Below are 116,454 nucleotides of genomic sequence, written 5' to 3'. Positions count from 1 at the left end.
ATATACAGTCCAATGGATAGCATTCACTATATGCCTTATTTATAATTCTGCAGGAGCTGTCACTAAGATGTTGAATATATTTCATTTCCTGAAGCCCATTCAAAGCTTGACCTTTTCCAAGATTCCAATCAAGGAGCATAGCTGTATGAACTAAATCTATGTACTTTGAATTTAGCCCCATTCCTAACAAGTGGCGTTTGTTTCATTTGGACAGTCACCAGTCATTCTAGCAAGTTTTAGGTCCCACTGGCCTCTTGAAACCAGAATCCCTTAGACACTTGTTTTAACTGTGGACAGAAGATGCTGTAACTACTCAGTCAAGGAATTCTTTAATATTTAGTATCATAATTGACTTGTGTGCCACTTTTCATGTGAAACTGAGTGACCGTACCTCAAAACTGAATAGAGAATTTATTCACAGCTAAATGTTCTTGGTTTTTTAAGCTTAGTTTTCAGGAAATGCTTTTAGCTTTCTGTTTGGCCTACCCTTTGTTGTATGTTTCCATTAAAATTTTTTAATTTGTGGAAAAGTTATAATAAACAATATTTACTTGATTTTAACTTCTTGATGCAATTTAAATAAATAATCTGATGATGAAGCCAAATGTATAACTCCATCTCTGCCCTCTAAACTTTTGTTACAGAACGAATGGGAAGTTGTTGGAATCAAGAAATGATTAGCTTAATCTTTAATCTTTGGTTAAAGATTACCATTTTGTTTGATTTAAATACTTATGTATGTAACAGCATTTTGTTTGATTTAAATACTTATGAAGTTGGAATTTGTTTTTTCAAAAATGTCTCGGTGTTTCTTTGTAAATTAGTGTTGTTGATTCTATAGGAATGAACATTTCATTTAAATATGTAAAGCACTTGAGTAAAATGCAAAATTTGTGTAGTTAGAAAACAGATTGGACTCTTGACTAAACCATTTGACTTCATTTTTGGCATGACCTCTTTATTTTCAAAGTACTGGCCTAGTCAGCCTTTCTTGTATTTTAGATAATTCCATGAAATTGGAAATTCATTAATGTTGGAGCCACTTCTTAAGGACCTGACAGCTACATTTCAAAGAATTATTTATCTTGTGTATAGCAACGTGTCAAACCCTAAGTCATCATCTAGATTCTTAAATTCTCTTTTGAATCTGTTCCACTCACCAAATACCAAACCTAATTCTGTCTTGCAACTATAACTCAGTGCTCATTCAGCTGCCTCCTTGATTTATTGATTCCACATTCAGAGCCTTTGCTGCAGTCCAGCTCTTCTGCCTAGAGCAGAACATTTTCAGATGGTTCTGAAATTCCAAACTTTTCCTTAATCTGTCATTCCACTGGACCATAAGTAGAAGCTGTGAACAAGTTCAATTCATTACTTACTAGAGCAAATGGTTCCCTGACAAAAGCATTCATTACTGCCGTGTTGTTACCCCAATAGAGAATCTCTTCTGATACCATACATATGACAACACCTTTCAGTTAAATAAGATGGCATGTGCCACTTAGGATACTGACTGTTAGGCAAAGAATATCCCCATGTCTTTCCTCTTCATGATACCCTGTTTGACATGAGTATAATGCTAAGACTTTTCAAGTTTCTATATGCTAGGGATCAGTGACCTCCAACTTTTATGGGGTCATTAACTTTCTTTTTAGAGACAGGGTCTTGGTCTGTTACCCAGGCTGGAGTGCAGTGGTGCAGTCATAGCTCACTGCAACCTCAAACTCCTGGGCTCAAATAACCCTCCCACCTCAGCCTTAGAGTAGCTAGGACTTCAGGTGCATGCTACCATGCCTGGCTAATTTTCTATTTTTTAAAACATTTTTATTAGGGACAGGGTCTTGCTATGTTGCCCAGGCTGGTCTTGAACTCCTGACCTCAAGCAATCCTCCTGCCTCAGCCTCCCAAAGTCCTGGGATTACAGGCATGAGCCACCGTGGCTGGCCCAGACTTTCTTGAATAGAAATTCAGAAAAATCTCCCTCTTGCTCAAGCCCCACCTCTGCCCTGTGTTCCTCGCCTAGATATGAACTAGGAGGAGACGACTCCTGGCTACTGCCAGCCAATCTGAGAGACAAAAAAAAAATAAAAATAAAAATGCCCTTTTATCAACTAAGACAGACACTAAGATTAAAAAAACAAAAGTTACCTATGGGTCAAGGGTTCAGGGCTCAGTTGACATGATACCTTCCTGAATGCCTAGGTGACAAGGAAAACTACACTCTTGCTAAACCCTCTAACAATAGGAGCTATCAGACTCCTAACTGATTTCCAGCCCTACGAACATTCTTTTCTGATAAGCACACCTGCAGACTCTAAGCCAGTTTCAGCCAGCTTATAGAGGCTGTACACAAACTCTGTGTTCTGTAGTTCAACTTTAATGTAAAGAGCCAAATTCTACCTCATTTTAATGTTAAAAGCCCACTCTAGAGTGAACGAGATGTGTGTTACACATATGTCTATCCATTGGGCATGTGCTCGGCCCCTCCCCTTCATAAATATGTATAGCTTTTCCGCCAGTCCTGCTGAATGTGTATGACTATTATGTGATACAGCCCAGTGAACTATCAAACTCAACCTCTCTTCCCCTCTTAGAAGAGGGAGAACCTTCATCCATGCTGGAGACTATCTCTTCCCTGTTTGCAAACCGATACCAGCAATAAAGCTCTCCCTTTTACTGTTTAGCCATCCTGTGGTTTTGGATGACATGCCTCACATTCAAGGCCTGTCAAATTCTACCTCCTCATTATCTCATTAGTCCCTCTTTCTCTGTAGACCTGCTGCCACCCTAGGCTAAGCCACTTCCATGTATTTCCTGGCACATGGTAGATGCTCAGTAAATTTTACTGAGTGATAGAATGAGTAGATAGGACAGGGAATAGGATATAAATTAAGGCCAACTGAAATCTTGATCTTTTTTCTGCAATGCTGTGTTCTGAATATCTATAAAACAGAAGACTTATTGGGAAGAGCCTAATCAAACATGAGCAAACATCCCATTTAAACTTTGCATTTAAATTGGATGAAAAGTACGTCCTCCAGATAAGAGTTCTGAGTAGAAAGGCAGGAAGTATTTTGTTAAGGTTACTGTTCTGCAGAAACCATATTTGATCATTTTTCTGGTTGGGTTTGTGAAGGAAACTGTCCCCCCAAAAAAGCAATTTGACATTTTCTGCTTTTCAGCAACAGCCTCTTAGTCTCCCCAGAAAACACTGATTTACCAAATTGGCTCCTTTTAATTTATTGTTCCTCATTCTCTGAGGCTTACCTCTGACTTCATGGTTTATTTTCCAGAAAATTTTTCTAACACCACAAACCCCAGTGCAACAGGTAAACAAGTCAAAAGAAATTCATTTAAAGCTGCCCTTTAGAGTTAATGTTTATCTTGAACTTTAACTTCTCTCTGTGGACCTTCTGGTGGTCTTAAAGTTTGTGGCTAAATCAAGGGATGTGTGTGTGTGTCAGAGAGAGTGTGTGTGTGCTGGCGTGAGCACTGGCTATGTGTTGTGCCAAATAATGAACTCCAGGGACAAAAGAAAAATGAAAGAAACCAAAGAATTTGCTCTACTTACCACGAAATGTCTTTGTATTTTGTGGTGGCTTTTCTTCCATTAATCCTTTTTAAGTATATATTGACTTTGAAGATTAAAATCGTGAGATTTTTGTTTTGTTTTGAATGTGGCATAGTGTGAGAAAATGTGATTTTAAAAAATAATATTACAACTAAAGAAATGAGCAAGGAAAGTACCACCAACTTTAAGTTTCTATTAGATAACAAAGATTAAATCATGGATTCACACTAAAGAATAAAATGCATTAAAATAAGCATTGCCAATGCAGCAGACAGAGCAGCAGTTTGCAAGCTTGGCCTTGCACTTTCATCCCCTGGAGGAGCTTTCAAAACCTTCTCTGCTTGGAACACATCTCCTAAAGACTGATTGAGTGGCTCCTACGTGATTGATTCTAACGAGCAGCAAGAGCTGAGAACTACCATGCGGGAGGATAACACCAACTACATACAAGAAACAAACACAAACACATATGTCCTGACCTTTCTTACTAAAACTTTAAAGTGGTGATTCTCAAGGGAAGGAGTTGGAGGAGCACACTGCCTGGATGAAGAGAGAACTTCATCAATCTATTCACACTGCCCCTCCTCCCCGCCCCATTTCTTCAGTCCTTCTGTGAAAGCTGATCATATGAATTGGGCCATTCTTGTCACACCCACCTGAAACAGTTGAGAAGCCATGAGGGAAAAGAACTCAGGACCCATAACGTTGCTCCACAAATGTAATTCTCTGCACACCTGGCTGCTGAAACTGCGTGCTGTAATCTCAAACCCATCTCATCAAATAATTGCTAAAATGATTTGCTGCAATTTTATGACTAATTTTATCTACTGCCATCACTCACTAATCAAAACTTGCAGCTCCCTAAACCTTATTAGTGCCAAAGAACTTTCTCAAAGAGCAGTATGTAATGTTTCTCTTATTTATTTATTTTTGAGATGGAGTCTCGCTCTGTCACCAGGCTGGAGTGCAGTGGCGCGATCTCGGCTCACTGCAACCTCCTCCTCCCGGGTTCAAGCGATTCTCCTGCCTCAGCCTCCCGAGTAGCTGGGATTACAGGCGCCCATCACCACGCCCAGCTAATTTTTGTATTTTTAGTAGAGACAGGGTTTCACCGTGTTGACCAGGATGGTCTCGATCTCTTGATCCGCCTGCCTCGGCCTCCCAAAGTGCTGGGATTACAGGTGTGAACCACTGCGCCCGGCCACATTTCTCCTTTTTATAAAACCCCCAACCTTCTCTTTGTTCTTCAGACATACCAAAGACTGCCCTGTATGCCATGAATTGCAATTCTTTCTTCCCAAATGAAAGTGACAGCCACTGTGACATATCCAAGGGTTTTATCCCTCAGATGTGAGCATGGGCATAAGAAGCTGAGAACTCCTATGTTAGAAAGTAATTTTATTTTTAATAAGTGAAATAGAGTAGCAATAGGTTACTGTAACTCATCTGAATTTGATTATCCACTATCTAAGTTCTATATTCTTTTATCTCCCATAGTGGTATTTTCCTACCAAATATTGTAAAAAATGTAATGTGGGCCATATCATGAAAAATACTTGAATTGTGATGGCTTTTTTCCCCTCTCACAATACTGGCCAAACGGATGGCAACGTGGGGAGAGTGGAAACAACCTTCCCAACGGTGAAGCCAGTGGCAACTCTTCTATTGTTTGTTCATGCCATGACATTGATTGGGCGAGATAAACTGATATCATTGGAACTTTTGTGAAATCTTAACAAAATTGAATTTGCTGTTGTCTTTGAAATGAGTCTTTAGGAGTGTCAGGGTGTCATAAGGAGTGTTTGGTGTCATAAGGGCATTGGCCGAGGGTTAGTTGGTAATACTGCCCGGATAGCTGAGCTTTCAGCAGCAGCTGCTAAAACGGAGAGCCAGGGGAAAGTTGTGTGTGAAAACCTCATTAGAGTTTTCAACTTGGAGATGATACGCCCAGGATTTCTCTACCTGAATTACTCCTCAGAGTAGACTTGGTGAGGGGACTACTTCACCAAAGCTGGATTTTTAAAAAATTGTTTTGTTCTAAAGTCAAATTAATTTTTCTTTAGAGGGTTTTGCTTTTTCCTTGCTGCTAGGTGGCGCTCTAGGACAGGAGTTCTGTTGCCAGGCCAGCTGCTAAAAATCCTTCCCTTGTGTGTTTCATCGCAGGTTTTAGAGTTAAAAATGGAGCTAGGAGCTAACTTCATCCAACCCCTCTTTTTACTTGAAAGAAAAAAAAACAAGTGACCTAGAACATGAATTCATTGGAAATAGGGTCTTAATGTGTGATCTTCCCACAGATTAAAATTTCCCTTTCTAATTTTACCCTCCAGGAAATGGCCACAGAGCACTCCCTTTTTACAGAACTTAAACTTTAATACTGTATAGTTATCTATTCTTTGAAGGTGGTGGGGAAACACCAACAACCCCTAATCTCATTCAGAAGCTACAAGTACTGATTCTATCTTGCTCCATTGAAAAAGTTTTAAGAAAAAAAAAATCACTTTGCCATCTTTATTTTGGCCTTTCCAGGCAGATGTGTTTTCACCTCCTTTATAAATTACTGCCATAGGAAAAAATGCAAAATTATTACAATTTAGGCACTTTTTTAGTCTTTAAAATGATTTTTTTAATTCCAGGGCATTAAATTTTGTGTTTGTCTGCCTTTCTGGGGGAAGGTCCTTGGCTTGCTCAGATTCTCAAAAATGATTAAGAATGCCTGCAGGAGGCCAGGTGCAGTGGCTCATGCCTGTAATCCCAGCATTTTGGGAGGCCGAGGCGGGCAGATCACCTGAGGTTGGGAGTTCAAGACCAGCCTGACCAACATGGAGAAACCCCGTCTCTACTAAAAATACAAAATTAGCCAGGTGTGGAGGCGCATGCCTGTAATCCCAGGTACTCGGGAGGCTGAGGCAGGAGAATCACTTCAACCTGGGAGGCGGAGGTTGCGGTGAGCCGAGATCGCACCATTGCACTCCAGCATGGGCAACAAGAGTGAAACTCCATCTCAAAAAACAAAAACAAGAATGCCTGCAGGAATTCTGCATCCTGTAATATGACTATTTGCTCACCAGATTCTCTGTGAGATGGAAAACTGATTAACCCTTGTGACTTCACTCTCAAATGAAGACAAGCAAATTCTGTGGTCAGAGCCTGGTTTTAACTCACATCAGGAGTCAGCTCTAATAACATTCACTTGCAGAGGACTTTACAAATTGCAAAGCAGCAGAGGCTGCTGCCAACAAAAGTTTAAATCACATTAACACAAGGATAGTATACAAGACAAGGGAGTAATTTGGTAAGTTCTACACCCCTGTTGGCTTCTAGGAAGGAGATAGACCAGCATTCACAAAAGAACTGATTGGATAATAAGAGCTTTATGGAGTTCATATGTGCCACAAGCTGTTTATTCTGTGTGCTTTTATGTAGATAACATCATGTAATCCTTACAGCACCACCATGGGGTAGGTGGTAATATTACTCCCATTTTACAGATAAGGAAATCGAGGCACAGAAATGTATTTTGCCAACATCATGTCAGAAATTAATATTGTATTACAATAATCTTAATATCCAATTACTAAATGCTTATTATATGCCAAAACTTTTACATATTTAATATTTACAGCATCCTTGTTACTATTCCTTTTTTACAAGAGGAAAAACTTGAGGATCAGAAAATTATTTACCAAGAATCACGCTAGTAAGTGGTAGGACCTTAAATATGTGAGATTTCACCATAGCTGCCAGTATTATCTTCTTATACTTCTCCGATTACCTATTAAACCAATTCCAGTTCCACCTACACTGCTCCACCAAAACTGCTCCTGTCAAGGTCTCCAGCAACTCCATGCTGAATCCAGTAGTCAGCCCTCAGTCATCCCATCTGACTTATCAGTAGCATTTGATACACTTGACAATCCTCCTCCCTGACACTCTTTCTCTTCTCCCAGGACATCTCATTCTCTAGGGTTTCCTCGTACTCATTGGTCAAAGCCTTAGCATCTTTTGTGCCTCCTCCTCTTTTTCCTGACCTCTTAATGCTGCAGGACACCAGGCCTCATTCTCTTGGGAATTCCCCCAGTCTCCTGGCTTTAACTACCATCTACATCTATAGGAAATCCTGTTGGCTATGCTTCCAAAATGTGTCTGGAATCTGCCGGCTTCTCACCAACCCTACCTCCACCACCAGGTCAGAGTTACTGTGCTGAGCCTGGACCACTTCGCAGCCTCGTCTGGCTTCCCTGCTGTCCACAGTGCTCTCTCACTCTGCTCTCCACAAAGCAGCCAGAGTGGCCCTTTCAAGCTCCAAGGCAGCTGGCATCCCTTCTCTGCCCAAGGCCCCCTGAGGGCTCCCAGTCTTACTCAGAGTCCTTACGATGGTCCACAGCGGTGTTGCCAAAGGCAATGCAGGATGCCCAGTTAAATTTGGATTTCAGGTGAACAGTTAATAACTTTCCAGTTTAAGTATGGTTTCATGCAATATTTGAGGCATATTTGTATTTTTAAAATTATTCATTACCTGAAATTCAAATTTAGCCGAGATTGCATATTTTTATTTGCTAAATCTGCCAGGCATATCCACCAGCTCTACATGATGCCCCCCGTTACCTCCTTGACCTCATTTCCCACGATCTCCCCCTTATTCACTCCACTCCCCCACACTGGCCTCCTCACTTTCTTCCAGTGCATAGCTCCTCACTTTGGGCTCATGCCTTGGCTCTTCTTCCTCCAGCATCTGCATCTTCTCAAAGAGGTAATTTCTAAAATGACTTCTCAACCCTGTGCTCCCAACGCCCCTCATCCTGCTCCACTTTTTTCCATAGCGCCTGACTTCTAACATGACTCATTCTTTTTATTGTGAACTGTAGGTCTCCACCAACCAGAATCTAAACTCCACCTGGCACGTATTTTTGTCCATTTCATGCATTATCATATCCCAAGAGGCTAGAACAATAACGCCTCGGTACACAATAAATGTTTGTTTATTGTGAATGATTTCAAAGGCTTTTGCTCCTTTCCATTGCGTTACATATTCCCTCTGTTTCAACTTATGATAAATATCTGAACAAACTGAGAATGCACAGCCTGGAGAGGAGATTACGGGCAGAGGTGGAGAATGTGCTCACACCTCAGCTGGAGTGGTCCTTTTGTTGTGGGACGGTCTGGTTCAAGGCACAGACCTGTCCACAGCTCTCTGCCCAGGCAATTGCCATGTTCCCCACACCCTCAGTATTGCCCTGTATTTAACAACAACAAAAAAGTGTGTATTTTCTATGTGCCAGGTCCTGTGCTGACCTCCAAGAATACAAGGATAAACAAGATAATGCTACCTAGGAGGACCAGGCAATGAGCTTGAGGTTCTTGCCTGACTGATAAAATGAAAAAGAATTGGGCCTGACTGGCCAGAATCACCGCAAGAGCCACAAGCCCTTATATCCTATCATCTCCCCCCAGGTTATTTCCTACTTTGGTAACCCCCAAGAGAAAACCAAAGTGACTATTAAGCAGGAGCAGTGAGAAGAACATCTGCTGTAACCTCTCTATGACCCCAATGCAGTAGCTCAGCAGAGATGAATTAAAGCGCAGGAAGCTTGTTGGCGTCAGTCTCGATTGACGCCAACAGGAAGGTGGAGCAGAGAAGCAGATTTGCTACTGAAAAATCATTTCCCCTGGAAAGTCCCAGGAGAAAAAAAAAATCATTACAGCTGGTATAATAATGTTTACTCAACAGCCTTGTGTAAATTTTTGACCCACCTTATTTCTGCACTATTAGGGTCTGGAATTACTGATTAAAGATATTATTATGTTGGTGCAAAAGTAATTGTGGTTTTTGCTATTACTTTCAATGACAAAAACCTCAATTACTTTTGCACTAGCCTAATACCATCTTAATATGCAATTGCTAGCTGGAGAAGTCTAGGGCAGGTTACAGAGGTATAGTATTAACATGGCTAAAACACACACAATAGAAAATGGGGAAAGAAGTATCTTGAGGGGAGGATGGTTTGCAATGCCCTTTTCTCTTCTCCCTTTCCCCTTTCATTCCAGGTGGGCCTCCAGTATGTCCCTAGTCACCAGATTACAGAGCTGTCATTTTCTAATTCATTGAAAATTTACTGGGGGCCTGTTTGACACAGGCTGTGTCACTTCCTGTCTCCAGGGTATTAAATTGACTAAAAGAGCTCATCCTTTACTAAAGAGGGTAGCAACTGTGCACCCTAGTGCGCAACTGTGACCAGCCATAGAGGGGTAAGAAGTCGGCCCTGGCATTAACTAAATGCCCACAGCAAGAGCTTGTTCTTTCTTCTTGTAAAAAATGACCAGATGCTAGAACTCAGGACACCTTGGATGACACCCAATATTCTAGAAGAAAATCATAGATAGACCTGGCAGATCTCATCAGGCAGAGCTGGCCTGGCAAAACTGGGAAGTGAGCCCTACTGATCCTCAACATTCTCCAATGTTCATTTTCAGCTCTTTTCCCTCTGACCATTATTTGGTTCTGCCCCATGAGTGGCCACAAAGTCCCCCTGCCCTGCCCTCCCTTATTACAATCCACCCAAGGACCTTGCTAGGTGACACTGACCCATTCCACATTTTAGAGTCTGAAATTATTCCTCAGTCTTCCCAGCACTTTGGGAGGCTGAGGCAGGCGGATCACGAGGTCGGGAGTTCGAAACCAGCCTAGCCAATATGGTGAAACCCTGTCTCTACTAAAAAATACAAAAATTAGCTGGGTGTGGTGGCGCATGCCTGTAGTCCCAGCTACTCAGGAGGCTGAGGCAGGAGAACCGCTTGAACTCAGGAGGCGGAGGTTGCAGTGAGCCGAGATCGCGCCTGGAGTGCAGTGCAGTAAACATTATTATCCCAGCTGTAAGCGAGTGAGACTCCGTCTCAAAAAACAAAACAAATACCCAGGAAATATTGCTATCTAGCAAGGGAATGTGACAAAACCAATTGAAAAGGAATAAACTAGTGACTATAATAGTTTAGATAACTTCCTGGAGTGCTTGCCTTTTGGAGAGGCAATAAATAAGAAAATGAGGCTCCGAATGACCAGGACCAAATAGAACCTTCTTAGATTCTATTCTATTTCTCAAAGTAATATGAGAATTAACTAAAATCTTGAGATTTTTGCCAAGGAGAAAACATTACATTGACCCTTCTAGTAAATGAGACAACTGCACTTCTTAATCCTCCCTTTTCCAGACAAATACCAGTCAGTAGGTCCCTCATTTCTAACTCCTCATATATGGCAATAGGACATGGCATTTTTAAACTATGAAAAGATGTTAAATTTCATCACTTTAACAATGTATAATTTAATCACATATAAAATGAAAGATGGTTGTTAGAGTTCTTCCAGGATAAGTCTCTAGCTTCTCACAAATTTAAAGGATCCATTTTAAACTTATGAAGAGGCTGTAAGAAGAGACACTAGAACCAAATGTGAACAGACATCTAGACAATTGATTCTGGATGGCTAAAGCTCAACTTCTTCATTTAATGAACAAATACTTGTTGAGGACTTACCGTGTGCCAGGCATCAGGCTCAATGCTGAAGATGAAAGACTGTTCCTGTCTTCAGGGATCTCACAGTTTGGTGGGACAGGGCAGAAGAAACTTAAAATAAGCAACTACGACAGGCTGGGATAAGTGCCATTATAGAGCACATACAGGGAACATTGGGAGCACAGAACACTTCACTCACTCTAGGGTTGGAGAGAAGGGTATATTGGAGGAAGATTTCTCAAAAAAACCTGTGCTGGATTTTAAAGGTCATATACCTGTCTCTAGTTTTAGTGTATGGAAGGTATTTCCAAAGCACATAAATGGTATTTCAAAAGCACAAAAGAAAAAAAGGAAATGTGGGAGATATTATTCCAGTTGGTTGGGGAAAAAAGTAAAAAATAAGTTAAAGGGGCCAGGCACAGTGGCTCCTGCCTGTAATCCCAACACGTTGGGAGGCTGAGGCAGGCAGATCACTTGAGGTCAGGAGTTCGAGACCAGCCTGGCCAACATGGTAAAACCCCGTCTCTACTAAAAATACAAAAATTAGCTGGGTGTAGTGGCGCGTGCCTGTAATCCCAGCTATTCCAGTGGCTGAGGCACGAGAATCGCTTGAACCTGTGAGGCAGAGGTTGAAGTGAGCCGAAATCTTGCCTGCATTCCAGCCTTGGTGACAGAGTGAGACTCTGTCTCGAAAAATAAAATAAAATAAAATAAGTTAAAGAAAAATTTCCCAAAACTTGTAGATGAAAGATGATTATATAACTTTTTATGTCATGCTAACAACATTTTCTAATGAGCCTACTTTATTTACACAACTGATCATGCATGACTCAAACATTTTACAAGTCTGTAAAATTTATAAGGTGATTTTTGTTTCTACCAATGTAAAGACGACCCATGGATTATATCTTGTTTATATTGGTAGAAAAGGTTCTTTACATTGGTTAAGAAAAAGGGGGGTGGGTGGGTATAATTTTCCCATAGGACAATTTGTAACTAGCAAATTTATTGCAGAATTCCTTTTTTCCCCCTCATTATAAAAATCTCAGTTTCTCAAACTCTCTGGAACCTACTTGGCCATCCTGCTGGTTTCATCATTAAAGAGTTAAAAAAAACTTTGAAATGAGCTCACCATTTTTTTGTATAAGGATTAGGTTTTTAAATTCACATGGAAACTTGAGGGGCTCTGAACAGCCAAAAATATCTTGAAAAAGAAGGACAAAGTTGGAAGTCTCATTTCCAGATTTTAAACCTACTACAGAGCTACAGTAATCAAAATAGTGTGGGACTAGCGTAAAGAAATACATATAGACCAATGAATAGAATAGAGATGGCAGAAATAAACGTCCAATTATATGGTGATTGAATCTTCAACAAGGGTGCCAAGACCATCTAATGGGGAAAGGACAGTCTTTTCAACATATGGTGCTGGGAAAACTGAATATCCACATGCAAAAATATGGAGTTGGTCTCTTGCCTTATACCATATACAAATGCACCTCAAAATAGATCAAAGGCCTAAACATAATGCCTAAAATTATAAAACTGCTAGAAAAAAAATGTAGTGGGAAAGCTTCATAACATTCAGTTTGACAATGGTTTTTGGATATGACACCAAATGCACAGGCAACAAATGTAAACAGATAAATTGGACTATCCCCAAATTTGAAACTCTGTCAAAGGACACAACCAATAGAATGAAAAGGCAACCTACAAAATGGGAAAAATATTTGGATCTTGCAAAAGATTAGTAACCACACACATACATACACACACACATAGCCAGGTAGCTATCTGCCACATTTTTTTACCCATTCATCTGTTGATGGACACTTAGGTTATCTCCATATCTTAATATTTTTGTCTTTTAGTCTTCATACTTAAGATATAAGTGGTTTATTTACCCCAATTACAGTATTAAAATTTTCTGAATTTATCTGTTTTCTTTCTTTTACCAGGGAGTTTAATACCTTCAGGTGTTGTTTTTTTTTTTTAATCTCAAAAAAAGGTACTTTATTGATGGTGGCTTGTGTTATTATCATCATTATTATGACCCCTTTCAATGTATATATATATTTATTATTATACTTTAAGTTCTAAGGTATATGTGCACAACGTGCAGGTTTGTTACATATGTATACATGTGCCATGTTAGTGTGCTGCACCCATTAACTCGTCATTTACATTAGGTGTTTTCTTATTTCACAACTGCATCTATTTCTTTCAGGTTGAGGAACTCCCTTTAGCATTTCTTGTAAGGCAGGTCTGATGTAGATTAATTCCCTCAGTTTTTGTTTGTCTGGAAAAGTCTCTCTCCATCCTATTTGAAGGATAGCTTTACGGGGTACAGTATTCTTGGTTGGCGGTATTTTCCCTTCAGCACTTTGAATATAGTATCCCATGTCTCCTGGCTTGCAGAGTTTCTGCGGAGAAATCTGCTGAAAGCTGTATTGGGACTCCATGGAATGTGATATGTTTCCTTTTTCTAACTGTTTTGAGTGTTCTTTTTTTGTCTTTGATTTTTACTAATTTGATTATGATGTGCCTTGAGGAATTCCTGTGTTTTCAATATGATTGGTGACCTCTGAGATTCCTATACCTGGATGCTGTTGTCTTTTTCCAAATTTGGAACATTTTTAGCCATTATTTCCCTAAAGATGCCTTCTAGGCCTTTTTCCTCTCTCATTTCCTTTGGGAATTTCTATTATGTGAAGGTTAGTTCTCTTGATGGTGTCCCATAATTCCCCTAGACCTTCTTCACTCTTTTTTTAAATTCTTTTTGCTCTTCTAATGGATAATTTCATGTGTTCTGTATTCATGCTTGCTAATTCTTTCCTCTGTTGGAAGAAGTCTGCTGTTGAAGCTTTCTAATGAGTTTTTCAGTTTAGCTGTTGTATTATTTATTTCTAGTATTTCCATTTGATATTTAAAAATTGTTTCTATTAATCTGTAAAATTTCTCGTTTTGTTCTTGGATTGTTTTCCAAATTTCACTTAGTTTTCTGTCTTTTCTCGTATTTCTTATGATTCCCTGAACTTTTTAAAGACTCTGACTCTCTGTGAGACATTTCACAGATCCACAATTCTTCTGGGTCTATTGCTGGAGATTTGTTCATTTCTCTTGGTGGTGTCATATTTCCCTGAATTTTCACAATCTTTGCAGCTTTATATCAACACATGTGCATTTGAAAAGAGAGCCACTTTTTTCAGGTTTTGCAGGTATTCTTAGGTGATAATAGACTGGTCAACATTGCTTCCTGTTCTGGGGAGGACTTAAAGTGAGCACCAGAATGAAAACACTGCAATGGAACTAACTCACTGCCCTTTCATTATTTCTTCATCTGGGGAATACTAATAGCGAACATCAGAACTTAAACATTGCCCTGGAACTATATTGCTACCCTATTATTTCCTAGTCTGGAAAAGGCTTACTTAAATAGGCACTGGAATTTAATCCTGATCTTTTAGTTGTCTCTAAGCCAGAGAAAGGCTCCACATAAGCACTTGGGCTTTGTAAGAAATTCAGCCAGGAATTTGGGCCTTCTCATGAATTGTGCCCCTTGCAGTGCTATGGGGCAAGCCAGTCTCTTGAATGTGGTGTCCTTGCTGTCCAGAGCACAGAAAAACCTCTAAGATCCATGGATCAGTCATTGTCATCAATGCCTTTTTCTTTGGCCCCAGTCCACCCTTGGTTGTTCAACTCTCCTATTACCCCTAATGGTTTCTGCAGGGTGAGACCATAGTCGACTTCCTGTGAAGATTCCCAGACTGGTGAGGAGATCCATTGTCCACCTCCAATTCCCTCCTCTCACTTCAGAAACTCTAAGTCTAGGGAAATTCTCTGTGAATGGCATTATGCCAGCTTGGGGTGTGGCTAGCTCAGTCTGAAATGACCATTTCTCTTACCAATTGCAGCTTCTCTCAACTCTGTGGGCCCAGGAGGTTTCTCTACTTCTCCCCTGAGTTCTGGTGAATTGATAGTGGTATTCTTCTTTAGATAGTTTCTCTTTGTATTGTTGTGGGGGAAGTGATTTCAGGAGATCCATTCCACCATCTTGCTAACATCACCAACCTGTTTCCACATGTTGGCTCTTGTGAATAATGCTGCAATTATGGGCAAGCACATATTTCTACATGATGCTGATTTCATTTCCTTTGGATATATATCCAGAAGTGGGATTGCTGGATCATATGGTAGTTCTATTTTTAATTTTTTTGAGGAATCTCCATATTGTTTTCTATTTTACATTTGACTGCACCATTTTACATTTCTATAACAGTGTACCAGAGTCCCTTTTTCTCCACATCCTCGTCAACATTAATCATTTGTCTTTCTGATAATTTGACATTTGTCTTTTTGACAAATAATGGCCATCCTAACAAGTATAAGGTGATAATGGCTTTGTTTTGCATTTGCTTGATGATTAGTGATGTTGACCATCTTTTCATATATTGTTGGCCATTTGTATGTCTTCTTAGGAGAAATGTCTATTCTGGTCTTTTGCTTATTTTTTTATTTTTTAATTTTAATTGTAATTTTTTATTTTTTTGCTATTGAGTTAATTCCTATATATTTTGGATATTAGCCCCTATCAAATATATGGCTTGCAAATATTTTCTCTCTTTCCAAAAGTTGCCTTTTCATGCCACTGATTGTTTCATTTAATGTGCAGAAACTTTTTAGTTTAATGTAGTCATACTTGTCTATTTTTGCTTTTGTGACCTGTACTTTTGGTGTCACATCCAATATATCATTGCCAAGATCAGTGTCAAGATTTTTCCCTACGTCTTCTTCTAAGAGTTTTACAGTTTCAAGTCTTATGTTTAAGTCTTTAATTCATTTTGTGTTGACTCTTGTGTATAGTGTAAGGTAAGGCTCCAATTTTATTCTTTTGCACTTAGCTATTCAGTTTTCCCAACACCATTTATTGAAAAGACTATCCTTTTCTCATTGTGTATTCTTGGCACCTTTGTTGAAGATTAGTTGACTGTATATGTATGGCTTTATTTTTGGGCTGTCTATTCTGTTCCACTGATCTATGTGTTTGTTTTTGTCCCAGTTCCATACTGTTTTGATTCCTGTAGTTTTGTAATATAATTCAAAATCAGGAAGTGTGATGCTTCCAGCTTTGCTCTTCTTTATCTAGATTTCTTTAGCTATTTGGGGTCTTTTGTGGTTCCATACACATTTTAAAATTTATTTTCTATTTTTGTGAAAAATGTCATTGGAATTTTGATGAAGATTATGTTGAATCTGTAGATCACTTTGGGTAGTATGGACATTTTTGCAGTATTAAATCTTCCAATCCATAACATGGGATGTCTTTCCATTTATTTGTGTTTTCAATTTTTTTCATCAATGTTTTATAGTTTTCAGTATACAGGTCTTCCATCTCCTGATTAAATTTGTTCTTATCTTATTCTTTTTGATGCTATTATAAATGGGATTGCTTTCATTATTTCTTTTTCAGATAATTCTTTATTTTTATGTTGATTTTGTATTTTTTGACTTTAATGAATTTATTAGTTCTAAAAGTTTTTTGGTGAATAAAAGTTATTAATTTACTGATATTACCCAACCCCCTTCAGCTACATTACCCTGTGTTTTTCCATAGTAAGAAAAAGAATGATTTGCAGTTATTTTCTAGACTCAGCACTCTCTTCCAGGCAGTGATCTCAACTATTGTTCTGCCACCCATGTACACTAACTGGGATAGTTTTTCTCTGCTTCATCTGGAGGCTTTATGGTGGTGTTAGTTTATGTTTTTCTTTGTGATTTAAAAATTCTCTCAGAAAGCGTCTACATTTGCAAAGATTGAGAACACCAGAACCATGTAGCATCATGTGACAATTTAGAAAGTGTGATGCTTGCAGCTTTGCTCGTCTTTATCTAGATTGCTTTAGCAATACCTGACAGGAAATCATCTTCCATCCTGCTGGAAGTAATGCAACACTGTGATTAGGGCACTTTCTACTGAATTTGACCACCACAATATCCAAAATTTTTGATGTGTGTTTAAACTGAGTAATTTTTAATTAGTGTATAGATATTTTAAAAGGAGTTCATTTCCTCTTCACTTCATTCATTGCACATAAATTGACAGACGAGTGCATAGATTAAACAAGATGGATAGTGGATATGTACTAAGCAAAGAGGACCCACAGGTGCAGAGGCATAGAGATGTGGGGACCAGGAACACAATGTTCCAAATAGGTAAATATGATTGGATCGTTGGGTGCAAATAAGATGATAGAGAAATAAAGCTACCCAAGCTTGCAGAAGCCAAGTGAAAATCGGCCTTGCAGGCCATACAAAGGAGTTGAGATTTTTGAGTTTAATAGGGAGCCATTGAAGGATTTCAAATGCACTTTATAAAGATGTATTTTGACAGCAAATATGAAGTATAGACTGGAAGGAGGCAAGACTGGAAACAGAAAGACTAGTTAAGAGGTTATTGCAATAGTCCATAATCCATGCAGAAGTAATAAAGGCCTAAAGACATAGGGGATAGAGAGAATCAGAGTATCTCCCCTTGAAAAGGAAACAGTCCAAGGTCTCACTCAGAAAATGCAACTCTTTTCCATGTCCTGTCTCCACAATCTATTTGTATGAAAACGAATAAATAAAACTAAAATTCTAAACAGCAATTTTATATGTGTATCTTGGGTCTATTCAGAGAACAGTATCCATTGGCATTTGGCCTCTCCAGCAATATCTTATTTTCCTTTTCTATTTTAGATTGGGGGGTACATGTACAGGTTTGTTATATGAATATGTTACATGATGCTAAAGTTTAGACTTCAATTGAACCTGTCTCCCAAATAGTGAACATAGTACCCAATAGGTAATTTTTCAACCTTTCCCTCTTCCCTCCCCTTTTGGAGTCTCCAGTGTCTATTTTTCCCATCTTTATGTCCATATGTACCCAGTGTTTCAGCTATATCTTATTCTGTATATACAGTTAAGCGTGCAGAGTTCATGAAAATTTCCCCACATTCCTAGGAAAGCTGTTCATGTGGGATAAATATTGAACTACAGTTATCTCAATCTTTTGGAAACAGAAGATTTCCATTTTCACAATTCCAATTAATCACTTACAATGAATTGAAGCTCCTTTTCTTAACAGATACATCATTTTCCTTTGCTAAAGTTGGTATTTTCTTAGTCATGCAGTGGAAAGACAAATCAGTTGATCTCTTAAGGAAGCATCAGTCACAACTGGTTATTTAAGATTGAGAAGGAAACAACTGGGCAGCCCAGGACCTAAAGCCATCTGGGAAATTGGCAGAGTAAAGATCTTCAGAAATCCTTTCCTCCATAAAGGCAATAAAAACAGCAGCAAAATTGACAGAATCAACTTTTTCAGAACTCTGAAACTTAGCCAAAGACTTGCAGCAATCCAAAGAATGTTTAGTCAAGAAAAATGGCTGAAACCTGGTAAGAAGAGCAAGCTTTGTAGCATGTTAAGATGCCAATACTTTTCAAATTGATCTACACATTCAATGCAATCCTTATCAAAATCCCAGCTGGCTTTTTGTGGAAATTGACAAGGTGATCCTAAATTTCATATGTAAATACAAGGGACACTAAATAGCCAAAACAATCTTGGAAAGAACAAAAAAGGAACAAAGTTAGAGGATTCACACTTTCAGATTTCAAAACTCTCTATAAATCTACTGTAATCAAGACTGTGTGGTACTTGTATAAAGATAGGCATATAAAACAATGGAATAGAATTGATGGTCTAGAAGTAAACCCATACATTTACAATTAATTTTTGACAAGGGTATCAAGATTATTCATGGGGAAAGGGTCATCTTTTCAACAAATGGTTCTGAAACAAATGGATAGACACATGCAAAAGAAGGAAGTTGGACCCTATCACACACTATATACAAAATTAACTAAAAATTGATCAATAACAGCTGAAACTATACAACTCTTAGGGAAAAAAGTGAGCATAAATCTTTGTGATTTTGGATTTGACAATTATTTCTTGGTTATGACACCAAAAACGCAGGCAACAAAAGAAAAATTAGGACTTCAAAATAAAAAATACATAAATTGGACTTCACCTAAATTAGTAACTTTCATGCTTCAAAAAGACACCTTCAAGAAAGTGAAAAGACAGCCCACAGAATGGGAGAGAATTTTTGCAAGTCATATATATGATAAGGAACTTGCATATCAAATATATAAAGAACTCTTATAACTCAATAAAAAGGCAAATAGCTCCATTAAAATGGACAAATAATATGAATAGACATTTCTCCAAAAGAGATAAACAAATGTCCCACAAACACATGAAAAGGTGCTGAACATTATTAGTCATTAGGCAAATACAAAGCAAAACCGCAACATAATACTTTACCCCACACTCACTGGCCTGGCTATAATAGACAGATAATAAGTGTTGGTGAGGATGTGGAGAAACTGGAACCCTCATACACTGCTGGTGAGAATGTAAAATGATATAGTCACTTTGGAAAACAGTCTAACTAAATATGGAATTACCATATGACCCAGAAATTTCACTCCTAGCTATATACTAAGAGAAATGAAAAGTTATATTCTTACAAAAACTTGTAAATGATTGCTCATGAAAGCATTATTTGTAATAGCCAAAAAGTGGAAACAACCCAAATTACTGACTCATGACAACTGATCGATGGATAAACAAAATGGGGTATATCCATACAATGGAATATTATTTAGCCATAAAAAGGAATAAAGTACTGATTCATGCTACAACATGGATGAATCTTGCAATTATGGTAAGTGAAAGAAGCCAGACACAAAAGGCTACATATTGGATGATTGCATTCATATGAAATATACAGAATGGGCAAATGCATACAGACAGAAAGTCAATTACTGATTTTCAGCAGCTGGTGGGAGAGGAGAACAGGGAGAGGCTACTAATTTGTATGGAGTTTCTTTTTGTGGTGATGAAAATAGTATATATCTCTGGTTTAGATGTTTAGGACTTTCTAGTTGTTAGAATACAACATTAGATACCAGAATTAGGAAATCCAGATGCCTTTCATTGTAAGTCATTTGATTCTATACCAAGATTGATCTGCCATATTATAAGAATAATTGCTGTCTACTTCTCATATTTCATGGAGAATATTTACAAAGCATATTGGTCACTGATGCTTCTTTTCCCAAACTCATGCCAAAATCTCAAATGTGTCAGGCATGTAGGAGGTAGTCAATAAACGTTATTTACCTTCCCGTCACTATATCAATTTATGTCTGAGCCCCTAACCCTTTAGAAATTACTAGTTTTCCCTAACGGTAGCCATGGAATATGTAAAAAATAAAAAGAATTTAAATAAGGATTAATATCAGGTAATCTGAAAGGAAATGTGATTCTAGTGAATATCAGAAATCTCCTTAATCACTCAATAGCATTATGTAACTCTCTTGCTCACAACCTCAGTCTTGGCAAGTATTAGGACACGAACTCTCCAGAGTTGTCCCAAGAACAGTAGGTCCCAGAAAAAGAAGAATGACTTGTGACAAGAACCCTGAGGAGTGCCTCAATCTGTTTCCATGATTTATGATCTTCTTACCTCAGTAATGACTCCCACCATTTGGTTCAGACCTACAAGAGGCCATGTCTGACATTTTAGCAGAGAGACGGGCATATACCATCCTGAATCTGTCTTGGGCTCACGAATCACATTGAGCTCACAAATCACCTTTCTTCCCTGCGAAGTTGTCAGCTGTTTAATTATAGATAAGTTTGCATCTGTGGCCAAGAACCCAGGCCAGGTTTTATAAAACCTGAACTGTCTCCCAGTTTCCGAGGACAAACAACATCAAGGAATCTCGCTGCATGACTATAGGGTTGATGAAAAATTCCATTTTTCACAAGTAAAACATTTTCTTAGATTCATGAATAGCTACTGACAATGTCTAATGAAACAACTGATAATACATCTGAGTTTGGGTGAGATGGGAAGAAAACCAAAGCCAAAGGGGACCTATAAAAATCACTTCCTGGCTGGGTGCGGTGTCATGCCTGCAATCCTGGCACTTTGGGAGGCCAAGGTGAGCAGATCAGTTGAAGCCAGGAGTCCAAGACCAGCCTGGGCAACGTGGTGAGACGCTGTCTCTACTAAAAATACAAAAAAAAATTAGCTAGGCCTGGTGACACACACCTGTAGTCCCAGCTACTTGGAAGGCTGAGGCAGGATAATCACTTGAACTGGGAGGTGGAGGTTGCAGTGAGCCAAAACCCTGCCACTGCACTCCAGCCTGGGTTACGGAGTGAGACTTTTTTGGTATGGCCCTGTAAGAGGTAGAGAAGAGGACTGAATGACTCTCAAGATTCTTCAACTTCCCATATTGTAAAATTCAATGTTTGAGGAATTGTGTGTAATTGTTATTTTTATAGCTAATATGTACAAGTTGTACAAAACATAAAAGATTCAAAGGGGTCCTATAGAAAAAAGTCTCTATCCATCCATTTTCTTTAATCATCGATTTTTTTTTTTTTGAGACAGAGTTTCATTCTTGTTGCGCAGGCTGGCGTGCAATGGCGTGATCTCAGCTCACCACAACCTCCACCTCACAGGTTCAAGCGATTCTCCTCCCTCAGCCTCCCAAGTAGCTGGGATTACAGGCATGTGCCACCACCACTGGCTAATTTTGTATTTTTAGTAGAGACAGGGTTTCTCCATGTTGGTCAGGCGGTCTTGAACTCCCAACCTCAGGTGATCTGCCCGTCTCAGCCTCCTAAAGTGCTGGGATTGTAGATGTGAGCCACTGCGCCCGGCCTAGTCATCAAATTTCTTATCCCAGGGGGAATGTTGCCAGGCACTGTTCTAGGTCCTGAGGATAAAGCCGTGAACAAAATAGAGTCCCTGTCCTCAATGAGCTTACATTCTAGCGTGAAGAGAAACAAAACAGCTTTGGGTATGACAAAAATAAAATAGCCTGAGAAGGAGCAGCTTTGAGGTAGGAGAAAAACCAGACGAGTATGGTTTCATAAAACTTAGAAAAGATGAGGATTTCAAGAATGAAGGAGTTGTCAGCCACGTCAAATGCTGTAGAAAGCTCAAGTGAGATAGCAACAAAGTGTTGACTATTGGCCCACCAAGTAATGGTGATTGGTGACCTTGCCAAATGTTTCAGTGAACTGGTACAGTCAAAAGCTCAGTTGAAATGGGTTGAGGAGGGGGATATAAAAATTACAACTAATCCGCTAGAGGAATATTGATTTAAAAATATGTGAGAGAAGCAGCAGAGCCCAGGTAATGGGAAATGTGCATCGAGGGGAGTTTTTCTTAAAATGTATTATATTAAGGCATGTTTATATGCACATGAAGTAATCTAAAAGAAAAAGAAATGAATTCAGGAAGAAAGCAGATCATTTCAAAAATAAAGTCCTTGAGACGGTAAGAGGAGATAGGAACAGGGCACAAGAGGAGGGCTTGGCCTTAGGTAGAAGCAGGGATACTCTTTCCATTTTAACATCCTTTCAGAGGATCTACACACACACACACACACACACACACACACGTATAGATATGAATGGGTATATATACATTTTTTAAAAATTTTTTTTTGAGACAGGGTCTCGATCTGTTGCCCAGGCTGGAGTGCAGTGGTGCTATCTCATCTTACTGCAACCTCCACCTCCTGGGTTCAAGTGATTCTCCTGCCTCAGCCTCCTGAGTAGCTGAGATTACAGGCATGTGCCACAATGCTCGCTAATTTTTGTATTTTTAGTAGAGACAGGGTTTCACCATGTTGGCCAGACTGGTCTCGAATTCCTGACCTCAGCTATTCATCCGCCTCAGCCTCCCAAAGTGCTGAGATTACAGGCATGAGCCACCACATCTGGCATATATATATCTATATAGTTATCTATATAGATATGTATAGAGACAGAGATTTTTTTGAGACGGAGTCTTACTCTGTCACCAGGCTGGAGCACAGTGGCATGATCTCAGCTCACTGCAACCTCCGCCTCCTGGGTTTAAGTGATTTCCCTGCCTCAGCCTCCCCAGTAGCTGAGATTACAGGCACCCGCCACCACCCCTGGCTAGTTTTTTTGTATTTTAGTAGAGATGGGGTTTCACCATGTTGGCCAGCATGGTCTTGATCTCCTGACCTCATGATCTGCCCACCTCGGCTTCCCAAAGTGCTGGGATTACAGGCGTGAGCCACTGCACCTGGCCCTATTTATATATTTTTATATATAGCAAATAACAACATGCTCTATGTAGTGTTTTGCATCTTGCTTAAAAAAAACTTAACAGTATGTCTAACTAGACACTCACAGACTTTCTCATTTTGACTGCTGCATAGTGTTGTCTTTTATTGCTAAACCATAATTTACTTCTAATCCTCTACTAGTAAACATTGTCTGTTTCCAGTGTTTTTCTATGGCAAACAATGCTTTAATGAACATCTTTGTACAGAGGTGCTAGTGTGTCTGCAGAATAAATTACTAGAAATGGACTTGTTAGCTCAAATAGTATAAACATTTTTAATTTTGAAAGCTATTACCAAATTGTTCCTAATTTACACCAATTTATAACCCCAAACGTATATTAGAGTCCCTGTTTCTGCCTCATCCACTCAGTGTTAAGCAGACTTTAATATTTCTGACAGGTGAAAAATTGTGTCTCAGGGCCTTAATTTGCATTTATCTTGTTACAAATGAGGTTTGGCATTATTTTATGTTTAAAATTCATTCGTGTTTCCTTTTCTGTGTACTTGCTGTACATCTGCCTATTTTTCTATTGTTATTGGTCTTTTTCTTTAATATGTAGGAGCTCTATACATTAAGAATTTAGAGTTTTGTTTGTCATATATATTGTAAATATTTTCCTAATTTGTTGCATGTGTTTGTACTTTTACATGTATCCAATTTTATAAACGTATACAGCATATGAAGTTTTGTTGTCTATTGTGTGGTTTGTATATTTTCGGAATCTATTATGTGAGTCCACATAGTCTATTGACCTCTTCCTGTACGGCTTCTGAGTTTGGTGTTATGCTTAAAAGTCCTACTGAACTCTAAAATTATAAGAAAAAGATATTTATTTTTAAGTCTAAATCTTTTATCTATGTGAGATTTATTCTTACTAAGAAATAAGTTAGGAATCCAACTATTTTTTTTTTTTTTTGAGATGGAGTTTTGCTTTTGTTGCCCAGGCTGGAGAGCAATGGCCCTATCTCAGCTCACGGCAGCCTCCATCTCCCAGGTTCAAGCAATTCTCCTGCTTCAGCCTCCCGGGTAGCTGGAATTACAGGCATGCATCACCATACCTGGCTAATTTTGTATTTTTAGTATAGACGGGGTTTCACCATGTTGGCCAGGCTGCTCTCGAACTCCTGACCTCAGGTGATCCACCTACCTCAGCCTCCCAAAGTACTGGGATCACAGGCGTGAGCCACCACACCCAGCCCCAACTTAATATTTTTTATGACTATCCAGATTCCCAATGCCATTTATATAATGCCATCTTAATCACTGACTGAGTTCCTGACCATGCCAAGGGAGAAGTGGTTAAAGAAAAAGAATATGCATTCAAATATTTGTTAAATGAGAATAGAAAAATTCATGAGCAATGGAACATCGAGAATGGGAAATTTGTAAAAAATTAGTTGACAAAGACTTTGCTCCTGACTTGTAGTCCTTCTTTCTGACCCAGTTTACGCTATTGTCTTGGATGACTAAACTGTTCATATTGAAGACCCATTCAGTGACTTAGCCTTGCAGTGTCTTCACCTTGATTCCAGTGATTTTCATCTTCACCTCCATCCCCTCGTGCCCCCGGCTACATTCTGGTTTTCATTGCCATCAGGAGCTATTCAACTTCTGAAATAGGAAACTCAAGCATCCTGCTTTCTAACGACAACCTCCCATTCTTCTGGCTCTTTAGCTCCCTTATCACCATCACACATCTTCACCCATCCACACATGGGTCCTTTCACCTTTCTGACTTCTCTCAGCAGCTTTTCCTGCATTTCCCTTCATTTTCTCTCCAGCCATTCTAACCACTGTGGTCAGCTCTGAATTCCTTATTCTTTTTGTCTTTTTCTCTACCCATGGGTCAAAACATAATCCTGGATTGATGTGAATCTGCCTTCACCATTCATACAGGCAAGATACCACATAATATTGGGGAAAAATCATACTCTATGCAAACTGGTGCCACTACAAATTAATGATTCCATTGCTTTCAAGAGTAAGTCCAAGTTCCTCTGCAAAATATACAGGGAAGGCCCTTCACAATCCAGCTCCAAGTCCCATTTGTTCTACTTCTCTTTCCACTCACCCTCACAACCTATCCTCTGAGAGCAACCCCCCTTGCTTTTGAATAAGCTGCTCCCTTTGCCTAAAGTGGCTTTCCTCTTCCCCTTCCTCTGGCTAATTCAGCTTAGGGAATCATCTCCAGGAAACTGCTACCAACTCTACCTCATCTGTCTGGACTGTGTGTTCTTTTTGGTTCCATCAGATTCCATGCTACCCTTTTTGAAAACTGATCATGCTTTATTGGAGAAGGCTGTTTAAATGACTGCCTCCCTAGAGATGAGTGGATCTCAAAGCTCAGGACGCATAAGCATCAGGCAGAAAGCTGATTTTTATTAGGCCTTAGGTTGAATCCAGGAAATCTGAATTTCAGCAAGCACACCAAGTGGTACTGATGCTGGTGGTTCTGGGACTACTCTTTGAGAAACAGCAAATATGAGCTCTTGGATGCCAGGGGAATATTCTCAAACAGGTTTTTCTCTCCTGTGCTAAGCAGAATGCCTGATAGATGTCAATATATGTTTTCTTCAATAAATAATTGTTAAAAGGGTTATCATGTGCCAGGAACACACCCAGGATCTAGGGTACAGACACAGTATTCACTTTCATGGAGCCTACAGGGGCCATGTTTGTTGACTGAATGAAGGAGATTCAGATATCAGACAATATCACAAACCTTAAAAGTCACTTTTGTCAAACCTTATAAACCCCTATAAAATAAAGAAATGTGGTTTTTTTTTCCTCTGAAGCTGTAACTAAGTCCTAGTAGCAAGATTGCCCTGGAACACTATTACGTAATGGTTTTAAGAGTGTGGACTCTGAACACTTGGGATTAAATCTTAGCTCAAAAACTTAGAAATGTGCAATCTCTGAACCCCAGCTTTCTCAGCATAATATGGGGTTAAAGTAACATGCATTAATGTAACTGGTAATTATTGAATTCCTCCTATGTGCTAACTAACTATTAGGCACTGGAGACATGCAATAAATCTAGACAAACTCCCATGGCTATGCAGCTTACAGCCTAGTAAGGGAGAGAGACAATCAAACAAACAGGTGGCGCAGATATTTAAAGTTAATAAGTGCTCTGAAACAAACATGCGAGTGGAGAACATAACTGCAGGTAGGGGTGGTCAGGGGACACTTTGGATGGTGTGGTCAAGAAAGGCCACTCTAGGGAAGTGACATTAACTTGAAGTCTGAAGATTAAGAAGAACCCACTCTACAAGGGTGGCATGGAAGAAGGGCTTTCCAGGCAGCATGAACAGCAGGTGCAAAGGTCCTGAGATTGGATTGTCTGAGGAACAGAAAGGAGGCTTACATGGCCACCATGAAGTGATCAAGAGATGGTGGCCGGGGACGAGAAGGTGGTGGTAGCAGACAGAAGCTACATCACATCAGGCTTCTAGGTCACGGTGGGGAGTTAGGATATTATTCTAGAAGCACCAAGAGACCACTGACATAATCTTGAATTGAGTAACTGTGTGGTGTTTTGGAAGCATAGAGAAGAGAAGCTCCCAAGAAAGACACAGTGAGTGCTGTCAAACACTGACAAAATATTAAGGATGCAGTAAGATGTAGGGATGTGTCTACTATTAATAGATTTGCCAACATAAGAAAGTTGGTGACTTTAAGAATGGAGGGTAAAGATAGGAGCTTGATTATAATGGGTGGAATAATCAATGGGAAATGAGATGATGTTAGACAACTCCAGAGATTTTGCTGTGAGTGGGCAGAAAAAGGAGCCAGTAGCTGGAATATTGTTGCACAGGTTAAATGAAATAGCCCCTGTGACATGCTGAGCCCAGTGCCTGTCACACAGTAAGTACATCCCTATTCTTAATATTATGTTTACTATCCTTAGTCCCTTGTATGTCTAGTCAAAGTTCAGTTTTTCCTAAAAATGTTTTCAAACTGTGATTATCTTATTTGAGTCCTGGGAATGTACATGGTGACTCAGAGGGTCATCCACAGTTATGAATGGCTGTATCTTTGGCCACTACAGACAAAAGTTACTTTTTCAGGAATTGTAAATGGAAGGGTTTTGTGTTTTAAGTGGCCTGTCGGAGTGCATTTGGTGCTGGCAGGATGCAGTGAGATGACAGCTCATTTCAGCCTGAAAGAGTGCTTTGAGGGTGCTGCCAGGCACATGACATCAGGCAGTAAGTGATCTTTCTCCTTTTTCTCTCTGCGGCTTCTGTGCCAGCTTCATTTTGATCATAGCACAGATGTAAGAGCACCCAGTGAATTCGTGGTGTCCAGATGGGTTTTCTGGCATCTCCATATCTCCCTGTGATAATTTGGGAGGGTTGATATTTGTGGGTTTGTGATTTGTTTTTGGTCTTTTGTTTGCTCACTGTCTGCCAAATAGACACATTTCCCCAGTTTTCACTATTTAGGAGCACTTAAACCGCCAAAGATTAGCCAGAGTGGCAAAATAATAAAGCTACTGGTTTAATCTACAATCAAGGTAAACTAGCTACCCTAGCAGAAGGCAAAGAGGACTAAATGGTTTTTGTCCTGAAGTCACTGTAGTGCCTTTCCTCAGAGTGCCAGCTCACTCCCCAAGACATCGATATACGTTTGTGTCAAGACCTGGGCATATGTGCAGCATATAAGTCCTGTTAAAGTGTCAGTTAACCCCATCTTCTCAGTACATGCATCTGTTTGTAGCTGGTTGATTAGCTATTGGTCTGGAAAGACAACATTTCTCTCATCTTCAAGGACACAGGATCAGAACGGACCCTTTTGTTTTTCTTCCTGCCAGCTGAAAGGGAGCATACTGAGGCTTCTCTTCTTGGACTTCTTGCTTCTCAAAGTCCTCCCTTGTTGTTTCTTTAGAACAGTCTCTCTTTCCAAAGAAACTTCGTGTATATTGATAATATATCCTATGTATTTGTGACTTCAACCAGTCATTGCCTTGCATTGCCATATAGGTGTTCTATGTGTGTTTTATTTTGCCAACTATAATTGTGAGCCCCTTACACTTATTTGAATTCCCTCCAGTTAGGTGCATAATATAGACACTCTGTAAATATTTTTAAATTAGTTTTAATACATTGTTCTACCCCCAAGGATCTTAGAGTTTCACTGGGGAAGCAAGGGATACCCAGGTGAAACAGTTCAACAACAGAGCAAAGCAACAATAATTCAGTGCCAAATGTGGAGATGTAGACCCAAGAGGTACAATGCTAAGGATGTCAGAGGAAAGTCACCAAGCTGGGCCATTCTGAGAAGGCTCCTAGTTGCCTGTAACAGTTGTTACTTGTTCTAAGAGAATAAGTCAGTAGCTGCTTTCAGAGTTGGCCTGGTTTTACAAATGAATCTAGCTATCAGAGTAGCATTACTGCAATTGTCATTTTGTCCTTTGCATACTGATATCTCTGCTTCCCCAAAGGGATTTATTCTACAGACAAGCCCAGCTCATGGCCCCTAGAAATACCACAGCGACGTTTACTTCTGTCCTGTTTTCCCACTCTCCAAAGCCCTTTCATCATTTGTATTTTTTTTTAACTTCTGTTTCTATGAAAAGATTTATCTTTATGGTTCAGCTCTCTAAAAGAAAGAGCTGATAGCATGAGAATGGGCATAGCAAGGATGCATATGCCTTCCCGCACTGCTTTCTGGGTGCTGCACTTGTGCTTTTAATCCTGCTGCTGTCAAGCTCCATTAGGAGATTTGAGCATCAGCCTCCTACCTTTGGGGCCTGGCCTTCCATCAGCCCTGGCCAAAATGAGGACGGTGTTCGAGATGGGTAATCAAAAAGAAAGACAGTTTAGGTATCACAAAGAGCCCCACCCTAATTCACTGTCCTGATGGCACAATCACCTTACGCATCACACAGGGGCATTTATCCTCCCACTTGCAAGCACTGACTGCCATTAGGGGAAGCCATCCGAATGCCATGTGCTGGCATCCATACAGTGATTTAAAACAGCAGAAGATGGGCCGGGTGCGGTGGCTTACGCCTGTAATCCCAGCACTTTGGGAGGCCGAGGCGGGTGGATCACGAGGTCAGGAGATCGAGACCATCCTGGCTAACACGGTGAAACCCCATCTCCACTAAAAATACAAAAAAAAAAAAAAAATTAGCCAGGCGAGGTGGCGGGTGCCTGTAGTCCCAGCTACGCGGGAGGCTGAGGCAGGAGAATGGCGTGAACCCCGTGGGGTGGAGCCTGCAGTGAGCCGAGATCGCGCCACTGCACTCCAGCCTGGGTGAAAGAGCGAGACTCCTCTCAAAAAAAAAAAAAAAAAAAAAAAACAGCAGAAGATGAAAGCTAAGAAAAATGATTTCCTCTTTCTGGGAACGTCGAACAGTGCAGAAGGAGGAGAACCCCCGACCCCCATCCAAGGAAGCAAAGTTATTCAGATCAATCCTGGTGATCATGGGGTGACGGATGTTACGGCCTTCACATCTGGCCTCTTTTGTAGCTTTGGTGAGTCAGAAGCAACACTTAGACTCTTGCCTTAGAGGACTGGCAGTAAGTTTCTTGGAAAGAAGAGGCCCCCTAAGTGACAACCCCTTTCTTTGCATTTGATATAAAGTAGAAACCAGTGCCATGGGAAGACTCAGAAGCAGGTGTTTATGTCTCTATAGCTGAAATTAACGCCTTTGTTGTCATCGGTAGAAAATACTAACTGCTCGGCTATGCAAGTTATTGTGCTGGATCTAAAACCAGAATCTATATATTTTTTGTGAGCTCTTAAAGCTCTTTTCTTAAAACTATTTTTATATGCAAAAAAGCACTCTTTTATGTACAAAAGAGCTTTTTTCTTAAGGTTCTTTTTGTGAAAAAAGGCACTAATTTGCATTCAGCAAATCTTGAAAACTACATGAGCAACAACAATAAATAGATGGCACATAAAGCTCAAAATCAGTGTTGGTAGGGAAAACAACTGGAAAGATTGTGAGTGCCAATTCTAACTGGCACCCACAGCTAATTGTTAGAGTAAATGCTTTTTCTTTTAGGAAAGCCCAAGGTTTACACAGAGGTTTCTTTGCTGAGCCAGGTGCTCACTTTGGAATTTTTATTTATTTTTTGTTTAATAATTTGTATTTAATTTGGAATTAAAATGAATTTGCGAAAGAGAAAGTTATATATCAGCACCTACAATTAGTTTTTGGTGATACAAACCTGACACATTTTTTGAAAAGGTTAATTGTGCTTTCTTTGTTAGGTTTAAGCAAAGATTTTTCTAGTATTGTGTATACAGTCAGGGGACAAATATATTTTATATTGGAGGGTTAAAACAAATTGAGACAGGATGACCTGGGAAGAGAGAAGGTATATAGATTTATGAGGTAATATACCATGAAAAGCTACAAATGTGAGTTTGGATGTGGAGTAGCAGAGGAGGAAGTGAAGTAGCTGTAAATGGCCGGATGACAGCGAACAAACCATTTCTGATGTGAGAGCCCCAGAGAGCAATACTGAATTCAGTACAAGGATTTAGGGTTCTTCTCTAGATAGCGATCACAACAGTACTGAAAGCAACTGGAATGAAATTTCCACAGGAAATAGAGCAGTTTGCTCTATAAGGCATGAAATATGAATCAACAAGTAAATTTATGTGATAGATTTTTAACTGTAACTTCCAGTATGGGAAGAAAATATTGATTTGTGATGCCCACCTTGAGCTAAATAAACAATACTCAGGACTGAGGCCACCCCGGCAAGACTAAGCATTGCCAAACTGCAGGGTTTGGAACAGCCCCTCATGACTCCCTTGTGTCTTCATGTAGCCTGTTTATTACTAGAAAACCATTTTTCTCCCTTGTGCCCATTTACCTGTTTATAAATATACTAAAGTCATATTTGCAAAAGGCAAATATTACATCATCGTAGAGGGCAAATATTACATCCTTGAAAGCAAAGCTCACCGCAGTGCCAACAACCAAGTTCTAGGTCTATTCAGATATTTTTGCATAATCTTGAGTCAGCCACCTATATACTCTATCCCCATGTGTAAAATGGGCTAATAATCCCAGGTCTCATAAACCCACAGAAGGTCCCAACCATGTGAATTAATTGTCGAATATGGTATTGTGTCGAGAAAGATAAATATGGAAGCTTGCCTATTTCTGGTAGCCAAAAACAGACCAAAGGCCAACAAATTCTATTTTGTTAAATCATTCTTCTTTGATTTAAGGTTTTACAGCAATTGCAGGAATCACTTACAGAGGTTTCAAATCTGAATAAGAAATTGCTCCTTACTCATTTACTAAATTACCTCATAGCTGTTTTGCGACTTTCTGTTCAAGAACAGATTCACCCTTCAATATCCTCTGGTGACCCACGCCAGAACGGAAATTGGATGCGAACTTTGTTTTATATGGAAACGTAGATGCTCTAAAGCTCTTTGGTGCTGGGCGAAGCTTTTTTCAGTGTGGGCACTGTTACTATGTCCCCACAGAACCACACGTGGTTTTTGACCCTCGGTTTGCTGTACCAATTACTTTAACTCAGTCATGACAAAGTACACCATGCCCGGCCAGCACATTGTTTTTTAATGAGTAATATTCATACCCTCCCAAAATAAGAGACTGACCACACTGGATCTTGAGAGCAACTGTGCTGGTTATAAATGATTGTTTAGGCAGGACGCGGTGGCTCACACCTGCAATTCCAGCACTTTAGGAGGATGAAGCAGGTGAATCACTTGAGCTCAGGAGCCGAGACCAACCTGGGCAACATGGCGAAACCCTGTCTCTACTAAAAATACAAAAATTAGCCAGGCGTGGCGGCGTGTGCCTGTAATCCCAGCTACACAGGAGGCTGAGGCAGGAGAATCGCTTGAACCCGGGAGGTGGAGGTTGCAGTGAGCTGAGATCGCGCCACTACACTCCAGCCTGGGCGACAGAGCGAGACTCTGCCTCAAAAAAGAAAAAAAAAAAAATTGTTTACATGATTGTTAGTCTCACGCATCAGCAGTTCTGGAGATGAGGGCAGGTGACAGGAGCCATAAGAGAGGATGTGGACAGAGACCCGCTCAGAAAGGCCACCTACAGAGTGAGAGTAAAAAGGGATTCTTGGCTGGTAATGTGAATATGAAGCACATACTGAGGAGGCAGGGACCAGGACAACTCTGAGTATTTTTTAAAGCTATCATGTATTGCATTCTCACTATGCTTAGGGCATGGGGCCTAGCATCCTCCACATGTACAACCTTAATAGGTAGGGAGTATTTATTTCCCATTTTGCAACTGAGGTACTAAGGCTTAGAAAGATTAACTTCCCTGAGAAAGGATCCAAACCCAGTTTGTCTGATTATAAGGTTCAAGCTGTTAATCATTTGCCTATTGACCACATTATCTGTTTTTGCAGTATGATTATTTGAAATGCAAATTAAATAATTCCTGGTTCCCAAGAAATGACTATAAAACATAAAATCTTGTCTCAAGAGAGGATAGATGCTTCACTTGTATTAGGGAGACCAGGAAAAGGAGGAAATTATGAAAAACACGTAAAGCTAAATAAATACAAGATAAAATTGAGAACTTCACAGAGGTAGCATGCTCTGTTCCTTATATAATTGATGATATCTTACCAGAATCCTAATTCCAAGGCCTTGTGAGACGGTGACGCTCCCCTCATCCCCCATAATTTCTGGGAGTTCTCAGAACTCAGCACTCAAATTTCTGTCTCTGTGCTCCTGTATCCACACGTGCTACCTCTCTTCTGACCCACTTCAAAACAGGCACAAAGACAACTCTCTTCACCTGGTCCCACACATCCACAAATTCACTCACCAGAATGCATGGTGTTAGTAGACAAACTTTGCTGAAGGCTTGGGAGAAGGTCACAGGACGGGGTGACGTGATGATGCTCAAGGTCTTCTCCCCACATCCCTGTATCCACTGTCGTCTTCTCTTCCTCCTTGTTCCTCCTATCCCAGAAATAACAAAATCTTCCTCTTGCCTCATGGAGAACGATTTTTTGAAAATCAATTTACCCCTAATTTTAGAAAGGTAAACTGGTGTGTTCCTGTTTATTAGCACAACACACCCCAATAGTGTCTGGAGCAGCAAACGCATCAATGTTTTTGCAGCAAAATGAATAAATATTGACACCAAGTGAGATGAATAAAGGCTGAGATAGCCTCGCTTTAGTTTCAGATTGGCCACAAAATCAGATCAACTCAGCTCATATGTTGCACTCAACAGATCTTTTTTAAACTTTGACTGTCAGAAATTTTTGAAATTCAGGTTGTAAATAAGAGATTGTAGACCTATATAGGGGAACACCACTGAGCCCGACTTAATAATCTGGCTCCTGACTAGAGAAAGCTGTCATCTTAATCATTGACTAAAGAGTAGTTGACATCTTTAAAAAGGAAAACCTGAATGCCGGATGGCAGACTTGGCCAAATGGAAGAAATAAACGAATACTCCTTTTTTATATCTGTCTTAGTCTGTTCAGGCTGCCATAATAATACCATAGATGGGGTGGCTTATAAACAATAGAAATTTATTTCTCACCGTTCTGTAAGCTGGGAAGTCCTAAGTCAAGGTAGCAGCAGGTTTGGTTTCTGGTGGAGGCCCACTTCCTGATTCATGGACAATTCCTTCTTGCTGTGTCCTCACGTGCTGGATGGGACTAATGAGCTCCTCAGGGGTCTCTATTTTAAGGGTGCTAATCCCATTCACCTAATCACCTGCCAAAGGCCCCACCTCCAAATACCATCACCTTGGGGGTTAGAATTTCAACATAGAATTTAGGTAGGGGGTACATAAACATAAACATTCAGTCCCTTGCAGTATTTCAGGAAGCTTCCACCAGGTGAACCTATCTTCAAGTAAAAAGAATCCCACCCCCACCAATTATACTGCCAACACAAAAATACATTGGAAGAAAGGACTGGCCTCATCAGGTAAGAGAGGAAGAGCTGTTCCAACTGGCCAGGGAGGCTAGGTTGACATTTGAGTTTCAGCCCATTCCTGTTACATGATGTGGTCTCTGTCTGAATGGTTCTTTGGGTTTATATTAAATGTTAAAACAAAAAAAGTTTACATTAGAACTTACTTTGCTAGAATGCACCTGACAAAGCAAGGGGTGGATAATTATGTTTTTCCTTGATGTAGCTCTGTAAATACTTAGCAAAAAGGCAGTTTTTACTCAAAATAAGTCCCCCCAGATTAAACAATAACAATAACAACAGACAAGCAACTGATTTTGTTTCTGAAAAAGGTAGATTAAATACTTCAGACCCATACTCCTGAAGGGCAAGCTAAAGATAACTAAAAAGATTGGATAAAATATGTTTAAAATCTTCTTAAAAGCATCAAAGAGCTAATACATTAATAAGAAGTTACTAGCTTTAAGCCCCAAGAAAGGGCAGAAATCAGAAGAAATGAGCCTTGTATTCAGTGTCACTGGGGTTATTTGGCAATCCTGGTTAGAGGTCAAAAGTTGGAGTTCATGGCTAACCAAAGGTATGGATGTTGCTAAACCACCTCCTGCTTTGAGTTGGAACCATAAAGGATTTACATTCTTTTTTTTTTTTTTTTTTTTTTTTGAGACGGAGTCTCGCTGTGTCACCCAGGCTGGAGTGCAGTGGTGTGATCGCCACTCACCACAAGCTCAGCCTCCCGGGTTCGTGCCATTCTCCTGCCTCAGCCTCCTGAGTAGCTGGGACTACAGGCGCCCGCCACCAAGCCCGGCTAATTTTTTGTATTTATAGTAGAGACGGGTTTCACCGTGTTAGCCAGGATGATCTCCATCTCCTGACCTCGTGATCTGCCCACCTCGGCCTCCCAAAGTGCTGGGATTACAGGCGTGAGCCACCGCGCCCAGCCAAAAGAGCTACATTCTAAGACAGGGTGGATGGGAAGTGGAGCAGCACTCGCACTTGTGTGGGCTGGATTTGGTGACTTGCTGTCAACTGATCTTTAGCGAAAGTACCAAGTCTACACAATGGAAAAGGAGAGTCTCCAATAAATGGTGCTGGGAAAAGTGGATAGCCACACGTAAAATAATGAAATTGAACACTTATCTTACACCATACACAAAATGTTAACTCAAAATGAATTAAAGGCCGAAGTGTAAGACCTGAAACTATAAAACTCCTAGAAGAAAACATAGGGAAAAATCTTCCTGATACTGGTTTTGGCAATGATTTCTTGGATGTGACACCAAAAGCAAAGGTCACAAAAGCAAGAACAGGCAAGTAGGACTACATTAAACTAAAAAGCTTCTACACAGCAAAGAAAACAATCAGTGGCATGAAAAGGTAACCTTGGAAAGAGAAAATATTTACAAACCATATATTTGATAAGGGTTAATATCTAAACTATATAAGAAATTAATACAACCCAGTGACAAAAAAAAAACAACCCAACTAAAAATGGACAAAGAACCTGAATAAACATTTCTCCAAAGAAGGCATACAAATGGCCAAATGGCATATAAAAAAGTGTTCAACACACTAGTCATCGGAGAAATGCAAATCAGAACTATATTGGGATATCATCTCAAACCTGTTAGGGTGGCTGTTCTCAAAAAGTCAAAAGGTAGGCCAGGCGTGGTGGCTTACTCCTGTAATCCCAGCACTTTGGAAGGCCAAGGCAGGTGGATCACGAAGTCAGGAATTTGAGACCAACCTGGCCAAGATGATGAAACCCCATCTCTACTAAAAATACAAAAAAAAAATTATCCAGGCACGGTGGCAGCCTGTAATCCCAGCTACTTGGGAGGCTGAGGCAGAAGAATCACTTGAACCCAGGAGGCGGAGGTTGCAGTGAGCTGAGATTGCGCCACTGCACTCTAGCCTGAGTGGCAAAGCAAGACTCAGTCTCAAAAAAAAAGAAAAAAGAAAAAAGAAAAAAAAAAGTCAAAAGGTAACAAGTATTGGCATTGCTGTGGAGAAATTGGAACTTTTGTACACTGTTGGTTGGAATGTAAAATGGTACAGCTGCTGTGGTAAATAGTATGAAATTTCCTCAAATTTTAAATTTTTTCCTCAAAAAATTTAAAATTGAAAACCATATGATCCAGTAATCCCACTTCTGATATATATCTAAAAAATCAGTATCTCAAAGAGATACCTGCACTCCCACGTTCATTGCAGCATTATCACAATAGCCAAGGTATCGAAACAACCCAAATGTCCACTCACATGTAAGGAGAAAAATGTATCGTATATAAGTACAAGGAAATATTATTCACCCTTATGAAAGAAGGAAATCCTGCTATTTGTGACAACATGGATGAACCTGAAGGAGATGATGCTAAGTGAAAATAAGCCTGTTAGAAGAGGAAAAATATTGCATAATTCCACTTACATAAGGTATCTAAAATAGTCACTCACAGAAGCAGAGAATAAATAGTGGTTTCCAAGTAGCTGGGAGAAAGGAGGAAATGAAGAGTTGTTCAACAGCTATACAGTTTCAGTTATACAAGATGAATAAATTCCAGAGATCTGCCATACAACATAATGCCTATAGTTAACAATGCTGGACTGTGCACTTAGAAGTTTGTTCAGAGGGTAGATCTCATGTTAAGTGTTCTTACAACAACAACAAACACCCCATCAAAAAAGACCAAAAAGCAGCTGGGCGCAGTGGCTCACACCTGTGATCCCAGCACTTTGGGAGGCCGAGGCAGGCGGATCACGAGGTCAGGAGATCAAGACCATCCTGGCTAACACAGTGAAACCCTGACTCTACTAAAAATACAAAAAATTAGCCAGGCATGGTGGCGGGTGCCTGTAGTCCCAGCTACTCAGGAGGCTGAGGCAGGAGAATGGCGTGAACCCGGGAGGCAGAGCTTGCAGTGAGTGGAGATCGTGCCACTGCACTCCAGCCTGGGCAACAGAGTGAGACTCTGTCTCAAAAAAAAAAAAAAAAAAAAAAAGCAAAGAGATACAAGGAAACTTTTAGAGGTGATGACTATGTGTATCACCTTGATTTGTAGTGATGGTTTCACAGTATGTTCATATGTCCAAACTCATTAGATTGAATATGTTAAATAGGTGCAGTGCATTTGAATTTGGTCAAATGCTTTTACACTAGTAAAAAGCATGGATGAGCTTGGAGGACATTAGGTTAAGTTAAATAAGCCAGGCACAGAGTGATAAATCTGCATGTTCTTGGCACATGTGGAATCTATAAAAGTTGGTATCATAGAAGTGGAGAGGAAGGGAAGGGGAATGGGGAGAGGGGATGACCAAGGGCTGGTTAACAGATACAAAAGTACAGCTAAATAGAAGGCATAAATTCTAGTACTCTGTAGCACTTTAGGGTGAGAATTAATTGTATATTTTCAAATAGCTAGAAGAGTGGATTTTGAATGTTCCCAACACAAAGAAATGATAAATGTGTAAGTGATGTATTTGCTAATTACCCTGATTTGATCATTGCACATTATATACTTGTATCAAAATATCACATTGTACTCCATGAATATGTACAATTATTACACGTCAATTTAAAATAATAATAAAAGCAAAAAGATCATAAAATATGTAGTTTTTGTATATCAGTTATACCTCAATAAAGCTGTGTTTAAAAAATCTAAAAACCAAGAATTTAGCAATATGTGAAAAGATTTATACACTTTGACCAAGTAGGCTTTATTCCAGGAATGCAAGGCTGGTTCAACATTCAAAAATCAATGCAATCCACCATATTAAAAGGCAAAAAAAAGAAAAAAATCATATGATTATATAAACTAATGTAAAAGCATTTGACCAAATTCAACACCCATTTGTGACAAAATTCTCAGAAAAACAGAAATAGAAGGCAAACTAGATACCTATAGCTAATCTATAATTAATCATGAAAGACTGAATACTTTCTCCCTAATTTATATCAAAAAATCAACAAGAATTTTTGTATTAATAGATATAGAAGGGATTACTCTAATATTTAAACAGAAAGGCAAAGGAACTAGAAGAGCTAAAACAATTTTGAATAGAAAGAACAAAGTGGGCAGAATCAGATTACCCAGTTTCAAGATTTATTATATAGCTTCAGTAATCAAGACTGCATGGTATTGGTGGAGGGATAGACACAAAGATCAATGGAATGGAATAGAGAATCCAAAAATAGACCCACACAAATATGCCCAGCTGATTCTTGACAAAGGTGCAAAAGCAATTAAATGGTTAACAAATGATGCCAGAGCAACTGGACCTTATTAGGCAAGGAGAAGAAGGAGAAGGAGAAGGAGAAGGAGAAGGAGAAGGAGAAGGAGCTGCTCAACCTAGCCCTCACATCTTATACAAAAATTAATTTATGATGGATTACCAACAGAATGTGAAACAGAAAAAAAAATAGGAGAAAACCTTTGGGGTTTAGGGCTAGCCAGAAAATTCTTAGTCTTGACACCAACAGCATGCTCCATAATAGAAAAAATAGTAAAATTAGACCTTATCAAAATTTAAAAATTTCTCTACAAAGTGCATGTAAAGAGGATGAAAAGACTGGGGAAAAATATTTGCAAGCCACAGATCTGAAAAAGGACCAGGATCTAGACCAAGGTTGTCCAACTCATGGCCCACTGGCCACAAGCCTCCCAGGATGGTTTTGAATGCGGCCCAACACAAATTTGTAAACTTTCTTAAAACATTATGAGAATTGTTTTGTGATTTTTTTTTAGCTCATCAGATGTTGTTAGTGTTTTTTATTTTATATTTTATATGTGGCCCAAGACAATTCTTCTTCCAATATGGCCCAGAGAAGCCAAAAGACTGGACAGCCCTTATCTAGACTATATAGAGAACTCTGAAAACTCAACAATCAAAAAAACAAAACAATCCAATTAGCAAATGACCAAAAGACGTAAACAGAGATTTCACCAAAGACAGCATATAGATGGAAATAAAGATGACAAGTAAGCACGAGCACCTGAAAAGATGTCTGACATCAGTAGCCATTAGAGGAATGGAATTTAAAATCACAATGACACATCACTATACATGTATAAGAATGGGTGAAAGTTTTAAAATATTGACAACACCAAATCCTGCCAAGGATGTGGAGATGCTGGATCATTCATATGTTCCTTTTTGGGATGTAAAATGGTACAACTGCTCTAGAAAACAGGCTGGCAGTCTCTTTAATAACTAAGCATGTGACCACCATACAATCTAGTGATAGTTGTCCTGGGCATTTACCTTACAAACTAGAAATAGTTCTCCTGGGCATTTATCCCAGAGATATGAAAATGTATACTCACTTGAAAACCTGTATACAAATGTTTATGACAATTTTGTTTGTTTTTTGTTGTTGTTGTTGCTGTTGTTGTTGAGACAAGGTCTTGCTCTGTTCTCCCAAGCTGAAGTGCGGTGGTTCAATCATAGCTTACTGCAGCCTCCAACTCCTAGGCTCAAGGGATCCTCCCCCTTTAGCCTCCTGTGTAGCTGGGACTTCAGGTGTGTGCAGCCACACCCAGCTAATTTTTAATTTTTTTATGTAGAGACAGGGTCTCACTAAGTTGCCCAGCCAGTCTGGAACTACTGGGCTCAAGCAATCCTCCCACCTCAGCCAACTTAATTTGTAATACCCCCAAAACTGGGGAAAAAACCCTAAACATCCTTCATTAAGTGAATGGTTAAACAAGCTGGTGGTACATGCACACCATGAAATACTACTAAGAAAAAGGAACAAAATATTGATACAACAACCTGCAACTCAGGTTGCTGAGTGGGAAAAAATTCAAAAGGTTACATATTGATACGAAAGGATACAAATGATTTCATTTAAATAACATTCTTGAAATCACAAAATTTTGGAAATGGGAAACAGATAAGTGGTTTCAAGAGGTTAGAGATGGGGAAGGGTGCACAGGGGAAGCAGGTGTGGCTACGAAAGGGCAATATGAGGGATCTTGTGGTGGTGGAAATGTTCTGTATCTTGACTGTGTCAATGTCAGTATCCTAATTATGATATTTTATTATAGTTTTTGCAAGATATTACCAATGAGGGAAACTGGATGAAGGGTACTTGCAATCCCTCTGTATTATTTCTTACAATTGCCTGCAAATCTATAATTATCTCAAAATGAAAGTTCTGATTTAAAAAGTGACTCTTGATCAAAAGATACCATTAAATGAGTAGAAGATACTTGCAGTCTCTAACTGACCAAGGCATGGTAGCAGCTAGACTTTATAAACAGCTTTTATGAATCAGTAAGAAAAACTCAGCTCAAAATAAATGGGCAAACATTTGAACAGACACTCAGAAAACAGAAAACTCAAATAGCCTATAAACACATGTAGAAGTGCCCAATTTCATTGGTAATTAGGAATATCAAACAAAGATCACAATGAGACACAATTACATCTCCACCAGACTGACAAAAAATAAGAAGTCTAATAATATTACATTTTGGCAAGGATGCAGAGCAATGGCAATTACCATACATCTCTAATGGGGGTCTAAATTTTGTGGCCACTTTGGAAAACAATTTGGCATGATCTAATAAAACTAAATATATGCATACCCTATAGTCCAGTAATTTCACCCCAAGGTATACATCCTAAAGATTGCACTTGCATACCAGGAGATATATACAAAAATGTTATTAGCAATAGCATTTGTAATAGCCCCAATGGGAAAAACCCAAATGTCTAAAGTGCCAGAATGGACAAAGAAATTGTGATATGTCCATACAAGGGAATATTAAGCAGCAATGAAAATGAATGAACTACAACTACATGCCACAAAAGTAAATGACTCTTACAACCAAATGGAAGAAGAGGCCAGACACACACAAAAATATGCATGCAATATTATTCAATTTATAGAAAGTTCAAAACCAAGCAAAACTAAACTGTAGTGGTTAGGGATACATTACAAATTGGTAGAAACTATAAAGATATATAAGGAAGTAATTACCATAAAGACAGGATAGTTGCTTTAGGGGGAAGGGAAGGACTTGTGGAAGGGAATTGGTGGAGCAGGGGAAACTCCAGGGTGATAGCAATGACCTGGGTGGTGTTTGGTTTATGATTCATTAGCCTATGAAGGTACGTTGTCTTCACGTTTCTCTGTTACAGTTTATAACAACATCACATGCCCTCTTCATATTTCATTGTTTTGCCTTTGAGATGACAAATGAATGTAGGCATGAGCCTTAACTGTGCTGAGAAAAGATGGCACATGAAAATATGAGCTCAAAATATAAAACCTGTGAGTAGAGTTAGAGTAAAAAGTGGGGTGTGTGCAACAACAGTAGACTTGCTGGAATGTTGAGGTGGTGGCTTGCCTTGGCATTTTTGTTTTTTAATAGTGTATTAGGAATAATGAGGTTGCTCCAGGTGCTAAATTTCTTACTCCCCTTCTTTAGAAGTTGGACCTAGGCTGAGGGTCCACAGTTTTTTAATGTTTTGGAGTTTTCTGTTTTTGTTTTTCAAATTGATTCCCTGATCACCTTTGCCTTGAATACCCCGAACTAACCTGCCTAAGAAGAGAGGAAAACTGTTGATGTAATGGGAACGCTCCCTCCTCGATCATTAACCGGGTTGACCTCACCCCTCTGTCCTCGCTGTCTTCAGTCCAATCAAGATCGGAAAGCAGGATCAAGAGAAAGATGATCAGACCGGAACAGGTAAACGTTCTATATAGAGATGCTTCGGAAGTGCGGAGAAGTGACAGCTTATCCCCCTCTCAGGCCTTCATGTTCTCTCCGTAGACCCTCTGAATTACTGATGTCAGAACTTATTAGCGGGGCTACAGCACATAAGCAACTCGTAGAGTTTTAAGACATTAAAAGAAGGTGATTTCAGACAAGAAATCTAGCGCACCATTCAGGTTTCTCCTCGTGTCGAGGCATTGCTTCTCTCCCTTCCTGCCTCTTCCTGCCAGACCTCACCGTCACAGCTCTAATCACACCCTGACTGATCTGATCCCGCCCTGCCACGAGGCCCGGGTACCCCTCAGCGGCGGGGACATCCAGGTGTCCCTGGATTTCCAGGGCACAGTGCGGGCCGGAAATAGGAACACAGAGGAGCCCTTCGGGAGGCTCTCAGGCAGTCTCTTTCCAGTGGATAGCGACACACCCTGGTCCCTAAGATTCTCATGCTCTCCGAATTTTCCGTGCTGGACCCGATCTGTAGCGCGCAAAGTACCCTGTACTGAGGCGTTCCCAGGGCGCCCGCCTCCCGAGTTTACATTTCTTAGGCAAAAAGGCAGCGGAGCTAAGGAGGGGTGTTTGGAAGGCGCCCGTTGCGCTGTTTCACTGCGTGGCTTCACTTGGCCCGCGTGCATCAACCTCTCTGGCGGGGGATTCTCCCCGGACTCCGGCCAGCGCCAATCAGGTCGCGCGGTACCTGCCCCCAGCCCTGGCCACCTGGAGGGGCGATGAGGCTCCACGCCCGGAGCAGGGCAGTCCTCGGAGCGCCGGGGAGGCCGCGGAGCCTCACGTGTGCCGCCCCAGCCGCGGGCGCCCAGAAGGACGCGCGCCGACCCCGTGGGAGCCGAACGCGGGAGTCGCTGCCGGAGCGGAGCTGCTCAGCCGCGGTAACGGGTCGGGGCCTCATCTTGCAGGGGAGCGAGCGGAGGGGCGGGGCGCGGGCGGGCGGAGGAGCCGCGGGGCTCGGGCTCCGCGCGGGGATGTGTCTGGCCACCGCGTACTTTCGAGGGCGCCTCAACACCCGGGTAAGCGCGCCCCGGCTGCTTCCCTCTGCTCACCGCGCCGCCTTCGGCGTAGCAGTTCCCGACTGGGTCTGGGTCTGCGCCCTGGCTGTCCCTCTCCGCGCCAGGGGCCTCTCGCTCCGAGGGGCGCGGCGACTCGGGGGCATCTCCGGCCTCGTGGCCAGACCGCGGGTGGCGGTGCTCGCGCCTCGGGGCCGGACTTGCCGGGTCCCTGCCCCCGGGCCGTGCCGAAGGCGCTGTACTCAGCGTGTCTGCAGCGACCCGCTTCTCTGCGCCTTCAGCCGGGCCGGACCTCAAGCGGACGCAGCTGCTGCTGCTGCGCCTCGCGCCCACCGCCACCCGGGGAGCATGAGGCCGGGGCAGGGGACCCGGGGAGCGTGGGGGCCGACCGGCGGGGTCTGCTGGGCCAATGCGCCGCCGTCGGTCTGTGAGTCCGGATTCGTGCCGGCAACTCTGGGCAGCCTTGTGACCGGGGCTCAGTTTGCTGGTGATTTTTCCGAAGTTTTACAAAATAAAGAGGGCAAAGTGCCTTCGCGGCGCGGCGTGGGCATGCAGGCGGCAGGGCCTGTGGGAGCCGGCGTCTCGGCCAGCGAGTCCGGGGCCAGGACGGGGGGGGTGGGACGGAGAAGCCGGACTTGCCCGTGGGGCCGCGGTGTCCTTGCTCCCGAGGCCCCAGAGCGGGCTACAGCACCCCGATCCTGGAGGGCCCTGCGCGCTCAAGGCGCCGGCCACACCGAAGCCTCCGCCCCGCGGCCCAGAGGAGGGCCTGGCCAAGCAGAGAGCAGAGCGGGCAAGCAGAAGGCAGTGTGGGGACGAGGCCCGCATTGGGCTGCTGGGTCCCCGCCGCCCGGGTGGGGCGGGTAGAGGCCGAGGGCCGCGCGCCAGGGCCCTGGGTGGGTGGCATCCTGGTTCTCTGCGGCTCCGAAGGCCGCGAGGGACGGCAGGGGTGCAGATCTGTTCTCTCGGTCAGTACCCTTTGGCCGACACACACCAGCCGTGTTTTCCTGTCACACTGGGGATTCCTTTCCTCTGAGTGGAACTGTGGGGCCTTGGAAGTTTGCTAGTCCTGGCAAGTTTGACGTGACGGGGACGCAGTCATCCAATCTGCAGGCGGAGGCCCGCAGGCACTTTCTCCTGTCCTTTCGCCCACCTGGGCCCTCCCCCAGGGCGCCCAGGGGGCCCCATCCTGAGATTCTGAGGGGGCTGCAGCGTGGCTAGCAGGGCCGACGTCTGCGCAGTTGCGTCTGTATCCTGCTTGGTCCTCCAGCAGCTGAGCCAGACACATGTTTTATGTCGTGTGGGAGACAAACAATGACTGCGGACTTCAATCCCGCATGTTCGCTTTGCCTAAGATTCGCTGGAGTCTGTGTCCTGAGGGGAAAGGCAGCTTTCCTTCTGCCCTAATGAAATACTTGCATGTAACAGACGTTCAGACCCTGAAAGAGGTGGACCCAGGGGAAAGAACAGTAAAGGTACACGCTCTGAAAACAGATTTTCTTAGCCTCCTCTAGGGAGGTTCCAGCTCCCATGCCTAAGAGCATCTAAACCAGCAGGTACAACAGACAGGGTCATGTTGGCGTCCAGAGGGGAAGTAATGTGTGGCTCTCGGTGGGTCCTGCTGGGGCATCAGGCAGATCGGCAGCGGCCCTGCCAGGGCTAGAGATCTGCATTCAGTGACCTCATCAGGCATACTGTTCTGGAAAGGCAAGGTGAGATGGGCTCGTGCAGATGAGAGCAGGTCCCCCTGTTCGGCCCAAGAATCTCTGTTTTTTCTCTAGCTTGCCGTCTGTAACTGGAAATGACCCCGGCTTAGTTCAGGGAGTGCCTCAGTCTGAGTGCAAACATCAGCTGGTAGCAGGGGAGCCTGGCCCCAGCACAGTCCAGTCCTTACCCAGAGGCCCAAGCTGGGATTTTCCTGATCGGCAAACTTTAGAAGGCTGAGGTGGATGAGAGGAGAAGTTGGGAATCTTCTGGGTGGCCACTTAACAAAAAAGTCATTTGGCTCTGGTAGGGCCATTCCAGGGTCTGTCCATTGTGAAAAGTGCCCTGGGATTTAGAGTCTGGCCTGGTGATTATTAACATTAATGAAAGTTGCTCCCATTTATTAAGTACCTGCTATGTGCCAGACACAAGGTTTTGTAAAATTACTATTATTTCCCCATTTTTCATGTGATGAAACTGAGTTTGGGGGTAGGGTAAGTGATTTGCCAAGATCATAAAGCTAATTAATGGCAGAGCAGAGCTTGAAGCCCAGGTCTCTCTGGTTCCAAAGTCACTACTCCTTCCTCGGGGCCACTTACTTCCAATTAAGAACAGACACACATGTGGTAGCTGGAAATCCAGAATTGTCGTGAATAAAGACTCTTACTTGTAGATCCGAGAGATATTTATAACCCCATTAGACTCTAGACTTCAGAAAGTGCTGGCCTTGGTAAACAGTATGTTCTTCCTTCTCTCTAGCACTCAATGGTTTAACTGCTACACAAAGGACTAATTTCTTATTAAGTACAAATCTTTCAACTAGCAAACATCAAAGAGATAAACCGTTGATGAGGTTGTAGAAAAACAGATACTTTCATATATTGCTGCTGGGAGAGTAAATTGGTACAACTTTGGAGGGCATTTTTGGAAACACTTGTCAAAATTATAAATGCCCATGCCATCTGACCTAGTGATTCTGTTTTTAGGAATTGAACTTGCTATTAAACTTGCATATGGGCACAAAGATATATGTACATTATAGCACTGTTCAAACTGTGAAAGAACAACTTACATGCTTATCAAAGGGGGACTTGTTAAGTGTCTTATGGTACTTCCAGAGAGACAAATAGTGTCCTATTCATTCGTGGAAAAAAGAATTAGTAAGTTTACTATATAACTGATATGGAATAATTTCCAAGATATATGGCTAAGTGGAAAAAACAACATGCCTGGAGTGTTTATAATATGCTGCTGCTCATGTTATACAAGAGGAAGAAGGAGAGTCTTAGGGTATTTGCTTGTCTGTGTATAAGTATAGACACAAAACCTAATCATACCTGTTGCCTCTAGGAAAAGTGGCCTGTAAACCCTTTTGTACCTTTTGAATTCTGAACCATGGGAATACGTTAACTATTTTAAAATTCTCTTTATCCGTCCTGTGCCTGGTATGTTCCCTCAAACACTTCTCCAGCTTAACAGTGTGGGGTGACATACCCCACCCCCTTCAGGTTGCTTGAGAGGTTCCCTTTGGATTAAAAGCCAAAGGGCTGTGAGACTGCACAGTGCCCATAGTATCTGGGCCATCCAGCAGTCCTTTGAAATATGCAGAGTTGTACTTGGAAAGCTGGGGAGAGGTGTCTTTGGACAGCAGGCTCTCTGAGCTGGGTAGGCAAGTTATGATCATCTAGCCTTGAAAACAATCTGCAGAAATAGAAACCATCCCTCTCTCTATTGCCCTAATGTTCCCTTGTACAGGATAAAGTGTCAGCGACTGGATAGCATTGGGTAAAGGAGCAAGAGGAACACCGTGACTGGACATCAGAGAGGGCAAAAGATATGTAGGAGGGCTATTTCTGGTGTTGCATTTGGACCTCAAAAAGGAGAAGAGAGAGATGCTTGAAAAAAAAAGAAGGTTTGACATTTTCCTAGGGTCTAGGGCTGTATTGCCCCAGAGAAAGAAGGAAGATTATTGGCGCAGTTGTCACTGCATCAATCAGTGTGTCCTACATGCCCCTTTGAGCATTTCTTATCAGCACAGATGCCCGACTCAGTTCCCCCTACTTCCAAGCACCCATTTTTGCTGATCCCTCGGCCTGGAACCCGATGGATACACAAAGGGGATGGGGGAGATATTAGGTACTGCCTTTCTTTTGGGGGTGGGTGATGGGACAGGCTGTTGAATAGCAGAAACAATGGAAGAAGGACTTGCTTCCAGCCACAAAAGATGGGTCCTCCAACACCATTAGGTGGAAAGCCTTCATTGAGAGCTTTCTATGTTTCATTCACTCTGCTAAGCCTACACCATTTCATTGAATCTCTTTATCTCGGGTATATGTGAGAGCCCAGGCTCTTTGGTATCAAGCAGCATGTCTTTCTGCTCTCCCTTCACTGACTTTTCCATTCTCTACGCAGTAAGCTGCAACACAGGCACAATTGCATCACATGGGTGCTTACAGACCTGGTTTTGGGTTATAACAGCATGTGGCTGAGCATTGCATGCTTTGATGGATCAGTTGAAATTTCTGCAGTATGGATAGATTTGTACAAGGCACAGTTCAGAAACAAAGCAGTCAGTGTTCTGGGTTTGGATTTCCATTTCTCTTATTTCTGTTTCTGTGTGTGCATTAGGGCTGGGGCTGAGTAGACTGTGCGTGTGATGTTCCTAGGGAAAGGAGGAGGAGGGGGAGGGGGAGGAGGAGGAGAAGGAGGAGTAGGAGGAGGGCGGCTTGTCATTGCTTTGGTCCAGACACCAGTGGTGTTGAAGGCTGTGAAGATGAGCTTGTGAGGCCCTGTGTCTGCACCCAAGGAGAAAGGTCAGCAAGGTGGCCACTAAGCCCCAAGTCTGTGCTGGGAGTCTGTCTGTTGTTTGGAAAAAACAGCCTGAGAACTGAGAGCCTCTCTCATTGCAAACCTCCTCCCTCTCATTAGCCAGGGCTCACCTCTGACTCCGTTTCCACTTCAAAAGGAAACAGCTCTAATTTTCCCCAAATAAATTCTGGAACGCACAAGGCAGCTGCTTTTTCTTGTGCTGCTGTTGCCCACAGTGGTGGGAGCAAGAAGCTGGGTTGGACTCTCAGGTAGGGCTGCCAGAACCCAGCAAGGAGAGGTAAAGTCAGGGAGCCCTACTAGTTTTAAAAAAAGATCACCTTAAGCCAAAAAAAAAAAAAAAAGATGTTTACATAGTATACGAGTAGTGAAGGACCGGTTTAACCACGTCGAATTCAGAAAATGTCTGTTGTCAAAGCCCTGAGAACACAGAAGGATGAGCAAGGCATGGCCCCCAGGCTCAGGTTGCCCATGGGCAGTGCGGGAGAGGAACCTTCACATAACCAGCAGGGCTCTGCAGACCAAAGAAGCAAACACTAAGTAGAGGAGCAAGTGACATGCTGTCAGGTGCACAGGGCTAAAGTGAAGCAGAGACTGGCCCGAGGAACTCCAATAAATTATTAAGTCCGTCTTGGAGAAGGTGAGTTTTGAACTGGGCCTTGAAGATAAAGTAGTGATTTTGATACATAAGCTCAGGAGAAAGGGCAGAACTCAGACAACAGGTTGGGCAAAGACACAGGGTTACAGTAGAATACAGTGTTTTAAAAAGCCTTAGTAATTCATCATTTACCCAACTTCTGCCACAGACATAATACGTGTCATTTTTAATTGCTTGTAACATGAAACGTTTATATCCCCATAAAATAGTCAACTATGATTTTTCATGTGTGTGGTAAAATCAACAGGTATTGACAACAGGCATGTGAAATCAACATTTCTGTTGTGTTTAAATATCCAGCTACTGTGTCACTGTGACTATTTCAGTGGGAAGGTAGCAGAGCACTGGAGTAAGAGTGCTGGTGGTGAGGATTCGAGTTGTGCCTCAGCATTTTATTTGTTTGTTTATTCTCTCATTCATCTACTCTTGCATTCCACAAACATGATCTTTGTGCCTGGACCAAGTGGAGGGCTGATTATGGAGAGAGAGAGAGAAAAGGAAAAGCATGGTCTCTATACCCTCCAGGGACTCACAGTACATGGAAGAGATCACAGGAGAAGGTGGTAACCATCATAAAAGCAGGGATAAGGGGCTGTGGGAAAACCTAGTGTGTGCTCAATAAATAATGGTGGCTATAATGAATAAACAGCATGATAAGCAGTAGCAGACACCACCAAGAAGACAAATCAGAGGACTAAAAAATATTTCTCTGGATTTGGCCAGTGGGTCTCAAAAACTTGTTTATGTCATAAAACCCGTGGAAACTGTGGGGCTCTTTGGAGAATACCATGAATTATTCATATATTAAAATAACTAAAAATAGGCCAGACGCAGTGGCCTACGCCTATAATCCCAGCAGTTTGGGAGGCCAAGGCAGGTGGATTGCCTGAGGTCGGGAGTTCGAGACCAGTCTGGCCAACATGGTGAAACTGAAACCCCACCTCTACTAAATATACAAAAAAATTAGCTGGGCATGGTGGCATGTGCCTGTAATCCCAGCTACTCGGGAGGCTGAGGCAGGAGAATTGCTTGAACCTGGGAGGTGGAGGTTGCAGTGAGCCGAGATCATGCCACTGCATTCCAGCCTGGGCAACACAGTGAGACTCTGTCAAAATAAATAAATAAAAATAACTGAAAATATAATTTTGAGTTAAATCGAAGAGCACAGGTGCCAAGTGTTAAGAAAACTTTATGAAACAAAAGCTTTACATTGAGAATATTATATCAGCTTGTTTATTGTCTATGAATTGGGGAGAGACTACCAGGATTCTATTTTAATGCAGGAAACCCTCAGTCCAGCTGGTAGAACACCAGGGCTCCACAGAAGCACAGTTTTGGCAGTCAGAAGGTTGTTGATGACTTATCAAGGACAATATCAGTAGAGTAGTGAGGCCAGAAGCTAGAGGGAGCTGGCTGAAAAGTGAGGATTGCATTGTTAAGATGTCAGCAAGTGTTTACTGAATGTCACTGCAGATACAATGTTGGAGGCAGGGGGATAGGAGGAGACAGTCAAAACCCTACCCTCATGAAGCTTGAAGTCATTCAGAGGAAACAAATTTGTCACTAAACAAATAAAAAGTAACACTGTGATAAAAGCTATAAAGTGGAGGTGCATGATATTATAAGAGTGTTTATTAGAAGGCCTGGGGCCATTCAGGAAGGAGCTGGAAGTCATCCTGAGGAAGTGATGATTGAGCTAAAACCTGAAGAATGAGTAGGAGCTAAGGAGGTGAAGTGAGTTTGGGAGATGAAAGAGGATATTCCTGGAATGGGCAGAGACCGTGGCTAGAGAGAATATGGCATTTTGAGGCCAGTAGAATTAGGGTTCAGAGAATGAGAGGGGAAAATCATACAACATGAGCGGAAGAGGTAGGAAAGGGTTAAACATACCTCATCTCATCAGCCACATTAAGGATTTTGAGGTTGATTCTAAAGCAAGGGGTAGTCACTGAAGTACTTGAGCAGTAGGGTGACAGTCAGATTTTCTATTTCAAAAAGGTCACTTTGGCTGTATAATCGAACAGTTTATTTGAGGTGGTCATGAGAAGATCCAGGGAAACCTGTTAGGAGACTCCTGATGTAGTCCAGGCAAAAAGTGACAGTTGTTTAGACTGGAAAGTTTGTAGTGGAGGTGGAGAGACATAGATGTGAGAAATCCGAGATGGTAAAATGGAGAGGAAGTGACGGTTTGGATGTGAGAGTTGGGAGAGAAGGATGTGGAGGAAGAGTCCCAGACTTCCAGCTTTGTACCAGTGGTTGGTGATGCCATTTCCTAAGATAGGAAACAGTGGTAAAGAACCAGGCTTTGGGGCAAACATCGTGAGTGAGTCTCAGCCAGGAGACTTTGAACCATCTGAGTGGATGGGTCAAGAGGACAGGTGGATATACAGGCAGGAGTTCAGAGGAGAGGTCCAGGCAGGAGCTATGCCTCTGTTAGTCATCAACATCTAGGGGTAATTGAAACCATGGCATGGATGAGACTGCCTAGGGAGAGAGGGTGGGCTTAGAAGAGAAGGCTTGGAATTAAACCTCAAGTAGAAGAGGGTGGTCCTGAAAAGGAGACGGAGAAGGATGAACCAGAGAGATCAGAGAAAAACCAAGAGGGAGAAATGTCATGAAAGCCAAGGGCAGAGCATTTCCTGAAGAAGAAAAGAGAATGCATAGGTGCTGCTGAGGAGTCAATTAAGATGAGGACCTAAAAAGGTCCATTGGCTGTAGGAAAAGAGATCGTAGGTGGTTTAAGCAAGAGGTCAGTGACGTGGGGGGCAAAAGCCAGATGTAATTGGTGGAGGAGAAAATGGAAGGTGAGAAATGGAGACTGCACATATAAATAAGTCTTTCCAGAGGTTCGCTGTGAAAGTCAGAAAGAGGGTGATTTTGTTCTGTTTTAATGACAGAATTGAGGACCTTTAAAAGCCAGTGTATTCTCTAGCAAGCAGACTCAAAAAAGAAGGAAAAGAAAAAAAAGCCAGTGTAGAGACCATAGCTACATCACACTCAATGATGAAAAACTGAAAGCTTTTCCTCTAAGATCAAGAACAGGGCCTGGAAGAAATTAAAGAAGACATGAACAAATGGAAAGATATCCTGTGTTCACAGATTGGAAGATTTAGTATTTTTATAATGTCCATACTATCCAAAGTGATCGACAGATACAATGCAATCCCTATCAAAATCCCAATAGCGTTTTTCATAGAAATAAAAAGCCCTAAAATTCATATGGAACCACAAAAGACCCCAAATAGCCAAAATCTTGAAAAAGAAGGAAAAGCTAGAGGCATCATACTGCCTGATTTCAAACTATATTATAAAGCTACAGCAATTAAAACAGTATAGTACTGGTATAAAGACAGACATATAGATTAATGGAACAGAATAGAGAGTTCACAAATAAATCCACATATAATACAGTCAACTGATCTTTGACAAGAGTGCCAAGAATACACAAAGTGGAAAGGATAGTCTCTTCAACAAATAGTGTTAGCAAAACTGGATATCCCCATACAAAAGAATAAAATTGGACCCCAATCTTACATCATACACAAAAAATCAATTCAAAATGGATTAAAAACTTGAACATAAGAACTGAAACTGTAAAACTTTCAAAAGAAAACATAGGGGAAAGCTTCATGACATTAGTCTTGGTAACGATTTCATGGATATGAAAATCACAGGCCACAAAAGCAAAAATGGACATGTGGGATTACATCAACCATAAAACCTTTTGTACGGCAAAAAAAAGAAAAAAAATCAATAGAGTGAAAAGGCAGCCTATGGGATGGGAGGAAATATTTGCAAACTGTACATCTGATGAGGGATTAATTTCCAAAATATGTAAGGAAGTCATAAAATTCAATAGCAAAACACAAGCCATTTTTAAAATGGGCTAAAGACTTTGATAGATATTTCTTCAAAGAAGATATGCAAATGGACAACAGCATATGAAAAGATGCCCCAAATCACCAATTTTCAGAGAAATGTAAATCAAAACCACAATGAGATATTATCTTACACCTGTTGGGATGGTAATTATCAAAGTATAAAACAGTAAGAGTTGGTGAAGATGTGGAGAAACTGAAACTCTTGTGCACTGTTTGTGGGGGGGATGTAAAATGGTGCAGCCACTATGGACAGCAATATGGAGATTTCTCAAAAAATTAAAAATAGAACTACCATATGATCCAGCAATCTCACTACTGGGTATTTTTCCAAAAGAACTGACATAAGAATCTTGAAAATATATTAGTACTCCCATATTTCTTGCAGCGTTATGTATACACCACATTTTTAAAAAATCCATGCATAATGGATTTAATGTGGTGTATACATAAAGAGGAATATTATTCAGCCTTTAAAAAGAAGGAATTCCTGCTATTTGCGACACGGGTGAACCGTGAAGACATTATACCAAGTGAAATAAGCCAGCCACAGAAAGACAAATATTGTATCATTCCACTTATGTGAGGCATCTAAAACAGTCACCACAGAAACAGAGAGTAGACTGGTGATTGCCCAGGGCTAGGGAGAAGGGGGAGTTGGTAATCAATGGGTATAAAATTTCAGCCATGTGAGGGATCTGCGGTACAATATTGTGTTTATGGATAATACTGTATTGTGCACTTCAAAATCTGTTAAGAGGGTAGATCTCATGTTAAGTATTCTTACCATAATTTTTTGAAAAGCCAATGGAAAGGGAACAGTTTAATGGAAACGTTATTATAGATGAAAGGAAGGTTAATTCATAGTGTAAGCTTCCTGAGAAAATGGGTGGACAGCATCAAACTGCAGTGGAGGGACTGGTTTTAGGAGAAAGAGGAACCACTCTCCTGGGGTAACTGGAGAGAAGGATAGGGTAAGGGCAGGTGTCAATAGGTGTGTATATGGTGGTGGGAAGGCAAGAATGTTACTATCTGATGAAAAGAAGGAAGTTGAAAGGTAAATAGAAGGCGAGGCAGGATGGAGGAAGAAGTTTATTTTAGAGTGCGTGTGATGAGCACTAGGAGAAAGACTCGGTGAAGAGAGAAAGGGTGAGGACAGTAGAAAAAGATGATAATATTGGAGCACTTATTAACTGTGTGATATTGGGCCCATTTTCTTACCTAAAAAACAGGAATAACCATGATACCTACCCCACAAAGTTGTAGATGGTACATAGAAAGTGATTAACAAAGCTATGCTGTTGTTTTAACTTTTATCTTCACTGCCAGTGGCTAGCACAGTGCTGACCACATGATTGATGTTAATATAAAATATTCACCAATTCTCCCAGGTGGGTAATACCTCAGAAGAGGAATGACATCTCTGTATCTATCACTTGTCTTACTTCCTATCTGTGAAGCACCAGTCTCTTTTTTTTTTCTAAGCACTCAGAAGCCTTTCCACGACTCAGTGCTGAAGGATTTGTATGTGGTGCTAAGCCAGGGTAGATTCTGTTAGGGGATTTAATCATACAGGCAGGGCACTAAGCCAGGGAAAAGGGAGAAGAGGTCTAAGTAATTTAAGAGCTCAATCTCTTCTGACCTTGCTTATATACAGAAGACTTTGGAACTCATTCCTCCAGTCCTTTCATAATGTCTACAGAAGCCGGCTTTGCTCCAGGCCTGCACCCGGGACTGAGACACACAGATGAAGAGGAATGGTTCCAGCCCTCATGATATTAATCTGATAAGATAAATGTTGCAATGGCTGTATCAGAAAGTGCTGGAAGTGCAGGAGAAAGCACATAACTGTTTCCAGACCAAGCAGGGAAGGCTCCTCAGAGAAGGTAGTGTTCGAGCTGGATGAAAGATGTAAAGATAAAATGAACATCTTTACAGAGAAGCAGGAAAATGACCTTTCCAGGCAGAGGGAGGGCCAAGAGGCCTCAAGAGATGGCAAGGGGAACTGGGAGCTGTCCGTATTCAGTGATGTCAGAACATAAAATGGCAGGTTATGGCGATGAGAGGCCAAACAGCAGCCTGGTGTACTGCCTGCTGGGCTAAAGACCCTGACTTGACCTTGTAGATGTGGAACCGCTGTAGACTTTTTAACAGAGGCATAACACCTTGTGGTTTACATGTTAGAAAGATCACTCTAGGCTGGGCGCCGTGGCTCATGCCTGTAATCACAGTTCTTTGGAAGGCCAAGGCGGGCAGATCACTTGAGCCCAGGAGTTTGAGACCAGCCTGGCCAACATGGTGAAACCCCATCTCTACAAAAATTAGCTGGGTATGGTGGCGGGCACCTGTAATCCCAGCTGCTCGGGAGGCTGAAGCATGAGAATTGCTTGAACCCAGGAGGCGGAGGTTACAGCGAGTGGAGACCATGCCACTGCACTCTAGCCTGGGCTACAGAGCAAGACTCTGTCTCAAAAAAAAGAAAGGTCACTCTAAAGAATTCTTCCACTCTAGTGGTCAGTGGAAGAATAGTTTGAGTGTAGAAGTGGGGTAGAATGGGGATGGAGGATGGGGTTATAACCAACATTCACTATGATTGGGAGCAGAATGATTGGTCAGGAGACTGTGAGGGTGGTCCAGGTGAGGGTTGACCAGAAACAGTTTCAGTGATAAGGGTCCAAGGTGGGGCCATGGTAGTGGGTGAGTGAAATGAAAGGAAAAGCCACTGGCATTACGGAGATTTTAAAATTTTGTGGCTAGGATGTTACAGAGGTCATCTTTGTGCATGTTGAAACCTTCCAGGATGATGGCAGAATTTTTGATGAAGGGAAAACAAATGCTAAAGTTCTCAGTGAATGGAGAAGAGTCGGCAGTGGGATTGGGGTTAGAGTGAAGAATAATCACATGGCACGGGCCTCAAAGGAATGAGGATTTTTGCAAGATAATGGAAATAGAACACTCTAATTCAGGAAAACAGAATTGATTCATGAAAGATTTGAACTGTTGCTTCTTATTTCCCAGGTGAAGCAACCACCGCAAAACAGGTAGGGCCAATTTCCAAGATGCCAGGCCACTGAGAACTGCTTGAGGACCACATACAACCTTTCAAATGAGTGCCCATGGATTCAAGGTCTCCGAACTTAGCTGAGTCCTCATGGTGACTCCACAATCCATGATAACGTCTTTGGTGGGGTCCCTTTCCCAGGCCCCTCAGAGGACCATTCCCCACCTCTTTGCTGAAGTCTTGCTGACACTGAGGATAGGCTGTCACTGTGGCAAAGGAATTAGGTGAGCAGCACCCTTTATCCCAGGTGCTGATAGTTCAACACCAACCTTCTCTTAGCAGATGTGTCTCATTGCTGCCTCATTTTCCTTTTGGACATCTACTCTAGGCCCAGTACTGTGCTGAGCACATTGGAGGATTCAGCAAAATACCAGATGTGATCCATGCCATCAAAGATCTCAAAGTCTTACCAGAAAAGCCAGACTAGTCCATCTAGAACAGCAGAAGGCAGTAATGCCTTGTGTAGTTTAAGAGTTAGGGTTGAGTACAGACAGTCAGGAAAGAAGGTAAATGTATCGTAGCTATCTAGTCAAGAGGTATTGAGGAGCCAAATGGAGACAATGATATTTTTGTCTAAATATAGACAATGTCTATAGAAGAAGAGACAAGCTCTAGAAACACTTAAGAGAGAAAACGTGCAGGACCTGGAGATTGATTGGATGTGAGGGGAGAGAAAGTGGGACACGTCTAGGACTTGTAACTCACAAGTTACGGGGCTTAAGGACAGGATGGATGGTGGTGCCATTAATTAAACAGTAGAAATACAGGAGGAAAAGCACTCTGGAGGAAAGAGCAGGTAAATGCCAAGATCTGTTTTAGACCATTTGAATTGGAGGTTCCTTTGGGATAGCTAAGAATACAACGTCTAGGAGTCAATTGGCAGTGCAGGTCTGAAATTCAAGGAAGGTTGAATCCAGAGGTCTAGCTTTGGGAATCATCCATAAGCAGGTGGGTACCTAAGGCAGGCATGGTGAGGCAGGGACAGAAATCCGGGGAAGCTCACGGTGGGGGAAGTGTGGAGTCGGGAGTCAGGGAGGGAACAGGCAGTAAGGCCTGAACCAGGAGAAGTAGTGTCATGAATGGTTGAAGAGGAGAAAAGTTAGGGATAACAAGTTTCCAATAGGAGTGTCTAGTCAGCAGAAGAGTGTTTGGGAGGGGCAGTAGGGGGGTCACTGAAGACCTTTTCAGAAGCAGTTTCAGAATAGCGAGTAGGAGTTGGAAGCCAGATTTCTGTGAGTTCAGAATAAACAAATTGCAAGGAAGTACAGACAGCAAGTTTACACAAACATTAGAGAAATTTTGCTGTGATTGGTACAGAGAACTGCAGCAAAAGCTGGATAATTGCTGTGAAGGTGTGGACACAGCAACTATAGACTTTTATTCCTAGTAGCTTTGTTGGGAAGGAAAAGAGAGACTGTTGGGATAGTAGCTATGGGTAGGATGTGAGGAGAAGCAATGGGTTGTTTTTTAAGAGTAGAAGAAGCTTGACTGTGTCCTTGGACTGAAAGGTAGAGTGGAGATGGGGAGAGGGAAAAGCACAGGCAGAGGGAGTACTAAGTGGAACGTGGTCTGAAAGGAGGAGGAGGAAGCAGGATTAGATTACAAATGGGAGGCTGGACTGAGCAGCAGGAGGAATCTTTCAGCCTTTAGACATGGAGTGGAGAGAAAGAGTTGGGGTAATCCTGGATATTTCAGATTAGGCTGGAGATGGGGGTAGGAAGCTTAAATCACTTACCCCTGATGGCATCAGTGCCCTCCATGATGTAGACAAGGTTGTTTGCTAAGAGTGAAGAGGATTGGCTGGGTGCAGTGGCTCACGCCTGTAACCCCAGCACTTTAGGAGGCCCAGGTGGGTGGATCTCTTGAGCCCAGGAGTTTGAGACCAGCCTGGCCAACATGATGAAACCCCATCTCTATTAAAAATACAAAAATTAGCCAGGTGTGGTGGCACATGCCTGTAATCCCAGCTACTCGGGAGGCTGAGGCAGGAGAATCACTTGAGCCCAGGAGGTGGAGGTTGCAGTGAGCCGAGATTGCGCCACTGCACTCCAGCCTGAGCGACAAAGCGAGACTCTGTCTCAAAACATAACATAACAAAACAAAACAAAACAAAACAGTGCAGAGGATGGGGATCAGGTGGAGGTGTGAAAAGAACAAAGGTTTAGAATAGTCCCTAAGGGAAATGGAAGTATTGTGAACTAAAGGATTCAAATGTTTGAGCCTAGGCAACTGAACAATGATGATTGCATTGACAGAAATGGGAATTGTTTGGGGGAAAATGCTAAGGATGTTTTTGAAGCTGTTAAGTTTAGGCAGTGGCAGAAAATCCATGGGAACAAGTCCTACACATGTTGAGAATATCTCGAGGGTATATTAAAAGCCAGCATCCTCTCCAGCTTCCAGATTCTGCTAACACAACTGCGTAGCTGGCTGCTAGGCAGAATCTGGTGGTGACTTCCTCACACAGAGGAGGCAGTAAAACCAATGAGAAGTTCAGGAACATGCTGTGGGAGAATCTCTAAGCACAAAGTCATATAGACTTATCAGTGTTGATATTATTATTGGATTCCTGATGCCTTGTTAGTTGAAAAGGTCATATGGGGTAAAGTAGGCTGGACAAGAACTCTTCTGGTACCTTTCTTTTTCTTCTGTCTCTATTAGCAAAGCCGTGCTCAGAGAACATGCTGAGAAAAACAACAGAAAGAAAAAAAGGGTGAACGCCCCACCCCTACTCCATCACCTTTCTCTCTGCCCCAGCTTTATGTCTGCTCATACTTCTAGCATACTTCATACCTTCTCTTAGTTGGCAAATTTGAGTAGAGGTAAAGGGCGCAGAGCTTCTTTGTCCACACATACACAAAAAGCAGCTCCTTCCTAGACCATTTCCTTCCTCCACTCACTAGCTGCTTCATTAGTGTTCCTGTCCCTCTGTTCCTCCGTCCAGGACTGACTTTTAGCAGGTATGCAATGGTAGGGCCATGCAGATTGTTAAAATTTTTACATACTTTCTCATCAGATGGTAAATAACTACTTCCTGGGGTTCTTTGAATCCTCCACCCCTGGGGCTGCCTCAGCCCTTTCCTTAGGACCCCCAGACTTCCCCACAGTCTAGCAACCAAAGAGATAATGGCTAGCACAGCATGGCCTCCTTGCCCCAGCTCCAGCACTATGGTTGGCATTTCTGATTGATCATGATATGCCCTACTAGTTGTTAAATAGTTTTAATAGCACCCCTGCATCCATGCATTGATTTTTCCATTCAGCTGCATATCAAGCACTTACTGTGTCTCAGATGCTGGGCCAGGTGCTGGAGATACACTAGTGAACAAGTGTTCACCTGCCTTTGCGGAATGTATAGTGTAGAGTAGGGTTTCTCAATCTTGTCACCGTTGACATTTTGGGCCAAAAATTCTTTGTCACAAGGAGTTTTCTTGTGGATTGTGGAATGTTCAGGAGCATCCCTGGCCTCTGCCCCTAGAGACTAATAGTTTACTTCCCAGTTTTAACAACCAAAAATATGTTCAGACATTGCCAATTGTGCCCTTATGGGGGCAAAATCACCCCCCTACCCCCACCACATTGAGAGGATAAATAGTATTATCAAACAAATGATCACAAAAATAAAAATACTGTTGAACAATATAAAGATGCTCTGGAGAAAACAAGCAGGCTACCATGAGCGAGAATGAAGGGAGACTGACTTTGGGTTCAACTATGAAGCAAGGCCACGTGGATGAAGTGACACTTAAGCCAAGGCCTAAGGGACAAGTCACATGAAGGAGCCAGTCACATGAGGGACAAGGGACCAAGCATTCCTGGCAAGAGACCATCCCAAGACCAGGAAGGGCTTTGGCTGTTTGAAGAACAGAAAGAGGGCTCATCGGCTGCGGATAGGGACCAAAGGGAAGGGAGGTGCAAGGTGGGACTGAGGAGGTAGGCAGGAGCTAGATTCCTTTTTTTTTTTTTTTTTGAGACAGATTCTCACTCTGTCACCAAGGCTGGAGTGCAATGGCGCAATCTCGGCTCACTGCAACCTCCGCCTCCCAGGTTCAAGTGATTCTCCTGCCTCAGCCTCCCAAGTAGCTGGAATTACAGGCACGCGCCACCATACCCAGCTAATTTTTGTATTTTTAGTAGAGTTGGGGTTTCACCATGTTGGCCAGACTGGTCTTGAACTCTTGACCTCAGGTGATCTGCCTGCCTTGGCCTCCCAAAGTGCTGACATTACAGGCATGAGCCACTACGCCCCACCTGATTTTTTAGGACCTTGTAAAGCATGGTATTCTAAGAGTAATCCAAAAATGATGGGTGCAGATTCATGTTTTATGAAGATCATCTGTCTGCTGAGTGGCAGCCAGTTGGAAGATGGTTATGGTGATCCAGGCGAGAGTCTGAGGGTAGCCTGGAGTGTGCCAGAGGAGTTGGACGGTTATGGATGGATTTGGAATTTGCCTTGCTTGTTTCTGATGCCTCACATATATTGGTCATGCCCAGGGGTTGGAAGTGCTAGTTCTGGGACCACCTTTACTTTATTCAGTAGCATTTATTGAGTGCCCATTGTATGCCCAATGTGTAAGGCTGACCCAGGGAGCCCAAAACCTATTAATATTAGAGACAGACACAAATGATAACCAAGTATAGAGGTGCCGTGATTCTATACTCATGAGGTGTTGAAGTCATGGAAGGGAAGATAATCTAACCCAGGGGAAGGGGAGATCCAGGAAAACTGAGAAGGTGACACCTAAACTGATTTTTTTTAATTAGCTAAGTAAAGTGGGGGAGAATGGGCATGCCAGGCCCAGCATAACCCAGTAAAGATCCAGAGGATCCCAACAGCATGGCAGGGCAGAAGCATCAAGCCCAGAGACAGGCGAGAGAGGAGACTGGAGCGGGTGACAAGGGCCAGATCATGACAGCAAATGCAGCCGGAGGCTCCGGCAACAGCTGATGAGGTGGCGAAGGCAGGAGCAGAGGGGAAGTGTGGGGCCTCCAGTGCTGTCTGGTCTTCTCCGACACATCCACCCTTGCTACCAGGAGGCACTTTCTAAAGTCAACAACTGCTTAAGACCTCTCAAGGTCTGTCTCTTCTTGTATGTCCCACAAGGCCCCCCACAATCTGGCTCTGGAATGTCCTCTTCCCACCCTACTCCTGGCACACCAAGCAACGTTTACTTTTGCAAACCCACCACTCTCTTCTACGCCATGTGCCCACACTCATGCTGCTCCCTAACTCCTAAAAGGAGAAAGCATAAGATTGTTCTCACAATTAAAATAATTCCTATCAACTGAAATGTTTCATAATAGGGGATTTGTTTAGCAAACCAGCAGCCATTTAAATGATGTAGAAACATATTTTACATGAAAAAATAGTCGTGATATATTAATTATAAAACAGCACATACACGGTATAATCCTGGTAAGTGTATGTGCATTTTGTGTGTATGAGGGTATAACAAAATGTTAGCTATGCTTATCTCCAAGTGGACAGAGTTATAGCAAATTTTAGTTTTTATCTTTTATGTAATTTAACCTTTTTCTAATACACAAGTATTACTTTTATGATAAGAAGCAAACAACAAACAAAGCTGCTCTAGGGATCCGGTTGGCAATGTTCACAAGAGCGATTGACCTCTGGCTGGTGACCGTGACTGCACATGGTAGACACAGCAGTCTTTTTCTCCAGAAGGACTGCAAGCGAGACTAATTCATTAAGTGCTTTCAGTCCCGAAGATAACAGGAGCCAGGAAAGCATAAAGTCTTGTTACTACGACAGCCGGTAGCCTTGATGTCTGTGTCTTTATTTATTAACTGGACTTTATGTATCCATCCTCCCAGACGCTCCAAGAGCTTCCCAGCTGACTTTGATACAGATCACATTCTCAAAATAGTATAGTCCATCAGTCAGAATAAAGACAGGGCCGGCTCAACGAAGGACTGAAACTCCAAGAACACTGTCCTAAGAGGCAAAATGAATGTGGGAGAGAATATTGACTGGGGTTGGTGAGGTGTTAGGATAATCGAGTATTGAGCAGCAAACTGGATTTTTGGGTCACTTCCTTTAAGCTAATAATGATCGGATGCCTTTTTTTTTTGCATCAGCTGTTGAGTATAGCTCTAAACGCATTCTTCCCTTTTACCTCACAGCAGTTCTGGGAGGAATTATTCCCATTTTAGAGCTGTTGAAACGGAGACTCAGAGAGAAGAAATTGCTGGTGAATCACAGAGCTTGTGTTTTAACATCGTTTCTGCACTGAACACCCCCCACTCCTCCACTTCCCTACTGAAAGGGTGCTGCTTAACGGCCAGGAATTTTAAAGCTTGGAAAATGTCCCATTGATTTTGGCAGGAAGCAGATACCAAATGCTCTTGTTGAATGGATGGATGGATGAATGAACAAAAGAAAGAATGATTTTAAAAGGTCATATAATCCTATCAAGGCAGGGAGAGATAATCACGTTAGAAACCTATCTCATAGATAGCTGCTACAAATGAATGTGGCAAGGATTCAATGGTTCTTTCTGTTTCCTACCCAAGATTTATAAGTAGATGCCTGTAATGGGAGTAAACATCAGGAGAGTCTTTTTTCCAGGGCTGCAGAGAATTGGGATCATGCTGGGTATGTGGGTCAGTCAGTCCTGTCACGGTTCGGGGGAGGAGAGGTGCTCACCTGGTTGAGCTCCCATGCACAAGGCTAGATGTCTGCTGTTTTCATTTGCAGATTGCTTACAAGGTCCTTCCCTGTCCTAGCAATTTGCCTGCCTCACCCATGGTCTAGGGACACAGAGGAGAAGGAGGCCCAAATGGCACAGCTTCTTGGGGCACATGTGAGGGAAATGCTTTCTTTTTTTATTCAAGATTGTATCGGGTGAAGAGCTGGTTTTCACCAACTTCAGGAATGCTCAAGATTGGTTATTGGGTCAGCATATGGACACTGAGGGAGACTTCGGTTCACATCTCTTAGCTCCTTAGTCATCCTCCTTGCTGTGCAAGAAAAGGCTTGAATATACCTTCTTCCAGCTCTGCATTAGCCAGCAAGGGGAATGAGGCCATTGTGAACACACACTGTGGAAGCCTAGGAGAGAAATACTTCAGGCGACGTGATGATGGTCCTTATCTTCCAGGAGTTCCCAGGGTAGGGGAGGAAAAAATAATTTTCCTTCTGCTTTTCAGAGTTCATAGCTGGGACTCTCTGTAACAAAAGACAGATCAACAGGAGAAAAATAAATAGAAATTTGTTAACGTATATACTTCATCTCTACATGGGAGATACTTAGGGAAAAAATAAGTAAATCTCAAAGAGGCGGCTTAGAATTCAGGCTTAAACACCATCTTCAGCTAAAGGCAAAAGAAAGAAGGGTGTGGGGGAGGCCAGTCATAGGGAGATGACCAGGCAAATTGTCAGAATAAAGTCTGTTAGGCTGATGTAAGCCTGCTCCATTAGTAAGACCTTCTCGTGATTTAGCCATGCTTCTCTTTCTGCTACAGGCACCCTTACAAATGGTGATTTCCTTTATAGATGTAAATTTCTCTCACAAAAGGGTAACTTCTACTCTGTTTTCAGAGCTTCTCCTGTGTCTGTTGTTTCTCAAAATAATCAGCCCCAAATCATCCTTATGCCAGAGAGGCATATTTTGGCATGGCACATTCTCGTCTCCTACAACAGCTTCCTTGGACAGAGAATATGCACTGACTTGAGCAGTGCCATCGAAATAATTGTAAAAAACTTGTGGGCTGAAAAACACCAGCCTGGCTAGTTTCTTCTTCTGAAAAATGAAGGCAGCTGGGATGCACTCTACTTTTTCCTACTTTCCTGCTCTGAGAATTTGTAATTCTTTAATCACAAGTCTAATAAGGTTAATCAGGAAAGACCTGAAGATTTAGCTGATTTCTGAGAAAGGGCATAGGAGACTTTGGAGGACTATAAGCTCAGCCTGAGAGGAGACACAGGGTTTCTGGTGGTAGGTTATAGCAAGTCCCATTTTACAGATGCAGAAACCGAAGGCCAGACCTCCTCCCCAAAACGGCAGAGAAATCCTAATGCTTGGACTTGTGCAATGGGTACAAGACAACTGCCTTCCCTTGGCTGAGGAGAGTTTCTCTCTTAGAGGACTTATCTGGGTGTGGAGGAGTCTGAATTCCTCCCCTTGAATTCCTCCCACTGCTTCTTTTTTTTTTTTTTTTTTTGTTTTGTTTTTTTTTTTTTTTTGAGACGGAGTCTTGCTCTGTCGCCCAGGCGGGAGTGCAGTGGCGCGATCTCGGCTCACTGCAAGCTCTGCCTCCCGGGTTCCCGCCATTCTCCTGCCTCAGCCTCTCTGAGTAGCTGGGACTACAGGCGCCCACCACCACGCCCGGCTCATTTTTTGTATTTTTAGTAGAGACGGGGTTTCACCGTAGTCTCGATCTCCTGACCTCGTGATCCGCCCACCTCGGCCTCCCAAAGTGCTGGGATTACAAGCGTGAGCCACCGCGCCCGGCCCACTGCTTCTTTGCCAGTCCCATCCAACTCGGATGGGGAACTGCTTTTAAATATGATTTCTCAAAGACTACACACACACAAAGAGGAGAGAGAGAGAGAGAGAGAGAGAGAGAGAGAGAGTGCACTCTTTGTATTTTATTTGTGGAATCATAACGACTCTCAGGTGAAATAGAGAGCTGAACCAATCAAGCACTCTTCCCAGGGCTCAAAAGAAACGAGTGTCACAGAACTGGCTGGCAGCACTGCAGAAAACAGATGATGGGAACACCGGCCTTTACTCCTTTTTCGAAGCTACAAACAGAAGTCCTCCCTGCCGTCCTTCTCCCAGTGTCTTCCCTCAGAGATGATATCAGGCACCAAGACAATATGACCGTCTAGTACAGTGAATCTGCCCTCCACTCTGTGGCATGCTCAGATTCCAGAGAAACCTTCCCAGAAGAAGCCACAGAGAAGGGGCTGGGCATGTTCGAGTCCAATCCTGCTCACTGTTGCCTGGCTTCTCTTAGGCCAGGCTTGTGCTAATTTGAAAAATAGCCTTATGATAATGAGCGCTAAAAGCACTCTGCAGACCAGGTGCCCTGGGAAGACGTTCAGGGACTCAGCCTTCCCCAGCTCCCTCCCCTCCACTGCCAGCTCTCAGCATTGTGCACTTTTAATCCACACGGCTGCCAGTGTAGTACACATTTGTATCTGTCACTTCAGATCCCCCGCATGGCTGCTCTCAGCCAACTGGGAGCCTTCTCCTTTTTCCCCTAGAATGTTGCCCGGGGACAACTCAACCCTTGATAAAGGCTTCCACTGTCTTTTGTTTCTCTTGGTGAGAAAAACCCACCGTCCCCCACTCCTACCTTACAGAGCCTGTCCAGGCCCTGGCACCCCCTATCTGCAGCCTACTGCTCCAGGTACAGCTTCCCTCCCATCCCTCTCCCCGCAGAAGGAGAATCCTGGTGCTCCAATGCCCTCCCGACACAGGTCAATGTAACAGCATCCCAGAATTTTACGATGGCCCTCTAATTCGTGTAGCCAGAAGGGACCTTGGAAGTTTTTTAAAAAAATTTATTGTAGTTAAAAAAAGCACACAACAATTAATTTTCCCTCTTAACCATTCGTAAGTGTTAAGTAGTGTTAAGTATAGTATATAGTTGGGCAACAGATCTCTAGATAATTTTCATCTTGAAAAATTGAAACTCTGTAACCATTAAACACTAATCTCCCCTCTCCCCTTCCCTCAGTCCTTGGCCACCACTTTTTCTACTTTCTGTCTGCATGATTTTGAGTACTTTAGATATGTCATATGAGTGGAATCATACGGTATTTGTTCTTTTGTGAATGGCTTATTTCATTTAGCATAATGTCCGTCCGTGCTGTAGCATATGACAAGATTTCCTTCTTAAGGCTGCATAATATTCCATTGTATGGATATACCACATCTCTTTACCCATTCATCTGTTGATAGACATTTGGGTCACTTCCTCAGAAGTTTTTTTTTAACCCTTTATTTTGCAACTCATCACCCACATAAACAAAGACCACACAGCCAATAAGTGTGTGCAATAATTGCTCAAGACCACACAGCCAAGAAGATGTCTGTTTGTACAGATTTTTATTGTTCTCTCCTGGATTCTGGCAACAGCATTTAGGGGCTCTGGTCTAACATGGCGTTAGTCAAAATAGGCTCTCCAAGATTACTAGAGGCTGCAGGGGCAAGTGATGGTGGCTGCGCTAGTCCTGATCACTGTACGCCTGCGAGAACATCCAGCTTTGGCTTTGGTGTGGTCAAGTGTCTTATGTGTATGGACACTGGATTTTTTTTTTTTTTTTTTTTGAGATGGAGTCTCACTCTGTCACCAGGCTGAAGTGCAGTGGTATGATCTTGGCTCACTGCAACCTCCACCTCCCGGGTTCAAGTGATTCTCCTGCCTCAGCCTCCCAAGTAGCTGGGATTACAAGTGCACACCACAGTGCCCAGCTAATTTTTGTATTTTTAGTAGAGACGGGGTTTCACCATGTTGGCCAGGATGGTCTCGATCTCCTGACCTCATGATCCCCTCGTCTCGGCCTCCCAAAGTGCTGGGATTACAGGCATGAGCCACTGCACCCGGCCTGGACACTGGGTTTTTAAAGATACTAAGGAATTGTTGTTCATTTGTTTCAGTGCATTAAGGGTATTGTGTTATATGCTTTTTAAAAAGACTTTTAGAGATGCATACTGAAGTGATTATAAATTAAACGTGATGTCTAGGATATGCTTCAAAATCATTGTTGGAAGGTATGGATGAAACAAGGCTGGGGGCTCATTATACCATTCTCTCTACTTTTGAATATGTTTGAAATTATTTATTTATTTACTTACTTACTTACTTTGAGACAGGGTCTCGCTCTCTCACCCAGGCTGGAGTGCAGTGGAGTGATCATGACTCACTGCAGCCTCAAACTCCTGGGCTTAAATGATTCTCACACCATAGCCTCCTGAGTAGCTGAGACCACAGGTGCATGCCACCATGCCTGGCTAATTTTTTAATTTTTTTTTTGTAGAGATGAGATCTCACTACACTGTCCAAGTTGGTCTTGAACTCCTGGGCTCAAATGGTCCTCCTGCCTTGGCCTCCCAAAGTTCTGGGATTACAGAGGTTTTGCAAAATAACAATGTCTGAATCTTAAAAAACTCTTTTCATCTTACATTTGGATAGGTCACACCTGCCTCCCCCTCTCCAAGAACTCAGCAGATTATTGCTGAAATAGGAGGAGTTTTGACTATTATCAATTGTAAGCTCTGGAAAATAAAGTACCACAGCCATTGGGCAGGCAATGTAAAAACAAACAAAAATCCCTGCAGGCTGTGGGAACGGCACGAGCAGATGTGTGTAGCCCCGTGGCAGAGGTGGCAGTGGCTTGAGAAGCTGAGCTTTGTCCATGGAGCAGGCCGTGTTCTGGGATCAGGCCTTCCATCCTGAACCTGGACCTAGGGTGCTTCTCCACCAGAGGCAGTTGGCAGTCACCAGCTTCCTTACTTATAAGCAGTTTGGCCACATCACGAAGTAAATACGTTGTTTTGTTCGTTTGTTTTAAGTATTCATTTACTCTTTCATCCCTAATTCTTTTTTTTTTGAGACAGAGTCTTGCTCCGTCACCCAGGCTGGAATGCAGTGGCGTGATCTCGGCTCACTGCAAGCTCCACCTCCCAGGTTCACACCATTCTCCTGCCTCATCCTCCTGAGTAGCTGGGACTACTGGTGCCTGCTACCACGCCTGGCTAATTTTTTGTATTTTTAGTAGACACGGGGTTTCACCATGTCAGCCAGAATAGTCTCAGTCTCCTGACCTTGTGATCTGCCTGCCTCAGCCTCTCAAAGTGCTGGGATTACAGGTGTGAGCCACCACACCCGGCCTCTTTCATCCCTAATTCTTCCCTTTTTCTATATCCAACCAATGCTGTGATTGAATTTGCCTCCTAAATACCTCATATTTGCTCATTCATGGCCATAGCCACTACCCTAGTTCAAGCTGCTGTCATTTCTTACCTGGGTTATTGCAATACTTCCTAATGGCCTCCCACTCAGCACTCTTAGCCTGGCTTCCTGAACTTCCCATCCGTTCTTCTGATTGTGTCACTCATCCCCGTGTACTTAAAACAAGAAAGCCTTCCTATTGCTCTTGGAATAAAGGCTGAACTTTAGCAGTGCCAGAGTCTTGGGGGCACCTGGCCTCTCTTCGCCTGTCCAGTCTCATTTTTCATCTCCATCCTTCTCTATCCCTGTGCCCTAGCACCCTGAAGTTCTTTCAGTTCCTCAAAAACACCGTGCTCTTTCTCATTTCCAGGCCTTTGAACATGCTGCCCCCTCTGCCTGGAACACTCTCCCTCCTGCCTTGGTCTGCGTGACTTATGCACCCCACAGGCCTCAGCTGAACCTCGCTTCCTCCGAGAAGCATCCCTTGACCTCCTCTCCCCCAGTCACGTTGGTGTTCCTTCTCTGTGCTCACCTGGAAACGCCCCCATCATAGGACTTAGCCCCCTTATTACAGGGGTTCAGTAAATTTTTTTTTTGAACTGACTGAATATATTTGACTTGCAAGAAAGGAAAAAGTACAGAAATATATATTGCAACAAGCAGGTCACAGTATCCTCAAGTCCGCAGATATCCCTGTGCCTTCAAAGTCATGCCACAAATGTTCCCTGGTCTGATTATCACTGAAGGAAGTTTTCCAGTTGCTGCAGAATCTATCCTGCTGCCCTCTGCTGACAGGGCCTGCTCTTTCCGGTATGATCTCAAGCACATTCTGCTGTTAGATCTTCTAACCCTGCCACTACCACCCCACCCCATGCAGGACCAGGACAGTGCCTTCTGAACACTCCCCCTGTGTCAAAGGAGCTGCCCAGCCGTCCACAGCTTCAGCCCCCAGTGGAGGTTCCAAGTCAGAGCACCGGCTCCCCCTGTGCATCCCCTTCGCTGGCAGCCCCACCAGCTCTGCACCCACAGAGCCCCACCCAGCACTGGGGTCTGTCCTGCCCACAGATGCTCCAGGCCCATCAGCTTTACTTGTCTGAGCTCTGGGCCTCACTGAGGAGCCCTGTGAGAGCTACTGTCGCTTTTCTTCTCTCCTTTGCAGAGTTTCCATCCTACCCTCTTTTTCCTGTTTTGTCTCTGAAGTGCCCCTCTGGCCTGTGCGTCTACCTCACCCTCTCTTTCCTCGTTCAGGCCCTTGTGCCAGCACTGCCCCATTTTTTCTTGTATCTTTGGTCTGTCCCCTCATCCTGGGCTCTTTGCTTCTGTCTACACCTGTGCTTGGATATCTGTCTCTTCCAAAGCTCATTCCTGCCCCATGAGCCTCATAGCTCACATCCTGGCTCTCTGCTCCCTTTCCTCCCCAGAGACGGTTCACCACCTCCACATCATCACAGCTCCACATCCCCCAGCTCCACTGCTGTCACTGACATCAGTCTCGCCAAATCCCCCATGCCCATCTAATCACAAATCCTCAGTCATCTGCTTGGCCTCTCTGCTGCCCTCGATGCTGATGGCCCTCCTCTGCTCTCAGATGCTCTCCTCGGGCTCCCTGGCACCCCTCATCCTGCCTGGGCTTCTGCTCATCTACTCTTTGACTCATCTGCTGGCGTGTCCCCATCTTCCTAACCTCTTTGCAGGTCAGTTTTTTTGAGATTCTGTTCTCTGGCCACACCATCTATTCAGCTGCTCCAAATGACCCCTCCAGGTGGCAGCTCCCAGGTCACAGTCTCTAGCCTGAACATGCTCTTATTTTGCATTTCAATTTCACTGAATATCAAGGTCAAAGTCAAGCTGCAGCCCTCTAAATAGCAACTCCTCCAGACTTTCCGTTAACAGTCCTGGCATTCTCTGATCCCCAGGCTTAAAAACCCATAGCCACCTCTGCCACCTTCCTTTCCTCTGCTCACACATCTGGTCAGCCCAGAGGTCCTGTCCCTGCTGTCCCAGAGGCTCTCACATCCATCTCCGTTGAGTTCCTCCAACCCTCACCCTTGGTTTAGGTCTCACTGTGCTGGCATTTTGTTACCTCCCCACTCCTCCAGATCATCTTTTTCAGTCTTTATGTCTCCAGACCATTGTCTACTCTGCTGCCAAGTTCATTTACAGTTCTTAAAGTAGACCAGCAGCATCAGCATCACTGGGAGACTTGTCAGAAATGCACATTCTCAGGCCCCACTCCAAATCTGCTGATTCAGAAACTCTGTGGGTGGGGCCCAGCAATCTGTTGGGTAATTCAATGCATACTAAAGTTTGAGAACCACTGCCCTGAAACATGGCTCTGAGCAAGTTTCTGCTCTGCTTAAAGACCTAAGACACTTTGTTGTAGTTAGGATAGGGTTTAATTGGCTATAACAGCTAACAATAAAAATCTACTTCTCTCTCACTTAAAAGGAGTTTGGCCCTGGGCAGTGCAGGGCTGATCTAACAGCTCCATGGTGTCATTAGGAACCCAGGGCCCTAGCTTTCTGTTTCAACTCCTAGAACATGGCTTGCTCTATCACTAAGGTTAGTTACCTCTTGGCTCTAGATGGCTGCTAGAACTCCAGCCATCATATCCTAATACAGACCAGGAGAAAAAGCACAAGAGCCAAAAGGGGGACTCTTCCAGCTGAGTCAGCTCCCTCCATTTAAGCAGCCTTCCCAAGAGACCCAAATAACACTTCCACTTAAATCTAGTTGGTCAGAATTTGGTCACATGGCCATACTAGATATAAGGGAAGCTGAGAAGTAGTTTTTTGTTCTGGGTGGCAATATACTCAGCTAAAAATTGAAGTTCTTTCAAAATTTTACATATAGCACTGTATGATCCAATTTATATACCATTCTTGAAATGACAAAATTATAGAAATGGAAAATAGGTTGATAGTTGTCAGGGGGTGGGGAGAGAAGGAAGTGACTGTGGCTACCAAAGGGTAGCACCAGGGATCCTTATGATAGAACTGTTTTGTATCTTGACTGTGGCAGTAGTCACGAATCTACATAAGTGACAGAACTGCATAGAGCTAAATATACACATGCACACATATGTGTGCACACATGCATATGTTCATGTAAAACTGGAGAAATCCAAATGTCACTAGAATGTATCAGTGTCAATTTCCTGGTGTGATATTGCACTACAGTTTTGCAAGATGTTACCATTGGGGGAAACTGGGTGAGGAGTATATGGGATCTGTATTATTTCTTACAACTGCATGTAAATCTACAACTGTCTCAAAATAAAACATTGAAGAAGCAAAAATAATGAAGGGGAGGTGTCACAAGCAACTAGTGTCTCTGCTGTAAACCTAACCCATTCCCTGCTGTAAGCAGTCCAAGGTTCTTAGCATAATTAAGGCCTTCATGACCTGGCAGTGAGGTGTTTCCCAAGCAGTCCATACCTTGCCAGGTTAGTGCTGTCTGCATTAAAGCATCGGCCTCTAGAGAGCAGGCCGCAAAGCTGTGGCTGGTATTTATGAAGCACTTGCCTCTTCACCTATATAGCCCTGAAGAGAGCCAATAAAATGGACATCTCTTACCTTCAGAAGCCTCCGTTCTGAGAAAGCACCAGTATTCGCAGGCATGTTGCCCACTGAACAGAGAATGAAAATGACTTTGTCTAATTGAAAGGGGCAGTAAGCGAAGAGGGACTTTTGAGATCTGCAGGTTGCTGTAGTGACTGCAGTGAGAGCAGAAAGTACTGAAGCATATTTCCAAGTGGTTTTTAAAGTACTCCATCCTGTCATCTTTGTCCATGTTCTGGAGCTCTCTTCCTTAAGGCATCAGCCAGCACCAGCTGCTTTCTCACCCCTGGACAGCCTTGTTGAACCTCACTGTGCCCCCATGGGAAGGAATTAAACCACTTGTCAGGAGCTTCTGCTCAGCCAGAACTCTGCCTGAGGCTTTCCCACAACAGCTCTCTAAGACTCTCGGTTGCCCTGAGGAGGGACACGCACATTGCAGGGCAGGTGCTACCAGCTGAGGGGCGCTGCGGGCAGCCAGGCCTGATGGAGTGTGAGAGGCTTCTTGGGCTACAGGTCCAGCCTTCCCAGTCCTGAGCCCATGGATGCCCAGGGAAGTGGGGGGGCTCCAAGGATGAGCTTCAGGGGTTTCATGAATTTTCTAAACTTGTAGGCAGAATTCCCTATGTGCTTTTTTCTCCGGGAAGACTGTCCATAGCCTTCGTCAGGTTCTCAAAGGCATCCACAAGCTCCTAGCAGCTGAGAATGATCCCCAGTGATACAGAGAGTGGGAGACTGGAGGAGGAGTGCTGAGGGAGTTGAAGGTAAGGGCTGAGTACAGCAGGGAAGCAGCTAGAGCAGAAGAGCAGGTGAGAATTCACTGAGCTTTGACTGGTGGGCTGAGCTGATAGAAGCGACACTTATCCTCCTGGTTCCCTGTGGGGTGAGCATCTTTCAGTCCAAGCAGAAGTCATGGCCAGGACAGCCTGTTTCCACCTGCAGACCCTGGACGAACTTGTCTCCATGCTGTCCCCACTGACCTCATTCTTAGTTCTGGCTGAGTGAATCCCTCAAGCTAGGGAGAGTTTCCCTGAGCCCCCAGGCCCGTCTGTTCCATTGAAAAACATTCCCATAGTGTTACCGGTAGTGGGTCTTGACTGCAAATTGTCCAGGTTCTTGGCGTTTTGAACAAAGAATTGGACAAAACGCACAGCAAAGCAAGGAAAGAATGAAGCAACAAAAGAACAAAGCAACGATTTATTGAAAATGAAAGTACACTCCACATTGTGGGAGTTGGCCCAGGCAGCCAGCAGCAGCTCAAGGGCCTGGGTGCAGAATCTTCTTGGGTCCAAATATCCCCTAGAGGCTCCCCATTGGCCACTTGACTCTCACCTCATGTAAATGAGTGGTGGCCCACAAACGGTCTGATTGGTTGCCGAAAGCAACCAATCAGAGGCTGAAGTGAAGTTACAAAGGTCACACTCCTGTGCAAACATCCAATTGGTTGCAAAAACAACCAATCAGAGGCTAAGGTGAAGTTACAAAGTTGCACTTCTGTGCAAACGAAGACTCAGTCTACAATCAGTCTGATTGGTTGCAGACAGCCAGTTTCCCATCTGCCACGCAGAAAAGGTGGGAATTTGCAAAGGGAGTAGCCTCTGGTCCTTTTGTTACTTAGGCGTGGAAAGTTAGGGTTTTCCTTTCAGTTTAGTTCTAAGAAGTCAGCGTGAAGTGGCCTTAGGTTCTTTTCCTCCAGACCCTATTCTCCTGCCTCAATCGCAATATCTCCTGTCTAAAGCCCAGCACACTTATAATTGTGGCTAGTGTCTGTAGATTCCTATTCAGGGGAGCCTTGCTTGTTTTGTCTAATTTTAGCCCCAGTTATAGCCTGGCACAGTGCTTGGCATGTGATCGACACTCACACTCAGTATTCAATAAATATCGGTAGGATAGATGGATGAAAAAATAAAAGAATATGTTGTCTTATGAGTGTGGACAGATGCCTGGTGAATACTTTGAGGACCCTCAGGAAAAGAGCTGGGGCCGACATTTATTCTAGCAGTAAAGAACAGGACGAAGTTAAGTGTGAGCTTGTGAAGTAACTCTACTGAGGTGAGGCTGAATTTTACTACCCTCAGAATATCCCCCAGGGTCCTTGGCAGAAAAGATTTATTCCTATTAATTCTTTGCTATAAATTCAAAAGCAGACAAGCCTGAATGAATTGATCAGATGGGGTGGGGGTTGGGTGGCATTAGGGAAATTGTTACATATGAGGGTTTGGGAAAGAGGTGCATCATAGATTCAAAATAAGAGGCCTACACTTGGTGCTGGTCTAGTCAACGAGTCAGCATTTCTTGGACAGCTTATTCTGTGCCAGGTGCTGAAGAGATAAGAGCAGTGTAAATCGTGGCCAGGAATCACATGAAAGAGAAACCACCTACTGGCGAGATGCAGTGGCTCACACCTGTAATCCCAGCACTTTGTTGGATGGCCGAGGTGAGCTGATCATTTGAGGCCAGGAGTTCAAGACCTGACCAACATGGCGAAACCCCGTCTCTACTAAAAATACAAAAATTAGCTGGGCATGGTGGTGCATACCTGTAATAACAGCTACTCAGGAGGCTGAGGCAGGAGAATCGCTTAAACCTGGAAGATGGAGGTTGCAGTGAGTCGAGATCACACCACTGCACTCCAGCCAGGGCGAAAGAGCAAGATTCCATTTCAAAAAAAAAAAAAAAAAAAGAGAGAGAAACCACCTACAACTTTACTGCTGTAGCATTCACTTATGGCCACTTATCCCCTCAGCCCTGCCTGATAAGGAGGTAAGTGTGTGTGTATCGGCCCTGACAAAGCCCCTTCATTTCCATGAAGATGCCAGGCCTACCCGCTGCCTGGTCGACTGTCAAATTGTGAAATGGTCTTTAATTTGGCAATATTGATGATTTTCCCTGTTTAATCTGTTTAATGTATTGAAGGGAAATTCATATATCATAAAAGCACCATTTCAGAGTGTACAGTTCAATGGCAGTTAGCACATTCACAGTGTAGTGCAACCACTACCTCTATTTAGTGTCACATTGCCATCATTCCAAAATAAAACCCTATTATCTTTACCCATTAAGCAGTTCTCCCCAAGCTGTACCCTGTCTATGCATTTGACTATTCTGGAAATTTTACACAAATGGAATTATGCAATATGTGAACTTTTGTGAATGGCTCTTTTCACTTAACGTGTCTTGGAGGTTTGTCCATGTTGTAGCATGCCTCAGAATGCCATTCCTTTTCATGACTGAATAGCGTTGCATTGTATGAACCTCTCACAATTTTTGATCCATTCCTCCATCCATGAACACTGTTTCCACCTTTCTGCTGTTGTGAATAGTGCTGCTCCGAACATGCAGGTACCTGTATTTGTTTGAGTACCTATTTTCTGGGTATACACTAAGAATGGAAATCTTAAATTTTTGCCCAAAAACTTTAAACATGAATGTGTGTCAGCAAATGCTTGTCGAAAGCTCAGTGAAGAGAAATATTACTCATGACAGGTTTTTAAACTTCCGTTTTTGATGCAAAACTTTTTTGTCAAGCAGCTGACCCCAAACTCTAACATGTAAAAACATAAAAAGGCAGGAATGCTGTGGGTGAGTTAGACAAGGAGGTCAGGAGCTCCTTGAGATCAGCCTTCGTGCGCCACCCCCCACAGACTCGAAGAGCCTTTCAGACCTCCTGGGCTCTGGGCAGCGGTTCTTATGTGCTGCTGCAGATGCCCCAAGCTCCAGATCAAGGTCACCTGCCAGAAAACTGAAGGTTTGAACACTGCTGCTTCCTGGTACACTCCTTTCAAAGAGCCGTACCTGGGTGTTAGTCCTCAGACTCCCCTGGGAGATACAGTAAGAAGCTGCTTTTTAAATATGTAATGGTGTAGTAACAACTTTCCCCTATAGCTCTCAGCCTCCCCTTGAAGAGGATCCTCAGGAGAAATTCCTCTCAAGGCTTAGTGGAAAGAAAAACTAAGCTCCTCTACACTGTGATTTGGTTTAATTGACTGTATTTCTCTTTTCACGTTGGTTGCTAAGAAGCTCAGAGTTAAATCTGCAGCTCACGTCCTGCAGTTCTGTAGACCAACCTTATGACTGGCTGCATGTTGCTATGCTATCCTCTCTGCGATCTTCATTCCATTGTTATCCTACTGAGTGTACAGATGCTCCTGGACTATGATGGGGTTATGTTCCCATAAGCCCATCATCAGTTGAAAATGCATGTCATACCTTGACAAATCCATTATAAAGTCAAAAAATTATAAGTTGGGAACCACCTGTATTTCTGAAGCACCTAAAATCCTCTTTAGGTTGAGGTAAGATGTAACAAATCATTTTCCCACCTGAATAGTTGTGAATATAGATGTCTTCCTGCCATGAACTCTGAATGTAGAACCCAGGGCTGGCCTAGGTAAGATCATGAAGAGGCCAGAGCAGCCTCCTCGCACCCCACTATCCCTGACTCCAAGGAAGAGACAGCACCCCAGGTGCTGATCAGGTGAAAATGGGTGAGCCCAAGGCCTTATACAGCTGTGATCAGTTTCAGTTCCACTGACCCCAAGCACCTATTTGTGAACAGCATTTTATGGAATAAAAGTCCAAATGGGGTGATCCCGGGCCACTAGGAATTCCAGAGGGTGAGGGAACATGTGCTTATGTGAGTCTGCAGTTCATGCAAAGGAGTGGAGTAGAGCATCGCATGCACCAGGAGCAGAGGGAAGGAAGACGTCTTACAGACCATGGGATCTGAAAAAAATGAGAATTGGATCTGGATTTCCTCACAAGTGGTAGTAGGAAGGATAGTAGCATTCCAGGCAAGGGCAATCTCTTGAGCAAAGGCTTATAGGCAGGTGTGGGGAAAGGTACCTGGATCAGTATAGCTAGACACTCGGGCCGCAAACGCAAAGGCCTGCAGGGGTGTGCAGTTAATGTACATGTATAAGGCGTGAGGGGTGGGGGAAGAGTGTAAGGAAATAGGTGCCAAGGGGCTTGTAGTGGGGCTGGGTACAACCCACCTAGTAACAATGTTTCTTCAAACACTGTGGAGCATAGCCAGACAGACAGACACAGGCCTGATACAGGCTCCGAGCTAGAGTCACGGGGTTTGGGAGGGAGGTTCGTAAGGAGAGAGAAGGCTGACACAGAAGGCAGGGAAGATTTAGGTTTCATCTCAGAGGTTGGAGGAGCCTTCAAAAGGTTGGTTTAGGCAGGACAGAAACCTAGTTATGTTTTAGAAAGTTACTTACAAAATTAAATGCTGTCAGTGTACACTCATATCAAAAAATGATGGAAAATATTAACGGTGATTAATTTGGGTATTAAGAATCTGGGTAGTTTTTATTTTCCTTACACTTTTATCTTTACCAATATTTATATTATTAGAAAAGGATCAACAAAAGTCATATCAAAATAAAATATTTTATCCTGGCAGTAGTCTGTGGTAGCAGGAGTAGAAGGAATAGGTTGGATTTCAGCCTTCTTGAAGAGGGAGTTAGCTTAGACCAGGGGTCGGGGGGATATGAATGAAGCGGGCTGCAGCAGTCAGGATCATGCCTTCAGTCTGTGGTTAAAGCAGGCCTTGGAGAGCCTCCCTGGCCCCTGATACTTTAATGAGAGCTGGTGGGATTTGGGACTATGGGTGACTCTTGGCCAGCATAGAGACCTGCTCCCTCCTAAAGGCCTTAAAAGTACCAGTGGGACCCGGTTTATGGGTCTCAGACAAAGAGCTCAGGCAGTGACAAGATGCTGTTTCCATTGAATGAATAGACAGTTGTTCCAGGGAGCATGGTCTTGGCTTTCTAGACACTTGAGACTAAAAACCAAATGGTAATATGCATTCCTATTTCCTGTTTATTGGCTCACATGAGCTTTTTACTATCTTACTGTAGATAAACAGACTTACGTTGTTTTCAAGTGGCGGTCTCAGGGCGTTCATAAAGATCAGTGGAGCTTTAACTCTGGGAATCCACGTGAATGATAAAGCGGAGGATATGTTGGTTAGAGGCCTGGCTTCACCACTAACTGGAACATCTTGGGAAAATCACCTCAGTAAACCAAGCCACAGTTTATGTATGTGCTAAATAGATTTGAAATACCAGCCCAGTTTATGTGAGAAGGTTGTTTTGAGCTTTATGTTAGATAATATGAAAACACTATAAAACTATTAATGGTTGTTTTCACAAAGATTGCATGCTCTGAAGAATGTCCTGGCTGTGACCCAAAGTCTGACTCTTGGCTCTGTCCCTGGAGTACAAGACATGGGCAGTCGTGGCCAGGCAGGTTCATGTGAATACTGTGACACATATTCAAGGGAGAGAGCCCTCTAGATAATGGGCCAAAAGGCACAGGACTATGCAATGTATATTTATGTTGTGGGTAAAGATCTCAAAGATTGGCCATAACTGACAGGATAAAATAATCCACAATCACACTTCTATTCAGAAAGGAAATCATTTATTACTTGATTATGCCCTGTTGCAAGCACATTAAGGAATTGCTGATCTTGGCTCCCAAGTGTGAAATGGAAAATTTTGAACGTAAAACGTACTTGTAGAAATACAAGCAGTGTTATTTGCCAGTGACCATCATCAAGACAAGACTTCAACCTTATCAGTTAGCCTAAAGAAGTGAAATCGAAACAAAGCCAAACACATAAGCTCGGTGATCGTTCTTCCTTGCTGTGACCATTAGTCAATATGCCAGTGGTTCTCAAAGTGTGGTCCCCAGATGAGCAACATCAGCATCACCTGGGAACTTGTTAGAAATGCACATTCTCAAGACTCACCCCAGACCTGCTGAATCAGAAACTTGGGTGGGGCCAGCAATGCACATTTTAGCAGGTCCTCCAGGTGATTTTGATACTTGCTAAAGGTTGTGTGATTCCTACACAGGTACCTGCCCCAAGACTGTTTGCATTAACTGTCTTCGTGCTTTCTTATGTTTGCCTAAAATGCCTCATTCTTCATGACAAAATAAGATTCTTGACATTGGCTAAACTTTGAATGCTACCTAGTTACATCAGCTAGACCAGAGCTGTATTACCAGACTTTCATCACAGAACCAGAGTGTTCTCAACATTTTGGTGTTGACAGGACAGAGGGCATTTGCTGATTATAATATGTGGCAAGAACCAAGGAAACTGCAGTGTTTAAGTGTTTTGAGATCTCAGAAGTAAAAGCATCTGATGTGCTCTGTGCAAAGGTCTGGTGGCACTCAGTTATGAAAACCGTAGAGATCAGGGGAGAAATGCAAGCATACACGATGGCTTTAAAATGAGGGGCTTAACCGAGAGTGAAAGTAGATTTGTGGTTGCCCAGGCCTGGATGGGAGAGGAAGATGGGGCATGACTGCTTACTAGAAACAGAGTTTCTTTCTAGGGTGATGAAAATATTCTGGAATCTGATAGTGGTGATGGTTCAACAATATGGTGATTATCCTAAAAACTACTGAATTGTACACTTTCAGACGGTGACAATGTGAATCTTATATGAATTTTACCTCAAAAAATATTTTTAAAACCCACTGGTTTATGTAGAGGCATGATTCCACTTCTCTCCGATCTCCCCTTCTCCCATATCTAGCTGCAGTATAGCATGGGGCACATATTAGATCTTCACAGGGTTCTCGGTTGGTTGACTGCTCTGACCCCCGAGAAAGGGGTTCAAATTAGCAGGCACCTGGGAATTAGTACATGCTTGGACTATACTCTCTTGGGATGGCTTCCTGGGGCAAGTGTAGCTTTACTTGGAGTAAATCCTTGCCTCCGGTGTGAGAGACTCCACTGGGACTGCAGGGATGAGGGTGGTAAATGCATGTTAGTTAAAAATGATGTCTTGGCCAGGCGCGGTGGCTCATGCCTGTAATCCCAGCACTTTGGGAGGCCGAGGCGGGAGGATCACTAGGTCAGGAGTTCAAGACCAGCCTGGCCAACATGGTGAAACCCCGTCTCTACTAAAAATACAAAAATTAGCCGGGCATGGTGACGGGTGACTGTAATCCCAGCTACTCGGGAGGCTGAGGCAGGAGAATCACTTGAACCCGGGAGGCAGAGGTCACAGTGAGCCAAGATCGTGCTGCTGCACTCTAGCCTGGGCAACAGAGCAAGACTCCGTATCAAAAAAAAAAAAAAAAAAAAAAAAAAGACGTCTTGCTTCGAGCACAAGTTGTTTTCCAGTTCCCTGTGATGAGCACAAACTTGTTTATGCTATCAGAGCTGGCTTGGGAGGCCAGCTGCTGCTCCTTGACGTGGAGAAGGCGCCTCCACCAGGCTGACTCCTTTGCAGCTGGCAGACAGCCCTGGGGAACAGGCGAAATGATCTCACGGGCCGGGTGGAGTGAGCATCCCGGACAAGGACCAGGCCTCTGTGCGCATGGATATAATCAGCTTTGATAGGCAGAGGCTGAGGCTGTTTTTCCAATTAGAGCTGTTAGAGGATTCTGGCAGGGGCAGCAGTGGGCTTAATTTAACAGACCTGGGACTCATTGAATTAGCCAATGTAGAGGGGATGAGACGGACACTAATGTAAGGCTGTGGGGGCAGAGACGGGGAAGGGGAGAGGGGGACCAGAAGGGCTGGTCGGCAGGGACACAGTGAGGCCTGGTGATGTGGTCTGGGTAGCACAGGAGCATCTTCTCATTTGGCGGGAAAGCTTATGCAAGCAGAACGGGATGGAGACTCCTCTGGTACTGGTAAGGCTGGCCTGGTGGGCTTTGCTCGCAGAATCTGGATTCTCAGAGGCCATTGGCCAGGGTTCTGGACAGTTTCTTGTGCCCATCATCCTTCCCAGGCACCCTGAAGCTGCTGCCATCTCCTTCCCTTTCTAGAACCCAAAGTTCTAAGCCACCCTGCCAGGCACCTTCTTGGTTTGAGAATAAAGAACATTAGAGCCAGAGCAGTCATTAAATGTCCCGAGTCCATGCCTTCATGTTACAGAGGAGGCAACTGTTTCCTAGAGAAGTTGAGAAAACTTGTCTGAGAATATCCAACCCTCAGAGGCAATGTCAGCATTGCAATCCAGACCTCCCACTCCTAGCTGGTGCTGTTTCTTCAAACTGTGCTCACAGTTGGCCCCTCTGCCTCAGCCTGTGTGCATTTCCAGCAACTTGTATCCCAAACCACTTGGATGGTTTGAAAGCCATTCATTCATTCATACACAAAATTAGCCCAGTGTGGTGGTGCATGCCTGTAATCCCAGCTACTTGGGAGGCTGAGGCATGAGAATTGCTTGAACCCAGAGATAGAGGTTGCAGTGAGCCAAGATCGTGCCATTGCACTCCAGCCTGGGAGACAAGAGTGAAACTCCGTCTCAAAAAAAAAAAGAAAAGGAAAAAGCCATTCATTCATTCATTCATTCAAAAAGCAGAATGCCAAACTGTACAGACAGCATAGTCTCAACTGTCTGCAGAATAAAATATGTGGAAAAGACTGAGTAGAAACATGGGGAAAGACTTAACTGTTGCTGCTTCTGGAAAGTGAGTTGATTACTGTTAATAGCTAACGTTTATTGGGTTTAATGACCCACACTAACAATGACCTTATGTTGATAAGATTGTGGTACAACTCCTATGTTGCTAGGTGGCAGTGAAATTTTGTAAAGCCCTTGGGAAAATAGTTTGACAATGTTTATTTTTTAAATGTGCATTAAAAAGTATTCTAACTTTAAAAAGCTGATCAACACCTTTTTTTTATTTTTCCTACCCTATGATATCCTGATGAAATAACAGAATGAATAGAAAAAGATCATCTTACTTAGTATATAAGAAAAGTGAGGTATGGAAAGGTTTAAAAGTTGACCCATAGCTACATAGATATTAAGTAGCAAATCCAGAATCTGATCCTGTCTGTATGAACCATCAGCCACTATGTAGGACTGCCACACACTTGGCACTTTTTTATACTTCCCAAATTTTATACAATTGAGCATAGTAAAAAAAAAACTAAATTGTATTTCCTGATGGGATACGCTAGTTGGCTATAGGAACATTTTCCCGATTATACCTAGCTGGCTCAGGAATTTGTTCAAACACTGGCCAGGGGCACATTTGGAATAGAAGTCCCGAGGGAGAGAGATAGAGGTGAGATTCCTGCTGCCTCTGAGGCCATCAAGAGTCTGATCCTTCTGCATAGGTTGAGCTGTGGTCTGTTGTGACCAGACCAGGTGGAGGCTTCCTGGAAGGCTAGGGTGCAATTCAGGGTTGGGCATAATTGATAACAAGCCTGCCCTCCACACACTATCATCTTGGGCCTTCCAGAACCTCCTGCCTTCACCAGGAATAACCTGGCCACAGCTCAACTTGCCTATGCCCCGACCTTGAGCCAAACCTGCCTCCTCTTTGAGAGCAGTGGTGGAGGAGGTAAGAGTGTAAGATGCAAAGCCACGCTGTGTTAAGTTCACATACCAGCTCTGTAACTTACTGGATGTTGGAGACAAGTCGCTTACTAGACAAGTTAATTTAACCTCTCTGAACCTGTTGTATCCTCTGAAAATAAAGACAATTCTGCATTACAGAATCTGTTGTGAGGGTGAACTAAATTCACAGTTAACACAGTGCCTGGCACGTGGCAGGTATGTCTCCAGTGTAACCTTCAATAGTCCCTTCCTGCTTGATCCAGCATTGCCCTATATACATACATAACAGACCCAGAGAAAACAGTATAGCATCTTCCCTTGAGGGGCTTATCTCGAGAAAGCACAAAACCTGCGCACATGAAGCACAGAAGGAAAAATAGACTAACATTTGCTGAATTCCTATTATATGCCCCGAAAAGAAAAAGCATACTCATCTCATTTCTTTCAGGTAGAAGATAGCCTAGAATTGTGACATGTCGCAGTGTATAAAATCTAGATGCTGGGGGTGTGGAGTATTCCTTCCAGTTCCTTTCCTTGTGATGACTTTATTTCACTGACTTAACAAGTGACTTTAATCCTCCTCATCTCTGTCCCTTCAATTCTCTTGGGTAAACTGGACTCTTCTGTTGCCTGGCTACCCGGCAGGTAGTCCCAAATGTCAAAGAAAAGCTGCCCAACCTTAGAATTTGGCCATGGACGTCACTGTGGGAGGACAAATAAATATAGAACATCAAGAGATTATTCATTTAGAGCCCAGCTTCTCCAACATCTCACTGTGATTCACCAGATCAATTAAAGGCGCAGTAATTCAGTGTGTCAGGAAGACTGTTGTGAAGAGAACACATCCAGCCTCCCCTGGTCCACAACTCCCACCCCCCATTCCATCCCCCACCCAACCGTCACCCTGGCAACTGATTAGATTTGCTCCTCCCTTGCCTGGTATATAAGTTACCACTGCTTGTTTCCAGAAAACCAATTAAGAAACCATAAATTGTGGTCGACTAGAAAGGTCACTGCACAAGCTATAAATACAGGCATTTCTAAACTGTGAGTGGAAGTCTCTGAAGCACATTATCTCCTGTACACCCCCGTCTTCCAGATGAGGTTTTCTTTGATAAAATGAGAGAACATGAAGACAGAGATCAAAAAGGCATTCCCTGGGTTTTCGTTCCTGCTCCTTGACGTGGAGAAGGCGCCTCTACCAGGCTGCTCTCTTGGGTGTAGCTGGGAATTCTGAGCCTCCAGCAGCTCAGCCCACATTCCAGGTTTGGTTTTGGTTTGTTGTTTTGTTTTGGGGGAGTGGAGAGGGGGTCATAAAAATGATCTCTTCACAATGTATAAATGGTGTATGAGTTCGAGGCAAAACCTTTAAAACACTGAAAAACACAATGGAGAAATAATCCATAATTCCACCACTTAAAAAAAATGGTTAGCACTTTAGGATGTATTATTCCAGGCTTTTTAATAGGCTATATGTACACATTTGTTTTGCTTTCAGAAACATATTTAAAGAGTGTCATTCACTAATACTGTTTTGTAGCCTGCTTGCTCAGCAATATTTGATAACATTATTTTTCCATGGTATTCTACATGTGCCATAGTGTATTTAACTTCCCCCATTGTTAAGGAATTTGATTCCTTACAGATTTCCCTTCACATATAATGCTGCAGTGAACATCGAATTGACATCTCTTCACATAACCATAATTATTTCCTTCGGGGAAATGCTTGAAGTGGAATTGCTGAGCCCTTGATCTTTAAGACTGGTGTATATTGCCAAATCGCCTTCTAGGGAGGTTCTACTAGTGTATGCTGGTGGCCATTTCCCCACTCCCTTGCCAAAAAGGGGCTAGTAATTAATACTTTTTAATCTTGACCAAGTTGTTGGATTTAAAAAGATGTTATTTTGTTGTAATCCAAATAGCCACTTAGTACCTACTGACACATCACAAAAGGCTCCCAGAGCCACACAGGCCCTAACCTGGAATGGATGCTCCTTCCCACCAGCCTTGGCTAGGCTCTTCTGAGCTCCCTCACCCTCAGGATGGCAGCAGTGACAGCACCAGGGTCTCAGGTCTCCCCAGGGTAGATTCAGAGCCAGGCATAAGTTGGATGTCCTATTCAACCCCAGAGAAAGATTCTTAGGGCCAGCCACCAATCTGGGCTGCAGGCATGAGTGCCATGCACAGAGTAAAACGAACCCAGGTTATGGACCTGGGAGCAGAGCTGGGCTCTTCTACTTCCCCACCAAAGCCTCTGCCCAGCAGCGAAGAGGGTTCCCCAGGGCTCAGCCTTAAGGGGTAATACCAGCCACGTGTGTGTAGCACTTAGCCACCTGCTAAGCCCTCTGACATAATTGTGCCATTGAATCCTCAAGACAACCCAGTAAGGAAGACACAAGTATTACACCCATTAACAAATGAAGGTATCAAGGTTCAGAGAGATTAAATAACTTTCACAAAGTCTCAAGGAAAACTAAGATTTAAATTCAGACCTCAGGCCTCAAATCCTGAGCATTTCCAAAGCGACCTGTAACCTGTCTAGCCTCTGGCATGTCTCAGCCCAAGGCCTCTGTCCTCATCCTTAAGTATTTGTGTGTGTTTCAGGACCCAGGAGCCAAGGCCCTTTCCCGAGGGTCTGGCAGTGGAATGAGCTGGCTGACAAAGCAGGGTGCCAGAGTTCTCCACTGGCACCTTGCCACCAGCTCTGCCTGCACCCTGGCCGCATCAGGCCTGCTGCCAGGAAAAGGGAGGGAGACCTTCCTACCCATCAGAGATGTAGAGGATGAATTAAAGTCCATTAGCAAACCGTGACATCCTTTAATATACAAAGCAGTATTATTAATAATGTTTGAAATGCGATTATTTCGAAAACATTAAGTGGTCATGGAACAAGTGGTATCAAACCCAAAGCAGAATCTTCCAGTTCCTAAGCAATCTCTTTAGCCCAAGGCTCCTCTTAATTTGTAGTAAATAGAGAGCTATTTAGCTGGGCTATTAGGCCTTTGAGCAAGGAGAGCTCACCCTAAACACATCTATTCCTGAGACCTGCTTGATCTAAAATGCACATCAATGATAGCTCAAGGTGCCGGCATGCAATGTGTTCATTCAGCTGGTGTTTATTTTCATGCGCGTCCGTGTGAACAGACCACCAGGCTTTGTGTGAGCAACCTGGTGAGTGAGGCAGGCTGGAGGCTTGGACCTTGCACTAGAAGGTAGTCACAGCCAGGGTGCCTTGTTTGCAGACTTCTTGAGCCCCCTTTTTGGGACATCTCTCCTCCGCAAAGCTGCAACCCTGCATTTCTATATTCCTGCATAATGCCATACCAGATATATAACATGCATCACATCATTCATTGTTGCAAGATCCCTGGGATACAGATATTATTTTCCCTGTTTTGGAGACAGTAAAACTGAGGCTCAGAAATTTAAATTGCTGTCCAAACCCATGCCACTGGTAAGAGGCAGGGCTAGGATCCGCAAATCTGAAAGCTCCACTTCACATTGAGTTTATCTGGACTCAGCCCGTTAGTGATCTATACCGGTTCTCACAGGCTTTGTTATGTAAAAGAAAGCAGCAGGGCCAGTGGAAGAGCAGATCTTGTTCAGAGCAGGCTTTCCCTGTGAGCTTCAGGACAAGGAATCTTCCCTGGGAGGAAGTAAATGGGCTCCAGATGGTTAACAAATGCAGTCTGGGAGTAACAGTTTTATTTCAAACAAGAGAAATATCGTTTGGATTTACCAAAGCTACGAACAGGTGAGTGGGTGGTGGGAAAGAGAGAGGATTATTCAGTTTCAAAATGATTTTCCTTGGCTGGAGAAGAATTCTCTTGGCTTGACTGGAGACTACAGGAGCAGGGAAATAGATGCAGAAGGAAACTGAAGTCAAACCTGCCGCTGATTACACATTGTGAGAAGTGATTAGGTGGTGGTTGACAAAATTACCTTTATAGAGAAAATCCTGAAAGACACATCATTCATATTTGCATAGCATTTCACAGCTTACAAAGCCCATACATTAACTTGTTGTCTCCTAGAATCTCTGAGCTGGAGGGCACCTGGACCAGCAGTTTCCAAGCCTGGTTGACATCCAGGTCGCTTTGTAACAGTCCCCAGATTTCACCCAGACCCAGGATGTCTTTATGGGTGGGAGGCTGGGGGGTTAAATGTGCCCCTGGGGCTTCCCATGGTGATCTGGATTTGGGCACTGCCAATCTCCACCAGGACAACTGCCACCACCTCTCACCTCCCACCACCTCTCACCTCGGCCCTGTAGTGGGCTTTTCACTGAGCTCCAGTCCTCCCATATCCAGGCCCTTCTCCATCCTGTCACCAGACAGAAGTTCCCTAAAACACATGGAGTCAGGTCCCGCCCCTGCTCCCTGACAGGAGAAAGCCTGGCACTTTGGGGGAGCTGTAGAGCGGTGTGTCTAGACCTCATGCTCAGGCCCTGGCTACTCCTCATTCAAGGCTCCTCCTCTGTGAAGTGTTTCCTGATTTCACCCCTGCCTGTGGAGCAGGTGCTGTAGATTTTCTAATATTATAGCAATGCTCTCAGGGCATGTCGTTATTTGATTACAGAACCATTTATCTGCACAAAACTGTGCGCGAGGGAACCTTCGGGGCGGGGGCTATGCCTTGTTCATTTCTGTATCCCTGGAGCACATGGTAGGAGCTCTATAAATGTCAGGCCCCTGAGCCCAAGCCAAGCCATCGCATCCCCTGTGACTTGCACGTATACATCCAGATGGCCTGAAGTAACTGAAGATCCACAAAAGAAGTAAAAATAGCCTTAACTGATGACATTCCACCATTGTGATTTGTTTCTGCCCCACCCTAACTGATCAATGTACTTTGTAATCTCCCCCACCCTTAAGAAGGTACTTTGTAATTCTCCCTACCCCTGAGAATGTACTTTGCGAGATCCACCCCCTCCCCCAAAACATTGCTCCAACTCCACCGCCTATCCCAAAACCTGTAAGAACTAATGATAATCCACCACCCTTTGCTGACTCTCTTTTCCGACTCAGCCCACCTGCACCCAGGTGAAATAAACAGCCATGTTGCTCACACAAAGCCTGTTTGGTGGCCTCTTCACACGGACGCGCATGAAATTTGGTGCCGTGACTCAGATTTAAAATTGGTGAGATGTTCCTTGGGCTGGTCAGTCTGAGGACCTGAGTCCAGGTAAACTCAATGTGAAGTGGAGCTTTCAGGTTTGCGGATCCTAGCCCTGCCTCTTACCAGTGGCATGGGTTTGGACAGTATTTAAATTTCTGAGCCTCAGTTTTACTGTCTCCAAAACGGGGAAAATAATATCTGTATCCCAGGGATCTTGCAACAATGAATGATGTGATGCATGTTATATATCTGGTATGGCATTATGCAGGAATATAGAAATGCAGGGTTGCAGCTTTGCGGAGGAGAGATGTCACAAAAAGGGGGCTCAAGAAGTCTGCAAACAAGGCACCCTGGCTGTGACTACCTTCCAGTGCAAGGTCCAACCCTCCAGCCTGCCTCACTCACCAGGTGGGGTGTTTACCTGGCGCAGAGAATTGCCGCCGTCTATGTCCACTGTGGTGCTGTGCCCAGGGCTGAGCCCTTGCTTGCCCTCCAGTGTTCCCTTAAACAGCCTCTTCATTTAGTACATGTCAGCCTCCACTCTCCAGCCCATGCTGACATGGAGCAGGCCTCCCAGTGGCATGTCTGCCACCAGACTCTCTTCTATGAGCCCAAAGATCACTCTGGTCAGCCATTAAAAACACAACTTGAAATAAGTAAAATTTGTGGTTATTTAATCTCAAAATCTTCAGTGTATTCCCAGGGGAGCAGAGAGGAGACTAGTGTTTTGTTTTTTTTTTTTCTTTTTTGAGACGGGGTCTCACTCTGTCACCCAGGCTGGAGTGCAGTGGTGCTATCTCAGCTCACTGCAACCTCCACCTCCCAGGTTCAAATGATTCTCCTGCCTCAGCCTCCCAAGTATCTGGGATTACAGGCACCTGCCACCACACCCAGCTAATTTTTGTATTTTTAGTAGAGATAGGGTTTCACCTTGTTGGCCAGGCTGGTTTCGAACTCCTGACCTCAGGTGATCTGCCCACCTTGGCCTCCCAAAGTGCTGGGATTACAGGCGTGAGCCACCGCGCCTGGCAGGGATCAAATTCTTATTTTTCCTCGTCTTCTACCACTCTTCCTTCCCCTTCTTTTGCTTATTTTAGAACATCATTGAATCTTGGATCCTATCATCCAACCAGGAGGATATAGACCTTGAGGCATCCCTGAAATGAGAAGGGTGGAGAATGTCCTGGGCATGAGCTGCAATGGTGAAAGACTTAACATTGGTAGGGTGCTATCACATGGAAACTGGTCTGGGAGGAAGGCAAAGTCATTAACTAATCGAGTAATATTACCCAGGATGAGAACACAGGCACTCAAAGGCAGTTAAAGCCCTGTCCAGGGTTACACAACTGAAAAAATGGCACAAACTGAATTTAGAACCCAAGATATTTATCAAAATCCACAAATAAAGCAACCATATTTTGGGTCATGGGAAGTAATGGCGGAAGAGTAGGACTAGGGCTACATTTAGGAGGGCTGAACAGGTGAGGCTGTGTTTTATGTAGTGGGCAATAGCAACCCCCAGAATGTTTTAGAAGAGGGAAAGGACATGACCAAAGAATGGTTTAGGAAAGTGAATATAGCAACATACAGAAAAGATGGAAAGGAGAAGAGATTGGTAGGAAAGGGACTGTTTGAAGTATGACCCTCAACCCAGATGGTAGCAGTAGGTACAGAAAGCAGTGTCAAAGATAATGCCACGGCTCCAAGCCTGGAGACTGGAGGGATACTATTAACAGGAGTGGGAAGTATTAATAACAGCTGACTTTCTTTTTTTTTTTTTTTTTTTTTGAGCCGCTGTTATGTGCTTGCCACTGCAAAACTAAGAGGTTTTTTGACAACTTTCTCATTAAGTCTCCTAATGGCCCTAGGATGTATTTACTAGTCTCCCCATATTACAGATTTTGGAGATGGGAAACTGAGGCCCAAAGTGGTGACGTGATTTGCCCAGTTTACACAGCTTATAAGGAGGGGAGCCACTATTTCAACCCAGGTCTGGCTGACAGTCTCTAGAATTCACACTTTTAACCCAGCACTGAACAGCCCCTCCAACCCACCTGCAGATACAGGCTGGCTAAAGGGCGAGTTGGTTCGTCAAGTGAGGCGGACCTGGCCTCTATAGCTTTGTCTTCCCTGAGAGATCAAACTCACCCTTCCACTGATCTGGATGGATGGCAGTCAGCGCTCACTGAGATTAGGATTGTAGGATTAGGTCAGATCACTCCTGACCTCAGGTGATCTGCCTGCGAACTTTAAAGATACAGTTGAAGATACTCCACAGAAGTCCACTGTCAGGGTGGGAGAAGGCAGCTCCAGCTCAGACTCTGGACAGACCTGGGAATATAGTGGCCTTTAGAACATTAGAGAATGAGGACACAGAAGAGGCTAAGTAGAAGAAAGTTGTGGGATAAAAGAGGGAAATTCCTCCAAAACCCAGAATATTCTTAAATAAGGGATGATGGATAGGCAGCCAACCAGGGAGAAAAGAACAGAACACGAAAGGAAACGAACTAGAGCTCCCATCAGTTATTTTGCCTGCATTTCTCCAGCAGTAGTTCCTTTTAGGCCCACTGTACCCAAAGTCTAACAGTCCAGCAAAGCTCCCCTAAAGCCCAGCTCAATCATCCAGCCTAGATGTCTTTGTCCCAGACAGAGGCTGTTAGTCTTAATCTCAGATAATATATTATCTCAAGATAATATAAACATCTAAGAGAAAGGAAAGGCCCAAGGAACCTAACGTTATGAGACTTCAGTGTCAGCAGTAACACTGCCCTTAGACCCAGGCACGAGAGGCCCCTATGCTGGCCCTCCTCAGGCCATACCACCTTCTCCATGGAGAGCAAGCCTGTGCCCTCCCTTCTAGACCATATCCTTGCACTGTCCAAACAACCCAAAGCTGCTTCCCGGGCCCACGCAGGCCTCTTCCCCCTTCTCTCTCCTTCCAAGCGTATGCATACCCTGTGCCTGCAGCATGGCCAGGAGGCAGTTCTTTGGGGACAGGGAATGGAACCTGGACATTAGGGCTGGAGTGTTCTCACTCCATGTACATGGGGCTCTTAAGGGGTACAGTCTAGGGTGGAAAGAGAAGGGGAACAGGCTGCAAGCTGGCAACTAAGCCAGCTCTCCCCATGCCGCCACATTTCAGCATGGAGCTAATCTTCCAGGTGTTTGAGGACGGAACGTGTTTTCATTTAACAGTTGCTAGCTGGATTTTTAACTTTTAAATATTTAGACATATCATCTGTGGCCTCCATTTATCTTTTTGCCCTCACCCCTACAAATGTTAGGATAGCAAGATCTTGAGCTGAAGGAACCGTAAAAGTCATTCGTTCCAACCACCTGGCCAAGCTTGCAGTCCCACCAAATGCTTAATCACTTCCAATTATGATTGGATGCTGGTCAAACTGCCTCCTGAAGTACTAGCTCATTCGTCTCTGCAGTTTTCTCGCTGCTAGGAGCGGTCCTTTATTCCGATGTCTTCCTGTTCCAGAAACACCATTTAGTAGTAATAAGTTGAAGGCTCACTCTGCCAGGCAATGGAGTATAGAGATGAATGAACTTTGATTCATGGAGACCAGGCTCCAAATCCTGACTCTGCCGCTTACTAGATGTGTGACCTTGAGCAAGTTTCTCAATCTCTCTGATCTTCAGTTTCTTCATCTGTAAAACGGAAATAATAATTCCCCACCTCTGTTGCCCCAGCTAGAGTGCAGTGGCAAGATCATGGATCACTGCAGCCTCAGATTTCTGGGCTCAAGCAATCCTCTTGCCTCAGCCTCCTGAGTAGCTGGGACTACAGACACATGCCACCATATCTGACTGTGTGTGTGTGTGTGTGTGTGTGTGTGTGTAGACTGGTCTCGTTGTGTGTGTGTGTGTGTGTGTGTGTGTAGACTGGGTCTCGTTGTGTGTGTGTGTGTGTGTGTGTGTGTGTAGGCTGGGTCTCGTTATGTTGACCAGGCTGGTCTCAAACTCCTGTGCTCAAGAAATCCACCCCTGCTTAGCCTCCCAAAGTAGTGGGATTATAGGCATGAACCACTGCTCCTGGACTTTGGTCTCCATATCTTAAACAGAAGGCCCAGTCTCAGTGACGAGGGATGTAATTAGTGCCAATAAGTAGTGACTTGATTATTAATGTTACCTATTTACGTTCACACTTGTTCTCATGGCAGAAAGGCTGGAGTTTTACATAGGAAGACCTGAGAACTAGTCTCTGTGCCTCCACTTACTAGTTGTGTTGCCTTAGACAAGTCACCTCTTCTCTGTGTGCCTCCGTTAGTTACCTATCAATAAAATGGAGCTGACGATCTCCATCACCTCACAGAGCTCATACTAAAACACCCCTACCGAAAAGTCATTTCTTCATTCATTCATTCTGTAAACATGCACGAAAGGGCTACTTTGTATTTGGCGCTGAGATAGAAAAGCGTGCCCAGCTCCTGCACTCAAGGCACCCATACTCCAGTGGATGAGACAGATAATAAAATATATATATATATAATAAAATGCAGTGTGACAGGTGCTGGCATCCTGAAAAAGGGGACACCTGGTTCTGCCCCAGAAAGGGTGAATAAAGAAAGTAGCATCTGAGAGGGATTAGTGGGGAAGAGAATATCATGAAAAAAAAAAAAGCATGGAATCATGTAGTTTTATGGAACAGAGATACAAAATAAAACGAATCTTTCCTTCAAGTGACAGGTCTTTAGATATCTGACAAAGATATCATAGCCTATCCCCCATCCTTTCTCTGACAACTTCTCTTAGGCAGGCTCGACATCCTCAGTTTCTTCAGCCATTGCTCACCTGCGTGGCTGTGAGTGTCCCCACGCCCTCTCTGGATACAGTCCCTTCTCTGTGTGTCCCAGTGGCAGGGCATACGCATATGTCTACATGTCATATATGTCACCACAACCAGTTCTTTAGCCAGAGCATAATTAAAACCTTATTCGAAAGCAGGTTATACTTTCCAAAATTCCAAGAGTCTATGAGTTTTACTGCAAATCAGAAGGCTCATCATCTATCTACCTAGTGACATATGGGCTTGTCTCATGGGAAAAGTATGTGTGTGGTGAAAGCATGAAGCACAGAAATGAGAAAAGCGTCCCTACGTGCTCATGCAGGGATTCCATGGACCGCTGGTTTAATGCTATGAGGGGACAATGAAACCCCAGCTCTAGAGGGTGTCTTATTAAAGCTCAAGGGATCCTGGTGAGATAGGTCTGGAACTCATATTTCAGGTGTAATGTCATAGCTCGCTTTGGTTCAAAAGTCTTAGAATTGGCTTTGATAGAACTGGGTGCTTTTCCATGATTGTGAATTAAAAGGAACAGCAAAATGAACAGAAGACAAGTTCTCTTGAAAGGAAGCAACAGCCCTGCCACAGGATCTGGAGGCCCCGTTGCTGTCCTCAGTGATGCAGTGGGCATTTGGCCAGGTTGCGAGTGCCACCACATGCTGGGTGGCTGTTGCCGGCCTGGGGCTCTCTGACTTACAGGTAGGTATTCTCCCTCACTGTTGAGTATGGGGCATTATTTGTGTTATTGCTGTCCCCTTAAAGTCTCATCTGTGAGTGAAGAGGGCCTGGTCCTTGAAAGACAGCTGGAGAAGACATCAGCACCAGTCCCTTACAGCTTCATTCACAGTGGCCACAGCCAGCATCTTCCAAGGTAGCAGGAGGACACTCCAGGCCAGGACTTGCACAGGGCAGCGGCTGCCCTTACTCTCACACTCTTGGCCACCCTGTGCTCCTGCTCAGCCTAATGGCAGCACCGTAGCTGCCTGCCTAGCCCATCAATTCAGGGGCCTGTCTTTGCTGCACAATTTAAGGAGTTAAAGGGGAGAAGACATCTGGTTCTTACCACCAAAAAATTAGAGCATTGGGCAGCAGTTCTCACACTTGAGTGTCCAAAGAAATACTTGAAATGAGTGTGACTGTCCTGGTTTATGCCAGTTGTCCCAGCATAACTATTAATAGTACCCCTATTCACTCAAGTGTCCCAGTTAGGCAATAAATTGAATAATCACCCTACTTAAAATGCACATTACCAGGATGCACCCACAGGTGTCTTGAGATTGGGATTCCCTGGAATCTGGATTTTAAACTAGCATCCTGGCATTTCTGTGGCACGTGGTGGATAGACACACTTTGAGAAATTCTGATGATAACGTGAAACTAGGCAAACCAAAAATCATTGTAACAACACTAATTTTAAAAAGACAGTAATCCTCTGCTTTTGTGAGGGCTGATGTGGTGCTTTTTAATGTCTGGCTTTGACTTAACAAATGTGAGTATCCACTATGTTTGGAGTCCTTTGCTAGGTGCTCTGGGAGATACAGAGATAAAGAAGCTGGGTCCCTGCATCAGAGGAGTTTACATCTGGCAAGGCACTCAGACAGATATTACATGGGAGTGAACCCTGGGTCATGAGGAAATGCTGAAGGGGAGGCATTTATGCAATAGTGTAACAGTGCAAGGGAGGAAGGGCATGAAGATAAAGAAATGGGAATTCAAAGAGGCTGAGTGACTTATCCAAAGTCCCACTGAGCCATGAATCTAACCTCGGCCTCCCAACTCCAAGGCATGAGCTCCTTCCCACATACTCGCCACAGAACTCTAACCACCACCACCTGCCAGCAGCAACCCCAGAGAGAAATATGCACACAACAAACTCTTGGCAAGGTGGTAAGAAGGGGGATGGGAGGGGGCTAGCAGAGTGACTAGAATTACTGAAAAGCAAGGATTAATCTAAAGAGGATTCCTAAAGAGGACAAAAGGGAATTTATGACATATCATTATAAAACAGCCAGGCATGGTGGCTCATACCCATAACCCCAGCTATTCAGGAGGCTGAGGCAAAGTGGAGGTATCTTTCTGATTCTGATACATACTATCAAATCGCCCTCAAATCACCTCCGCCAGTTTACACTCAGCTGTGGCTTGAACGTGTCCCCCAAAAGTTCATGTGTTGGAAATTTAATTGCCGTTGTAACAGTTTTAAGAGGTAGGGTCTTTAAGAGGCCATTAGGCCATGAGGGCTCTGCCTTTGTAAAGGGATTCATATTGTTATTGTGAGAATGGGCTCCTGATAAAAGGATAAATTGGCCTGCATTTTCACTTGCCCTCCCACACTCCCTTGTTCACTCACCTTCTGCCGTCGGATGACCCCCACCAGATGCTGGTGCCATGCTCTTGGACTCCCCTGTCTTCAGAACCATGAGCCAAATAAGCTTCTGTTCTACATAAATGACGTAGTCGGTTACATGCTGTTATAACAGCAGAAGATAGGCTGAGACACGGTCCTGGCAACAGTGCTAGTGCTACGGCCTTGACCACAGGCTGAATCGGGCTCAATAGCAGCTGGTTCCAGAGAGGCCACCAAATAGGAACATTCTGAAGAGTGTTTATCCTTCATGTTTCCCACCAAATCACCATCTCCTTTTGTCTTTTTCTAACCCCTCTCCCCAAGTTTGGCTTGGTTTTATGGAAATAAGTTCCTGCGTTGGCCATTCATAACTGATTTAAATTTAATTATTCTTCCTTTCTCTGCCTATAGATCCTATGACAGGAGTCTTTCTCTATTATTATTATTATTATTTTACAACTGTGTCTCCTTAGCCATTCCCTTCCTCTGTTACTTCCTTTCTATTCATCATCTTATTCTGTTGCCCTTGACTTTTCTGCAGTCACAGAACTCCCTGATATCTGACGAAAGCTATATACCCCTTCCCCAGAGAAACATTCAATAATACACACAGACACACACACACAGACACACACACACACACAGACACACACACAAACTTAAGATTTGGGATGTACATCAATGCCAATCTATCTATTTCTTCTCAACTTTACCTAAATTGGCATCTTTCTATCTCTGAGAGTTACTGATACTTCCAACTGAATTCCTACTTTCTTTGGACAAGTCATTCTCATTTATAATTACAACCCACAAAAGAAAAAAAAAAAGTTGCCCTGTGGGCTCCATCTCTTCAAGGTGTCACATTTAAAGAGACTCAAATCTGATGTCACATATTTTGAAAGCGATTAAAATGTTTATTGAAGATTTGGGGAAAATTCCAAAGGAAGGAATTTCATTCGTAACATATTGTTAAAACTTTAAAAAATCTCTTTCCCCATCTCCACCTCTCCCTCTGTCTTGCACAGATGGCAGCTGCCCCCGAAGTCTCCTCCTCCTGCAGGCTCTTCAGGATGCTTCGCACACGCCTGTCATGCTGGCTCTTTGATATCTCCTCCTCTTCTCTCATTGTCTAAGTACATCCAGGTTGGCTACTCTGACCTTTCTAACATATAAACCCAAACAGCATGGCACCTCCCAACTCACCTTTTACCCCGAGTCTGTGCAGCCCACAAGATGAGCTGGTGGACACCGTTTAGCAGACAGCAGAAGAGGGGAAAGGCTGTAGACACTGTATCTTAACCTACTGTGTTTTTCTGTTACATGGAAGACTTGAGAAGTTGCCCTCTTGCTAACCTTCCTAAACTGTTCTCTAGGACAGCAGGCTTACCTGGATCATCCGTTCTGGAGTCTTCCCCCATGGGTTAGCCACCACATGCAGTTCTCACCCCTTTAGCTCACAGGCCTGTGTATGACACGGCGGCTCCTGCCCACTTTCACTTCCACTTCTGGGGAAGAGTGAGAAGCTGCAGTTTAGAATCAGCACATCCTGCCTCACCCCAGCTACAGGGTGCAAAGTGATAATGATTCAGCTCTCAGAGTCATCGCAGGACTGCCCCCTGCAGAGAAGTCAGAGTATGTTTCTCAGATAGAAATAAGATGGCAAGGTGCGATGGCTCACACCTGTGGTCCCAGCACTTTGGGAGGCCGAGTCGGGCAGATCACTTGAAGTCAGGAGTTCGAGACCAGCCTGGCCAACATGGTGAAACCCCATCTCTACTAAAAATACAAAAAATTACCTGGGCGTGGTGGCACATGCTTGTAATCCCAGCTACTTGGGAGGCTGAGGCAGGAGAATCGCTTGAACCTGGGAGGCAGAGGTTGCAGTGAGCCAAGATCATGCCACTGCACTCACTCCAGCCTGGGCAACAAGAGCGAAACTCCGTCTCAAAAAAAAGGACATAAGATTTGTCAAGACAGGCGGAATAAGTTCAAGACCTCTATTGTGCAGGCTGGGGACTATAGTTCCCAGCAATATATTATATACTTGAAAATTGCCAAGAGAGTACATTTTAAGTGTTCTTACCTTAAAAAAACAAAGTATATGAGGTCATGCATATAACTAGCTTGATTTAGCCATTCTACAATGTGTACCTATATTAAAACGTCATGTTGTACATCATCTTTATATATATATATAGTTTTTATCTGTCAATTAAAAAAATCTAAACAGAGGTTGCTGTTTCCTTAGTTTTGCTCTCTCAGAATACTGATTCTAATAGTCAACAAGGCCAACTTCTAGAAGGTTTACTTGGACCTTCACAAAGACACCCAAAGAATGAGTTGAGAATTACTAAACCCCTATGTGGAATAGGAACCATATGTGTTGATGTGCAGTTGACTTGATCATGTGTGTGTATAACTATTAAGAATATAAGGCATGGTCGGGCGCAGTGGCTCACACCTGTAATCTCAGCACTTTGGGAGGCCAAGGCGGGCGGATTGTCTGAGATCAGGAGTTTGAAACCAGCCTGGCCAACATGGCGAAACCCCGTCTCTACTAAAAATACAAAAATTAGCCAGGCGTGGTGGCAGGTACCTGTAATCCCAGCTACTCAGGTGGCTGATACACGAGAATCGCTTGAGCCTGGGAAGCGGAGGTTGCAGTGAGCTGAGATCACGCCACTGCACTCCAGCCTAATACAAGGCATGCGTTTATATGTGAATGTCCCATTCCAGCTCTCTAAGTGAGGGTGGAAGTTCCCATCCGTGTGGCTGAGGGCATCGTTTTATTCTGATCCAGTGGGATCCTTCCTTTGCAGGCTCCACTGTGTCTCACACGGGGCTTGCCCCGTGGGGTTCCCCTGGTGTCTCCTCTTGTTTCAGGAGCTGCCTCTGGACGGCCCCTCCGGTGGCTTCAGTGCAGCCCCGCCACCACGCACACACTCAGCAGGCCTGCTGCCGCTTTCACCTTATCACCTGCCCCTGGGCTTTTCACAGTCCTCCTCGGGGCACTTTTGCCCATCTTAGAATATTTGTCTGATGTGATTGAGGATTCTGGATTAATCCTGACATGGTTTTTAAGGTCTCCTACCCCAGAAGCTGCCTTGTCCCACTCTAGACAAGCCTTAGTTTGGCCCAGTCAGATCTGACTGGCAGGATAAATAGGCCAGGCCCTCTGGGAGGGAGGAAAGGAGAGGAGAGCAGCTCAAAAATGTTCCCCAAGCCTCCCTGCACGATGTGGGTGGACACAGCTTCCAAATCTCCCTGCTGCACTTGTGTATATCCTTCTGTGAGATTCATCATGGACTTGATCTAAAGTTTCTTTGGTATAATTTCATCAACCTAGTTCAATCCTGCCCCTCTTGGAAACCCCTTTGCAAGCCTCCCACTTCCTGCCACCCTGAGTGTGAGGACTCTGGGCTCCGTGGCCAGTCTTTACAGCTAGCTCCCTCTGGCCCTCTTGTCAGCCTAATGCAGTGACCCTCCTTATCTCCATCTGCCTCAGAAATCAAGCTCTCTGTCCCTTCAGTGGCCTGTGTTCTTACTGGATTTCTTCCAGTCTGCTGACATCTCGCTAAAGAAGTGAAACAAGCCCTATAGATGCTTCTGCCTTTCCCAGCAAGTCTGTTTAGCAGGCACTGAGCTGCAGGCCTGCTGCATAGGGAATCTCAGAACACCCTCTAAACAATCAAGGACAGATAGGGAGAAATCCAAGCCAGAAAGTGCAACACAACAGACTTGTGAAATGTGAAGCCCTATCCCATGACACTGGGCTAGGTCATGGTGTCCTCATGCCTCCTGCGAATGGCCAACAATTCAGGCTGCTTTGGTAGGCCAGGAAAGAGCACTGACTCTGGAGTTAGATGAGCCAGGGTGGCATGGAGATGGGCCGCTCGGCATGTTCCATGCATAGCAAGAACTACTCTGGTCATGGAAGAAGTGTGGCAGCAGACTGTCCCGGAAATAGTCATGTGACCGTGGCCAAATCACTTGGCCTTCCTAAACTTAGTATTTTCTGTAAAGTAAGATAAATCAAAATCTGCCATGCCTAGGCGACAAACAAGATGAAGCATAGGAAAACTCTATAAACTGTTAATGAACATTGTTATGAAAGGCAGAAACAGAAACAAAACCAAGTCCAACATGAACCAAACCCTTAACAGGTTTACTGGCCTCAGCACCGGCCTCTCTGAAGCAGAGCAGACAGACCTGTGATCAGAACCTCAAGAGCTCCAGAGACTAGCATTATCTGCATAAAATTGCCCACATTAGTGTAAAATGACACGTAACTAAGTCCCAATTGTGTCATATGGACTATAGGCAAAACTGAGGTTCTCAGGAAGAGAGGCCTGGAAGGATCAGAAAAGGCTGGGAGCTGGGGCAGGTGGAGCTTGAGGTGCTGTGTGACACTCTGCAGCAGAGACACATGGGCAGTGTGGGGAATGGTGGCAAGGAAGACTTCCAATAAACATGGCACGCTCTATACACTAGCTTCTGCATTTGACAGGTACGTATTGAGCATCTACTATGTTCTAGGGCTAAAGATTCACTGGTGAGTAAGGCAGACATGAAACAGTGTGCTGTGGGGCTTTAGACCAAAGTCACAGCCCCTCCCCAGCCCAAGGGCCCCACAGCCAGGTTCTCATGCTCTGCCAGTGCAGGGGTTCCAACACATCTGGGCCTACTCTTCTTCAATTATCAGCACAGTTTTTGCTGAAAAAAACATGCAGAGCAGCCTGTTTTGTGTCATCCCAGTCAGGGAAGGGGTACACTCAGCCTTGCCCTTGACAGGCATCTAAGATGCAGGCAACACCTCTGAGACAGCCCTTGGCTGGGAGGAGCAGGGCACCTCTGTTTATCTGCATCAAATATTTATTTGTAACCCCAAGCACTGAACAAGCCTGATGGATATGCCTACTCTGGGGTGTGTGTGCACTCCAAGCCATGTCAGACCATGGTGGTCTGACAGAGACTGCAGAGTCACTCCCAGGGAGGAGTCTGAGGGTCATGTTCTGTTCTGAGCAGCCCATCAAGGATGGAATGGAAGAGAAGAGGAATAACAAACTCATTTTCACATGCATTAGCTCAGGCATAACTCAAATACGAGCTGGGGTCACACGTTCTGCAGGATCTAGATAGGACTTGCTCAGACCCCCATTATAGGGCTCAGCGGAAACCCAAATTCTGTTCTGAGGGCTGCTGTTCTCATGGTCACCTCTGGCTCCAAACTCCTCCCTCCACCGAATTCTTCTTGCTGTGAGTGTCTTCTGTGTACTATGGATATGCACCCAGATAGGCACATCTGGATGCATATTGGATTGCCACAGAGAAGAAAAATATCACTCACATTGAGGAGACACCAACACAAACACTTGGAATTAAATAAGACACCTCCCGATTCCTGGAAGCCTTTTGCAGTGCCTGACTGCTGGGATTTTTAACGCCGGGAGACCCAGCGGAACCCCCAAGCCTCAGCTGTTTTTCAGGGCTCATCTCTCTTCCTCACCCCACCATCCCTGATCTGCCTACCACCCCACACCCACACAGCTCTCCAAGGCCCACTCCCAAACCTCAGCACAGTCAGACTCACCCAGGGATGAGTGAGCATGGAGACGTCCCTCCTGTGAGCAGCTCAGAGGGCTAACTGCAGGGACCCTGAGGCTCTTGGGACAACATCAGCCCTCTTTAGAAGGCAGTGTGATTTTAAAGATCACCCTCCCCCGATTTTCCCAGGTAATCCTCACCCTGTAGAGAAAGGTGTATTATTTATCTCCATTTTGCAGGTAAGCCTCAAGGAGAACATTAATTGTCCAAAGTCACCCAGGTAATGAGTGTGGAAAATAGGGTTTAAACCCAAATCTTGGAACTCCTGGCCTAGTGCTTTTTCCACCGTGCACAGCAGAGCACAGCAGGATGGAAGGCTCTGTGTGGGGACAGCGCTCTGTGCAAAGCAACTTCCCCCTTAGACCTGGTCATTCCAGCATCCAGAATGTGCAGGTACCAGGCAGGCGGCTGGAGTGGAGCTTAACAAAGACACGTGATTCCAAGTCTGTGCCCCCAAATGGTCTAAACTGTAAAGGAGAAAGCAAAATATACCCACGGGATACCCATGTATCAATAAATGCCAATACCAGAGGACAAACAGGCCTTAGGAAGGCCTAACAAAAATGTGCAGCATTTAGTCAATCCTGGAAGGCTCCCTGGGGGAAGTGAAAGCCTCGTTTCTTTTCTCTTTTTGTTTGAGTTGGACTTCAGATGCAGAAGACTAAGTTAACTATATTCTTCAGATCATAGCACAGTGTCATGATCATTGGTCTGTGCAAGATCTGTCACATCTTATTTATGTTTATTCTCTCACTTTCATTTACCTTCTTCCATAGGCAGCCATAATGTGTATTCATTTTTTGGTATGTGTTCTTGAACATGTGGATTGTGGATCTGTATGCTTGTAGTTTAAACCCATGTGAGCAGAATTCTTATGCCTTTCGTGCTTGGTTGTTTTGTTTTGTTTCGCTGTTTCTCTTAGCACTGTGCTAAACTTTCTCCTCGTTGCTGTGTGTTGCGGTGCCACATCTGGTCCTCTGCTTTCAGCAGGTGCATATCCTCCATGATAGCATCTACCTGAGTTTACGGGTCCACTCCTCATTGATGATCACTGAGGTTGCCTCCAAGTCCCCTGTTTATGGCCATCATAAACAGCCCAGCATGGTAACAAACATCTTCACATATGACCCCTATGGCTGTGTTAAGAAATTTCGGGGACATCGAACCAGGAGCAGAATTGCTGTTTCACGGGCCATGTGTGTACTTGCTATGACTAAGTGGTACCAGATCACTCCCTCAGTGGCTTCCCCAGCTACAGCCACCACCAGTGCTCCTGTATACCCACATCTGCACCAATGCTTGGCATTATCTTGCTCCTGATTTTTGCCAATCCAAAGGTAAAAAGTGATAGCTCATTGTGGCTTCAGCTTGTATTTCTTGAATCAATAATGAGTTTGTGCATCTCTTTTTTGTGAGCCTTTAGGGTAAACCACCTGTCCATTGCCTACTGTTACATTGGGGTTCTTGGGGGTCTTTTCTTGATGATTTGCAAGAGTCTTGTATCTCCTAGAGAGACCCCTTCTCAAACAGTGCACATCTCTTTGCTGCTGTAGTTACCCATCTAGGGTAAGAGAACCCATGTAGTCACCAGTTCTTCAAACCCTCATCCTGGGGGTCAGGACTTTGTAATGGGCATGTATACAATCAAAGTAAAGGGAACCCCTTCCCCATTTCCTTTTTCCAGCCTTGCCTGGATTGCCATCCAGGAAGACAGGTGACAAGGAAAAAAACTTCTTCTCTGGGGCTGCTAACCTGCTGTGTCAATTTCATGAGTTAATAAATGATTAGAGAAGGCTTAATTGCATCAGAGAAATTGAGATCGGCCGGTGCTTAGGCCCCACTCAATTAACTTGTGCTCCTAAGGGGGCCGAGCAAGGAGCAGGGGGCAGTCGATGGTTAATTACATGTGCTGGTGCCAGCTGCAGCTGGCGTTTCCTGCCAGCATTCATCCAGGCAGTGAGGCGAGGTGACCCTGCTTCAGTGAGGCTGAAGTCACTGAGAACAGGGGACCTTCAGATAGAGCAGAGACCCCTGGTCTCGTGAGGAGTGAGAGACCCATTTCCCAGCACATTCTATCAGGGTGGCTTTTAGTGCCCAACTCCAGCCTCTACTACACAAATGGCCTTTAAGGCCCCCATTTTTTTTCTTTTTTATTTTAAGACAGAGTTTTGTTCTTGTTGCCCAGTCTGGAGTGCAATGGCGCAATCTTGGCTCACTGCAACCTCCACCCCCGGGTTCAAGCAATTCTCCTGCCGCAGCCTCCTGAGTAGCTGGGATTACAGGCACGTGCTACCACGCCCGGCTAATTTTTGTGTTTTTAATAGAGACAGGGTTTCACCATCTTGGCCAGGCTGGTCTCAAACTCCTGACCTCATGATCCACCCACCTCGGCCTCCCAAAGTGTTAGGATTACAGGCGTGAGCCACCGCACCTGGCCAGGCCCCCCATTCTGACCACTTTATTGGCTCCATCCCCACCCAGGCTAATGCCACATGCCTTTGGTTCTTCTTAGGCTTCCCCCTCCTCCTGCCCCCTGGCCTGCTCTCCTCCAGGCCAGGGGGCAGGAGGAGGGGGAAGCCTAAGAAGAACCCAGAGGCACTCTTGTCTTGTCATGGGCACCAGATGATGCCACAGGCTCTGCAAGATCACTCCCCTCCCCTACTGCCTCCAGACTGAAATCCTCCCAGAGAAGTTTCTTCTTGCGTCATTTTCCAAAGGTCCAGATGGTAAGGCTCAAATCTGCTAAGAATATAGATTCCTGGGCCCCACTCTGTAGATGCTGCTTCAGTAACTCTGGAGTCTCCATTTTTTAACACGTGGCTCAGGTAATTGTTACGGTCAAGCCAGTTTGAGAAACCCTACTTCAGGGGACACCCTGGCTCCTGATGAAATAAGTGGAGATCTTCTGGAAGGAGAGACAACATCAGATGGAAGGGCCCTGGCCTGGGACCTCTACAATGCCATCTCTGCCTTGCTGAGTGTGTTAAACAAGTCATTTGTCCTGTCTGAACTTGGTTTCATCATCTGGAAAATAAAGATACTGTAAATCATTCTATCGTAAAGACACATGCACACATGTGTTCACTGCAGCACTGTTTACAATAGCAAAGACATGGAATCAACCTAAATGCTCATCAGTGACAGACTGGATAAAGAAAATGTGGTACATATACACCATGGAATACTATGCAGCCATAAAGAAGAACAAGATCATGTCTTTTGTGGAAACATGGATGGAGCTGGAGGCCATTATTCTTAGCGAACTCACACAGGCACAGAAAGCCAAAGACCACATGTTCTCACATATAAGTGGGAGCTAAATGATGAGAACCCATGAACACAAAGAGGGAACAATACATATGGGGGCCTAATTAAGGGTGGAGGGTGAGAAGGGGGAGGGGGCAGAAAAAAATAACTATTGGGCACTAGGCTTAATACCTGGGTGATGAAATAATCTGTACAACAAACCCCCATGACATGAGTTTTCTTTTTTAATTTTATTATTATTATACTTTAAGTTTTAGGGTACATGTGCACAATGTGCAGGTTTGTTACATATGTATCCATGTGCCATGTTGTTTTGCTGCACCCATTAACTCGTCATTTAGCATTAGGTATATCTCCTAATGCTGTCCCTCCCCACTCCCCCCACCCCACAACAGTCCCCAGAGTGTGATGTTCCCCTTCCTGTGTCCATGAGTTCTCATTGTTCAATTTCCACCTATGAGTGAGAATATGCGGTGTTTGGTTTTTTGTCCTTGCGATAGTTTGCTGAGAATGATGGTTTCCAGTTTCATCCATATCCCTACAAAGGACATGAACTCATCATTTTTATGGCTGCATAGTATTCCATGGTGTATATGTGCCACATTTTCTTAATCCAGTATATCTTTGTTGGACATTTGGGTTGGTTCCAAGTCTTTGCTATTGTGAATAGTGCCATAATAAACATATGTGTGCATGTGTCTTTATAGCAGCATGATTTATAGTCCTTTGTGTATATACCCAGTAATGGGATGGCTGGGTCAAATGGTATTTCTAGTTCTAGATCCCTGAGGAATTGCCACACTGACTTCCACAATGGTTGAACTAGTTTACAGTCCCACCAACAGTGTAAAAGTGTTCCTATTTCTCCACATCCTCTCCAGCACCTGCTGTTTCCTGACTTTTTAATGATGGCCATTCTAACTGGTGTGAGATGGTATCTCATTGTGGTTTTGATTTGCATTTCTCTGATGGCCAGTGATGATGAGCATTTTTTCATGTGTTTTTTGGCTGCATAAATGCATGACGTGAGTTTACCTGTGTGACAAACCTGCACTTGTATCCCCAAACCTAAAAGAAAAGTGTTTTAAAAGACACGGGAGTCCTTGCATTTCCATGAATCCTTTTTCTATAAGTAACAAGCACTTCGCATGATTTATGCTCAAAAAGCAACTTTAATTTTTTTTCTTCAAATGTCCCTTTACTTTAAAATATATTCAGTGGGAGAAATCTTCCCCTGCCCCTAGAAAAAAAACTTGGCCCATTCCCATTTCTTTTTCATCCAGTCTTCAGTGATAGCCTTATAGTTACTGTAGGTTATAGATGCAGTCCACTCAGCCATTAGAATGCATCACAGGCCAGGCATGGTAGCTCACGCCTGTAATCCTAGCACTTTGGGAGGCCGAGGCAGGTGGATCATCTGAGGTCAGGAGTTTGAGACCAGCCTGGACAATATGGTGAAACCCCATTTCTACTAAAAATACAAAAATTAGCCGGGGGTGGTGGTGGGCGCCTATAATCTGAGCTACTTGAGAGGCTGAGGCATCCTGCCTTAAAGCCAGCATGAATCGCTTTAACCTGGGGGGGCGGAGGTTGCAGTGAGCCGAGATTGTGCCACTTCACTCCAGCCTGGGCAACAGAGCAAAACTCCCGAAACTCCATCTCAAAAAAAAAAAAAAATGCCTAATAATCATGAGTAATGAAACACTCTGACCGCATTGTTTTTCTCCTTTCTTCCAGTTTCTCTCCGCTCAAGCTGGAAGCACCTGAGGTGGGCCCCACACGTCCCTCTGCTGCTACGCCGCCCTGTTCTCTCTTCCCTACCACCCGCCCAGGAGCTGCTGTTTTACCACTGGCCAGGATTGAAATTCGGGGTTCTTACTGGTTAGAGAGCTTGGAGAAACTTAAAACTGGCTCTTGCTTTTGGAAATGTTTTTGTGGGCCCTCCTGGGGTTCCCTGCTGGGCTGGACCCCTCTCTTCCGAAGTTCCCTTCACCCACTCAAGCACTGCATCTCTCTTCCAGGAGTCTTTTGCAACCCCTTGCTCAACCTCTGGGCATCTGGAGGCCGCCTGCAGCCTCTTCAGTTCAGGTCTTCTCCCTGTTGACACTTACACAATATTGACTCAAGACAGCCAGCCCCAGAGCTCTCCTCTCGTGGGATACATAGCTCAGCAACACCTCTCACCATGGAAATCTCCTCAGCAAACCTTCACCAATTTATGGTCCTATCCGTATTTTATAAAGTGGGTGAAAGCATCCGCGGATCCTGAGACGGATGTTCTTACATTCCCATTGTACAGTCTGTGCACAGCCAGGGGCAGAGGGCCCTGCCCCAGGCTCACTTTCGCCTTCTGATTTCTATCCTTTGCCCTGTCAGAACTCGTGCAGGAAGAGCCCCACTGTGATACCCAGTCACGTTAAACTCTACGTCACAGGTTAATGTGAGTGAGAACATCTTGGAGAAAAGAAAGCCTAAGTGCCCAGAATGTCCAAGGCAGGAGCTGGGAGAGTGTAGGAAGGCCGAGATCTAGGAGGGAGGTGATACGGGGACAGGGCTGCTGTGTCACGCAATCACTCTGCCTCCTTCTCAGCTTTCCCCAGGGCTCTGCCCCCGAGAGCTGCTGGGCTCAGACAGCCCCATTCCGTGAAGCATCATGCTAATGTCTGTCCTTTGACCTCCAGCTTCTGGCCGAGGGTGAGAACCTGGAGGTGGTTCGCCCTGTCCCCTTGGAAGGTGGCTCTGTGGATGTGGTTAGTGGCTGGGTTTCCTCCCCAATACGAACGTCCCTCACCCAGGGGGGCCTTTCCTCCTCTGAGCCGGGGCTGAGCATCGCCCCACAGGGCATCCCTCCTCTCCCTCCTTCTCTCAGTGTAGGGTCCAGACTCTTCCGAATAATGTTGAGTGGTTATTTAAAGATCAACACTGCCCTGGCCGGGCGCGGTGGCTCAAGCCTGTAATCCCAGCACTTTGGGAGGCCAAGGCGGGAGGATGATTTAAGGTTAAGAGTTTGAGACCAGCCTGGCCAACGTGGTGAAACCCCATCTCTACTAAAAACACAAAATAGCTGGGCATGGTGGCACGTGCCTGTAGTACCAGCTACTTAGGAGGCTGAGGCAGGAGAATAGCTTGAACCCGGGAGGCCGAGGTTGCAGTGGTACTCCACCCTGAGTGACAGAGCAAGACTCTGTCTCAAAAAAAAAAAAAAAAAAAAAGATCAATCAACACTGTCCTGGGTTAGATTGATTGGTTAAATGAATAAACAAATGAAAGAATGTAAAGAAACCCCCAAAAATTAGCCTACCCTGGATTCCTGGATGTCTCGGGAGGACCCTGCCTCCCCTTCCACCATCAGCACAGCAGCCTGAACTTGCCCATCTGGCTGTCCAGTCGCCATCTTTGGCCTGATAGAAGTCAGGGTATTGGAGTAGGGGAAGGAAGCGTGCAGCCCGGGCACTGGGAAAAATAGGCCCGGGAAACGGTGGGGAAGGGGCTGGGAAAGTGGTATGTTAAGAGCAGGGTCAGTCATGCAGGCAACAAGGACGCATCCACTGGGCACGGATCCAAATCCTCCAGTGGAGCAGGAGAAAGCCAGCCGAACACCCTGCCCCACTCACTGTCACCTCCCAGACACGTGCCCAGCATCCTGCCACTGCCCTGGGCACAGGCTTTCAGCAGCAGCACAGAGGGAAGGAGACAAAGCTGGAATAGGTGTAACCTTACAGGTCTGTTCTTGGGTTCTTAGGCTGGAGCCTCGGAAACCAAGGCAGCTGTGGGGGTTTACCTCAAGAAGCAAACCCCTGGAGAGACTTCCACTCTAGAGGCGTGGGGTCACAACTGGGGGCCAGCAGGAGCCTGTCTGTCCTCAGCCTCCCTGTCCAGCTCTCATGGGCCTTCCCTTCTCTTCTCTGGCAGGGACTGATGCCCTTGGCCATGATGCACCCCCAACTGCTGCCTGCTCAGGGGTAGCCCGTGTGACTGAGTCACCGCTGCTCCAGCTGTTTCACGTAAGTGTAAGGCATGGGCCACTCCCTTTTCCCCTGGGAGAGGGTGTCTGGGCCACCAGTGGGGAAGGAGCTTCAGCAAGTCCTGGTCACAGAGGGAAGGCCCTTAGTATTCTTTAGTGGGTAGCAGGCTTGTCCTCTTTGGCTACCCCCATTCCCTGACTTGGCCACCACTGAGTCATTCTGCCCCAGACCTGCTGAGACCTAGGTGGGAACATAGGGACCTCTTTGTCCTGTCCTCAGGACACCTCAGTAGGCAGCTGGTGTGTTAGAAACTCCACAGCAGTGGCGTGTGGACCCTGACTCAGACACTTGTTATGCTATGACTTTAGGCAAATGACTTAATGGTCTCGCTTCTCCTCCAGCATTGCTGGGGCTTTTGTGAGATTCAAGAATGTATTCGTTATCTTTTGCTGCATCACAAACTACCACAAACTCAGCAGCTTAAAACAACACACAGTGATTCTCAGTTTCTGTGGGTCAGGAGTCCAGATGTGGCTGGTTGACCCGCTGCCTCAAGGTCTCAGCTGGGGTTGTCAATTCATCCCAAAGGTCAACTGGAGAAGGATCCACTTCATCTCTCATGTATGTGGCTGTTCAGTTCCTTTTGGGAGGCTGGATTGAGGGCCTCAGTCCCCAGCCAGGAATTGGCCAGAGGCCACCCTCGGTTTCTTCCCCAACATGGCAACTTTCAGTATCAAAACTATCAGAGAGAATGGCTAGCAAGAGAATAGTCTGAATCTTATATAGTCTATTCACAGAAGTGACATCCCATTACCCATGCTGTTTTCTATTGGTTAAAGCAAGTCACAGGCCACACCCATACTCAGGGGAGGGGAGTACACAAGGGCATAACTGCCAGGAGGCAGTGACCACTTGAGCCATCTCAGAGCCCGCCCGCCATAAGAGAGCATAAATGGAGCACTTTGTAAACTGTAGGCTGCTGTTTGGGTGTAAGGAGTTATTGCCAGCATTTGCATCTAGTTACAAAGAGACAATGAGCCCTCCTGAAATCGTAGAGAGCCACTGAATATGGGAATTTAAATGCTAAACTGTACCATTAGTACAGAAATTAGCCGGGCGTGGTAGCACGCGCCTTTGGTCCCAGCTACTTGGGAGGCTGAGGTGGGAGGATCGCGTGGGCCCTGGAGGTCGAGGCTACAGTGAGCCGAGATTGCAGCACTGCACTCCATCCTGGGCGACAGAGCAAGACCCTGTCTCAAAAAAATATTTTTCTGCATTAGTATTGGGCCTTCAGGGAAACTGGTTGAGAGTTGATTAGTTCATCTCACACCCTGTACATGTCCCTTTCTGGCTTATGATTTTAAGGCCAGACCTAAACAGCCACAACATGTCGAGGCCCCCCCAAAACCATGTTTGTGGGGTCTTTTCTAGTTTACAAAGAGCTCTCACACCCATCCCCCTCGTTCCTCGCAGTCACGCTTGAGAACTCAGAGGAAGAGAGGCGATCCTTGGTTACCATTCCTCACAATCCTACTGGCGAGGGAGACGTGAGAGGAATGTGAGAGCTGAGTGTTTTGTTCATCTTTGCTTTACAAGTGAGAAGGAAGGTCATTTTCCAATATGGGGTAGCTGCTCAGTGGCACAGGTGATCCTCGAACCTGGGCCTTGAGAACCCCAGCTCTGCCCACAGTGCCATGCCCCCGATGTCCAGGCCATTGCTGTGCGCAGCCTGTGTGGTCCTGAAAGAGGGGTGGCCCAGCACAGGGGCAGGGAGGAGGGAGGGCACTGTTCTTATATGGCTTCTCCATAATTCCCTGTCTCCTAAAACAGGCTGGGCACATCCTGGAACACTAGTCCAAGCCTGTCTGTGGGGTGGATCACTGCTGCCTCCCCAGCTTCAGGTCACTCCTAGACCTCTCTGTCCATAAGCAGCCCTCAGCGATGAATATGCAGGGAAGTGGTGGGGGGATGAAGTGGTGCTGTAGTGAAAGTGCCTAAGCCTTCCCCACGCTGAGATTCATCTGACCCCGCCTCCAGATGCCCCAAGAAACCCCTGAAGCATGGCCCACCATGCACCTGGGCAAAATCAAAGTGGTCTGCCAACAGTGACGCTGAAGTCTGCAGATGGGATTGAGCTGAGAGGGACAGCTTGCTGCCCCCTGGTGGTCTGTCAGAGTCATAACTGCCAGGGCTGTGACAAGCTAAACAGTGAGCTTTTATTAAGTACCCGGCATGTGTCAGGCATGGTGTATAAGGCTGCAGGGGATAGGAGACCGGGTAAGACACAACCCCTGATCCCAGAGGACTTAAAATATAGTGGAGGAGTCAAGATGTTCCCACATGAAAAGTTGACTCTCATCCCACCAAGCGGGATTTGAAGAGCAAACCATGAAGGGCATTGCAATAGGAGCCCAGAAGTGAGAGAGCTTCGGGGCTGGGGCAATCAGGGGAGGCTTCTCAGAACCTTGAAGGATGGGCAGGATTTAAATAGACGGAAAAAGAAAGACCACACGCTCCCCTGTCAAAAGCCCCCTCAGGAAACCCCCAGGGTCTCCAGGAGAGTTCATCTGGATTCCTTGCCCGGGTTGCAGCCTCTCCAGCCGCATGCCTGCCCTGGCCTGTCCCAGCCTCGCCAGATCCCCCGCAGTTCCTGGAACTGTTTTCTTCAAACCCCTGAACTGTTCATTCTGCCCTCCCCACCTTGTCTACTGGATAAGCTTTCACGCAGCTTTTAGGATTCAGCTCAATACAACACCTGCAGTGGAGCATCGCCCCCCAGTCAGTAGCTGCCCCACTCTGGGTTCCGCAGCTCTGGTCTGCAATTCTGTGGCTGCGAGTCTCACACTGTATCATAAGGTTTGCGCCATATTTTTTCATCACTAGGCAATAAACTGCTTAAGAACTGTAGGACTGTGGCTCACACTTGTAATCCCAGCACTTTGGGAGGCCAAGGCAGGTGGATCACCCACCTTGGTGGGTGGTCAGGAGTTTGAGACCAGCCTGGCCAACATGGTGAAACCCCGTTTCTACTGAAAATACAAAAATTAGCCCGGTGTGGGGTTGCATGTCTGTAATCCCAGCTACTTGGGAGGCTGAGGCATGAGAATCACTTGAACCCAGCAGGCAGAGGTTGCAGTGGGCCAAGATTGTGCCACTGCACTCCAGACTGGGGGACAGAGTGAGACTCTTGTCTCCAAAAAAAAGAACAGTGGGACTGCATGATGGGGCAGCGGATCACGTAGGCAGAAGAAAGGGAGGTGAGGAGGGAAAGATAAATAGGGTGAGTGTGCAGGAACGTGGGGGATGGCAATGCCTTTGAAGCTGTCTCTAAAAGTTTATGGGCAGATAAATGTATCCTGCAGGCAATGTGGTGCATGAGAGTCACAGAAAGGCTCAGGGGTATGAAGGAAGGCTTAACAGCTGTTGGCAGGAAGGGTACTCAGAGACAAAACTGGGAAGGTTTGTTAGGAAACCATTGTGCCAGTGCAGCTTGAGAGGTGACGAGTCTTCACTGGTGTGGGGGACAGAAGACTGGGGTAGGCAAAGAAGAGTTTGAGGAGTTTAAATTCTGGGCAGCTACGGGAACGTCCCATGGGCTTGTCAAACTCTAATGTGCAACGTACTCAATTGAGACCTTGTTAAAATGCAAATTCTGACTCATTAGGCCTGTGGGGGGCCTGAGATGCTATCTTTCTAATGGCGCTCCCAGGTGATGCCCACGCTGCTAGTCCACAGAGCAGGAGTGGATTTGGAGCCGCGCTGCCAGGCAGGTGCAGCTCTCTAGGAGGACAGTGGTGGACAGGTGGTATCTTTGGGTAAAGAGATAAAGGTACCCCTTTTACCCAGTGAACACGCCAGGGTGCATAGCTTTGTGAGCACAGTGCAGTTGGGTTCTAGCCCTACTTGCCCTTTGAGTAATAAACAACTTGCAAAGCCCTTCGGGGCAACTCTGATAGAGCAACCAACAGAGACAGACAGGTCGGAGGCGGGGAGTCCATTGGAAGAGCAGGGTGATGACTTTAACCTGTCATAACTGAGTTTGAGATGACCACTGGGACACCCACTGAAATGTCTATCTACTAGCAGCTGGAGACCCGGACTTTGGGGTCTGTGGGCTCACTGATGATATGCCACACAGTGAAGAAGGCAAAATGAGGGTTGGCTGGGAATCATCTAGCCCTTCTGGCCTTTTTCAGTGAGTAACTCTCTTATTCCAACATCTCTGTCCTTTCTGTTGTTTTGCAGGTCACCGTTCCCTTTACTGAATGTAAGTGATCGTAGTCATTTTTCCATCTCCGAGGTGCCAAGTTCCCATTCCCCACCCTCCTGTCCCCTTGGTCCCAATGCACCTGGGAGGCTCAGAAATCCCCACTCACTGACCTAAAAGGAGAATCTGCCTGAAGCCATGACAGCCTCATGCCCAGAGCTTGCCTCTGTCCTGTTCATTCAGCCTCAGAAGCCAGGACCAGTCTCCTCAGCTTGGCCACAGCCTTCCAGGGCCCAGAATGCCACACACCACTCCCTCTGGGCTCGCCTTGCCTTTGTTTTCCAGGAGGGTTTGAAGGAGAACAGAGATACCCCTAAAAGAAGTGCGGGTTTGAGCCAGAGAAGAGCCACCTGGTGTTTTTGAGATTTGGCCCTTTCCCCGCCAACCCCGTGCCAAAGGCTCAGGGACCATTGGGGTGTGTGCCAAGAAGGTGGGGATCAAGAGCACAGCCTTTGGGATGAACGGGCTGGGTGGAATCGCAGCCAAATTATTCTCAGCCCCGTTCAGCATGCATGCGGTAGGGATAGCTAATAACTTCCCCCAAGGGTTATCGCGAGGATGTGGTAAGATGCATGGGGGTGCTTAGCATGATGCCACACAGGGAGGAGCTCCGCAATCAGCGGCAGCCGTTCCTCTGCGTCTGGAGCCACACAGAAGCAGGGACTAAGAAGGGTGTGAGGGGAGAGGAAAGGCGAGAAGAGCACCAAAGGGGAAAGATCGTGAGAACTTTTTGAAACTGGATAGAAGCAAGGGGCAGAATTAGCACTCAGCTTTCTCTCTTCCCTCCCGCAGCTGTTACCTGCCCCTCCACCAAACACCCCCAACTTCCCCCACTTAGGCTGGCCCAGTCTGGAGCCACAGTCATCCTCAGCCTTCAGGAAGCCCCTGGGGCCTGGCCCTCCCTGCACCTGCTGCTCTCAGGCCCCCTGCCCCAGCCTCGAGGCAGTCGAGGGAAGACTCCCCCCCGGCCCAGCCCAGGGCTGCAACCACAGCTGGTCCTCAGCCCTCCGCACATCTTTGCAGAGTTTGATGGGGCGCCGGGCGGATGACAGCGGGAACGGTTGTGATCACTGGCGGAATCCTAGCTACGGTGATCCTCCTCTGCATCATTGCCATCCTGTGCTACTGCAGGCTCCAGGTCAGTCCTCGGGACCCGTAGCCAGAGGCTGCCAGGCCACCAGCAAACCTCTTTTTCATTATGGGGGCAGAAACTGGAGGCCGACTTCAGGGCCCACAGAGCCCAAAGCCATGGAATGTGGCAGGCGTAAGTCAAGGAGGCTGGGAGTTGGGGCTGGTCAGAAGGGAGCTAAGCGCCCCCCAGCCTGCCCACTCAGAGCACACAGAAAGTGTGCTGGGAAGATACGGGGTCATTGGGTTGCGTCTCCTGCACCTCTGAGATTTCAGGGGCGTGGAAAGAGGACCATTCTGGGGAGGCTCTGAAAGCTGCCGCCAGCAGCTCCAGCCCTGTCCTCAATATGATGTGTGTGTCCCTGCCCCGCTCAACGAGAGCGAGGAGTGGTGGGAGGGGAAAAGGAAAGCAGCACTGGCCTTGCAAAGCTGGGATTAGAAACTTGTGGAGCAGGCCCCTGGGGTTCAGTGCCTGGCACTAGGTTCTCCATGGAGCAGGGGACAGGGGCACCTGTGCACACTCAAAAATGCGTGGGGCGGGGGAAGCGTTCACCCTCTCAGGCATCCTCTGCCTTTCCGCACAGTATTACTGCTGCAAGAAGAGCGGAACCGAGGATGCAGACGAGGAGGAGGAGCGGGAGCACGACCTTCCCACGCATCCCAGAGGCCCCAGCTGCAATGCCTGCAGCTCCCAAGCCCTGGACGGCAGAGGCAGCCTGGCGCCTCTCACCAGCGAGCCCTGCAGCCAGCCCTGCGGGGTGGCCGCTAGCCACTGCACTACCTGCTCCCCATACGGCTCCCCCTTTTACATACGGACGGCTGACATGGTGCCCAATGGGGGTGGAGGCGAGAGGCTCTCCTTTGCTCCCACATACTACAAAGAGGGAGGACCCCCATCCCTCAAACTGGCAGCACCCCAGAGTTACCCGGTGACCTGGCCAGGCTCTGGGCGTGAGGCCTTCACCAATCCAAGGGCTATTAGTACAGACGTGTAAACCCTTCCACCCCGACCCGCACACACACCCACACTGCTGCCCTGGCGGGGGCCATGGGGGTGATGGATGACCCTCCAACAGCCCCACATGGGCTGTCTCTGTTTCTTTGGCTTTTCTCGCTCCGCAGTGGAGGGTTTACTAGGATTTAAGCTTTTGAGTGCATTGAGAACCAGGACAGGGCCTGGCTCCAACTCTGTGGCCCAGAGGTGGGGGACTTCTAGGTCGAGTCTGCAGCTTCGCCAGTTTCTCCGTTGGGACACTCCTCTGGCAGCCCCAGCACCACCACAACCCCTTGCAGTGTGCGCCAGTCCCCTGGATTCGCTGGACCGCAAAAAGGAGCACCGGGGAAAGCTCAGCAAAGGCTCAGGAGGCCTCCAGGGTCCTCGGGAGATGAAGCATCCGTGCCTGGGAAAAGGGGACAGAGGGCAAGGGGAGAAGTGAGAGCTACAATTCCAGCATTGCAGAAGCGAGGGGCGGGGCGTCAACGGCACTGCTTCAGGACGCGCTTGCTGAAAAGAATCCAACAACTAGTTCACAGCCCAGCTTTGTGCGTTGGTTACCATAGCTACTGCTGTCACTGTAGCTGCTCCCGTAGGGACGTTGATTCCTGAACGTATCACATCTCACCTGCCCCCTTCCTCGTGGAACGCGTCAAGTTGACTTTAAAGCCTAAGGCGGCTTGTGGGGACTGCACCAGAAAGTGTCTAACCTCGTGTTCCCCAAAATCCTTTCTCTGCCTTAGGAACCAGCGCCCCCTGCTGGAGAAGTTTTTTCATTTTTGTTAGCCGACTTCTGGTAGCTTAGCAAAGAGACCAGCTGAGTGTCTCTCGGCGCAGCCCACCACGCCGAGTAGCTTGCGTGGATGCAGTCCTGTGAGGGTGTGCATAACCGTTCCCAGGTGTACACACACACACACACACACACACACACACACACACACACACACCAGTAACCACGGGTAGGCACCAGGGGCTTTGTACATTCAGGAGCTGCAGAGGAAAGGTCTCCCATGTACCATCGAGAAGGAAAAGTCTGATCCCCAAAAAGCTTGAACGAAAGGTGGTTAACGTGACCAATCCCCATGGCAGCCAGCGGGCTGGTGAACAGGAAGAGCACGGAGTCTCTTTGGGGCGATGCTGCAGCGGCTGAAACCACGTCAAGTCCCCCAGAGCCCGGCATTCTACGTGAGCATCCACTCGTGACGCCGTGGAGCAGGATCTTCATTCATCCCACCAGAGCAACAGCCCAGTCCTGAGGATGGGAGGGACGTGACTTAGCCTTGGGATTCCACGCTCGCCGCCCTGCTTTGGCCGCCCTACTCCCCCGTTTCCCGGCGATGAGCCGTTTATTGTGTCTCACACCAGCCTCATTTCGAACCCCGACTTCCCACTTAGAATGTGGCAGTGGCCTTATGCTTTGTGAGTGAGAATCCTGATGAGTTTTCCAGTGGCCTCTGCAGAAGCTGGCCCCCTTCTAAGGGCATAGCTAACTCCCTTCCCACTCCTGAGTCACTAAATTCGAGGAGGGTGGGGCAGGGAAAGGGCTGGCCCCCCTGCTGAAATCTTGATTCTGCATTTGAGGAAGGTCACGGTGCCGCTGGGGGAGCAGGGAGCGGGGAGGGAGGAAGAGGGGAATGCACATCTTTTGCGCCACTATTAAGGCACCTGTCACCTTACATAATCTGTAATCAAAGCGCCCTGGGTTGAAAAGCAGACCTGGGCTCTGGTCACACTTTGGTCACTCATTAGCTCTAGGACCAGTCACTAATCTCTGAGACTCCATTTTCTCCAGGGAAACGAGGCTTGCCCAGATAGACTAACGACCCTTTAGTGCTCGAAGAAGTAAGAATTCCCGAAAAAGATCTGCCGGCCCAGACCACTCTCTCTTGCCCTAATCCTGGCAGGGTCTGGATGTATTTACCCAACTCTGATCTTGTGTGCAGGGATGCTTGCTGATGGAAGAAAGACCACAATAAAACAAGATTAGCAGCAAAACAATTTTAATTGTCAGTGAAAAGCAAACATGCTTGTCAGACTCTCCTGTGGAGTCACTTCAAAGGGTAACTCTTCTCTTGTACCAGGAAGCAGCTGTAGGTGGGGTAATGGGATCTGTCTCCTGGTGCAGAGCGGCAGCTTACGGCAGCAGCTTCAACAAGCCCGTCCCACAGCCAGCCCTAACTGGGCCAAGTGCAAGCTCCTGATGAGCTGCTGGGCCTGGCAGCGTTCCCCACTTCCTAGTGCCTTGCTCCCCTGGAATTCCACAGCCAATCAACCACAGCAGCCATGTCCTCCTTGCCAGAAATAACATCATTCGTATGTCCTGCCTTTGTAAAAATCAAGACCCAGTTAACCATCACCCGCTTCTTGCCTCTGATCAATGGAGTCCCTGAGTGCAAGCGTCCTTTGCAATTCCCTCCCTCCTACCGCTTTCCTAGCTAAGCCCTGCTAGCCCCACAAATCAGAATCTGGGTTTGGGGCGTTGGAGAGATGGTGGGCCCCAGCTCTTCCCCACATAGCCCACGCTGCTCAGGGCACGGTCTCCAACCAGGTTCGAGATTGCCTGCCTGCCCGCTGCAGGGGCAGGGCCCCACCCTGTGGAAAAGGAAGCTTCCCCCACTCAACTGCACTGTCCTTTTCTGCTGTCTAGTCTGTGCTAAGGGACACTATTTGTACTCTTTTCAAACGGTGCCCTAAATTGGAAGAGAAGGAGGGGCCAGGAACACAGCCCTCTCCGCCGTCTTTCTCCACCTCCACTTCACCACTCCTGCTATAGACTTCTTGTCTTGCATCTTTGATAACTTGGAGTCATAACCAAGTGGATGTCAGAATAAAGGAGAGATTTGAAGTAGAAGTCCCACAGAGTCCTTCGTTTTTCACCGGGGGAAATGAAGGGGGCAGTTGGTGTGGATTTAAGGGTGAAGCCTCCTCTTCAACACCCAGAGCGTCTGTGTTCCCCACTCTCCCTGCTCCCACAGTAGCAAACCTCCACCTTGTTGCCTGGCATGCCCCCCATTGCCTCAGTCACAGTTCAATCGGCGGCGATTTGCTGTTTGTTGGGAAAGTGGCTGAAGGGCCCTGCCGAGGATAGTGAGTTTCCCTGTGGGGCAACCCAGGCCTCGGCCCCTGCTACCTGCCCTTCCCCTCTTCCCAACCCTGCACACACCTTCCAGGTTGGTGGTCTTCCTGCCTGTGTAGCTCGGGGTAAAATCACTTCTCTGAAGCCTGAGGAGATCATGTCACATGGCCAGCCCTTTGTTACGGAGGCAGCAAGGGAAGAGAGGGGAATTGGGACCAGATCCCCAGTGCAGCCCAGCAGAGACTACAGAAGCGGAGAGGGATGGAGGGGGACAGGAGAACTGGGAACTAGCTTTGCGTGTGGGAGGGAGAATTCGGGGGTGAAGTCAGAGTATCTTGTGTGTGTGTAGGGGTGTGTGTGTGTGTTCGTGTGTGCACATGTGCACATGGGTGTGTACGAGAGAGCTGCTCTGTCTCCACCTCAGGGCCTCAGGGCGAGCCCTGACTGCAGCTTGGGGGTGCAGCAGGCAGCCTGCCCCAGCAGTCCAGCACCCAGGCCTCCAGCCCTGCAGCAGCCTTCCCTAGCACCAGTGGGAGCACAGCTTCCTTCACCCTCGGCCCAGGGAGCAGTTGGCCACAGCTCTGTCACCACAGCTGTCCTATGGGAGCAGAAACCGGACCCTGAGGCACACTTATCATTGCACCCATCCCAACCTCCAGCCATGTCCTTTGCCACCGCAGGGCAGCCAGCCTGGACTCGGCCTCCAGCCTCTCACCCGGCACATCTGCTTGGCCTCATGCTTGCTGGCAGGTCACGGCCCTGACCCAACTCTTCTCCCTGGTGGCCCTCAACCGCCCTCAGCCTCAGCTCCAGCTGGGGAGGAGGGTGGAAGAGCAGCTTGAGTCAGACTGAGGAATGCAGGAGAGGTGCTGGCCATCCTTGTCACTGTTCTTTGGCAAATGCCTCCATCAGTGCCTGAAGTTCAAGGAGTGTAGGCTGTTTTCTTTCTGAGTTGTGAGCAAATCGAGCTGGGGGACTCCGGGGGGGCTATGAAGAATAAGGCGAA

General features: G+C 44.8%; 1 protein-coding gene across 4 annotated transcripts; it reads left to right on the top strand.

Moving 5' to 3' along the window:
- Positions 1-42,558: 42,558 nt before the first annotated feature.
- On the top strand, positions 42,559-115,011 carry FAM163A (family with sequence similarity 163 member A). Of its 4 annotated transcripts, XM_012511033.2 has the most exons (6): positions 42,687-42,819; positions 103,756-103,899; positions 105,931-106,022; positions 110,229-110,250; positions 111,274-111,388; positions 111,963-115,011. In XM_012511033.2, the coding sequence occupies exons 5-6, from the start codon at positions 111,296-111,298 to the stop codon at positions 112,371-112,373; spliced, it is 504 nt and encodes a 167-aa protein (XP_012366487.2). In that variant the 5' UTR covers positions 42,687-42,819; positions 103,756-103,899; positions 105,931-106,022; positions 110,229-110,250; positions 111,274-111,295; the 3' UTR covers positions 112,374-115,011. The 4 variants fall into 4 exon arrangements, with proteins under 4 accessions (XP_003259009.2, XP_012366487.2, XP_012366488.2 ...); XM_003258961.2 differs by lacking the exon at positions 103,756-103,899 and having other exon boundaries at positions 42,559-42,819; positions 111,963-114,370; XM_012511034.2 differs by lacking the exon at positions 103,756-103,899 and having other exon boundaries at positions 111,089-111,388.
- Positions 115,012-116,454: the final 1,443 nt, after the last annotated feature.

This window comes from Nomascus leucogenys, chromosome 12, assembly GCF_006542625.1.
Source record: "Nomascus leucogenys isolate Asia chromosome 12, Asia_NLE_v1, whole genome shotgun sequence".
NCBI classification, from domain to species: Eukaryota; Metazoa; Chordata; class Mammalia; order Primates; family Hylobatidae; genus Nomascus; species Nomascus leucogenys.
This window is presented reverse-complemented; position numbering and strand designations above follow the sequence as displayed.

Coding starts and splice junctions, on each gene's coding strand:
- FAM163A (XM_012511034.2), top strand. CDS start 111,296: ATGACAGCGGGAACGGTTGTGATCACTGGCGGAATCCTAGCTACGGTG. Junction 111,389..111,962: donor TGTGCTACTGCAGGCTCCAG/GTCAGTCCTCGG, acceptor CTTTCCGCACAG/TATTACTGCTGCAAGAAGAG.